This window comes from Xenopus tropicalis, chromosome 3 (assembly GCF_000004195.4).
Source record: "Xenopus tropicalis strain Nigerian chromosome 3, UCB_Xtro_10.0, whole genome shotgun sequence".
Classification (NCBI taxonomy): domain Eukaryota; kingdom Metazoa; phylum Chordata; class Amphibia; order Anura; family Pipidae; genus Xenopus; species Xenopus tropicalis.
Genome location: NC_030679.2, coordinates 87,434,264 through 87,548,159, shown reverse-complemented (window position 1 = coordinate 87,548,159; position 113,896 = coordinate 87,434,264). Strand labels below are relative to the sequence as shown.

The following is a 113,896-nucleotide window of genomic DNA, read 5'->3' as shown; positions in this document are numbered from 1 at the left end:
CAGTAACTCCAGGGTTGCCTTGCATCAGTAAGCCCAACTTAATTTGGGGCAGGAGAAAGGCAGCGGTACCAAGCACTACCTTTAATGCAGCTGACTGCAGCCAATTTAGCAACCCCACTAGTGCACTTAGGTTCATAAATTACGCTTATAAAGTTTCCTATAACATGGTGAAAATTAAAGGGAGACTCCATCGAAAAATGCTTTGTCTACATGTATTTAATTATGCTTGGTTTTATAGCTGTGAGTCAACACTATAATAGAAGTAAATACATATGTATTTAAAAGAAATCATGGTGTATGCCACTAAGAACATTTTATATTTTTTCCTTTCTACATGGAACTAAAAGGGAAATGTCTTTGGAGAAAAAAAATGAAGGTTCTTCTGTTCTCTACACAGTGGTAATAATTTCAAGCAAGGATTGTGTTTCTGAACAGAGCGTAATACCTAAATAATTCAAGAGCAGAAAGGGAATGTAGAGAGAGGCCTGGAAATTAGTGACCCAAGACGAAGCAGCCAGATGGAATGCTACATAAATCATCCGAAGCCTGAGAGAGACACCAGGAAAGGAAAATGAATCAGAATGGTTAGGACCAAATGGTAGAATACAAACAGGTGGGAAGATGTTAGAAACGGTGTGCCAATTCAATGAAAGATGTTACATCTGCTGCTTTTGGTTATTAATATTACATTGCTATTTAGTGCATGTGAAACAGGTAGGACAGCATGTTCATTCCTGGCAAGTCTTAAAGCTAAGATTTTGAATTTGTTTTTAACATAGTGACAAATGATTGGATGCTTCTATTGCCAGAACAGTAACAAGTGAGTTAACTGATGGATACTGTGGATGGAGGATTATTTTTGAGCTGATACTCCTGTGTAAGCAATATGCATATTACTGATAGGAGTGGCACCTTTATGCACTGGATAAAATAGTTATGTCCCAGAGGATAATTTACTAACGGTAAATAGGAAGTACTTAGCAGTGACTGACGTGTGCATAGCAGGAACAAATACTACCTTTAGTGAATCGGAAATATGAACAAACATGCAAAAACCTTCAGCTTTCAGCTGCAACATTTTTCAAACCAAAGGAAGCAGCTAGAAACTCCTTTTATTACAAGTCTCTGACATTTTTGTCTGCATGCTGATAAACCCCTATGTGTGTCCCCTCTTCAGCAAGGAGATGCTGAAGAAAGGAAAAATTACAGGAGTTTTGAGTGGAAAGCCAGAGCGTGTCGGTCCTTGTGAGGGGCGAGGATATGAACAGTAACCCTGCGTATGGAGTTACTCCTGAACGGTCGATGCCTTTTATAACTTTTTGAGTGCACTAGTTTTTAAATTTATTATTAAAATATTTATGGTTTTACATATGTGAGTGCACATCTATTTCATAGTTCTGAGACCTAATTTGGAAAGTGCTTAATAAGGAGATGTAGAGGTTAAATTTGCAGTCATGTAGTTGTGTGGAAAGAGAGTTGCAGTCCAACAATGCTGTTTACTGAATGTCTGTTTGACCCTGTTTGTCCTGTTTTGCTTTGCCAAAAAATTCACAAAAATAATTTGTAAAATGGTTAAAAATTTGTAAAATGCTTTGAAAGCCAATAGGTGTTTTTTTAGCAGCTACCAGGCAAATTTTTTTTTCACTACAAATGCATTAAAGTCGGCGGATGTGTTTTTTCACTCCAAATACATTAAATACAATGGGCTTTTTTTTAAAGTTTTTTTTTTTTTTTTTAAGTGAATGGTTTGTTGTTTTGTTTCTCTTTTTGCAAGGTTTTTCTCACATTGTTTTCCTGGCAATTTTTTTTTTTGCGAATCTATGCCTGCCGAAATAAAATAGCTCATCGCTACCTAGATGGTCTAGACAGGAGTGCCAATTGCATTACTGCACAATTCACTGTTTTTCTTTCGGACACCAATTTGTTGGAGTTTTCACTGTTGGCCTTAATTGCATAGAAAATATGCAGAGAAATATACAGTAGCACTTATGGTTATGTTGCACATGAAGTGTATGTAATGAGGGTGGTGCTTTTGTAATGCACAAAAGTGGAGTGACATTAATTTAAGATTGTATTACACTATTTTTATTTTTAGGCACACTGTTGTGCCTTGGCCTTTATTCTTTTTTCCCCCTTTTTCCTCTTTTTTAATTTTTTTTCTTTCTAGTCCTTTTCTTTGCAGTTTTTTCCTCTATTTTGACTTGTTTTTTGTTTTCCTTGTTTTTTTCTTTTATCTTATCCCCGCATGAAGTGGTCTAAGTTAAAGCGGGCACTTCAGAGTATACAAGTATACCACTAATGTGTAAATGTAATAATCAGCATCATAGATGCATGAGATCCCTTATCCAGAAACTCGTTATCCAGAAAGTTCTGAAGTAAGGGAAGGCCAACCCCCCTAAACTCCTTTTTAATAAAATATTTTTTCTGTGGCAATAAAACCTTGTACTTGATCCCAACTAAGATATAACTAATCCTTACTGAAGGCAAAACAATACCATTGGGTTTATTTAATGTTGAAATGAATTTTTGTAAAATTGAAGTTTCATGATCCATTACAGAAAGACCCCTTATTCAGGAAACTTCAGGTCCCAAGCATTCTGGATAACAGTTGAACACTTGTACTTTGTTTTACAAATGCTGAAATTAATGTGCCATGATGAACAGTGTTTTTTGCTTGCATTCATCAGAATTTGTCTATTCTTGAGCCCCAATTTCTGTCTGTGAGTTCTTCAAGGTAAGGACCTCATTTCAACAGTGTGCTGAAATTTGCAGCACTTTATTGTTTGTAGAGTTATGCTGTGTTTTAAAGTACTGTGCTTAGTTGCAGTGCTTTATGAATAAATACATTACATTACAACACGTTATAAGAAGGTTATCTGTGCCTCCCAGTAACTATAATAATTGTAACAACATATGTTCATCACTACTGAAAACAATGAAAGGGCATGTCTGTTTATGTCTGTGCCTCTGCAGCTTCCTCATGGATCCAGCTCCTCAACCCACTTGCTGCCGAGTTTCTGTGGAGGAAATCTGTTCCCTATACCAAAGACTTTTCCAGGTCCCAGCAGATGTGAATTCAATACAAGCTGCAGTGAATCAGGTTTGTCCGTAGGCTTAATTGTCCTCCTTTTACAAAAACAAATAGCTATCACTGTGGTTCCTTCAACTTAGAAAACTAAACATGATGGACATGGACAATATTATATGGGTGCACTGTATTCACTACATTGTGTTACAGTGGGCAAACTTGTGCCTTCCCATAGCTCTGTGCAATTTGCAGGTTACATGCTTCAGTGTATTGAAAACTCTGTGCCAGATGCAGCACGTATTATTCAGCGACATAGTTCCTGTATTTTATAAAGTCCTCCATCAAAGGGGAAGTGGGAATTATTTATTTAATCATCCTGCATGACTTGCACTTCAAAACAGGGTAATTCCATAATATTTGAGTTGATATTCCCCTAAAAGAATACTTTTATGCCCCTTTGTTCTACTTTATAACATTGTTACATTACTGATGTAATATGCCTATAATAATATCCTAATAAATCCTTAGATCGAACTACTGATTATAATTGATATTACTTCTAAAGGATATGCCAGTTAGATTTTATATAAAAAAAATCTATATACACAGTAAATCATACTTTCAAATGTGTTTTCCCAGTTACTTTGTTATTGTGAGTTATGGGGTGTACTGTATCTATATTTACTTGCTTCACCACTAGCTGGGCCTGGCAATAGATAGCTGTCTGGCCATGTAACTGTACACTCTTGCTCTGTTTGCCTGTCTGCCCTCTGTTGGCCTCCTAGATCTGCCTCAGCCTCCATGCTGTCTACTCATTAGTTAAGCATAAAGAGTCATCTTTATACTTGCTGCAATTACATTTTTAAAGGATCTGTTCTGATGGCCTGCTGTTATATACTTTATAGCTGATAAGTTCCCATAATATAATGTGCTCTTTTTCCCTCTCTCAGGATGTGTTATAGGTCATGTAAGGGAAAGTATCGACGATATGGGATATTCCATTCAAAATCTTTTTTACTGTCCATGACCCAATGATGCCAGACCATGTACCCTGGTTGCTTCTTGTAAAAGGACCACTATGGGAAGAGAAAAGAAACAGTTTTGGTCAGAGCGCTTAAGACAAAATGGCAGATTTGGGAAGTATAAAATTACAGGCAGGGTCAGTAACGACTATACAGATTTTAGGGTTCGAAAAAGTAAAACCCAACATTTAACTCTTGATATTTCCTTTAGACAATTATAAAGGAAAAATATAGTAACATAGTAACATAGTAAGTTGGGTTGAAAAAAGACATACGTCCATCAAGTTCAACCATAATGCCTATATATAACCTGCCTAACTACAAGTTGATCCAGAGGAAGGCAAAAAACCCCATCTGAAGCCTCTCTAATTTGCCTCAGAGGGGAAAAAATTCCTTCCTGACTCCAAGATGGCAATCGGACCAGTCCCTGTATCAACTTGTACTAAGAGCTATCTCCCATAACCGTGTATTCCCTCACTTGCTAAGAATCCATCCAGCCCCTTCTTAAAGCTATATAATGTATCAGCCAGTACGACTGATTCGGGGAGGGAATTCCACAACTTCACAGCTCTCACTGTAAAAAATCCTTTCCGAATATTTAAATGGAACCTCCCTTCTTCTAAACGGAGTGGGTGCCCTCGTGTCCGTTGGAAGGACCTACTGGTAAATAAAACATTAGAGAGGTTATTATATGATCCCCTTATATATTTATACATAGTTATCATGTCACCTCTTAAGCGCCTCTTCTCCAGTGTAAACAGACCCAACTTGGCCAGTCTTTCTTCATAACCGAGACTTTCCATACCCTTTACCAGCTTAGTTGCCCTTCTCTGGACCCTCTCTAGCTCAATAATGTCCCGTTTGAGCACTGGAGACCAAAACTGAACAGCATATTCTAGATGGGGCCTTACCAGTGCTCTGTAAAGGGGAAGAATAACCCCCTCCTCCCGTGAATCTATACCCCTTTTAATACAGCTCAGAACCTTGTTTGCCCTTGCAGCTGCTGCCTGGCATTGCTTGCTACAGCCAAGTTTATTATCTACAAGGACTCCAAGATCCTTCTCCATTATGGATTTGCCTAGTGCAGTCCCATTAAGGTTATACGGGGCTTGCATATTTTTACATCCCAGGTGCATGACCTTACATTTATCCACATTAAATCTCATCTGCCACTTAGCTGCCCAGATTGCCAGTTGGTCAAGATCCTGCTGCAGGGATGTCACATCCTGGATAGAATTGACTGGTCTGCAGAGTTTTGTGTCATCTGCAAACTACTGACTGTATAACCTCTGTATCATGCACCCTTTGCCATGATTTAAGTATTTATTATTAGTTACATGTTTACCCTTTCACTAGGTATGTGGCAGAAGGGTGCTAGCTGGGTTCTGCTGTTCCTCCAGACTAATTGATGTCCTGGTGGAAGTGGAGAGAAGCCGCTGGGTGAAGGAACAGGTGAGAGACCAGTGTATGTAATTACCATAGCACGCTGCAGTTTTCAAATGATATAGCACTCGAATTGGGAGTGCACAGGACGACAGCTACGCCCTTGAACAGAGCTCTTCCTGCATTCAGCAGTGTTCTGTTGAGGGGAGAGCAAAAAGGCGTCCCTTTAGCGTAACTTATTCGTGTTGGACCCCCATGCAAAAAAATCCTGCTCCCTTCCAGGGAACAGTTCAGTGTAAAAATTAAACTGGGTATAATGGATAGACTGACTGCACAAAATAAACAATATTTGTAATATAGTTCGTTAGGCAAAAATCTAACCTATAAAGGCTGGAGTGGGCAGATGTCTAACATAATAGCCAGAACTCTACTTCCTGCTTTCAGCTCGCTAACCTCTTAGTGACTTTAAGGGGCACCACATGAGACATAACTGTTCAGTTAGTTTGTGAGCATGCAGGTCAGATTTAAAATTTTAAGCGTATGGAGCGTATTTTCAGAAAGCGTTTTTCGGCGCCATACGCTTCGTGTGGCATTAGCCTAACACTGGCCTTGTAATTCCAGGGATTCATTAGCAGGTTGCTTTAGTTGGTCAACTAGATTCATGAATAAGCAACTGTTGGGATGAGACAACAACAGTTACTAACAAATTACAAAGGCTGGAAATGCTTTTAATTGTTGTTCAAAGCAGCTGGAAGGATATGCATTTGACACCCTGTTATTCAGTGTTTGAGTTTGCAAAGCTCTGGCATTACAGCATTATGTTTATAGATATAAATTACTTAATTTCTACACTTGTCTTTAATTTTTACCTTTTGCCTTCCTGTCAGATCTACTGGGATTTCCAGCTTTTGGACTGGGATGGTGACTCTTCACTGACACTAGGGGACCTTAAAATCCTTTTACAGAGAGCTCAGGAATCACAAATAACCTCCAAATCCTGGGTGGATTTTCTTAACCAGCGCCAGTTATGCTCCAGTAAAGTGACATGGAATGAGCTTGAGGTAAGCCTGGCAGTTCATTAATAGTTTCTCAGATGATATGCAGAACATTAATCATTGATTTCACTGGTTCATTTGTAGCCCACAGGACTCTGCTTCAAATGTGCCTTTCAAATACAACCTTTTCTGCTCAGTTTGCTCTAACAGAAGTTACTAATGAGCCATGCTAAAAGTGTATGCCTGAGCAGTGATGGATCATTCTACTGAAAGTGGCTCCCTAAAGGCAAACTAAGTCCTCAGATGGATAGAATAATTTCAAATAATGCATACTGCTTGAAATGCATTATTTAATAATTTGCTTGATGTGCATCTCTGAAGCTAGGTGTGCTTGTATAGGCAGCAAGGACATTGTCGATTTGTTCAAACTATTTACTAATCCCTATGTAGCCCACTTTTGCGGATTCAGTGCTGCTACTGCTATTATTTGGCGCAACAGGAGCCCTGAGCCCCGCTTACTATGGGGGACAGGTGTTTTAATGCTGTTTGGCGTGCCTCCACCCAGGGGTAATTCTGTGGGACTACAACTCCCACCCTGGGAACTTGATGTAGTACTTTAACCCTTGACTGGGATCCACACACCTTGCACCCCCTGGGGTAGTATCTTACCGGCCAGTAGGTGATCCTTTAGGTTATGAAAGATCCATACACAGAAAGTTATGTTGAACCAGATGAAGTGCTTTATTTGGGCTGACCTCTCCAGGAGTGTAACACATACAATCAGGGCACCTTCTCCTTTACTCCACTCATAGAGAACCTCACTCCTATTGGGTCCCATGATACTCCCGCCAGGTGATCCTATCTAGGTGCTCCCTCGGTACTCTCGCCAAGAGAAACCTAAGGGCTCTCCCCGGTACTCACGCTAGGCGGACCCACCACAAGGACTCACCCCGGTACTCACACCTGGACACCCTCAGATTAGGAATCTCCCATCTAGTGGTGACTGATCCACCTATCTAGACACTTTGATCCCTGATCTCCAGCAGATGAATTGCTGGGGGTCTTAACCCCTCTACCACTCCTGGAGGGGCAATGTCTGCCCATTCTAGCTATTACTCCCTACATGGCAAACTGCTCACTCAACCTTGATTATATGGAGTACCTCTGTCTAGAGGCAATCCTCACACTAAGGGGCACATTTACTAACTCACGAACGGGCCGAATGCGTCCGATGGCGTTTTTTTCTTAATGATTGGTATTTTGCGATTTTTAGGAAAATTGTCGCGACTTTTTCGTAGCCTTAAAACTTGCGCAAAAAGCCGCGACTTTTTCGCAGCTTTCGCGCCGAGTACGAAAGATTCGGATTCATTCAAGCTTCAGTATGGTGACTTTTCTTGGGCCAGGTTGGAGCTGCAGGGTGCCATTGTCCTATGGGAGGCTTCCAAAATCATGCTAAGTCTGAAAGTTTCGGCCGCCGCTTACGAGCGCTCAATACGAAAAAGTCGCAACAAGATACGAGCGAATCGTAATTGCTACGAAAAACTCGCATTTTTTTGCGCAAGTCGTAATGGTTACGAAAAAGTCGCAACAATTTCCGAAAAGTCGTAAAGGCGACAAAAAAATCGCAAAAAATACGAAAAAGTCGCAAAATGTTCGTTTTCCAATCAGAATTTTTCCAATTCGGATTCGTGGGTTAGTAAATGTGAAGACTAACAGAACATGGCTGCATGCCCTTTTATATCCCAGCACCCCATCAAGTGGTTGCTGGTGAGAAATGCAGGGGAAACTACCTTTTAGCAGAAAAACATCTAGGACCACCTTTAGGTGTCCAAATCCCATGAGGCCACCCTTTGGTGCCTGTCTAAATGGGAACCCACCTAAGGGGCCCAAATCTGGGGATCCCTACACCAAGGAGAGTTGGGATAGGGGTAGAGCTGATTTGGACAGCACAGTTTCCAAGAATAAGGAAGGCTTGGGCTATTTAATGTATTTGTAAATAATACTGTGTGCTGCATTACTCTACTATTAAAGCTTGCAAACTTTTTGGATTTGAATTTGACAGGTGCAGTTTTGGTCACATTCAAATTATTGCCCTTATAAACCAAGCCTAATCAAATGCATTTTGTTTCACATTTAAGGCATGGCTTTTTGAAACTGCTTCATCAGTCAGTCATGAGAAGAATGAAAATGCAGCTTTGGAGCAAAATCTTGCATCAGGCACAGAAAAGGTAAATAACCTTTAACTATTTCAAGCTATAAAAAAGTTGTCTTCTTTGCCCCCTAGTGGGCCCAGAGCCGATCCCTGTTGCCGCTTCCCCTAGCAGCTGATGTCTTCACCTGACACGTTTCACTTACGCGCATTCAGGGGAAGACGTCGGGCGGATGGCGGTTGCCCCTGCAGGGGGTTAGGGGGGGCCCCTGCGGGGGGTGCGAGTGATGCGGCCGGTGGGGGCACCTTGAGGGGTGCGGGGGCCCTGGAGCGGGGGACCTTGAGGGGTGCGGGGCCTCTTTGGCGGGAACCATCAGGCCCAGATTTGCGGGAAGGTCACAAAGGCCCAGGCCTAGCGCGGAGAATTTTTAGGAGCAGCATTGCTCCGTATTGCTAGGGAGCCACACTGAGGACACCACTACCACTACTAAATCTCTTGTCCTCAGCGTGGCTCCATGTTTTTTCTGGTAGCTCAATGTGCCGGGTTTTGGGGGTACTTAAAGAAAAAGCAACATTGTTCCTGAGCTGGTCATGGTAGGCACTGGTGGCAGGTAGTGGTGGGGTTGCAGTGGTGGGCAGTGAGGGGTGGCCTGGCTCAGGGATGCAAAGATTTTTAATCCGGACCTGAGTGCCATCGTTTTCCACATCATTATTTTACAGAGTAAAATAATACAAACAGTTTACATAGCATTTCTCCATAGTTACATAGGGTTGAAAAAAGACCAGAGTCCATCAAGTTCAACCCATCCAAGTAAACCCAGCACACACAACCCACACCTACCAATCTATACACTCACATAAACTATATATACAACCACTAAGGGGGTTAGGGGGGCCAAGATCACTTAATTTGAATATTGTTAGGAGACAGGGAAGGGGGCCCTCACAACAGCTTACATTCTAGGAGGGATAGAAAGTGAGACATACAATTAGGGTAAGTACAGAGTGAGAGATGAATATCAGTAGTTAGTGTGTGAACAAAGAATAGTGTGGCTCAGTAGGATTTTAGATTGCTGAGGCTTAGGTTATAGGTTTGAATTGAAAGATGGGTTTTAGGTGACCATTTGAAAGCCTGGAGGCTCTAATAGTGCCTAATAGTACAGGGCAGAGTGTCCCTGCTGTCTGCAGGATTGTTGCTGAGCTTTTGTCTACTCATACCATATGTCTTTGATATGTTTGCAGTGCATCTCTCAAATTATACGTGTGTTATATAGCTATCAGCATTTGTTTAACCTGTATGGCAGTGGCTACAATGTCAGAACATCCACTGCACTTTCCAACAACTTTTGGATTTGCTGTTTCAATTATAGTGGCCCTTTACTCTTCTGGTCACCATTGCAATAAAACATGGATAACTGACCTGAGTGATTTTCCTCTGACTATAGCTGTAAAGGCATAAGAAAATAACAGCCAATCAGAGATGCAGTATAGCTTTGGGTGCAAGTAGGTGGTGTCTAACACTGATCTCTTGAGGAAAAACCCACAGTGATTCCCAGTGTATGCTGGGCTATACACCAAGAGGTTTAACTTGATAGACAATTGTCTTTTTTCACCTTAAATAAACAATTTATCTATGTAACTGTTCTGCATTACTTGCACTTCTGCACCTTTAAGCCTTTTTTAATTAAGGGTATCTGTAACTGAGATTACCGTTATAAACCAATTTCTTACCTTTTCCCCCACTACCAGGTGGAAGGTGCCAGAGTCTGGCGCAAGGTAGAGTACCAGGGACAGCTGAAGAGTGAGAGCCAAAGACTACAGAAACAGTGAGTATAGTGTGAGAAACAAAGGTAGGAAGTAAAGTAAGTAAAACTTGTTTGTAAGAGTACAGTAAATAAGATAAAGAATGAAAGTACGCTATTCTAGGTGAAAACTGAAAAGGTCAATCGGTAGAGTGGAAGGAGTAATACATGTAGCCCACTTTAGAGAATGTGCTGCTACCTGCTGAGATCTTGTGGCGCTTACAGGGATCCTGAGCCCCGCTTACTATGGGGAACAGAGGTTGCTGTACTATTTGGCGTGCCTCCACCCAGGATAGGGATAGCTTGAACTATAACTCCCCTCCTGAGAATTTGATATTGTACTTCTGCTTTGGGGACTCCCAGCACTCCTGGCACCTTGCCCCCTCCCTGGGGTAGTTGCTTACCCGGCAGTGTGGATCCTCCAGATAGTAAGACAATGCACTCAGATAGTATGATGAACTAAGTGATTTCTTTATTTGCAGAATGACTGACAGATAGACTTTGCAGGAGTTACAGAACACGTCAGGGAACACTCTTTTCCTTAGGGGACCCTCTCTCCTGGGATACCGTCAATACTCCAGCCAGATGACCCTCTTTTGGGATTCCCTCCGGTACTTCACGCCAGAAGCCCCTCTCTAGGGCACTTCCCGGTACTCCCGCCAAGCGGACAGCCCCTTGAGACCTCACCCGGGAATATCACCCGGCTATCCCCCGGATTAGGCAAATCACCTATTACTACCACTTGGTTCCCTGACTCCAGCAATCAGTGCTGGGAGATCTTAATCTCATTAAATCTCCTGTAGGGGCCAAGCTGCCCAGCTAAATAGCCTATCTACCACTCCTAGAGCGGCCTATAACCTTTAGCTCACTAACTACTCCTGGCCTGTAGCTGGCCTCTTGCCAGAGGGTCCCAGGCAGGAAGACCTGGCTGCACAAGGCTGCACAGCCTTATATTCTGTGTGCACCACCCTGTGGCCATAACCCTGAATTGCAGGGATACTCCCTTTCTTAACACAAAAACAACTAGGACCACCTTTAGGTGTCCAATTCCCTAAGGCCACCCTCTAGTGCCTGTCAAAGGAGAACCCATCCTAGGGGCCCAATCTTGGAGATCCCTACATACATGACATATAACAGAAGAAAGATGATTATTGGTATCTTTAAATCATTGTAAATAGAATGTATATATAACAAAAGTCTTAGGCATCAGGTACTCACGTTTAGAATATGAGTAAGAGAGCACGGGTGCAGTATTAAAAAATAGTATAGAGCATAATGAAATAAATATTGCACTCGCAGGACTTAGTGGAAAAAAATAAAGTTTGTTTTATTTCAAACATCCAAATAACGTTTCGGCTGCTTCCACAGCCAAAATGTGGAAATGTTAGTTGGATGTTTGAAATAAAATAAACTTTATTTTTTTCCACTAAGTCCTGCGAGTGCAGTATTTATTTCATTATGCTCTATATATATATATATATATATATATATATATACATTTACCTAGGAGAGTAGACAAAGTTGGTAGAAAATAGTTATGAAATGGATAGAGAATGGGACTGAATACTAAATTCCAAGCACAATAGAACACAGGGTGCAAAACACATGGGAGAGTATATTTGTACAGTTCTTATATGCAAAAATATTAAATATCTGCTTTCTCGCATTCTGTGTTACGGTACAAAACCTTCTTAACAGTTTTACATGTTTGTGTCCCTTTTAAATCTTAGATGGGATGCTGAGGGAATTGTGGCTGTGTTAAATCCTACAGGAAACACTGTTGATACAGTGGACAGTTTGTTTGTGGGTCAACGAGACCTGGCCAAGGCTGTGGAGCACAAATACTCTGCACTGCGTGAGATGCTCTACAATGACATGCTACAGGCTCACTATGGTACATATACACATTGATTCAATTCCCTCTAAAATACCTACTTTCTTATATGGATATAATTTTAATCTTTAAGTATTGCAAATGAAATAGCATATTATTGTAATAAGATCTTACTGAAGCGATTTAAATTACCATTTATATCCCTCAAGCAGTTGCTAACTGCCTGGTAGCGTTGATGTCCTACACTGCCAAATGTCTATACTACAGCCTAAACAAAGAACATGGCTAGACATTTAGCCTATTTGTTTTGTTGGGTTTTAGTTCTCCTTAAAGTTTTTCCAAAATTGTATTTATCCATAATAATTATTGTTTTTGTTTAGGAGCCCAGGGATGGTCATCTCTACACCAGGAGCTGAAAGATCAGAGCCTTCAGGAGCTCAGATTGTTGGCAGAATTCGGCTTTGAGAGATGCAGTGAGCTTGTATTATCTCAGCTGCCAGGGGCAACACATGACTTTGGGTAAGTGTTAATAAGCAATGCAGATGTTAACATCATGTCTATGTATGATATAATCTTGCACAGCTAAAAATATTCCACATGTTGCTCACAGGGATGTAATTGGTAGTTCTAGCGATGGACACATATCAAATAATAGCCCCAAAGCCCGCACAGCAATCCATGGGCTAAAAGAACTGCAGAGAAGGCTAGAGGAGGAGAAGATAACTCAGATCAGTTCAAAAAGTGAAAGGTAAAGGGACATACTGGTGTGGGAAGAACGGTTCTGTTTGATTGTGATAAGGTGTGGGAGACTGGTGAGGATGACACAAACTTGGGGGCACTTCCAGAAGATGTAACTTATTCCACAGCTTAATGCAACATAATGTGGATTACTCATATAAACATGTATTTGAAAATAATATTCAAGGATGTGAGGAATATTTGTGGATATAAACATAATGCTAATGAGCATTGTTCAATGGCAGCCTAGCACTGTGGGACATAATGGATGGAGGTGGGGTAAGGATAAGGAGCGGTGTGTGGTACAGTTGTATGGAAAGGGCTGTAGTGTAATTATGTTATATGATACAGGCTGCTTAGTGATCATTTATATGAAGTTGTATTAAATGATAGAACAGCCATTTGAAAAGTCTAAAATTTGAATAAAATAATAGTGCATCTGTGCTGTATACTATGTGATGCAATCTGAAATTTTCTATGAGTAGGGGTCTTTTCTGGTAATTACTATACACAATACTAATTTAAGTGATTGCTGATTGCTATTTACCTCTTATCTCTACCAGTGACAATTTATCCAAAGCATATCAGTATTTAATGCTGTGTGCTCAGTCACAGAAAGCAAGGATGGAATACAACTTCAGTGCATCAGTGCTTGTGGTGGAGCCATACTGGTCAACAAGGTAGTATAGTAAATCCTTTTGAGGAACCTGTTATGCTTGGATTATGCTTGGATATTTCTTATGTATTATTAAGAAATACCCTATTGTTTTATTTATGAAGAAGTCCATATTCAATATAAAATTCTCTTTTTGATACAAACATCCATATTTTCCTTCCCCTGTGCTAGGATTTCCCCCATAATTACACTTAAAAGCCTTTGCTGCATCTCATATTTGTAAGATTGTTCACTTTTGGTGTTTATAAGGACTAACAGAATGTCCATTTACAAGAATCTTTAAAATCTTTTTTAAAGATTGGAGTTTTGCCATTAACCAAAATAATTGTAGTTGTCACAAGCAGATCTCGCAAACAAATATTGGGGTACATCCATAGTATGCATACCAAGGGCTACTACCAGCCATACTATAGCATTCCGTGGTGGGCAAAAGTAAATGCATGCCTCACTTGGTCCTTTACCTTCTATTGTTGTAGGTTTTGCCTTGGGGTATGATACATATATTCCATTAAATGAAAAGAAACGCTATTGTTAAAACTTGAATTTAGTTCATGGTTGGTGTCTTGCCCATGTTCAGTAAAGGAGCAAAACTGATCCCTTGAAGAACATTAGAGGAACAAAAAACCATACATCTCATTATTCTAGTGTGTTACTGTTTCAGATCAGTAAAGAGATTATTTTTATCTAACCAAGCAAAACTGTTAGTTGTTCTTCTTTACAAACCACTACAGGAAACATTGCATCTATTACAATGTGATGTAGGAATGGCAGTAAGTACCAGATATATAGGGCCTCATAGTTAGACCTAAGGATCCTTGACACGAGTGGATCTTTGATTCTCCTCTTCTGATCATTTCCATTTACAACAACTGGTAGGTTTATTGAGCCATGTCAAAAGTTCTGAAGTATAAACAAGTTTGAGGTTAGTCCTATTGTAACAAACATAATGTTTCATGAGATCCCCAAAATGCTGTAAGTACTTTGCCACAGGTTCTGGGATGGAGGTCCAGTGTGTCTGGATTCCTGCCAGGAAGAACTTGCTCACATCAGGCTCACAACAGGTCAAAGACCAAAACCGAAAAAAATGAACAAAAACTCATATGTACTGCAAAAAACTTCCTTGCAGGTAAGGAAAGAGGGTTAATTGGTTGCAATAAGTGACAGAATACTGAAGCGATTGCATGAATATAATTAAAAGTGAGGGTTTTTTTCTTTTTCTCTCATTAGTTACTCTAAAGAAATCTCTTTCATATTCCCCTGACTGTCATTTTCAGACTATTTATTCATCTGAAAGTGAAAGGAGAAATTTACTGTACACAAACTGTGTCCAAACAAACACAAAATCACCTCACGTGGCCCTGTTTGGTCTAGCTCTTGCCATTTGGATTTTCTAATGATAAAAGTCACAGAAAAAAAAGTTGCAACCTTTCCAAGATTAAGTGAGAAAACTCAGAATCCAAAAAATACTCCATCTACAACCTGTCAAGATCTTGTAGAGGTTAATGGCAGATGTTGCTTCCTTCCCCCCTGGAAAATCTTTTCTTTAAGAATATTTAGAGGTTTTCAGATGTTTGATGCTGCCTTTTGTGTGGCAATGCAAAAAGTTGCGGTTATTGTACGCCAAGTAGAAAAAGTTTTTGCAACTTTTCTGTGACTTTTTCCCACACATGCTTTTTGTTTCGATTTTTTGATAAATGTCTGACATTCATGGGCATTCATTTATTCAAAGTTAAAAAAAAATAAAAGTAATGTTACATTACGTTATATACATACATTATGTGTAGCACTGTCTGATGGTCAGAAATGGATATCAGCACCTGAGCTGTCACCCAATCTGCATGCTACAGATTAAGAAGACTACTACAGTATTTAGGTTTAGGTGTCTCTAGAAGGGCTTCTGTCTGACAACAACCTTAGGTACCAGAGTACCTACACAGACAAATTCTACATATTGATAAATGTAAAAATTGTAATATACATTGTCAGTTTTGTTGATATGTACATGTAGAAATTAAGTTCTGTGTTTTACAAATAAAACTACATTCGTTCAATGAAAGTAAATACAGGTTCAGACAGTTAACTAGTAATCTGGAGATCAATCCTGGCTATGCGCTAGTATATTAAAAATACTTTCCATCTATATTTTTAATTCACCAAAGATTTTTGGCTAAGATTGAGCAGGTGTTCTCACTTTTCACATAGGAGGAGAAAATAGAAAGTTTGCTCAGAAGGCAAGAGGAGGTACGGGATCTCTTGTTTCAGCTCCTCCAAAGCTGCAGCCATGAAGAACTTCATGAGCCATCGTCTAACCTGCTCCTCGGGGAAGCTGAGAAACAACAAGAATCCATGCAGACAGGTAGGAAAGAATAGTGTGTTCTTCTTCAGTCTCAGGCCTCATTTTACAATACAGACACTCATTTATGTTAATATTGGTAAATTATTTTTAATAAGTTAATGTGTGATTCTTTAGGTGTAAGTCAGTTAGAAATGTAGGCTCAACATGCCAAGGGATTCACATATTAAACACTAATCAGATTAGAGGGAATTCCATCTCGAGATTGTACTTAAATAAAATTGTTTCCAATTTTTTTACATCTGGTTTGTTATAAATCTGCTGTAACAACAGGTGTCCGAGACCCACTGAGGCAGCTGTTTCTTTTTGCCATGACGGTAACAAAGTCTTGCCTGAAGGAGAAGCGGGGAGTGGTGACTTGGGGCGACTGTGCTGTGCGACTCCTCGTACAAGTACAGCTCAAGCAGGAACTGGAGCTAAGAGAGCTTGTTATGGAAATGGCTCAGGAAGTAAGACAACTCTTTAGTTCAGTGACCTTTTCCTCCCAATAATACAAGAAGCATTTACATGTTTATTGCTTGTGTATACTTGGCATACAGTACTCAATAATGATATGAGCATTTGTGCTTGTTGTTCTAAAGAAAAAGTTTTGTTACTACTTACAGCTGGAGAATAAACCACAAAGTGGCCATTGCAGAACTTCTTTAGAAGGGCAAGATGCTGTTACAGATCTTATTAAATCACTGCAGCCTCTTACACAAAGAGAGAAGCTCACACTAAAAAAGTTTAGCACAGAGGTAAGACAAAGTCCTGTATATAAACTGCCCATCTGTCTTCCTTTTATTTACCATTTAGAGATAGTAGTATATCTTTCTGTTGAATCTGGAACCGTGCCACTATAAACACCATATTCTGCTCTGCATTCCATCATCAACCCGCAAACAGGAAGTTTCAGTTTATAGAACAAAGCTAGGAACTATCTGGAACTTCTTCAAACCTCCAATTAAAAATCTTTATTTTTGAATGAATGGGTTGTTGTCAAGAGAAATATTTGCATTGTGCTTTAATATATTATATAACTAGCCCTGGTAATCTTTCAGCCTCTTTTATTAGTTACAACTTAAATAAACCAACTCTAAGGGGCTGATTTACTAACCCACGAATCCGACCCGAATTGGAAAAGTTCCGACTTGAAAACGAACATTTTGCGACTTTTTCGTATGTTTTGCGATTTTTTCGGATTCTTTACGAATTTTTCGTTACCAATACGATTTTTGCGTAAAAACGCGAGTTTTTCGTATCCATTACGAAAGTTGCGTAAAAAGTTGCGCATTTTTCGTAGCGTTAAAACTTACGCGAAAAATGCGCAACTTTTCGCGTAAGTTTTAACGCTACGAAAAATGCGCAACTTTTTACGCAACTTTCGTAATGGATACGAAAAACTCGCGTTTTTACGCAAAAATCGTATTGGTAACGAAAAATTCGTAAAGAATCCGAAAAAATCGCAAAACATACAAAAAAATCGCAAAATACCGATCATTACGAAAAAAACGCAATCGGACTCATTTCGACCCGTTCGTGGGTAAGTAAATTAGCCCCTAAATCTCAGCCCTGAGATATCTTCTATAACAACCCGCTTTTGATGTGCAGATGTCTGTCTGAACCTGGCTGACCAGCGTGTCCTGTGGGTTGCAGGCTGGCCGGCACATCGCTAATGTAAATCTAACATAACATTATGTTAGATTTGTGATATGCTGAGTCTGTTTGCCTATGTCATTGCAAGGGAGAAATTAACCAATGACCTTTTAATTTATGCAGGCACAAGCAACCAATGACTTGGTCCAATAGGAGAAAAGTAAGGGCAAAGCCTGGACATGATTATATAAGCATATAGGAAGTTCTCAGTGTGTCAGGTTCAAAATAGGCCACTCCCATCCCTTCAGAAAACTGATCAGAGAGACAGAAGAAGAACTGATTTGACAGGTAGAAAAAGTAGCTTTAACAGTGGCCTTTGTACTTTTTTTTAATGGAAATTTTTCCAATACACTGAGAGCATTTTTGGTGGTTTGAAATGATTTGAACATTAAAGGTGAACAACCCCTATAAGGTAGTAATTTTGGGTGGATGCATATTTGGTGTTTCGTTTGCAGAGAGTACTGTTAAAGTGTGTAAAGTACTCTTACTGTTTTCTTGATATGAGCTACAGTAAATGGGTCTTTGGTAAAAGTTGGGTTGCAAAATGGTGCCTAATTTGCTTTACGCTCATGTAAAATGAAAACATAATTGGTTGGTAAGTGTTGTTTTTTCTGTTGTAGATTGTACCTTGTTTTGAAGGGGATGGTTTTAATCAAGAAAAGGAAGTTGTCACAGAGGAACCATGTGAAGAAAAACAAACCAATCAAAATAAAAACTTTCTACATAAGAATATAAAAGGCAAAGGAGAGGAGGACAGACATAATGAGTTTGAAGATCCAAAGATACACAAAGTAATTTCTAATTTTGGAGAATCCACATCAAACCAAGGAGAGTTGACCATTAGAGATAACTCTTACAAACAGGCTGAGGAGGCTTGTACTGATGGCAAACTCCTCTATTATGATCATACACGTGCAGAAATGCATTCCTCAACACTGAGAGAAAATAACAAGCAAGTAGATCTTGTGATTATGAAAGAGGTAATAAAAAGAGACAGTCATGTCCCAGAGGAGGACTTAAAAGAAAAGCAAGTTGTTTTCATTGGGAAAGCAGAGGAAGCTGATGAAGAAAACCTATCTACTGAAAGGGTACAAACTAGAAGTGACAGAGACAAGCTAACACAGACTGAGGAACAAACAGTGGCAGAGTGCCCTGTACAGGGACCCGAAAACCTCGAAATGGCATCTGGAAATGTTGATGAGAGACCAGCTGAAATGAATATTTGCAATCAGGTAAGCCTATGTTCGGCAGATAATAGTATTGGTAAGAATTCACAGCAACATCACCAATTTGCAAGACTAACAGATACAATGTACCCATTCCACCGATATTGTATCTTATTCTGAGGTACATCAATATTTATATATATATATATATATATATATATATATATTTAATGTTTTTTAATGATTGTTACAATGTTACACAAATAATCATCCACTGGAGTAGAAAGTTTTTTTTACCAAAAACTAAATGTTGCAATGTGCACTCTATATTATATGGGGAAATCAAGTGAATGTGCTACTTTTAAGAGCAGGGAGAATATTTGGTGCACTTATATATCAGTGTAATATTTGAATTTTTTAACTGGTCACTGTCGGGGGTTGTTGGTCACAAGGCATTCATTTCCATATGATGTCCACCTGTCTATCTATATACATACTGCAAATCTATATACAAAAAAAGGACAGGCACAAAATTATTTCCACAGATGTGTTGCTTGTAGGAATAAGGAGGCTACTTATATAACAATGGTGAATGGGAAGTGGCTCTTCTCGGACCCAAAAAGCCACTGGAAGAGGGTAAAAGTAAACTGATTTAGTTCCATGAGCATAGTAAACCTTTAGTCTCTCAGTACAAATGAGCTAGCTGGTTGCTCAACCAATGTTTATTATATTTTATCCAAACTATTTTCCATATTAAAACTGCAGTATATAATCTTGATGTGAATACATTTCATCAATCAAAATAAATTACAAATACATAAAAACACAGCTACTCTACCAAAAGGAATCAAATATTTGTTTCTAGATAATCTTGACTTAGACAGCTGTATGACATGCTTGCTTCCTATGTAGTGTTAAGAGATGTCAATAAATATAAAAGGAGTATATGACCATATGTATTTTAGGGGTCCCCAGATGATTTGACAGCGTCAGTAATGGAAGCCACAGAGAACCTGATTTCAAGTCTATTGTTGTTAAAAGCAAAAGTGGAACAGGTATATACTATAAGAGGTACCAAAGAAGATGTACCTCCCAGACTCAGAGAGAAATGTGCTGAACTAGTAAGTAGTATATATAAAGAACTGTTCCCAAATTCAGAAATATATTTTAGGATTGTAATATTTATTTGTTAGTTATTAAAAAAATGTCAATTTTATAAACAGGGACATTTTGAAATAATTTTAAAAAATAAAATATAGGAGGTGTATTGGTTAAGGGAAAATAGTAGGGTCAGTATTAAAGCAGTTTATATATGATGTGGCTGATGCTTTTTCTTTTTACTTAAATTACTTAAACTTTTAACACTTAAATACAGAATTTTAATTGGGCCCTAAATTTATATTTGATACCAGTGGAAAAACTCAACTTCAGCCTACATCTTAACTTACATTAGTTTTTTTTTAAATGCCTACCCCTTAGTTTTTCCCTCTGAGTTAATACCTTCTTTATTCATTCTGTTTCTCATTGCTTCATCTCACTGGTTATAGTTTTACTCTTTTTAGTATAAAGCAACTGCAGCTGACCATCAGAGAACAGAGATTTTATGCAGTGACACAGAGTTTGTGAGCAGGGACGCATCAAAAGATATCCTGGATACATGTGTTGTTGGAGTAAAAAAGGACAATGTATTATCTGAAGAGGCAGGTGACTACCCAACTCAGACAGAAGCTGATCTTGCAAAAGTAGAGGAAATACAGAGAATCAATGTAACAAACACAAGTTCTAATGCAAATAAAGGTAACAAGGAAGAAGAAAACATGGCTCAACATGAAAAGGAAGACAAAGCTGAGAAAGACCAAGAAAAAACACAGAAAATAGATCTTTGTGGACAAGGAGACCTTTATGATGTTATTAATAATGATAAAGACACTGTAACGGTATCCTGTGAGAATACAGCAGAAGGCATCAGTGTAATTACAGAGAAAGGGGATAAAGATTTCCTCCCTACACAGGTAAGTATACTTGAGCTCCAAAGCACAGTGTTTGAATTACTACAAGTGCTAACTATAGAGGGTATAACAAATATGTCTTAAGGAAGGGTTTGTATTTCATTTTAACTCCAATAATGTCATTATTCATTATTTATATAGCACCAACATATTCTGCAGATTTTTTAGAGATTATACATTATTCATTTCAGTCTTTGTTCAAGCTAACTTTACAATCTAACGTCTCTATAGCATACATATAGCATATATATACACTCAATAGTGAAATTTTATCAAAACCCAGTTAACTCTCTGTACATTTTGGAGTGTAGGTAGTACCCTGACTTGAATCAAGCTTAGGGCACAAAAGCTGCAAGGAAGCCATGTCACCATGTTCCTCATGATCTTGAGGTGATACAAAAAACAGATGTAAAATTAATGAAGACATTAAAAGCAAGTAGCTTTTGCTATACTGAAGGGAAGACTTGATTTGGAACTAAAATCTGAAAAGAGTATCTTATGCAGAGAAAGTTGGACATGAAAATAATTGGATATGGATGGAAGCCTTCTTGGCAAAAATAATTATGGAGTAATTAGTGGAAGAGTTGTATAGTTGTGTATTCTAGTGATGAATATATTATAAGTTACACAGTTGTGTTTCCTGATAATGCAAATTAACTGAGATATATGCTACAGAACCCTTTGAGTCAGTTAGCTGCCATAGTCATGGAAGCTGCCGAGAGTCTCATTGAAAATCTGATATCTCTGAAAGATGAAGTGAGCAGAACTTCTAAATCACATGCATCAGAGGCCAAGATGCCAGAACTTGGCAAGAATGACATGCACCTAGAGACAACACAGAATGAACACAACTCAACTCATTTGGAAATGACAGGCAACCCTAATCCATCTGCAACAGAAAAAGCTGCAAGAGGAAAAGAGAAATGCAGTAAAGAAGATCAAAGGTATTTGGTCATGTTAGAGAGATTTTGATTTGTTCAAAGCAGATCCCTGACCTCAGTTCAACAAAAGTTTGTCAATGTGCATGCTCAGATTGCTATTTAAACTGTTTGTGGTTCTTTTCACTAGCTTGCAAAATCCAGGTACCAAGAATTCTGGAGAAGGGGATGGTCCTGAAGCTGCTCAGGATAGCACGGAGGGGATAACTAGAGAGGTCTCATGGGAGTTGCATCCTGACTGTTCCAAGGGATGCAGTCATGCCAGGTTGTGGGAGTCAGACCAAAACACTGTGAATAATTTTACTACAGAACAGCAAGTATGTGTATATTGTGGGATATAACCTTAAGCTATATCATGGCTGTTTATGTGCATGAGGATGAAAGTTGAAGGTTTTTACAGTGACACAGAGAAAGATTATGTGTGACCCTGCATGCAGCCTGTACACTATTATTATTATTATTAGTGATGGTCACAAAGATACTCCTTACATACAGAATGTAAAAGTAAAATATGCATTATGGGAAATCTGTGTTTATTTTCTCCCTGCTTTCTACACTGCTTCCATCCCATCTTCTCACTGGCCCCCTGCCAATCCCATTGTTTGCCAGTGCTTAAGGAGGAGAAGAGAGCCAGCAATACTTTATACAAATCTCTATAAATGTCATGATGGGAATAATAATTAATTGTGTTTTTCTAGTCCATCAAAACTAGGCTTCCCCATAGCTCTGATATGTTTACGTGCAGGTGGAAGCATGCAGGTATCACAGTGCTGAATATTTGGAAAAGTAAAAGATGTCAGGCAGAACCAGTGGGTATCAGTAAGAAATTATAAAAATAAAGAAGCTGTGTGGGTAAATACCTTCTCACCACATAAATATTGATACATGTATTACATATAAATTATGAAGATAGGGGTTGACATATTCATATATGTTGTCTTGTACCTTGGTTTGAACCTTTTTATTGGTGATAACTCTTGTTCATATTGTTCAGTAAAAAATTGCCTTTGCACAGGGAGGATCGCAGACCAATGAGATAGAGCACACTCATACACAGAAAGAGGAGGAAGGAGAGAGCTGTCACATGATAAAAAAGGAACAAACAACATATGATCTTTCTGTGGAGATAAGTAAAAGTAATGATGACCATAAGCAAGTTCTCACTACCATCCAAGGTAGTAAGGAATCTAAGGAAAAAGGCTGTTTGACACTAAAGGAATATGAGGAGACACATGCAACAACCACACAACTATTGAACAACCTTTCAGAAGAAAGGGTCATTGATGAGGTAAATATCTGTCTTAAAGGAGAAGGAAAGGCCATTTTACTGCCAATAGATTAGTCACAATAATACAAGCTAGAGTGCTATATTCATTCTGCAGAAAGCTTTACCATGCCTGAGTAAACAGCCTTAGAAGCTCCCTCTGTTTGTTTAAAATAGAAGCTGCCATTTTAGCTTGGTCTCAGTAGCTTCTGTGCTGCAGTTCTAGCTGCTGGTAGCTAGGAGTACACAGCACAGTTAGGAGGGGGAGCAAAACTTATGGGAGGGAGAGCAAAATCTGATGGGAGGGAGAGCAGGAGAAGGGAGGGGGATTGGGAGAGCAGAGCAAACTGAGCAGACTCGTGCCTGTGCCCTGAAGGATTTGATTCTGATGAACAAAACAGTACAAAAAACAATTTAAAAAATCCTGTGTTTCTTTTGATAGAGGACTCAGTGCAGCTTTTCTGTGAGTGCTCATGGCTGTATTTACATAGACCTTTCTGATAAAGCTTACTTAGCTTTTACCTTTCCTTCTCCTTTAAACACAATATACTTAGGGGTCTTGTTATATCAAAAGAATGATATGGGTAATATTCTCATTACTGTAGTGAAGTTTTCACAATATCATATTCTAAAAATTCCTCTCCCTTGATTTTCAAACAGGGCCCTTCTGATACACTTGCCATGTCTTTTTTGGAGGCAGCTGAAAATCTCATTGGTGGGCTCATTCCTGGTCAAGAGGAAATTGGTCTCTCTTCTGTAAGGAGAGTAGTTGTCATTGTGACAGACAGAGCTGTGGTTGATGGGGATTTTTTGTCAAGCCAGGAGATGTCAGAAGAGAGTGGGACAGCGAGCACCCAGGAAGTACGAATCTTCATGTTTGGAGGCCTGAGAATTAGAAATGTATTTAAATATTTATTATTACAGTAAGAGAGACACCGGGACCAATTTGCTATAGTGCAGTTGCCAAAAGAATTTTGAATTTTGGTTTGATCAGTCTAAGTTAGAATCCGACATGTTACTATGAGAAAACAATTATCTGATTGCTGCTGTGGGCAACTGCCCCGTTTTACAAATACTTATTAAAAGTATTGTATTGTTCAGGGATAGCCCTAAGCCAAAAAAGAAACCCTGGGAAAATCATTTTTATTGGGTACCAATCACTATAAGAAAACTGCTACAAAGCATCAGAAAGTATGCACTCCATTTGCCTTGGTGCCAGAGTCAACAAATATAGAATATCATAAACACTGCACTCATGGTTCTTGTGAAAGCAGTATATGTAAGTATGTATTTTTAAGGGTCTAAAATGATTTATCCAATAAATGTATTTGCCTGGATAAATCCACTGAGTGTGGAGTATCTTTAGCATGGCATGTGCATTTTTTGCTTTTTGTCAGTGCCCCAACAATTGTATATACAATTATGGCCTCTATTATCGGGAGAGACCTATTTAAGCAAGAAAGTCTGCCTTTTTTTAAGCATTTGCATTTGTCTCTGTAATTGTCTCTGTGATAATAGGACAATACTTTGCACTTGATAATAACTACTCTTCATAAATCCATATGATGGTAAAACCATTCTGCTTTTGTAATTTTTACATGTTATTAGTAGCTTAAAAGCTCCAGATTTAAGAAAAAACATCACCTAGAAAGTCCCAATATTCTGTTTCATTTTCGAGTTTAGACTCTGAAATTCATGGACATGTTTCTTTTTCCCCTAATCGTTCAAGCCACTCTATTATTTCTAATTACTGTAGTTTATCTCCCTTTTATTTAGGCAACACAATAATGGCTATGGGTTAATGTAATGACCAAGCTTAAAAGTGAAAATAATACATTTGAATTGAAATACTATTTATTTTTCTTCTGGAAATGTAAAATGTTTTCTTTTAAATCCTCTCACACTACTTGGTTGGGTTCAGTTAACTTTTGGATAATCATATTCATGGCCTGCACCAAAAACCCTTGAAAACATAAGCTTGAAAAAATAGACTATGGCATTTTTAAATAAAAAATATTATGCTCTGTAAAAATGGGGCATTATTTTAACAGTGTAGAAGAAATTAAAATGACATTTTTCTGCCCGATAGATAGATAGATAGATAGATGATAGATAGATGATAGATAGATGATAGATAGATGATAGATAGATAGATAGATAGATAGATAGATGATAGATAGATAGAAAGACAGTCCAGACTAGTCCAATTGATTTTGAGCTATTTCTACTAGATCCTGTATATCATGACATGACAATGTACTTTCTAAAGGTCTCTTCCAGTGGGGAATCCCAGGCCCCCTTTCTGCCCAAAGAGAATTGTGGAAAAAATGACACCAGCCTTATCCCAGCAACCAATGAGGTGGAGAATCCATGGGAGTTACACACAGACTGTTTGCTGAGTGGGAATCACTCTCACATTTTGGACAAGGGACATTCTGTGGAACCTTGTGTAGGAGAACCAAACGAAGGAGGACAGGTTTGTATTTAGTTACAACTTAATAACAGATAAGTTCTAATTTACTAGCATAGGTGCTAACTTGCACCAGCAACAAATGCTTTAATTTTCTAACCAGTAATTATGTTAAAAAGAAAAAAATAATGAGTGGATGTTATTAGAATCTGAGCTAGAACAATTTGGCAGCTATATTAGTACATAAGCACTATAGTGTAATGTCCTTTGGCATTGATATGATACTATTTTCACCAATTACTGTTATACTCTAGGTAGGCTTATGTATGAAACACAATATAAATCTGCATGTTGCTTTGTATAATTATATACATTAAATGATTACCTAAAAAAACTGCATGTGTAGTCAAAGACATTCATCCTTAATAAGTACCCTTAAAATTACAACACATGCCCCAAGGCCAACCAGACTAAATCACTGAATACTTTTTGTGGTCTCTCTAATTTTTGGTTTTATATAGTTTTTTTTTTTTTTTTAAACAAGTAGAAGACATATGGAATGTTGAAACAGAAAGAAAGCATTTTATATCTATGTGCGGGAGGGAATGGAGAATTTGACCTATATCATGATTTTAAAAGTTTGCTACAGGCCTAGTCACCAATAGCAGCCAATCAGTAGTAGAATTTCCTGGTTGCATGTTTAAAAGCAGTCAACATATTATTCGTTGCTATGGGATACTGTACCTGGCAAACGTTGTGCCTCTATTACATAATGAGGTATATCTGTTCTTAAAAAAACGAGTTGCTGGAAAGCTGCACACCATAAGAACAAGATAATACCTGGGTGCTCGTGCAGGAGGTATAGATACTCAGGGTAGGATTGACAGCACACGCAGGGTTTTCATATGAAAAATCACAAAGGTGTAGATGAATAAATGTGAGGCTTTATTCAGTCCAATAAAAGAGGGAAATCATAGTCTTAGAAAGTGCACACCCAATAATAAGGTAATGAGATACCAACTCGAAGGAGAAGACCTACCAGCAATTACATTGAAAATACTAGAGACTTTACTAAAAGACAGCCCATAAAGGCTCAATGTGTTTTAACCCACAAAGGGTCTTCATTGGAGTCTTAAAAACAGTGCAAAAGCAATATAAAATGGGCATTGCTTATTTGCTTTTCTGTTTTTACATTGTGTATTAATGGTTTGCTGCTTCAACCTGGCTGATGTATGCATGGTGTATTGGATGCTTACATGTAATCTTCTGACCCACAGACTCCTGCACAAATCATAGATGGAGTAGAGAATCGGAATTGTGACAAAGCAGACTGTATTAGTAAAGTACAGCCAACTAATCTGGTATCACAGTACAGAGATGGATCTCAGTGTAAGGAAGACGATTCAGATCCACATTTACACAATGAATGCAAAACTATGAGAGACAGACAACATAATGATGAAGAACAAGAAACTGAGACCTGTGAGCAAAATGAAAATTCAGACTCCAGAAGAAAAACAATTAGTGAAGATGTAGGACTCTCTGCACAAAAAGTGGATATAAAAGAAAGAAGAAAGACGCTGGTTCATAAAGAAGATGGAAATAGTCAAGATGGATCTCTGATACCAATAAAACAGAAGAACACAGATGAAAGTCCTCAACACACAACAACAAACCAATATGGGAAAATAGACTGCAAAGCTGAAGGCGATGGAGAAAAGGAAGATTATGCAAAGCATGAGACAAAACAAGAAGAGAGACTGTCAACAGGAATTAAAAGCGATGAGACCAAACATAAAAATCTCAAGGTGAATATTAGTTTTATACATCTAACATCATTTTAGAGCTTTACACCAACAAAGTTACTTCAGTGCAGGTACAGATCCCACGAGCAGGTAATAGTAGATAAAAACAAAGAAGCTTTATTGTAGACAATTAGACCGCATTGTAGCCTTATGTGTTTTGTGCACTTGGCACTTAATCATAGGCTATGATTAAGTGCCAAGTGCACGAAATGTTAAAGTTTACAATGCGTTCTAATTTTCTACAATAAAGCTTCATTTATAGCCTTCTTTAGTTATGCTTCAGTTTTACTTTAAGCAACCTTAGTCACTGTTGAATAGCTTTAAAAGGTGTAAACATTGTTTGGAGCAGACTAGTTAGTTACAATAACTAGCAAACTCATTTAAGGAAACACAATTACCCGTAATGTATCTAAGGGCTCTGGCACACAGGGAGATTAGTCGCCCACGACAAATCTCCCTGTTCGCGGGCGACTAATCTCCCCGAGTTGCCATCACCTGCCATCCCACCGGCAAAAATGTAAGTCGCCGGTGGGATGGCACACACCAGAGGGCGCGATTTCGGGAAATCGGCGAAAAAGCCTCGCGAGGCAACTTCAGTGATTTGCCAAAATCGCACCACCGCGTGTGCCATCCCACCGGCGACTTACATTTTCGCCGGTGGGATGGCAGGTGATGGCAACTCGGGGAGATTAGTCGCCCGCGAACAGAGAGTTTCGTCGCGGGCGACTAATCTCCCAGTGTGCCAGAGCCCTAATTGTTGCATTTGAAGTTGTCTAGCAATCTCCAGTGCAATTAGTTCACTTCTACTGTCCGTCAGTAAAGTAACCAATTGCAACCTTGTCATGCTTCTTCTTAACTCTTTATTAGCTTTTATTTGCTAACAGACTTTTTTTTTGGGAGGGGGGGCAGGCTTCAGTATCACAAGAACGCAGACAACACTCTATGCCAGAAGACCAAACAAATACTTGGAGGGTGCAAGAATCAACATTTAGAGAACAACTGAAAAAAGGGAGATCTTGGGAAGGCACAGCAGAGAGGCACAAGAATGTGTCAATTAATGATGGACAACAAGAACTAAAAATAGATCTGCCAATTAAAGAACAGGGGCACATATTAAAGGAAAAGGAAGAGCATTCTGCCATATTAGAGGAGAGAAAGCAGTCTACAAGAAGAAAGGAAGACAATGCAACTATAACTGATAAGGAAGGAAGCTGCCATGCACTAACTGATGATTACTCTGCACAGTACAATGATATACCTGTAGCTCATATAGAAGGGAACCAAAGTGCATTCAAACAAGTGGGAGAAGAGTCTGCAGATATAGGGAAGGACCACCCTCAGTTAAACCATGGCAACCAACAGCCAGCTAAGATAACCAGAGAGAACACGGTCAGTATTAATTGTAAAAGTAGCTCTATATAAATTCAAAATATACACTTGCAATTAAAGTTACAGGGCAAAGAGGGGGGACAAGAGTGTCATGTTGTAGCCGTAAAGCTCAACATGTAAGAGTTTTAAACTTGCACATTTTAATAATTTGCATCTCCTTTGTTAAAAAGTCAATATGCACTTACCTTTTGCTGCAAAAATGTGCAGATTGTTAGTTTTTAGCTGCCATAATGCTATGGATGGACAGCTACAACTAAAAACAGAATATCTCCCTAATAAACAAAAAAGGGGTGCACACTTGGCACTGCCAAGGATTGTTATTGGCCAGAGAGTTTTAAACAATGGTATTTGAGGTCTAAACTGCAAGTAACACCTTTATAAAATATAAGGAACACAGAACAAAACACTCCCAGTAAACAAATGCAAATGTAATAAATAAATAGGGCCATTAATAAGCAGAAATGGATAGATCTATATTTCTAGTTACGACAGAACCATAGAACAATAAGTTGCCGGTTAAAGAAGTGATTTCATTAGGGTTTTGTTGGTAACAGCTGTGCTTGGCCATTCTGATGTTTGTGCTGTTGTCTAAATGTCTTTATTTAATAAACTTTAATGTTACATATAACATTTATAACATTAACAAAAGTGCATACTATCCTGATAATCAAAAACATATATTTAGCATACGTTTTGTTCAAAACAACCATCTGTTGTGTGATACTTATTCTCTGGTCACTTTATTTCAAGGAGTCACCTGATGATCTGGCTACAGCTGTTCTAGAAGCCACTGAGAGCCTTATAGGAGGCCTTCTTTCTCTTAAGGACAAGGTGGGCAGAGCATCTGAGAGGCAAAAGAGGAAAAAAAGCTCCAATCGGGATGAACAGCCAGCACCCAAAGAGAAGGTCACTTTAGAAGTTGGGCACAGTATACTACAGGTATGGGATTTGTTAACCAGAATGCTTGGGACCTGGGGCTTTCCTGATAAAATATGTAAATGGAATCCACCCGAGAGCTCACATTTGTGCAAACAAGTGCTGAATTTTTTTTAAAGATGCATAGCACTACATGTTTCGGGACCACATTGGTCCTTCCTCTGGTGCAATTTACAGAACAACTAAGTGTATGGCCTTATAACCTCACTAACCCCTCACCCCCACCAGACCATGTGACACACAGTACCAGCTCCATCTAGTGGCCAGGTACTAAAAGATTTTTTTTCTTCCTGGAAATTACCCAGAAGATCTATCCAAAAAGGTTAACAAAATTACCTTAATCAGTATAAACATTGTATAGCAAAAGGTTATGTCCTACCATATGGTTAGGAACGCAGTCCATTTAGTAACAGTATCCATATTAAGTCAAAATAAGTCCAGAAAGGTAAATCAATCTGTAACGGAAAAAGTATGTCATTAGAACAGTACAAGTTTCACAAGAAACATTTTGAACTTCAAGCTTTGTTCATCCCCCTTGGCTCAAATGTATTTAGGGTCTCATGCACTTGGCCTCCTCCCTGAGTAACTGAGTTTTCCTATCCCCCCCAATCATTGCTGGGACTTGTTGGAGTACCATCCAACGTAAGGCTGCTGCATTGTGTTTAGCATTATAAAAATGTCTCCCAACAGGAGTATGCATTTTTTTATTTTCTGGGTCAAGGCCGTTATAGAGCGTTTATGTTCCCCAACCCTAACTATTTTTTTTTGCCTCCTACCGGCCGTTGTGCTAAAATGGTTGGGGACCCCTGTATTAGAGCAAGGATACCCAACCTTTTTTTACCCATGAGCCACATTAATATTTAAAAAGAATTGGGGAGCAACACAAGCATGAAAAATGTACCTGGGGGTAACAAATAAGGACTATGATTGGCTATTTGGTAGCCCCTATGTGGACTGGCAGCCTACAGGTGGCTTTCTTTGGCAGTGCATCTGTTTTTTACCTAACCAAAACTTGCCTCTAAGCCAGGAATTTAAAAATAAGAACCTGCTTTAGGGCCACTGAGAGCAACATCCAAGGGGTTGGTGAGCAACAAGTTGCTCATGAGCCACTGGTTGGGAACCACTGTATTAGAGGGTTCGCTAATCTCAGCTGTAACCAGGTGGTTAGAGATGGTCTTTCCTCTTTTGTATGAAAACAATGGAGATTCTTTAAACAGTTTACCAAATATGAAATCCTGCCTAAGTATGGACCAGTGGCTTTTTACCACCTTTTCAATTCTCTTACTCATGGGGCCGTATTCCATAACAAAAGGAATTCTTTCAGTTTTTACATTTAGGCAATTCCTTCAGCAGTTCCTCATGAGATCTCATAAACACCTCGTTCCTAGTTCATACTAGTACTTTACTGTCATATCCTCTCTGTACAAATGTATTTATTATTTTATTAGATGCATTCAAATATTTATTATCATCGGAGGAAATTCTCCTAATGCATAAAAATTGCCCCTTAGGGACTTCTCTAATAGTACTGGGGGTATGGAAGCTATCATGTTTCAAAAGATTATTCCTCTCAAGGGGTTTACAATAAAGCTCAGTGGTTAGTTGACCTTCAAGGTTATTAACCTTAACATCCCGGCAAAGTATGTCGGTGGGGCTATAATCAGCTGTAAACTTAACAATCTGATGTTGGGAATTCCAATACGCAAGAGAGGCCTCCAATCCACTTTCAGATGAAACCCATATTAGGAAGATATCATCAACAAAGTGAAAATAATATAACATTTTGTCCTTAAAGAGAGGGTTCTGGAGTATCATTTTCTGCTCTAAAGCATGCATGAAAATATTTGCATAGCAAGGGGCCAATTTACTGCCCATTGCTGTGCCTTGAGTTTGTATATAAAAAATCCCAATTAAATCTGAAATAGTTTTTCTTAAGAACCAGGGTTACAAGGTCAAGCAACAAAATAGACGTTTGAATGTGGGATGTTTTTCTGTACTAGCATTTCCTCTAGATATTGCATTCTGGATAAGCAGTCTTTCAGTAATTTGGATCAGTTTACTAAAATGTCATTTATATATTAAACCCAATAGGATTGTTTTAAGTATTAGGCTTATTTGTAGCTTAATTAGGATCAAGTACAAGTAACTTGATATTACAGCGAAAAAGGAAATCATTTTAGAATTTGAATTATTAAAATGGAGCCTTCCCATCATTTGGAGACTTCTGGATAATGGGTTTCCAGATAACTGAATCACATACCTGTATTATAATTTTGTCTGCATCTTCTGCTTCTGCTGCTGCTTAAGGCCTCAACTACTTTCTAGAATGATACAGACACAGTCAGTATAATTTTAACTGAAAGCAATAAATTACTGGTTCTCAGGTTGTGTGAATAGATTTTACCAGATAAGAAAACTGGCTTATAAATAAACTGCCCTCAAAGTAATATAAAGCTTGATTAAGCACTTGGTTAAGTTTTTATGAATATCTGTTTAGTGAACACAATAATGAGTGCTAATTTTATCAGTTTATCCTATAAAGTCATGTGAAATATTGAATTGTTTCTGTCTCCTTAGAGCTCTCAAGAATTAGCTGCATTCTATGCTGTCTCATCCTCATTTGAACAATGCAAGACTGCTCTCTCTGCACGTTCAGCTTTACAGAGTGAAGCAAGTGGTCAGAACAATATGGAAGTGCAGCCAGGCCAAATAGTGCAAAAGGTTACAGAGAATAATGAAGAATGTAAGAGTCTCAAGAATAGGTGGAAATCTTTGACTGAGCAACATCTAAGAAAACTGTATATGCTTGAGGTAAATTATATATGCATATTTATTTTCCTTTACCACACCATCTATAGAACAATTATTGAATTATTTAATGTTTAAATAAGACAAGTTATGAATAAGGACTTAGTCTGGTTGAAATGTAATTATATCTAATTCAATTCTTATTAGGGGTACACAGAAGCCACAATTTATTGCAATTGGCAAAATATGGAATCTTCCACGAAAGATTTGACCCAACCCTTAACTAAGTCAAAAGTCAAGGCATCCACATTTACAACGTAGTTCAGTTTAAAGAAGCACAATATTTTGGACATTGCGTCAGCATACATATTACTGTAGCATATCATTATACATAGAATTACACAGACAGTACAGACATACGTTTTAACAATTATTGGGAAAAAAAGTTATAGTTTCTATAAAATAAGGACTGCAATTCTTTAAAAGCATTAATTTGTAATTCCAGAAATAATCTACCATGTGCTTTCTTACATTTAAAGTGTTACCAATATCTGGGGGTAGTTGTACAAAGTGATCTCCAAGGTGCCACTCGGTTTTAGATGTATCTCCATAGCTAAGGATTTAATTCTTTATCCTGTATTATTTCTACTTTATAAAATGTCTCACTTGAATGAAATCTTTCATTGAGCAGAACTTGGAGACTTACCTCCATATGTAATAAAAGCTACTAGGTTTGCCCAGGAGCAGTTACCAATAGCAACATAATATGTTTGCTTTTAAACAGGTGACCTATAAATTCTACCTGCGGATTGTTTGCTATGGGTTACTGCTCCTGGCATAACCCCATTACCTCAAAGTACCTATTTCTATGTTGGGAAGCAAAGAAGGAATATTTGGTTATTTAAATATTGTTATTTGCAATGTAATATGGTGACCCATTGGAAAATTAAAATTGCTTGATTTGCACATTGCATTGTTGTCTTATTCACTTTTTTGCTGCAATATATGTTGTGTATTATACCTTCTTTTATGGGCCTGTAACTTGGGCCCAGGGGAAATTAAACGGTAAATATTATTAAGTATTGTGGTGACACGTTGGAGATCAAAAATCCATCCCACTGTGTAGGTTTCTTGCAGTTGAGATGACAATAAAAGATCTGAACTAAACATGATTTTAAATTGTATTTTTATTTTTCAGGCCCTTTCTTCTAAAACAATACACATGCAAATGGAAGAGGGCCCAGCGAGTGAAGTGCTATACAATAAGAAAGAACAGATGGGAGAGACAGTGCAGAGTATGTTGGACCAAAGTTTCTCAAGGGATGGAACAATGAATCATGCTGGAAATACCACATCAGAAAAGAAAGAAAATGAATCTGAAGTACTTGGAAATAGCAAATACTTTGCTGTGCACATGCAGAATGCCTTCAATAGAGATGATGCAATGGTAGAAAGACCAGAGATATGTTTAAATACAGATCTAGCAAAGCAAATTCAGGGAAAAGCTAAGTCTGTTTCTGAGTTGAAAGATAAATCATGTCAAGACAAGGAGCCTGGTATTTATGGGGATGAATTCGAAGAAGTAAAAGAAGCTAAAGAAGATGTTCCTGAAAATGCAGAGGCTGGTGAGATGGTAATTGCCACAAATGATATAAAATCATCCCTCTGTTGGCTTTTGTTATATTTATTTATTAGATTATTCTGCCCCAGTGAGTTTCCTTTTCTCTTATTTATTACATTGATCTTGGTTTTATTTAGCACTATTACCTGTGTGTACCCACCTGTGTATGTACGTTCTCTAACAAAGACACTTTCTCTTTTGATTATGTCTTTCAACTGTGCATCCACATTTTTCTCCCTGTGTTCTTTTCTTTTGTCTTTGGATACTATTGGCACAGCACCAAAGACCTTTTAAATGTGATATTCCTGTCTTTTCGATAAAGGTACTATAACTGAGCAGTTTGTTGTCTTCCTCTGGTGTCATTATTATATCCTAGAACTATGTGTTTCTGTTCATTCTGTTCATTACTGTGTATTTTTATTTCCCATGATTACTGCCCCCCCCCCATTTTTCTTGGATTATTGTAGATTTCACAAGCACCATTAATTGAAAGCACAACTAATCATGTTTTCAGTCACACACGGCACTGCTAAAACTATAGAGAGGATAGATGGAAATCTAACAATTGAAGGGATATAATATGAGAATGCAAGAGGACTAGCAGTATAGGAAACAAAAGCAAAGCATGAGCATAGTTTAGATTTCAAGTATTTTGTTTCACCAAATACTAACTGATACTGTAATTGACTATTTGCTTCTCTTTGCTGTGACCCATGCAGCTAGTACAATAGATACATACTACCTGCCTTGTGTCTCATTTGCTTGAATACAAAAATACATTTGATATTTATTTGTAGTCCAATAAAGACAAAGCAGACAATATTTGGTTAAAAAAATTGTTTATGCAATGCTGGTGTAAAACTGTAACAATAGTGATGCCTGGCTACAGCTCTAAGCTTGTTTTAACCCTTGATATATTCATGGAGTATGCTGGAATTTGTCAAGCATAACTTAAGTAAATTGTAGTTAGTGTAGTGTATACAACAGTGTTTAGATTGCCTTCCGATTCTGTGTGACGTTTTTATCCATGTTTTCTCTGACTTCAAAATTATTGAGCCAATGAATGCAAACCTCCCACACCTGAGTTGATATTTTTTGTTCCTGTAAGTGGAGCTGGAAGCATTAATGGGCCAGTAAAGTTGAAATATTTCATCTGCTAGGGCAGCATAGACCACACAGCCCATGGCTGACCCCATGGATACAGAACAGTTAATTTCTATATAAAAACAAAAGTGGTTCTAAAGCAAACAGTTGCTACCAGAGCAGGGTAAATGCCTACCAAATTTGGTGTTACTGGCCATTTAAAGACAGTATTACTAGCACCAGGTAACAAAAGACCACTATGTTCTCCCTTCTCATTTATAATTACAGAGTAATATCCAACTTTGCCCCAATAAGAATAAGAAAAGCTAAAGAGTGAGACAAAGGCAAGACAGGCAATTCTATTTTATATTTATGGATTTACCTAATTTAATTACATCATTTATTTAATTGTTCCATCAAAGCCACCACCTTTATTGTGGGGTTGATTAAATTGTGTGCTTTATGCAAAGGAAACTGCATTTTCCCACAATGAAACATTGGATTAGAATATCAATTTACACTAATCAAGTAAAATGATTGGCTGCAACTTTACCTTTCTTTCCTTCAGGGAGTGGAACATCAAGATACAGAATCCCTCACTAGTCTCAACAATTTGTCAAACATATCTAGAGAATTGTCCAGGGAGAGTCAACCCTCATGTAGTATGAGTGTCAGTCATTCACATGTGTGGGCAAAGGAAGCTATAGGACATCCCCAGAACAAATGGAAATCTATTGTGATGAATAAAATCAAGGAAAAGGTACATTCCAAAAACATGCAGGCCAAATAACTGTTTTTTGATGCAAGTGACCCTATTTTGTGAATATGTTTTTGTGAATAAAGAAGAATATTAATACTGTGAATAGAAAGCATAAGAAGTATTTTCCAAGCTGGACCCCTTGAACATAGTAAAGGCAGTGGATAGCCGTTTCTGTCATAGCAGACTTACAGAAGTTGTAAGTTAGATAGGCTAGCTTAGTAAGAACAACATCTACCTCCACTACCTGGAAAGTGCCAGAGGGGCTGCTGTAAGATGCCATAGACTCACACTATATATTGGGATGGTGAGGAGCTTTTTGAGCCCTTGTCTATTTGGAATTCCAGGGCCTATTTTTATTCCCATTCTTTTAGGCTAATGCCACACGAGGCATAGGGCGGATATTTTCGGCAATCATAAAAGCGCTTGCTGAAAATTCCGCCCTACGGCTCCTACATGTGCCTGCACCTGAATGAATGAATGAGATACGCTCGGGTGCAGGCACATGTAGCCGATATACGCATGAAAACGTGAGATAATGCAAAGTCATACGGGTGCAGGCACATGTAGGAGGCATAGGGCGGAATTTTCAGCAAGCTTGCCGAAAATATCTGCCCTACGCCTCGTGTGGCATTGTGCCACCACAATAAATACATTTCCTGAGTAGAGTCAAGAGAGAATTGATTGTCTTTTATAGGTACTTCATCACTGGGGGCCAAGCAGGCTGTAAGGGGGTGAACACATACAGAATGGGGCCTGTGCAACCAAGAGCCATTTAGCAATTTTACACTTTTTTGCTTTGTGATCTTTATAGCCTGAGTGTCATAGAGGGAGAGGTCTGCTTTGTAAGCAATGGACCATCCTGCAAATAAGAAGTATTGCATGAAGTGTATTTTCTATTCAAAATATACTCCTAAGACTGAAATGTGCTATGAAATAAACAAAAGACTTATTTTATGTTAGATTAGATATGTCATGTAATTTTTCTAGGAGCAAAAAGTTAAAAGGTAATAGCCTAAAAAGTTGTGTCTTTTGCCGTGGTGGTTGGCTTTGTGCTACACCAGCATGTCTTGTCTGAATCTATTTGATCCTGAATGGCTTCCATTTGGAATATCCAGATGTTTGGACCCACACTAGCACTAGTATGAATAAACCTGGTTGCAAATAGCCAATTTATTTAACAATATCATCCATGTGGTAATATGAAGATATGAAGAAATCACTGTATCTTCTCTTAATTGCTAGTTCAGGCAAAAAAAGGTCAAAGGATCCCTTTTGATTACACCATGTTATTGTATGATTTATATTTGGCAGAGTGTTTTTTGTCATATAAAACTAGATGTTTAATAGCTTTAGGGCATTTGTAGTTATTAAGTGAAAATGGAAATGTATTGTTCATTATTTTATCATTTCTATTCTCCCATAGGTATTATCTGAATATCACTTAAGGAAGACTCATGAGATCATTGCGTGCCAAGATGAAATTAAATGGCAACAAAATTCTAACAACGATGGTATAAACCAGGACAAGGAGGCGGAGAAAGTGACAGGAGAAAGTAATCTTGGGGAACCAAATGCTTGCGCTGTGAAGAAAGCAAAAATGGTGTTTGAAAATCTGGAGGGGGAAAAATGTGATAAAAGCATGTCCAAGGCTCAAAGAGACAGTGCTGAAAAAAGAAGTCCTTGCACTGGGAGAACAGGAAATCTTCTGGCAGAGAAGTCAGATAAAGAACACAGTAAGAAAGAAAAGTCAAGTGAAGGAATTATCAAAGAAGAATGGATTACATCAGATAAAAAGGACACAAATCGAGAAAAAAAAGGAAGTGAGAGCAATTTATCAGGTTGTAATGAACCTCTTACATTCAGTAAACACTATATGGAGGTTAGAGAAAACAGACAGGAGGACTGGCACAATGCAGATGAACATAACAGAAAAGGTATGGTAGTCGAAGGATATGAAGGGAAAGAGGAGATTAAAGAAATCAGTGAAGAGGACAGCAAAACTTTTCATGACCACCTGTCCGAGACATTATCCACATATAACTCTGCAAAAGAAACAGTGGAGGAGAAACAAAGGGATTCTTCAGACATCTCACAGGTCAATAGATTAGAACATTTTATTTACCTGTCCACAAGTAAACACCTAGGTGCACATTTACTAATCCATGAACGCCCGAAAAGCGTCCGAATGCGTTTTTTTTCGTAATGATCGGTATTTTGCGATTTTTTCATAAATTGATGTGACTTTTTTGTAGCCATTACGATTTGCTCGTAAATTGTCGCGACTTTTTCGTAGCCATTATGACTTGCTCGTAAATTGTCGCAACTTTTTCATAGCTGTCGCACTGAGTACGAAAGTTTCGGATTCATTCAAGCGTCGGTATCGTGACTTTCCTTGGGCCAGGTTGGAGCTGCAGAGTGCCATTGAGTCCTATGGGAGGCTTCCAAAATCATGCAAAGTGGCAAAGGTTTGCCCGCCATTTACGAGCGCTCAATACGAAAAAGTCGTGACAATATACGAGCAAGTCGTAATGGCTACGAAAAAGTCGCGACAATTTACGAGCAAGTCGTAATGGGTACGAAAAAGTCGCGACAATTTACGAAAAATTCGTGACGGCGACGAAAAAATCGCAAAAAATACGAAAAAGTTGCAAAATGTTTGTTTCCAATCCGATTTTTTCCCATTCGGGATTCGGATTCGTGGATTAGTAAATCAGCCCCCTAGTCTACTGGGGTCTAGACTATTTCCTCCTTCCCTTTTACTTACATTTTTCTTTTGTTTTTATCCTGTCATACACAAGGGGCGGAGTTCATGGCACAAGATCTGGCAGGCAACTAGCCAAAAACTGGCTCTAGCGGCAATTGGTGACCAATTTCCTAATACTTTCTTAAACCAAATGACACATTTACCAGCAAATGGAACCCTAATGAGGAAAGAGGTGAGTACATGAATTTTATAATCTTAAGTATTTGTGAAGTACTAACATATTCCATAGCACTGTGTAATAGAAGGGTGTACACAACAAACATACAAATTAAATACACATTGTTAATGATGCAGAGGGTACAATCTCAGTTATTGCAAAATAGTATAATGCAAGACAAATTCACTGTAAGACAAATGTTAAAGTTAGTTTAACAAGAGATAGAGGAAGAGATATGTCCAGCAACTTTTACACAAGGATTGACCCAGTTTCTTCCCCCCAACAATTTAATTTCTTTTCTTGCCTCTCTATTGTTCTGCCTCTTTTTTATCTTCCACTCTGTGGCTGTTTCTTCACTCCTTCCACCCTAGCACCATTTATTTATATCACTTGGGCCCTCCTTCTTTTCATCACAGTCTATAATTGTTATTGTATCTATACACTCCCCCACTCTCCCCCAGCAGCTTTCTATCTACTCGTCCCAATTTCTCCTTCATTAATCTGTTTTATGTTCTAACAGATCTTTCCTTCCCAAGTATTTTAGACGTATACCGAGTTCCATAGGCATAAGGCATATTCCTTCAACCTACAAATGCTTTGGAAGTCTGCAAGGTATTTGGAGATATTACCACTAATAGGAGAGGAAATTCTTTAGGCAAGGTACAGTTATTGTGACTAAACAGGAACAGGACAGGCAGGAGTGGATATACAGACAGGGCAGGCCAAAATGCAGGCCAAATGCTTCCACAGCTTTCTATTTGAAGGTCACATGATAGAATTAAATCAGTGAAAGCAAACCAAATTTTTATATGTGAAGCAAATTCCTTTCACTAGGCACACCTGTCTCACCCTCTTCATACATACGAACAGCAAAGTGCGGTTTTTGGAAGAGCCTACCCACAAGACAAAGCAATCCTGCGTTCTTTTGAGAAACATGGTCAGGTAAAAAAAATTGTATTTATTTTAAATAGACTTGATATAAAACTACAAAAAGAGAGCAGCAATTCAGGCCTGAAAGAAGATCTTTGTATAGTCCTTCCTAGTGCTATTTGAAGTATTTTTTACTATATAGAAAGCATTCTGTTCTCTGTTCTTCTTAGTAGTCATCTACAGGCTTTAGTACTGATTTACATAGTCTTTGCAGTCAGGAGATTGTATTGCTATATCTATGCAGGTATGGGATCCATTATCTAGAAACCCATTATTCAGAAAGTTACAAATTACTTGAAGGCAATCTCCCATAGACTCCATTTTAATGAAATAAATCAAATTTTTAAGGATTTCCTTTTTCTCAGTAATAATAAAACAGTACCTTGTACTTGATCCCAACTAAGATATAAATAATTCTTATTGGAGGCAAAACCATCCAATTAGGTTTTAAAGATTTTTAGTAGGTTAAAAGTATGGAAATCCACATTATGGAAAGACCCCTTAGCTGGAAAACCCCTGAGCATTTTGGATAATAGGTCCCATACCTGTATTTTGTTTCAAAGTCTATCTTGTAATAGCATGAAAACAAAAAATGTATTTAGCCGAATTTCCTGATCCATTTAAAAAACACCTAACACTTTTTAAACCTACCATATAATCCAGTATAAACTCTTAAGAGAGCTCAGTATTACATTGACAAAATGCCCTAATTTAATGTCTTTACAACAACAGGTGTCACACTATTAGGTCTGTAGCTCCCAGTCTCCTGGTTGTCTGTAGGTTCAGAGGTACCCCAGACTATACACTCCATACAAAAGACTAATAATAGAACCCCAAAAAAATAAAGGGGAACACCTAAAAAATAGTTCTTTGTTTTTTTTTAATAATAAAATCACCTGTGGTAAAAATTCCAGAAAAAAATTGATGCCAGAAAATAGGAACATGTTACAGAACACTCTCAGTCACACACATTTTCTGACTTTGTTTTACCTGAGCACACCATGAGGGCTGAATGTTCATAGGTTGCCCCCCTTATGTATATGTCTGCTTTTTTGTTTGCTGTAACTCAATAAAAGAACATAAAAATTAACTTATTTTACAGCAGCAAGGTGCAGTGGGAGGATTTACTACTCGGGCATGCTCCCTGCCATCCAGTCAGTCTGTACTTCAGCGGGAGAAGGTATTTATCCATTTGTCTGTGAGGGAGCAGGAGACTATGAAGAGACTGACGGATCTGCAAAGGGAGGCAGAGATAAAATGTGCAAGTGACAGGAGAAGGCAGATGCTGAGAGTAAGTGAAAACTTGCTGCATAGAATGTAGGGATGAATTTCTAGCAGAAACCTTACACTATTAGTCCAACAGGGTGTTGTGAATAATGGTACTTTATGTCAGTAAATGTTGCTCTTTTACATATTTTCCCCTGAGACAGCATTTAGTGATGGACTGTGTGCTCCCTCAGAGATTACATGACCAGAAATAATGCAACTGTAACAGGAATTAGTGTGGGAGCAAAAGGCAGAACTTTCACCATTAATTGGCTGATGTGGCCTAGCATGTATGTGTGCCTTGGCTTGTTTGTGTGAACCATGAATCATATGATCCTGGGAGCAGCCCTTTATTCTTAAAATGGTACATACTACTAAAAAAGTATATATTTATGAAAATTGTTTAATTAGATGAAGCAGGGTTTTACATAGAAGTAGAATGAAAACAATGCAGTGGTCAACTCTCCTCCAGCCAAGACTCCCACCCAAAACTTACTTGTATGCTTCTGTGAGTCTCCTTCTTCATAGGCACTGTGTAAGGCACTGTGTAAGGCACTGTGTACTTGATGTCTTGGCTGTGGGAGAGCTCACCTACATGTTTTTCAATGAGGTTCTATTCAGGGCCAGAACTAGGGGTAGGCAGAAGAGTAGGGCGCATCGCTGGGGGGGGGCGGGGTGACAGGCAGGTACCTCTCCTGCCTACCTCTAATCTATGCTCCCATTCCCACGCGAATGACTAATCCAACATTTCTGGTTTGTTGCAGTTTCAAGAAAGGCTCTCCATTGCCCGTAACAGAAAATCCGAGGAGGATCTTCTGGCAGCCTCTCAGAAAGGATCTCCCCAACTATCTCCAGAACCACTGCCGCAGGTAGGACTAACAAGTATTATAGGGCAATGCACCACTTAAATATATTTTGTATGCAAATATTTGAATAGGCAATTCTGCCAAGAAAACCTTACTTATCTCCAATTTAAGTCCATGTCTGGATATTGAACTAGAATAATAAAAGAAAAAAGGTGGCTTCCAACAGTTTCTACATATGGAATCCACAAATATCCACCCACTGTTTTCTCTAATTTCTTCTAGGCCTTGAGCCCAAAAATTACATTTGTTCCTATGTGCAGAGTAGTGAGTGAGCCAGAGCCAGAATTGAATTATGCACGGTCTTACAAAATGTTCTGTGCACGCCACAATTTTTTTTGTGCTGGTGTAGTATCTTGTGTGTGTGCACATTGTTAGACATAACATTGTAATCACCCAGTTTTAAAGGAATACACTGCATTGTATCAAGCTCCACTGACTGATATGTGTTCCATTCTTGCAGTCTATCCATCCTCTAAATCAGTACTGTCCAACTTCTGCGGCATACATAGTGGAGGGCCGCTTATGGAAGCCAGTTTTGACCACTCCCCTTTTTAAACCACACCCACTTCAAACCACACCTATTTTATCACAATGGTGGTAGCACATCAAAATCCCAAATGCTTGGTCCTTACTGCAGGGATATCAACCGTCATTCATATGTGAAAGAATTATATTATGTCATATTAAGATATACCCTTAAATCCATATGCCACCTCTTCCCCTGTGGATAGCACAGCAACCCCCAGCACACACCTTAGGGACCATTTAATGGCTATTTCCAACTGCTAACAAACCCACATCAAACCCCTGCCAGGTTCACCTCCCACAGGCAGCATAGGTCAGGCAGAGTATGGCACACACAGGCAGCACTCTGCCTGCCCTATGCTGCCTGTGTGTGCCATACTCTGCCTGCCCTATGCTGCCTGTGTGTGCTATACTCTGCCTGTCCTATGCTGCCTGCGTGTGCCATACTCTCCCTGTCCTATGCTGCCGGTTTGTGCCATACTCTGCCTGCCCTACCCTGCCTGTGTGTGCCATACTCTACCTGCCCTATGCTGCCTGTGTGTGCCATACTCTGCCTGCCGTTTGCTGCCTGTGTGTGCCATGCTCTGCCTGCCCTACCCTGCCTGTGTGCCATGCTCTGCCTGCCATACCCTGCCTGTTTGTGCCATACCCTCCCTGCCCTATGCTATGTGCCATAATCTGCCTACGCTATGCTCCCTGTGTGTGCCATACACACAGGCAGCATTGTCCAGGCAGTACCTACAATGTCTGAGGTGTGAACAGGTGAACAATGGGAGTGATTACAGCCTGAGCCTGAGGTGTGAACACTGCAGGGGGTGAACAATGTAGGGATTAAAAGGTGTGAACAACACAGGGGATTACATTTTTAAACAATACAGGGGGATTACAGCCTGAATCTAAAGTGTGAGCAATGCAGGGGGCCAGTTAATCACAGTACTGATACCATTTAAATCTTACACAAAGGTAAGCCATCAAAGCAGCCAGACAGGTGGGGGGGCCACACAGAGGGGGGTCGCGGACCACATGCAGACAGCATGCTCTAAATAATTCCCATACCCAGCCTATAGCCTGTGCATTTATTTATTTCATTAATCATATAATGTAGCATGTGAGGAGAATCAGATACCATATCATTCATCTAACTGTCATCTAAGACAATGTAATCTTTATTTAATGTTTTATTTATTGCTATATGACTAGATTCTAAGAATGAACAGCAACCATTACTGGATCCTACTCCATTTTACTATATATATATATGATCTAGACGGTATGACAAAGGTCATTTGGCTCCAACTGAATTTGACCCCAATGTGTTGTGTTATCAGGGTCTAAGGCTGTAAGCACCACTAGGGCAGGGACTGATGTGAATAAGAAATAATCTACGTAAGGTGCTGAGTAAATCTGTTATCTCTATACTGCATAGGTAAATAAATTTATTCCAAAACTGCATTTATTGTAATATGTGTCAAATTGCCTGCACCAATTAAAAACCATAAATATGCATAGGTATATTTTTTTCAAGCGTTCATTTAGAGTTTATGCAGTTAGAGCCACTGAATTTGACCTACATAACATCTTCCTTTTTAACTTAGGGTGACGCAGAGCAGCAGAAGACTGCAGTAAAAGAGCATCTACAGAAAATGAAAAGAGAGCGCACATACATTATGCAAACCAAGAGAGACAGGCAAGTGAATAGAACCGTAAAGAGCAGAAGGAAAGTGGAACAGAAAACTGTGGCAGGGGCACTGTATGCCAGGCTTCTTGAACTGTGAGGCTTACTTACATTCTGATAAACCCGGGAACACTAACTCTTGTTCTTTTTCGCAGAAACCTGATCTAATGTAACAGTCACCTCTTCTACTGCACTAAAATTTCTAGGGCTACAGATCTTAGTAGTAATGTTTCAGATGCCTGAGACCTGGACGGTTTTACTACTTTATAATTAATCAAGTAATTCACTATTATTGGCTGATTTTCAAAAATCAGTTTGAAAAAGTTAAAAAAGATGAAAAGTTTGATTACAATGTAATTGTGATTATTAGGTATTTTTACTTATTTATTTAATTTTCAAGAAACATTCAGTGACATTTCTCATACATAAAATGCACCAAGAAGAATTAAGACTTTTTTACAATGTTTGCTAAAGCTTCCCCTTCATAGTAAAAAAACAAATGGACAAGCTAAAGAGTGTAGTACGTGGCTTAGAAGAATACAATTCAGTAATGCATGTAAGTTTTATATCTTTAGTGCTTGCTAATAGTGTCTTTCTCACAAACAGGAACACAACCAGCTTCAGAGAGCTGCTGAATCCAGTGCTGACAAAGAATGAGCGAGAAGATGGGAGTATGGGTCTGAGAGGGGCAGAAGGGTTGTGAGGGATTGAAGAGTATGCTATAGGTGTGGAATGACTGAGTTATGGATGTAAAAAGGTTTTGCCTTGATATGCCTAAAGCAGTTTTGTGGTAAATACGAATGATTCAATAAAAGCAGGTATCACCAGAAACAGTTTTTTTATTTAATTGGTTATTTTATTGGTTTAAAATGTTCTAAAATTTCAATTTTGTTTCAAAGCATCCTGCAAGATGAATAACATATTACCCAAACTCTTGCTAACAATAGCTCTCTCTAAAGTAGAAAACCATTCAAATGTTGTCCATACTGTTGTATGTACAGGTATGGGACCTATTATTCAGAATGTTGAAGACCTGGCATTTCTGGATAAGGGGTCTTTCCATAATTTGTGACATACAATACCTGAAAAACAGCCCTAGAAGCTCCCTCTGCTTCTCTAAGATAGTAGCTGCCATTTTAGCTTAGTCTTAGTAGATTCTGTGCTGCAGCTGGAGCTGCTAGTAGCTCAGATTACACAGCACAGTTGGGAGGGGGAGCAAATTCTGATGGGAGGGGGGGTGAATTCTGATGGGATCGGAGTAGGCGAAAGGAGTGGGAGATGGAGAGAGGAGCAAACTAAGAAGAAACCGACTCCTACCCTGAAGAATTTTTCTGAGAGAAGGAAGTCTCACTGAAGAACATGTGTACACAAAAGAAGAAAAGAAATCATGTGTTTCTTTTGATCAAGGCAGCATTTCTGTGAGTGCTTATGGTTGTATTTACATAATACATTACTTAGTTTTTTCCTTTCCTTCTCTAAGATACCTGCCTTATTGGTTGTTATATATTTTAATGGGGCAGAAGTGTGGATGCTAGCAGAGATAATCTGAACATGATATTTTATGAGAGCTATGACTAACTAAAATGTACTGATCCCCAGGAGTGTGGCATCATCCCTATGACAAAGCTGTGTGCCTTAACCTTCCTGGTACATGTAGTGTGACCTGTGCTCAGAGAAAAAAGTGCCCATTTATGTACAATAGAGGTTTAGATCTCTCTCTAAAGGTCCCCATACACGTCAAGATTCACTCGATTGGCGAGATCGCCAAACGAGCAGATCTTCACCCGAGATCCCCACCTACGGGTGGGCGATATCAGGGAGCGTGTAGGCTAATTCTGGGGCCAAACAATCAAATTATATTGGCGGCAATGGGGCAGTCGGTTCAGGGACCTCATCAATGAGCCGATGCGGTCCCCGACCCGACTGAATCTTTTAACCTGGCCGATCGATATCTGGCCAATTTCAGGCCAGATATCGGTCGGGCAGGCCCATTGTTTCTGCCCCTACACGGGCCGATAAGCTGCCAAATTGGCCCAATGGAACGAGATCGGCAGCTATAATCGGCCCGTGTATGGAGACCTTTACTCATTCACCCTATCCCACTGGACACATTTTAAGAAGAGGGTCAATACTGACACTCAGCCCGACTTAATAACATACTTCATTTTTAACCTATGAATTTATCGCAGCCGGCTATAAGGCTTTGCTGATACTGTAAAAAAAAACATGTCTATGGATGCTAGTATCTCTTCCTACAATCCAGTCTGAATGTGAGATTCTGATGGATTTGAAGAATGCCACAACTATAGTACAGCTAATGGGATATGAATAGGCTAACTAGCTGGATATGCCACATATGGATAGATTTCACATCTAGTACACCGACACTCATTATTTTTCCTGTGAACCAGATAAAATCTTTTTACAACAAAATATCTGCAGAGAATTTTATTGCTAATGGCCTTTCCAGAAAAGGTATTCAATTTTATTCTACAAGACCATGTCCAGAGGATTCCTCTCCAATGGGATACCGTTCTTCCGATAGAATGTATCAGTCACAACACAGTAGCGCCCAAAGAATGGGTACTGACTGGTATAAATGTTTCCTGAAAAAGAGAGACTGCCTGTTATTTTTTAGGCACTTGTCAACATTGTCTAACAATACCTACACTGTGTTTGCAGTGACAGGTAGATATAATTCCTCTATATTATTCCACTCAGAAACTGCACATGGGGAGCTCTGGGTAGATTTGGAGGTTTCTCTACCAATGTCAGATGATATTTTTCAATCATATTTGTCTATATAACAAATAATGGGAAATGCCATATGATTTTAAACTATACTAAATCTAATCTTATATACATGGACAATGGCAGGCTCCAATGCAACTTTTGTAACCTAAAACCTGGATCTGCCCTGACAAAACAGTTTGCCAAGGGCCACATCATTTGGATTTCACAAAAGCTGGCCCATGCATAGTCAGTTAGGAAGAAACAGAGAAATATGCGTTTGCTAAAAACTATGATATACACACTGACAAATATTTTAGAGACAAACACATGGTAGCACTGGCAATTATAAGCAATGTTGTTAAACTTAAGGTCAGTATGACTCAAAAAGAAACATTAGACAATCAGGATTCAATACTTACCCAGTTTCCACCCATAAGTAGAGTTGGTTGTTATTGGAAAGGAATACTTATCTTCTGGCTTTATACAATACCTTGCTTGTAGGTAGCGATATCTCCCATCTTTTTCCCTGGATGTACCATAATAGAGAAGGCCAAGTGTACAGGGACTGGCTGGTCTCATTTCAGCAGCCATGTTGGTGGATTCCTTTTCATCAGCTTCCTTAGCCCTCCCAGGATGATGAAAGTGCTCCTTCTTGCTTAATTCAGCAGAAGGCAGGATGCTCTGGTCAGCTATGGCTGGCAGTTTAAAACTTTGCTTGCACTTGGGCTTCCTTTGCTGTACTTGCAAACGCTTCCCATACCTACTGCACCAGTTGACTTTTGCCTGAATCTCTTTCCCATAGGCTTCCTTCAAGAACTCTTGCTGTTGAGTAGTCAAGCTGAATTCTCGAACCATTTTGCTATGTTTTCCTAAAGAATTTCTATGTGGGATTAAGGAAGTATCTACTGTTAGTAAGCATTAAAGTTTAAGATTAATGGGCAGAACAAAGAGCAAAAAGAGGACAAAGTATTATCCTGATAAAGATTACCCAGTGACACAACGCAAACCAGGTAATATCATTTTACAGAGGCATCTATGGTTATATCTGTAAGAGCTTTCCAGGAGATGCAAAAAAGGCCAAACAAGATACACAGTAAAACTGACAGACAACCCAATGGGTTAAAATACTTGACATTTTAGCCGTACAAGGTAAGTAAGCAGTTAGATGTGGTAGATACCCTTACCGGTTAAATTATTCAGGATTTTAAAATCAGCTCAGAACTGTTATGCCGATCATGTGACCATTCAAAAGGCAGACTGACCTTTTATGTTACCTTCCACGTTGTTCCTGCAGAAAAGGACAGTAGATCTGGACTTTGATTCTCAGATGCCCAATGTTGGAGTTAAATGAAAGTCTTGGGGAAGCTCTGCTACACTTAAAGCAATGTTCCCACCTCACTGTACAACTTTCTGAACTGCCTTTCATACACAGACTGGCTTAGTTAATATTTTCTTTGTGTCACAGATGGCTGAATGGGATATGGTGAAGCAGCTCCACGCTACCTGACTTCCCTAAGGGTTACCATAGAGAAAACATAACTCTGACAAAATATAAATCCTCAGCCTCCTGCTGTCTAATGAAGTGGAATATAAAGCAGCAGTCAGGGAGGTTTCACTTAGACAAGAGGGTTAAATTTGATGGACGCATGTCTTCTTCAACTTCATTTGCTATGTTATTATGTTACAGAACAGTCGATAATGTAGCCATCTGTACTTTATATAACAACAGTTTATGCCATGGGACAGAGAATTACAAAGGTTATTCCTATTAATAATTATAGTAGTAACATATTTAGTACATAGTTAGAACTGGGGGAGGGGGGGAAGGTACGTATGTTTTGTTGCTGTTTCCACTGGAGTTAGCAACAAACTGAAAACTTTTAATGCACTATTGGCAATTTGAGGTAGGTCTACAATCTTTTTTTGCATTAAGTCAGCAACCAACATTTAGGGGCATATTTACTAAAACTCTATTATTTCTAATTTTTTAATTTCAAAATTCGACTAAACTCATTTCTGACATTTACTAAAAAAATTATATGAAAACTCTGTGCAAGAAAAAGTCACAGAAACTGAGATTTTAGAAGAGTTTAGAATTGTCACACCAAAACCTCTACTTGATGCCAAAAAAAACAGCATCAAGAATCTGAAACCTCTAAAGTTTTGTGACATGAGAAAGGGAAGGGACCTATTCCATTGACTTCTACATGATCTTGAGAAGTTTTAGCTGGCGAGTCAGGGGCCTAGTTAAAGAGAAAGCTGATAGATTTGGGATTCAGGAGCTATATGGAGCGCAGTGGGGTACTGACAAGGGTTGCCGGAGTCCAGAAAGGAAGGTGTAAAAATCCTAAAATGTGAGCAGTGATTGGAGCAGATCAGGGCTTAAGTGTATGAGCTGGGGGGAAACATTAGACAAGTACAAAATTGTAGCACCAGCCCCAGCCTCAGCTGGTGTTTTACTGGCTAGACAAGAGAAATACTGGCCAAGTGGCAACCCTTGCTACATGAATGCATTCATTAGTCACCAAAGATTATAATGCAAGTTATACTACATGCATTTATAAAACTGATCCATTTGTCAAAAAAGAGCTAGGGCCAAATGATCGAATGAAAATGGCGCATATATGGGCCGTTGGAATAAGGACAACATTAACAAGCCGATGTGGTCCCCATCGGAGGTGCCCATACACTGGCAAATAAACTCGCAAATCGATCTGAAGGACCCGAATCATTAGCTGAAATCGGCTCATTTATGGCCACTAGTGATGATCAAATCTTTTTCACCAGCATGGATTCGCAGCGAATTTACGTATTTCACCGTTGGTGAATTGTTTCGAGAAACTTCAGTGAAAATTTGCAGTGGAGAAATTCACCATGCGTAAATTTTTTTGCTGCGCGTCAAAAAAGTGCGAGCGACAAAAGAGATGCGGACCACATAAAAAATCGTGCAACAAATGCGTTTTGCGAATTTTATGACAAAGCAAAACGGGACAGATTTGCTCATTACTAATGCCCACCTTGAAAAATCTAGCGAGCAGCCGGAGAATTACAGAACTGTCATCAATTTCATGTTTCCTTTGTACCCTCTAGTGGTCATATATGCATACTGCTGGTGAACTGCTTGTTTGGTGCCTTACAGGTTACTTTGCTAGATGGCGCTTGGGCGGAAGGTCTGCACATCTGGGCTCTAATGCCATTTTTGCTCTATGTTAAGTCACTGTCATAGGGCAGGCACCTAGGTACTGTGCATACAGCATATAGCCCCACCAGGAGCAAGCATGCAAATAAAGTGTCTGAACAGCAACTGCACTAACTGTGGGTGAGCTGTAGCCTGTAGAGTATTCCATAAAAATATAAATTTAAAAAAAAATTACCTTTCTTACCAGAATTTCTTCTGCTTTGCAGGCAAATGAAAATAGGGTCTCCTCATCTGAAATGCATTCCAAGGTCAGACTGGTCCAGCAAAAAAAATCCAAGGGGCCCTATTAATCACTGTCTAACTACCTGACCAAAACATTTGACTCCTTTGTCAGAAAACAGAATATTTAAAGATGACATACGCTCCACTGAGGAATGCAAGACCATCTTAGGGATTTCAGTTAAACATAGGATGTAAAACAGCATGGGAGACAGAGAGAAAAGAAAATATGGTTGTATGGGTGAAGTAACGATTTAAATCTATCCATTTTCTGTGGTTATCTTTCTGTGCATATTTGTGATGCAGTTGATTACTGGATTTTCTTTGATCTGCAATATCAAAATTTAGGCACTAGTGGTTCTGAACCTAGTTCACTTCATGAAAAATGAGAATGGGACTCATTTTATGGTAGAATTACGTTTGGTACATATAAGAACTTGCTAATGGGCATCATAGGCCTTATACCTACTGCCATCTAGGAAAGAAATTACACCTTTTTTTTAAATAAGCTATCAACATGCAAAAAATAAAAACGTTTTATCATGTATCTGGAGATAAATAACCATCTCCATATAGATATCCTTACTATGAAACCTGAAAAATCTGCCTGAAAGCTGCTGGAATGTGGTGATGTTTGTTGTATAAACATAGGGAAATAGGGAGATCAGTACAACTCAGCACTGTTTTGTACACATACTTTGCTTTGCATGAAAACAAGCAATTCTTTGGGAACTCACCCCAGCCTCTGTAAAACAGGTTCATATCAGCTCAAACACAAGACGGAAATGGCATAACGTCTTTAGGCTTCATGAAATCGCTTACCTTGGCAAATTGGAGAGACTATTTATTAGAGATATAAAGTATTATAGGGGTCATTTATGTATATTATGAGCAAAAGTGAGCACTAAGAGGTGCCAGAACACGTACCTTAGGACTCATGCACAGAGCACTTCTATCCAGTGTCCTGCTGCACTCTGCACCTCACTCCAGTTATAAAAATCCAGTGCAAAGTGCAGGGCACAGCTTTGGCAGGCGCAGGCCAGCCCTGTCTCCCTCACTTCTCCCTAATGTGCATGTCTAAATATGATGGGATGCTAAATCTATTGCACTTTTATATCAGCACCACAGACTCTACGTTTGCCAGAACATAAAGAGTTAGAATTAAACTAGATTGACTTGCAGCAGCAGTTGGGGCTGGCAATCACAGCTGCACACATAAAAATTGGTCCATTTTTAAATGACACACATCTAGCATAACAACACCTTTAACATTTTTACTACAGCCACCTAAACTACGAGTCGGGTGGCTGATGAAGGACTGGTTATATTTTAGTTGCTTAGATCGATTCCAATGGCTTCATACACACAAGCAATTTTTCTGCAAATAACCAATAAAAATGAAACAGAGTTTTTATAGTTCTATGATGATAGATTGTTTTTTATTAGGGAAAATATCACAACTGCAATTACATGGCAAACACATATGAAACGTCTTGGTCTTGCACTGTTAATGTGTGCTGCATTCACAGATTTACCACAATGATATACAAGCGTTTAAGAAAGAAACGTTTTGTTCCATAGCACACTTGTCTCTATTCAAAAGCATTTATAGCAGCCAGTGTAGACATGTACACACATTTGAAGTAAGCTGCTAAACACTGACCTCATAGTAGCCATGATCAACATTTAAATAAATTTAAATATTCTCTTAATTTTAAATAGTTTATTTCTCAGCAAAAGCAATATGGAGACATGTCAGGATAATACAGACTAGAAAGGGGGCAGAGCAAATCAACTGGGAAGTTGCAGAAATAACACACAGCATGGAAACACAAATTAGGGGAGACTAATTTAATTTCACAATAAACATTTAAGACTTTGCTGCTACACATAAGCAGCATTATTTCAGATGGGAAAGGGAGATTGGCTATGACCAACAGAAGGAATCCAGCCTCTCAGCAGATCCCAGCAGGAGCTCAAAAGTCTCCTGAGTTACCGCAAGTCTTCTGCTGTAAACATTCCCTTGGCTCTGCGCAGTATAGAGTCCTTGGTTGCATCATACGGATGTTCTTTTGAAGGGATCTCGAGTACTGCAGGAATGGAGACAGTGTGCGCGTCAATTGCATGACGGATCATCTCTGCAATGAACTGATTGATCAAAATAATCCCAATATCATCACGATTTAGAAAACTTCTGCAAAAATTGTAGATAGAAAAGACCCATTACAGAAGTAAACAAACAGTAAAAAGAATAAGAGCACAATTTCAAACTTATGTTAAACATGTGATCTACATGTCTACTTGTTAATAACATATACTACTAGGTTAAGAAATGAGAAAAACAAAACCAACATAATAGCACAGTGGTATGTTGTGTAAACATACACTGGATATAAAAATAACCTATGTTAAAACATGAAGATTAGTGAAATAATTAAACAGTTATTTATAAGGCTTTTCTTTGCTTGTGTGCACAGCAGTTGGGATGGTAGATCTCTCCCAGGATACTCTATGAGAAAACAAATGTTGAGAGTAAGAGGGGCTGTGTTCACTGAGGTTGGAAAAAGCCAGTACAGGTGTTGGCATTGATGAGTATCACATGTGGCATCTGCAGTTTAAGTAAAAGCAGTATTTTCCTGTCTATGTAATTGCAAAGAATAACCAACAGGTCCTGTTGTATTTATTATACTTCCCCAATGAGGTGAGGCTCAAATGTTGCCAGAACAAGAAAGACCACTAAAGTACAATATTTAGAAGAGTTGCTTTGCTCAAACATTGATGATAAGAGAACAGGCTGTTTTATTAAATGGGCAAATGGCCTAGGGGCCGTCAGGACAGACATTTTATCTGCTATAAATTTTGAGGCATCCCCCTGAAATAGCAGTAGTTTTAATCCACCGGGAGATAACATTTATACATTCTCTATAAAAGATAGACCGTTTCATGTTATATTTTGTTTTCCCATTTTGTATTGTACTATGGTTTATCTGCTCCCATGGCCCTTAGCTCAGAGAGGTGCAGCTGGACCTCAATTATGCATTGGGAAACATAGACCATCTCTTTATTGTTTGACTTATTATATCCTAGATTACCTGCTTAAATACTATCACCAATGTACTGAGATGGCTGCAGGGGGGGGCTACAAATGAGATATTGCCCTGGATCCACTGACACCTTAAAAAGGTGAAAATTGAAAAAACCCTTATGTTTTGTACTAAAGACTGATGTGCCCATGTAGCTGCATGTGACAGAAGTGTTAGAAATAAAGAGATAAGACGTATGCACCTCTATAGATAGGTGTAACATGAGCACAGCAGATACATGGCAGAAAAAAAACAGCATTTTACTGGAGTCCGTTCTACAAGTGACTTCCTATGATTTGGTGAAACAATTCAGCTGTGCTTAGTACAGGCAAGTTACAGGCATGTGCGGGATATGCACTCTAGAAAGAAATGTACAAACCACTGCCTGGTCGCTTGGGTAATAAGACCCTGGCAACCAGATAACTGCTAAAATACCAAACTGAAGAGCTGCTGAGAAAATAAAAGAAATAAAACATGAAGACCAACTGCAAATAGTTTAAAGGCAAATGACCTCTTTAATTAAAGCCCAATACAAATGCTGGGGCGCTGATGGGAAAGGCACAGAACACTGACAAATGCAGTTTGGGCTGTTGCTACAAATTCCACCAAAAGCTGCTCCATGCAGTCACTCAGGTTTACAGTAAATAAACACGCTGTACCCTACACATTGCAGCCATGGGAACTGGATCAGTCCTGTAAGGTCAGGTCCCATAATGCCCACAAAGAGGAAGAATGAGGCTCCATACACTAAAGGTCATGGGGGGGGCTCAATAGCAATGCACCACAAAATATTCTTAGGCACATCTAAGCTACTCTAATAGTTACTCTAAGCGGCCATTACATCTAATTAATCGCACAGGGAGATGTGGCCAAATAACTATCATCCTTCAAATCCCAGCATCCCCTGCTAGACCCATGCGAGTGCCTACACATGCCTGTCTGTGGCGGATCATCACGCTACCCCATTTATTCACCAGAAAGACACTTATCCCTCACCTGAACGTTTCTTCGATCTCTGTTACGCTCGTCTCCTTCTCCACCACCAAAAAATTAGGTTTTCGGTTCTTGTTCAGCTCACCGATTCCACCAAGAAGAAAGCCGGTGCAGGTGTCCTCGTCCCCGATAACCGCTATCAGCTTGCCCCGAGCTAGACCCCCTGCCATCTTCTATGTAACACACTTGTACCCAGACTCTACGGTACAGAACCGAATGTCACTGCTTCAAGCACAGTCTCCGCCCGTTATCACCTGACTAGGAAAACCTGTCACATGACTAATACGTCACGCCCCATACACTACTGTATCAACTGAGCTGTAGGTGGGCGTGTCCTACTAATGCAGCTTTATGCCCGGTCTACGGTTGAAAGTGGAATCAACTTTCATCTTAAAACCCTGTGGGTGATACTAAGCCTATAGGGTACACAATATAATGCGATTTTTTTTTAGGTTCGATACTGCATTTCCTTCCCAGAATTCCTTGCGCTTTCCAGCTTTATTGAAACGTTACAATAGTGACAGGCGAAGGATGGGCGCTTTGCTTCTTTAGCGTAAATTAACTCAGCAACTTCTTTATTCCTAAATTTCTGAACTCCTTGGGGCAGAAATCAAACCGTCTTCCTGAATGCAAATGTTGAGTCAGAAGTTTTTCCACACTCTGTTCTTATGTTTTTTTTTAATCCACAATGGTATTTTTAGAAAGAATAGAAAGCTTTTCACCTAAAACCCGAGATCCCTATTGCATTAATAATGCCTTGGAGGCCACTTGTAGTTGCACAGCAGTGTTTTAAGCAAACACCTTTCACAGCACAAAAATATTTGATTTAATGCCTAACTAAAACTTAATTCCAAGCAACTTTGCAATAGACATTCATATTTGTAATGGTTTTATAGTTATTTGTATATATAATTGCTATTAAAAGCAGTGTCTGCCTGTCCTTTCTATTCTCTGTCCTGGGGGCTCTTGTATTTGAAACAATGGAACACAAGGCAGGACACTGACAGACCTGACTTGCTAGAGGAGCCTGTCACTTGCAACATTATTTAAAAAGTAACAACCAGGAGTTCAGCAAATGTTGCTTTTTATTACAATTACATTTACACATAACTTTTAAAGCACTAATATTTTTTAATAAATTGATATTATAAAGTTGCATAGCATTATGCTTTCTTTTATTAGGCAGAAGAAAAGGCTAATAAAGAGTTAATCTCAAGCTGCAGGCATACCTTCAGTTCTCTCAATAGTGCCCTTAAGTCTCCCCATATTTCTCCCTTTCAGATGATCGGAAGCCTCATAGGGAAAAAAAAGCTTAGCATTGTCTATTTTAGTAGCCTTGACAAGTAGCTGCTACTAGTAGCTCTGTGTGTCTTCACCCTTAGGGCTCTGGCACACGGGGAGATTAGTCGCCCGCGGCAAAGCTCCCTGTTCGCGGGCGACTAATCTCCCCGAGTTGCCTACCCCTGCCATCCCACCGGCGAACATGTAAGTCGCCGGCGGGATGGCAGACGTGGCGGGGCGATTTCAAGAAATCGCCGAAAAAGATACTGCTGAGCCGCAAATTGGAGTGATATCACCCCCCCAAGCAGCTGATCAGCAGAACAATAGGAAGGTAGCAAGATAGTAGCTCCCAGTAGATATCAGAATAGCACTCAATAGTAAGAAATCCAAGTCCGGCTTGGGACTCCTCCAGTTACATGGGAGTAGTACAAACCTGAAAGCAGTTCTAATGTGTAGTGCTGGCCCCTTCTGAAAGCTCAGACTCAGGCACAATGCACTGAGATGGCCTACACACCAATATTACAACTGAAAAAAAAATACATAATGTATGTTGGTTCAAGAAAAAAATGTTGATGATAGAGTGAATTAGTTGCTGTGTAAACAATGTAATTTAGAAATGAAAAGTATACAATAGAAATCATGACAGTATCCCTTTAAGGCTACAAAAGCAACACTGTCTTCAAAAATAAAATACATTTTCCCCAACCTTTTAAAAGGCACTAAATTTGCCCAGGAGCAGTAACCCATGGCAACCAATAAGATGTTTGCTTTTAAACAGGTGACAAGTAAATGCCTCCTGCTGATTGGTTGCTATTAGTTACCACACTGTTACTAAACTTAGGGGCTGATTTACTTACCCACGAACGGGTCGAATGGAGTCCGATTGCGTTTTTTTCGTAATGATCGGTATTTTGCGATTTTTTCGTATGTTTTGCGATTTTTTCGGATTCTTTACAAATTTTTCGTTACCAATACGATTTTTGCGTAAAAACGCGAGTTTTCGTATCCATTACGAAAGTTGCGTAAAAAGTTGCGCATTTTTCGTAGCGTTAAAACTTACGCGAAAAATTCGCAACTTTTCGCGTAAGTTTTAACGCTACGAAAAATGCGCAACTTTTTACGCAACTTTCGTAATGGATACGAAAAACTCGCGTTTTTACGCAAAAATCGTATTGGTAACGAAAAATTCGTAAAGAATCCGAAAAAATCGCAAAACATACGAAAAAGTCGCAAAATGTTCGTTTTCAAGTCCGAACTTTTCCAATTCGGGTCGGATTCGTGGGTTAGTAAATCAGCCCCTTAGTGTCTTTTATTACATAACCCCATTTGAGTTTACAAAATTTATTTTGTGTTTCAAAATGTGCTGAGTACAAACAGTCCTCCTTAAATGTCAGCCTGAAACACAATATTCTTAAGAAAAGAATGAGCAGTAAGTGGACCTTCAAAGTTTACAGAAAATTTAGGGTATAAGTGCTGTTGCTGTTACATAGTTACATAGGGTTGAAAAAAGACCAGAGTCCATCAAGTTCAACCCTTCCAAGTAAACCCAGCACACACAAACCTATACTTACCAATCTATACACTCACATACATAAACTATATATACAACCACTAATACTAACTAGATATTAGTATCACAATAGCGTTGGATACTGTGCTTGTTCAAGAACTCATCCAGGCCCCTTATAAAGGCATTAACAGAATCTGCCATTACCACATCTCTAGGAAGGGCATTCCACAACCTCACTGCCCTCACCGTGAAAAACCACCTACGCTGCTTCAAATGGAAGCTCCTTTCCTCTAATCTAAAGGGGTGGCTTCTGGTGCATTGATTGTTTTTATGGGAAAACACAACACTCCCTATCTGCCTATAATCCCCTCTAATGTACTTGTACAGAGTAATCATGTCCCCTCGCAAGCGCCTCTTTTCCAGAGAAAACAACCCAACCTGTGCTTTAAGGAAAACTTTTAGGAGCATGTGTGATAAATATGGCCCTTAATTGTTCAGCTTTTTTTTATTTGCTGTTATTTTAGATGAAATGGCAAGCATAGTAAATGTGATGATGCTTGCACTCCACTTCATTATTAAATATATTTTGAAATAGGTGCTTGGTAATGAAAATAAATAGCAATTTTTTGGTAATTTCTCTACCTGTAGAAAATGTCTTTACTTGGAAGAACAATCTCAATCCCTATTTTCTTATTGTATTTGTCAAATGTCAAATGGAAATGTGTGATACTATTTGCAAGTTTTTACCTTAATTTAGTAAAGGTGTTCTTGCAGAATGTTGCCATTTCTTTAGCAGCCATTGTCCATTCCCTCATTCACATGAATCCTTTTTCCCTGTCAGTCTATGTGAGGTCTGCTAATCTTATGGCTCTGGAGTGTCTCCAGGGCAGGCACAGTCTACCACCTCAACCTCTTATTTTGTCAGTTTTAAGTAGAGGGGATTTAATTTCAAAATTAGAATTTTTGAGTTATAATCACTTAAGCCAGGCCCATCAACTTTTTGTTTTAGGGGTATAGACACAATATCTAAATCATTTAGGGTGGAGACCACTGTTGTATGCTTCTGCAATGGGAAAACTTTTAGATTCATAAACTTAACACTGTATTGCCTAGGGTGATGAATATTGTTCATATTTGCCAAAAGATGCGTGATAAATTATATGGTTTTAATTAATGGAACACATTTTTAATTATAGGTATTATTTATGTCTTTCTCGCCTCTAAGTGGCACAGCGATATCTTAACTGTGGGATTTCCTCTACCTGATGTATGAACTTTTTATGGCTGCTGGGTGTATCCTTGGGTAAGTCTATTTATTCTCTGTGGGGTCAATATGGAATAAAGACACACACATATTTGGTGTAAGTCTCCAGAATGCAGCAGAAGAAAGACATCAAACTCACATTTGCAATACATTTTTATTTTATGTTTTTGGATGCACCAATTAAAAGATCTCTAACAAATAACCACAGACATTTTAAGGCCTGTGCAACGCAGTCACATGGCAAAGGTCCACACGACCTTGACTCTTTATCACAGTGCTTCGACAACCAATCATATTCTTTGAGACTGGCCATATCAGGGGTCAAGGGATCAATATGTATATAGCTTTAATGTTTTAATTAACAAATATATATTTTGCACAAGAAAGATAAATTATAAAAAAAAATAAAAACCTGGATCAGTAGCCTTAGTTTCTTCCATTTGAATCAAGACAATTCAGATTTTATGATATTTAATATAATTGTATTTCATTCTCTTCAGAAATGAGAAAGCATTCTATTTTGGAAAGTGACTGGCCCTGGGATAAGTATTATTCTACATTTGCTCAGTTTTTTTAGAAATCACCCTGCTCCTTCTAGCTGCAATTTTTGTGCATCTGCTATATTAATATTTTATAATGACAAGATAGAAATGAGGAATATAAGGAGAACAAATAACCAAATGTGTGTAAATAAAGTAATGAAATAATACTGGACATAAAGCAGCTATGTGCTGTATTACAAGGAGTTTCACTGTGTAGATGATTCCAGTGATCAGCAGTAACCTGCTATGATGATCCCTTGACCTCTAATACCTCCTTTTAATCATTTAACTCAAACCCCCCACCCAACAATAGAAAAAAACACAAAAAGCGCATATAAAACACAACAGGTAGCGACATTATAAAATAAAACACCAGCCGGAATATAAAGAAACATTTTGTAAAAAGCAAAATGGGCATTGTGGCTAATGTGCATGCTTGTTGCCCTCCTCTCCTTGTGCCATGCTTCTGGCATCTCTACTGTGCCTGCATGCTGTAGGAGAGTTCTCAGGTTATATGTGCAAAGGCACTTAGTGAAATTATGGTATTTTGCTATTACAGTTTGTTTGTTTTTTTTGTTCAGTGCATTTGCATTAAAAAAAATAAGTGTCCTGTCCTTCAATGGCACATGGGTTGGCTCCCTGCGTTGCCACCCCAATTTAAGGGAATATTTAACTGTCTCAAGGGACAGCAACTTGAAATGGACTCCCAGGGACATTCTGGTCACCCCACTTGACGATCAAGATGTAGTCCCCTTTATCTTTAACAGTGTAGGTCACATTGTACAGTCGGTTTCCCATGTGCTTTACATACACCTCCTCACAGGGGGTCTTTGGCCCATGCACTCCTACCATTAGCATGTTGGTGCCTGTAAAATACAAATCAATAGTCAGTAGGTGAATATTTATCCATTATACAGCTATCAATTCATTCCCATCCCAAAATAAATAAGAATAAATAAACCTAAAATTTTCTGATACACTGCAAAAGCTATATTGGTAATTATAATAATCTGAAATCAAATGACTGTCTCTCTTAAGAGCACCTGAATTAAAATAAGAACTCATTCGATAACATATGAAATCTTTTTAACTCTTGAATTTCTGATATAAAATGGATTTTTATTTTTTGTGTTACCAGCTTTGCTGCAGTCCACAGTGAATGTGTTTTTCTGTCCCACAAAGGCTTTAGACAGGCCAGGTCCACGGGATACCACTTTGGAAGCATCTGATGAGAATTTAGGTGCTGTCATTGCATATCCTCCAACAGATGCAGAGGATTTGGTGACAGTTTCCACCAACACTGTGGAGGTTTCATGAAGGCTGTGACCACCTGACAGACGTACACCTGCAAAAGGATAAAAAACAAAGTCGGTAAGAAACCAGCATGGTTTTGACCATGTATACTCAATTACAAAGTTATTATAATAAGTGTTATACTAGAGCTCACACTCACACTCATTTCGACCCGTTCATGGGTAAGTAAATCAGCCCCTTAGTATAGCACATTTTGCGGCACATCTCTAGGCTGTTCATCTCATTCCCTGCCAATCACTTGCTAATGAGACCCTGAGGTAACTATCTCTAATGCGCTAACAGGCCAACTATAGACACGGACTACACCAGTGAAAAAATTAATCACAATAGTTCATCTTTCTGAACTAAGACCGGCCAGGACATCAGCAGTGACGTCTGTAGTAAACAGGCCGATCTAGTACAATATCCAAATGATTATGCCAAAATGGAACATACTATGAGAAGCCATGAAACATAGATATCAGTTTAGATCCACCAGGCACCTTAAATTTACTGAATTTTCTGAATGTCCATTTCATATAATTTTGTCAGTATGGTTAGTATTAGAAAATCACTTGTTTACACATCTCAAAATGTGTGCAGAATGTTGTTAGGCCTCTGTCCATGAGACTCTGCTATTAGCAATATGTGTGTTACCAGAAAACCCACAAGTCCTTTATTGGTGTAAATTAAATTATTGCTTTATGTGTATACATTACTGTACATTACTAAAATCCATAAGGAGGAAAAACTACCATGTAAGTGTTTGATTCCCAAATCTGCCATTTGCATTGTTCTGTAGTTCATTTATAAAAATCTATAAAAACTGAAGTGGGCAGCATAACCAAATAATTAGCAATGTTTTCCATTTTTTTAATTCAACAAGCTTTAATTAAAATGGCCCAATAACACACTAAGAAATTTATTTTTTTTCACGCACCTGTCACTCTGGCCTTAAATGGACTTCCTACAATGTGTTGTGGGCCTCCATATTTGATGGAAATCAAGTAGTTTCCAGGGGCCATTGGTGTGTATGAGACTTTATATCCCTCAGGGGAATCCTGACAGTCTAGTTTCACTTTAGAAGGTCCATCAATAGTAACAGAGAGGGATCCAGCTCCAGCATTTAGAGTACTTACAATGAACTCAGAGGGTCTACCTGTAGAGGAGACATGTCAAAGAGACCAACGATAAAGATCTTATTGCTGTATTTGCAGCAATCTGTTATAGTGCAAGTGCAAAGGTTACTCATAGAAATGTGCTCACAAAGGACATTAACATTAATATTCATAGCATTACAAATCAATATAGAAGAAAGAAATCATATCCAAAAACAATGTCCAGTCATATAAGTATTTTAGACTTTAAATGATTTTAATATGCTTAAAATGTTACCTGTGACTCCACCCTCCAGTCCAAGCCCATAAGCTGTAACAAGACCAGGGTCGCCTGCTTGACTTTGTTCTCCCACACGAATCTTGAAGGGACTGCCTGGTATGTGGCGCCCATTAAATTTAACATCAATGGAGTGCACACCATTTTCCCGTGGAATGAAACGGATTGAGTACTTATCTAGAGAAAATGGAGTTCAAAGGAGCATAGGTAAATGATGTGGGCATACAAAGCATCATTTTAATCAAATATGTCCTTGGGTATCCATCTTACCACTATCAACTTCTGATACATAACACTCCTCAACCATTCCTGATGGGGTGTGAACCTTGGCATCTATCACTCCACGGGCTCCATTCAGTTGTACAGCAAATGAAGCTGGTTGATTAACAATTATTCCAGTCTCCTGTCGATAAAAATGGTTACATTAGATAGCATGAACAAGCATTTTAGCAAACTCTATCTTATTTATCTGCTCCCACACTTTTTATTTATTTATAATATATAATATAATTCATTTATGAAAATATTTTGCATCAGTAGTTGAAAAAATGGGTACACAAATATACCTTTCTACTCACTAACAAAATTGCTATTAGCATTCTATGCACCAATATGGCTGTTGCTCCTACTTTCAATGAGGTGCAATGTGCAGTCATTCTAGTGCACAGGAGCCCTATATTTTACAGCTGCTTTGAGCAGGAGATAAGTACAGTTCATCCTTTACATCTATATGTCTATAGATGTGTTAGCTTAATTATGCACAGTTTTCTTGACACATACACTCCATAATGCATACATTGCCGGCACTGGAATTTGTGTCTGCATTTATGAAACCTGCCTATATTTTGCACTGGAATTATAATGGAATTCCAGGAAAATGTTGCATGGGTGCTCTAATAATTGCATTTTGCACTCATTTAGTAAATGACCTTTTATGTCAAACAGATAACTATACAATACTTTTCATGTCAACAACTGATGAATGTCTCAATAATAGCACAAACACATACGCACCTGTAGGCTGGTGACTGTCAGTCTCCGGGCATCATCAGAACGGGAAGCCACAGGTACTACAAAGGGGCTGTCTGGAATGTGCTCATCATTAAATTTGATGGAAACCTCATAATCACCTGTACAGATACAAAAGTTACAGGCCATCAATAAACCAAGTTTCTTTCCTTGTCTGAATACATTTTATTTTAAGGAAGGTGTTATGATAAAGTAATAGATTCAGTAAATCATAGATATTTGGTGAACATTATCTGTACAAGAGAAACTAAAACAATCTAGGACAATGATTTGTTTCCATTTTCTGGTTTATAATCTTGCTAGAAGCAGATTTTGTATAAATAGGACTTCGATAGGAACCTGCCTGACACTGCTAGTAATGGCAGTATATAGTGTGAAAATTTTCTAATTTGCATTTTCAGATTGAATTGTGGTGTTGGGCAGCTCTTATTGAAAACAAATTATGTGCCATATTTAAAAGTATATCTTTGTAGGCATGAAGGGACATATATTTTTCATTTTAATAGATATTGGTTACAAATTCTTTGCTGGATCGTGTTTGCAAGCACTCACAGTGCACCTGTTTCAGAGCACTCGTGTTGTGGGAATGAGAAGGACATGGGTCTGTATTCTGTATAATCAAATAATTTGATTGGTTTACCCACTGCCAGTTCCTTCAACTAACCTGCTTCTTGTACAATGTAAGACACTCCACAGGATCCATCCTTTCGATCTTCAAAAGTGATCTCTGCTTTGCTTGGACCTTCTACTGCTATTGATAGACCTCCAGCTCCTGCCTCTCGTGTCCAGATGCTGAATTCAGCTTTAAGAATGAAGGGATAATTTCTTTAAACTCATTATACTTACATTTAGGCTTGTATTGTAACAACTACAATCAATCCCCTTTAATTGCTTCTTCACCTTCCACTGTCTTACCTGGTACACCTGCAACTCCTCTTTCCAGGCCGGGGCCTCCAGCCCTGACTTTATGGGCGCCTCCCTCTCCCATAGGCCCAACAGTGAACTGGAAGGGACTACCAGGAACATGCTGGCCACGGTACTTGACGCTAACTGTGTGAGCACCCATCTCCTGTGGCACAAAACGCACACTGTATGTGTTATCTTCACCATCAATTATTTCAGCGTCTGCTGTTTGTCCAGAGGGGCTTGTTACTTGGGCTGTCATTTCCTGGGCACCAGCCTCTCCTAGATAGAAAAGTGATATAGTACAGTTTTAAAAGTGCTTGGACTAGGCTCAGAAGAAAAGTACATGCACAATGTTACATTGAAAATACTGCACAAAGACCACATTTTTTGTAGGCACCAGTGAAAAGTTCTTACATAAAAGTACTTGAAATTATTTATCAAATTGCCTGCAAGTTGAAAGGATACTTGGAAACATATGTGGTAGTGTTCTGAAACCTTATCTGATTTCTTGATATAGTGGCAGTGGGTAAATGCAAGTAGGTTCTTAGGTTACTATACTTTGTCATACAGAGGAAAATTTAGGTTAACAGATACAATAAATTCTCATTTCTAATTTTAATATTAGTATTGTGTTCTTGAGAAGCACTCACCTTCCTGCCTTGTGATGCTGCCAAATGTTCCTAGGCTTTCCCGACCCAGAAACTCTCCAAACACATTATGGAAAGGATCACCGCCAACCTGTGTAGATTCCTCCACACGCACTTCGCGCTTTGTCTCACCTCCTCGGGTCTTACTGATCTCTGTGCGCTCTGTACGAGTGTATGTGTGGCTGCTACGTGTAAAGGTGCGAGTTAAACGTTCTTGAGCTGATACCATCTGGAACCAATTGCCTAAATTAAGAAAGACAAATTGGAAGAGTGAGAAGAGCAATAATAATAAAGGATTCCTTATCAATGAATATCAACAAAAATCTTGTTTGTGACTTCAACAATGTTGACCATTTTTATTTGCAGTGAAAATATTCCATATTATGAAATAGAAAACCAAAAATTGTGATAATGTGGCATTTATGGCTATAATTATATCATAGTATTTGACAGTGCAATACAGCCCAAGCACCTGTTAAATGATGGGTGCCAGCACAGTGATCTTCCTGCCAAAATTCATGAACTGCTTGCCAAATATTGTGCAAAGCCCAACATGTGTTGTTTTCCATCAAGGCGCAGGAAGCAGATTTCCTTTGCACAATTTATGGTCAGTATCTTACATTGGAAGAACCAACTGTATTTGGCTTATTTATTAATTTTCGACTATGTGAATTTGAGCATTTTTTTCTAATTCGAATAAACAAAAAACTTGAATGCTTATTTATTAATATGGTAAACTCAAGTTTTCGAGGTTTCAAACAAAAAAAAATTTGGCTTGACTTTGACTAGGGCAACTCCCATTGACTTTTACATGAACTCACAAGCTTTTAGCTGCTGAATTTTTACATTTGAGTTTTCGGGTTTTTTGCACTAAATTAAACAGACATTCGCGTTTTTGAACCATAACTCAAAGTTTAGCTCAAAAAACTCGAATCAGCGTTGATAAATCAGCCCCTATGTGTTATTTAAGCTTTTCAATTATGTACCTGGTATCTTCAAGTTGAGATCGCAGGTGCTGCCAATGCTCGCAATAGAAGGAGCCTGACGCCTTCGGGTTATGCTCTCCTTCATACGTCCCTCACCTGTCACTTTTACCATAAATGGACTTCCTGTAGAAAAAAAAAGGGCATGAGTGGTGCTTATGTATTTGGAAAAGGCAAGCACTGCCTTCTTATTTATTACAAATGGAACATGTGTCTGGATATTAAGATTCATTTTGGGAAATAATGTTGCACTGTGGGTAAAAAACCTATCAAACACACCAATTTCTTTGCACTTATTTAGTAAGTAAGCCCTAAACTGTGTAATATCACAGAGTGATCCATAGTATGTTTGAACATCTTTCACTCACCTGGCACATGCTTTTCTGCAAACTTAATGTTTATAATGTATGTTCCAGGCTCAGTAGGACAGTAAGACACTTTACATGTTCCATCTTCCATATCTTCGCAATTAATATCCACCTTACTTGGGCCTTCAATGGATAAGCCCAATCCTCCATATCCTGAGAATTAAATTAAGAAGACCAGTAGAGTTAAAATCATAAACAAAGAACTGTGTGAAGTAGAATGCCTAGCATACATGCCATTCTTACCTGCATTCCTGGTGTCTACAATGAATTCAGCCACTTCAAATGTTACTCCCTCCAGCAGTCCCTTTCCAGACACTTTCACCTTGCTGGCATCTCCAATTTCAGATGGTCCCACCATGATTTTGAATGGGCTATTAGTGACGTGCTTCCCATTCTTCTTAACACTTACTACGTGCTCACCAACTTCTTTTGGTGTAAATGAAATGCCTGTTGAAAAACAAAAAAAAGGCAAAATATTAGGGTGCATGTATGTCTGCAAGTGCAGTGAGCAAAGAGCAATTTTGAGCGTAATCCCCATGTGTTTTTTGCAGTTGCATGAGGGTGATGCGCTTGTACTGCTTCTGCATCTTAATTGCATCCAATTTGTCAAAAATGAACAAAAATGCGTGTGCACTTTGTCCCAAATCAGGCGCAGTTGCACCAAATATTGTATTAATTCTGCCTGGTGTCATTGCTAGTGTTCACTAGCAGCTGAACTGTGGTGATTGATGCAGGTCTGAAGGTGGTTGAATTAGCTCCTGCATTAATAGGTGCAGCAGCACTCTATTTGGAACCGAGCACAACGGTATGAAAGTGCGAGGAGTGCATTTCAATGCAAGTACCTTTAATTAAAGTAGTGTAACGTGTTTTAACTGTGGGGAAATTGCGGGAATCACAACTGCACTTGCAGATGTACATAAGCCCTACTGTTTCTCTGTATAGGTAGAGAGACAGTCCGAAATAAGGAGTGCTATTTATAGCATGCGTTAAAAATCTTATAACATTTTTCGCTCGATTCACTAAAAGGACACTTGTCATAATTAAGAAGCAATGTTCTTGGTGTTATTTATCTTGCGACGACATATTTTCAAGCAACGTGCTGCGTAATATGTTGTGCGCTGCGTAATATATTGCTTGAAAATATGTCGTCGCAAGATAAATAACGCCAAGAACATCGCTTCTTAATTATGACAAGTGTCCTTTTAGTGAATCGAGCGAAAAATAAGAAGTGATAAGATTTTTAACGCATGCTATAAATAGCACTCCTTATTTCGGACTTTAGTGAATCGGGCCCTATGTTGCTTTTCTCAGATATCTAGAGGCCTAGCCTGAAAGTAAGATTAGGTCAGAGTTAGGAAGGTGACAGACGGGAAGATTAGTCGCCCTGTGACAAATCTTCGTTTCCCTCCCTTAGGCTAAGACCGTAGGGTGAAGACACACAGAGCTACTTAGTAGCAGCTACTTCTCACGGCTACTAAACACCAGAAAATACCCTTCCATAGACAATACTGAGAATTGCCTCTGCTGAAACACACATAGAGACAATTATCAGCAAAAGATTAGCATTGTCTATTTCCGTAGCTGTGACAAGTATCACACAATGTATGTGGCAATGTATCATACACAACAAGATTAATTAGATATAGCAAATAGCCGCTTGAGTACAAAAGATCTAAATTACACTGCATAATATTAATCTTGTAAGAAGCAGTTCTTATTTTCTAGAGGATACCAATGCTTTATCTGCCCTATATTCTATTGCTCACTTTTTAGTTAATTAATTGCAATAAAATAGCTGAACCCACCAATGTGCCTGTTGGGAAGCCTCTTTAGTAGACACGGCTCCTCATTTCCAGATGGAGCTCTGATACTAGCAGTAAGCAAACTCAAGTCTGATTCTGTAATCTTGAGGGAAACATCTGTGGAGGTTCCCACATTCAGCTGGGAAGTTCTCATTGAGTCATCACCTATTGGGACAGAATAAGCACATGTGTAAATACAATTAAAAAAAGTGGATACCTAAATAAAGTTTAAGATAAATTGCTAGAGATAGTGTTTAGGCTTGATAGCACATATGTTTGAAGAACAAATATTTTTCAACGAGAATTGATAGAAATATCACCTGTTATTTTGGATGTGAAGGGGCTACCAGGGATGTGCTTATCATCAAATCTCACAATGATGTTATAATCACCAGGGGCTGTTGGCATGTAGGATACGGTGCAAGTGCCATCTTTATTGTCTTTGCAAGTGATCTCAGCTTTTGATGGTCCTTCCACTGCTAGGGATAATCCACCTGTATCAGAAAGGTAAATAAAACTTAAGATAAAGTAGGAACCAGTTATAAAGGTTTAAAAAAAGTAAAGGACTGAAATTAGTTCCTTAAGTGGGACACGAAAGACAGAAAATAAACTCATTATGTGCAGTCCCAGTAAAGGGGAAAACACAGTAAGAATACATTTATTGCTGACTTGATTCAGTGTTATGGATCTAACAAAATTCAGATGTAAATGCACTTACCTTCACCGGCATCCTTTGTAACAATAGTAAACGTTGCTGGTTTATTCACCATTCCATGACTCAGTCCTGGCCCATATGCACTTACATGTCTGCTATTAATGGCATCTACATAAAACTGCAGTGGGCTCCCTATAAAAGAGCAGTGATCACATTTTTTTCATGTAGCATCACACATATAATAAAGATCTTTTTTATTTACTTAATAACCCTTAACATAGGTTGAAGTGTTTGGTGCCACTTATTAGAAACAGAACTCGTTTGCATAAACCATCAGTCAGTCCCTAAATGACCCATCACAGCTGCTATTTTTTTACCCTATGGTAAAAGAGACAATTGTTTGATTTGAGAGCACCCAGTTAGGACACAAACCCTACATCCTTTGTAGTTACTATACTGAAGTCATCATGCAGTCTATGGTTCATATTGTGTCATGTCTAGATAGGAACTGTCTAGAGATGCACTGACTTAGTTACCTGGAATATGGTTTCCATCATATTTTATGTCCATCTCATGTAGTCCTTTTTCAACAGGTGCAAATTTCACAGTGACAGTGCCATCTTTGTTATCCGTAATATTAGGACGAGCTGTCTTACCAGAAGGCATACGTACTTCACCTAGATTCAAAGACAATAGACAAAATCAGATAACTAAGGACATATGGAAATCACTGATAGTTATGTATATCTATAAAACAATGTGTCTTTCAGAGTCAACTTTTATTGTGGGTGTCATGTTATTGTGGTGAGTTTGTGCCTCCCACTAGTGACTAGATTATAGGTTATTTGGGATAGGGGTCTCCCTGTGGTTCAATTTTCTTGTGCAAACAAAAGTAAAAAAAAGGTTATATGTTTTATTATAATTCCCTATATATTCTATTCAGCTGGGTTTAGGAAGTGTACCTGTAATTTCCCCTTTTTGCACAGTAAAGGGAATGACTAAATTGAATGGCCTCAGCATGGTATCCAAATTCTCTACAGGAACTACTGGCTCCTCTGTGGCCTGTATTGGATGAAAAGAAAGAAAAACTTATAAATGGATGTTACAGAAAACAGAGACTTCTGGCCAAGCTGCAGGTGCCTCTAACAAAAAAAGGTCAAACAAATTCAAAATTAAAAGAACATTTCCGTAGGCCATGCATGTACATGTTGAGTTAAACATAATGCAGAAAAAAGAACAGTAGGAGAGGTGAAAAAAAGATTAAAATAGTTTCTAAAGTTTAAAATGACTGTCTGCGAGGCAGGGATCATTAGCAAAACCAGGAACAGGGAGAAATGGTATTAAAACACAAATAGTGGGATGTAACACAGTGATGTAAAAGAAAAGGCATCTGGGAGATAAAAGGCTTCAAAAAAGAAGGGTAGTGGTAAATATTCCTAAGAGTCTAAACATTTACTTTTAAGAAAAAATCCAATATATCAGTAGCCTAGCAGGAGGGGAGAAAAGTTTATGTTTTTTAGGGGGTTACATATAACTTTGCTAAATGTTTCTTCCTATGTGATTTTCACGTTACTGCTTTGTTTAAACATTACCCTTGTGCTTTCAAAAACCAACTATATTGGCTATTTTGAGCCCCTGACATACATATCATATTCTATTTTATGTTTAATTTGAGACACAAAAGCTCACAAAGATTGAGCAGGTGTATGCAAGAAGGAACAGTAAGCAAAGGGCAGAGAAATATGATAGTCTCTTGGTAGAGGAATACAGGGTTTTTAGTTATACCCAGTTAGTTGGATAGCCAGGGAGGTGTGCGGGGTAGGGCTGGTGTAGTTGTACTGTATCACACGGTTCCTCTATGATGGGAATGGTGTCACATGCCTGGCAGAAGGGAGGGAAGTCACACGTTATACATTGAAGGTTGCACTTGAGGCACTTTTCATTACTTCCTGTTTACTCACCACAACATGGAAGGGGCTGTTGGGTATGTGCTCGCCACCAAAACGAATTGTGATTACATATTTGCCAGGCTCAGGAGCTGTGTAGTAAATGTCAAAAGTTCCATCCTGATTTTCCACTACATCAACATCCAGTTCTGCTCCATCAGGTGTTGATACTTTGCAGGTCACCTTGCCTTTCCCTGCAGCTTTAGCATCCACTGTGATGACAGTCTCCTCCCCAATCTGAATTGAGGGTCCCAGGCATGTTCCTGAAAATTCACAGACTTTAAATTGCACAGTTTATTTTGTCTAAGAAAGGTCTTTTTTGTTGACTTCTGCTTGTAACGGTGGCATAGTGGTTTTCAAACATATCAATACAGATATTTGTACAGTGCATGGTTTCTAGATATCTACACAAAAGTACCGATTAATTAGTTAGAGCAAAAATAAAGTCCAGGGTCCGACTGACCTGCCAGAGCCCTTTATTTTTCCCATAGGTCTATATGTCACCTATTCCACTAACACTGTCAACATTTAATTGTCCTTAATGCTGGTCTAGGAGACTCAGTCTGACACTGATAAGACCTTTTTACCTGTGCTGCTTTTGTAAATAACCAGAAAACAAGCACTTTTAGTGAGTCATAAAAATAGGTTTGAAAAGCAACCCATTCAATAGAAGTTTTATTGAACAAAATGTGCTGTAATCATAAGATGTGCATATATCAGTGCGATAGTTTCCCATACTGGTATACGCAAGGTTGTTTGCATTATTTCAAGTACTGGAACTGGGATGGGTTCCACTATTGTACACTATTGCCTTAAAAGATTGCTTTAAAGCCTGTCTAAGATAGACTTTATACACAGCGGGCACTACACTAACATATAAAAGTAGCCCAGAGGCTGTATTAAAAAAAGTATAAATAATCAACAACTTACCTAATCCATGTCCACCAATAGACACTAAAAAAAGAAAATTTGGAGTTACTTTTGTGAAAATTTTACCCATTTTCCCCCCTTTTTTTAGAGACATACAATTATTACTTCTCACACATGATATTAGTCCTACATAATACAAATCCAGGCCTAAATAACCTCCATCTGAGGGCAGTGATACTTATAGATCTCTGATAACATTTAGTCTCAGCATCCTTCAAGAACAATGTTCAACTAGGAAATATTAGAAACTGTAGTTCAGTACCAACATGATTCTTCAGTTAATTATATAATTTTCAATGACATTCCAAGCCGTTCTCATGCACATCTCTGAACAGCAGGCTCACCTGTCACTAAGCACTTGCTGGCATCACCAGTGGGCACAGCATGAATTCGGAAAGGTGAGTAAGGAATTTCATCTCCTCCATATTTGATGGTGATAGTGTATCTTCCAGCCATGTCTGGTACATAAGACACTGTGTAGGTGCCATCACCATTGCCTCTAATATTTGCCTTCTTTGGTTTACCTTCAGGGTCCTATTCCAAGGAGAATGATAGCAGTCATCAGATTTTGGGAAGTTTTATACATTTTTTTGCAATTCACTACAAGGCTGAGTAATTTAGTTATGACATATAAAGCTATATGGTAAGTAGACTGGGAGGTGTAGTTGTACATGGATAATCAAAAATACTTTGTATGTTAAAAGAGAGATAGTTTTTCTGTCCCTAACATAGCATGTTGTAAAGCAACTATGAGCTAATTTGCTAAGGTGTTTACTAATATTTATGTGTTTTTATATTTTTAATCAAATTGGATTTTGCACTCTGTGTGCTACAGAATATCAGCCTTTGGAAAAATGTAATCACATGTAAAGTAATGCAGCCAGACAGGCTTAGCAATCGTAGCTCAATTGTCTAACACGGACAATTAACTTTTTTATCAAGAAGGTCAGCTGCAGGTCCACTGATCTCCACTAAAAGGAGCTCTTAGACCCTGACGTAAGCCCTAAATATAGATGAGCTCATTCTAATGAGATGCGCAAAGCTCACAACTGTTCCAAAAACGTATTAGGGATCACATCATTCACTCTTATAAATATGCCATATGAACTGGAATAGTTTTCCTAGATTAATGGTTCTTCTTAACCTACTCATTAAAAAAGTGAGAACACGCTGTATAATTTAACCACCATGCATTTTTCCTTAAAAAAAGGTATGATGACTTAGTTTTTTGTTTGTAGAGAATTTGTTGTGAGGCATTTTGCCACCTTCAAAGTTCTGCGCAGAATTTAAGTGAAAGTTCAAAGATAACAAAAATAACAACCGATACATGTAAACATTTATACATATCTGATAAAGAACCTGAGAATCTATTTTGACCATTTTGGTACTCACCAGAATCTGAACAGTTAGCAGACCTTCCCCTGCATCACGGGCATCAATGGTAAACTCAACAGGCAGGCTGGCTGGAATACCTGCTGTGTTGAGACCAGGGCCACTGGCGCGCACTTTGCTGGCATCATGGGTTGGCAGCACTTTGATCTTGAATGGGCTGTGAATGGTAGAAAACATTGATATAAGATGATAAATGTTCTTAATTCAGTAATATGAGTGCTCACAATTGTTTTTTAGCATCCAGTATCAGTATTGTAAATCTTACCTTCGTGGCACCTCCTGATCAGCATATCTTACAGACACAGTGTATGGTCCATCTGTGGCTGGAGTATAATTAACTGTGTGTGTCCCATCTCCATTATCTCTTATATCTACAGGCTCTGCCAAACCTGGCAAAGAAAAAGAGTGTGTTTGTTAGAAAACTAACTTTGTTTCCATATTCCTTTAAATTTCTAATTGCTCTCTTCCCTCCTCAGTTCTTGCACTTTACTGCTTTTTTACCTGAGGGTCCTTGCACCAGCACTTCTAGTGGTGCCAGTCCAGCTTTACTACAATCCACTGTGAAAGTCTGAGGAACATGGGCTCTGACACCAGATCCAAGCCCAGGACCAGAACACTTCACCTTGCTGGGGTCCACAATTTCCTTAACTGGAACACGGAAGGGACTTCCTGAAAGGGCAAAAAACAGAACAGCATAAATCAGAAGCTAAGGAAGACTCAGATAATGGTGTCCCAATTATTTATATTTGGGGAGGGTTTAAGGGCTGCCACCTATTTGGAAAGAAATACCAGCTTTCCTATATTTTTATATTTTATATAACAATGGCATACATTTTTCACAGTAAGTAAGGTGCAGACTTTTTGCTGGTCACATTATGTTTGCTCATATGTATAAATTCTGGTAATAGAGCAGTGTGTTACAAGGCATCTTATCCACATACCTGGAATGGGACGCCCCCCAAATGTGATATTCACATCATAATCTCCTGGAGTAAATGGTATGTATTCCACACTGCAACTTCCATCTTTATTATCCTTACATGACATTTTTGCCTCAGAAGGACCTTCTATGGCCAGACCAAGCCCCCCAGTTCCAGCTCCCCTGAAACACAACACCATGAAATAATGAACATTTTAAATAAGTATATAATGAAGCCAACAATGGAATATATTTGATTGATGAGAAAAATTAATCCCTTAATTCTGTTACAGATTTTCCTATAGAAAAAGGGAGTTCTAATGTGATAAACCATAAGATAAGTTTTTCTATTACAATTGAATATGTGTAATAAATTGTACTATATTGGCATTATATGAACATATTACTACTTTATGGCAACTATTTGGTGAAGGCTCTTTCCTGTTGCATCAGGATAATATCCCCATTTTTATACAGAAGACAGGCCTTGATTTTGGAATGGCATGTGGAATTGGCAGGTGTCCACATACTTTTGCCATATTGTAAAAGTTCGTAAATATCATCCTTACCTTGTCTCCACAGTAAAACGGTTAGACTTGTTAAGCAGCCCTCCTTCAAGCCCTGGACCATATGCCCGTACACGAGATGGATCACAGCCCTCAGTCACAGGCACACGAAATGGGCTCTTTGGCACTGGAACATCATCATAAAGAACTTCAATCAAGTGCACTCCTGGAGAAGGAAAGACCACAGGTTACAATTTGTAATATAGGCAGGATGTATCATGTTACTGGCTCTTAAATGCATGTAAGAGCTGAGACAAAAAAAAAATTAACATGGATATCTTTCTCTCTAGGTTTTTAATATATTTTTAACTTGAATAAAATTTCAGTGTCTCTATTACCAGAAACTAATAGCTATTTTATATTCTCATTTTGTAAACCAAGAGTTACCAAAAAGGGCTAGATAATAATAGGCATGTGAATTCTGTATACTTTATACAGACAGAAAGGCTGTTATACCAAAGCATTTCAGGTTAACTTCAGCCTTCTTAATCTGTTTAACAGATCTGAATACAATTAAGTAACCAGTTATGTCATTAATAGCCTGAGATGTTAAATTAGAATAAATCTCGGTCCTCCTGAATGCTATGCCTCGTTTAACAGCAAATCTCAGGTGACATAACATCCAGATGCAATATGCCTGGAAACGATTTCCAAATGCTGTCAGTTGTGCTAAGGTCACAGTTCACTAATGCCTGTTGTATGTTTGAAAATATGTCATGTGCCTGTGAGACTAGAATACAAGATAAATCTATATGAAAGCAAACCTTCACATATATTGCTTTATAATTTATAATATAGGCTTTAAAACATGCTCATTGTTTAGGATTTGGAATAGGAAAAAACTGGGCAAGTCATATCCTGCTGTGTTTTTGCACAGTTCTTTAGACAGAACAAATTCCTAGCTAATGTCATAGTAAATAGCTTCCTCCAGCCTTGTAAAAGCTTTCAAACTATATATTCCTCAGTATACATTCCTAGTGCATACTTGGGCATATTTTGTTTCTGAGATTTTATCATGTGTATGCCTCCCATTGTTAGGCATACCTATATGATATGGACACAGCGAATATTAATATTTTCCATTATTCATAATGCAATCAAAGAATTACCTAAACTGCTACCTCACATAACAGTTTCACACCTGTATAAGTATTTATGTTGCTTTTACTAGGGTTTCTCTGTTATAATGCTTTGGTTGGCTGCTGATCTTTGCTCAAATCTTACCATCCTCATACGCTGTATACTGCACATGGTAGGTGCCATCTCCATTGTCTGATAAGAAACTCTCAGTGACAGCTCCAGAGGGGCCGAGAATGCGCGTGGTCACGTGACTGCCACCAGTCTTAGTGAGGGAACGAGCATCAACGGTGAATTCTGTAGTTACCTCACGAAGCACCCCTGAATGGGAAAATCAGTTTAGGCATTCTTTAAAACAATGGCCCCAAAAACATGATCCTGGCCTGCCTAGGATGGTCTAGGGCAGTGAGTAGTATGGACAAAGCCTGAAAGACAGTTATGGTGAGCCTGGAAAGAATGCTTATTTGCACTTCTAGATACTGCTGGAAATTCAACCTGAAGGCAATTGCTGCTAGGATTAAGAATGAACATTTATTTGCCCCAGTATTCATTGATGCACTATTGAATGGCTGATACAGCACTGTTTATATATCGGACATTTTTATGGGATAAGGGAGGCCCTAAACCTTGAAGGTGGACCGGAGCAAAAAAGTCCTACACCCCCCACATTTATGGCAACAACAGAAAAAGAATGAATATAGCGTTGCCAGGTGTCAGTAGAATGTTCTGCATAACAGGTTATAGCTCTGTAGTACTCACACTCTAATTTTAGCTCCAAGAGAGATAACATGATATTCACAAGCTTATATGGTCAGAAAGAATTGGACTGAGGCTCCCATTGAGGCTTTAGTTTCATTTTAGTCTGCAACCCTAACTTAAAGAGATACTGACACCAGAATTATATATATTTTTTAAATATATCATAAGTGTCTTTGCATGAGCTTTACAATTACCTCTATGAGGGGGCTGCTTTATTTGTGCAGCAGTAGTTTGTTAGCATTAGAAGTTATAACTGACAGATTGAAAAGGGACAGTCAGGTTGGCAAAATAGTAAGGTTTAGGAACTTCAAGTAACAGTTACTTACAAAAGCAAACCTGTCTGTGAAAAATGATCAACACAACCTATTGCACTTTTTATGCACATTAATATTTTGAAAAGTAGTTTTTTCATGTCAGTATCACTTTAAGAGTAGGAATAATTTAGCATATAACTGCCATTTTAAAACAGTTGTACTTCTGTCATAAATATATACAAATCAGTTTAACTTACAAAGGACATCAGTTTACTGTTTTGCTTATTTAAAATTTGTAGTGTATGGTTAAGCATTTATACACTACTTTAGCCTACAGCTGCCATCCTACAGGGCCCTATTATGCATGTGACCCAGGGCAGATGCCTGTTCTTGTCTGATGAAAGCTCCATATTACCACTATTTTTCCCGCTAATTTAGTTAAACTTGTATTGACTTATTCTTTCTCTTACCTCTGGGTTCCACCCCTGGGCCAAACACCTTCACGCCACTGGTGTCTACTGCAGGCTCTACATTTACACGCACAGGGAATTTTGGGACAGCGTGACCTCCATACTTGATGGTAATTGTGTAGGCTCCAGGGCATGCTGGAATGTAGGTGATGCTGTAGGTCCCATCGCTGTTATTCTGAATCAGTACTTCAGCCTTTGAACCTGAATCTGACAGGATCTCAATTGTAAGCTCTGCATCCCCAGCTTTGGAGCAATCCACGGTGAAGGTGGCCACTTCACCAGCTTTTCCTTTTTCAAGCCCAGGCCCACTAGCTGTGACCTTGCTGGGGTCAAAGACAGGGCGGATGTCAGCCTTGAATGGAGAGCCTGGTATGTGGGATTCTGCAAATAGGATGTTTATAGAATATTCCCCTGGTTCAGTGGGAAGGTAAGAAACTGAGCAGGAGCCATCTCCATTATCCTGGCATTCAATTTTTGCCTCACATGGACCTTCTACTGTAAGACCCAATCCTCCTGTACCAGCTCCTTTGGTGTCAATTGCAAATGGGGCTGGTTTTCCTACAAAACCTCCTTTCAATCCGGGTCCATAGGCACGAACCTATAAGGAAGCAAGGGAAAAATATATGTTGACTGAACCACCATCATTCATGAAAATGGAAGAATAATTCTAAAATCTAACATTATTCCTGATGTATGAGGAACAATGGAAATATGTATTTCATAATAAGCACTAACTGAAAAAAGATATAAATAATAAGTTACTCTGATATGTTTCCTAGTTTACTTCATACAAACTGTGCCTACAGTGTCTAATATTCCTTATAATCTGCATACCCTTTAATATCTTCTATTTTATTTTATCATCTGCTTACTGCAACAGAGGCTTGTCATACTCCTTCTATCAGTTTATCTAACCTCTCACAGACCTTTTCCTATACTTCAGTACAGATGCAGGCTATATTGTTATAGCTTTAGAGTCCTCAATAAAGCCACGTTGTACTGTTTCCACAGTTGGACCACGTTTTAATTTCTCTAGAGACCAAATGAACAGGTCTAATCTTGCTACTATGAACAAGAAGATGGAGGAAGATGTGACTGAGATGTAACTAAGGCATTTTATGATAAGATCTTATATTTCTCCTTGAGATCAGCACTGCATGCTACTATGTAAAACTTTTATCTCAGTACAGCCGTGCTTTTCCCTTCTCTCTCCCGGTTAAATGTTGACACTTACTCTGCATCCTACACACATACACACATACACATACAGAAATGAATAACACATGGTAGGAAACATAATATATGCCTGAATATACAGACTACAGAACACAAGAGAATAGAGAGAATATAAAATACTGTATGTGTATAATATATGGATGTATGTATTTGTCAGTGTACAGAAGAGAAACATATTTAATAAAAGTTTTCTTGGATTAATGTTCTCATGTGCATGGAAACTCTATAGGCACAGACAAGGCTGCAGATACAAGAAACTGTATAAATGTATTCCATTTAATTGTTTGAATTCTGGGCCAGCTGTAAGACTGTAAGTGGTAAAAAGCAGTAAAAATAGTAAAAGGAAAATATATTACAAAGCATTACCCTTGCTTTGCCAGTGTCTACAACCAAAAACTTTTCAATTTCATGGGATATTCACTTCGCCTAAATGTTTTTTTACCTTGGAAGAGTCAGGTGGCATTACTGCCTCCACAGAGAAGGGGCTTCCTGGTACAGGATGTCCATCATAGCTGATGTCCACTTTATATGGGCCCTCCTCAGGGGGCATGTATTTCACCGTGTGAATGTCACTTGTAACTCCAGTCTCTACTTTACAGGGTATTGGCCGACGAGAAGGAGATGTGATCTTCACATCCACTTTTCCTTGACCTCCAGCTCCACTGGTATCAATTGAGAACTCCTGGTCTTTCCCGACATCTACCTCTGAAGGAAGAGAAGGTTGAGGATTGATATGATTAATAAGGTAAGTTATTTAAATGGGTACAAGACCACCCATTTAATAAATTAATATACCCAACAGATTACCACAATGCCTAATTATTTTATAAATACTATTTGGACAAGATCAACACCTACTACAAATTAATACTCACTGTTGTTAAGCCCTTGAACCTTGACTTTGCTCAAATCTAGAGGAGGTGCCACATTAACATTGAAAGGACTTTTAGGAATGGGGTCCCCTCCATAAGTTACTGACACAGTTAAGGTACCCTACAAAGGATAAAAGAATGAAAAAAGGATATGTAATACTACAAGTACAAGTTTAGTACATATCTGTAAAAATACTGAACAGGTAGTTTACCTGCTGCACTGCTGTATACTTCACAGTGTATGAATAGTCATGGTTATCAATGATTTCAAAGTCTTGCACAGCTTCACCCTTAATGCTCCCAGCAAACTGAACATCAAGTTTAGCCTTACCAGCTCCCTTGGTGTAAACAGTAAAATGTGTGGGTTTTCCAACCTCCACTCCTATATTAGAAGAACAACACGGTATGTGTTAAGTTTACAGCTAACACAATTATGGTATGGTGGATATATAATATGTTTATTTATTTTTCTGTTTGAGTTTATTGCATTGTTCATTTAACCACAAAACTACAACTTACCTGTACGGTTAAGCCCTGGGCCTTCTGCACGGACTTTGCTAGCATCATGTGAGGGATCTACCTTGACTCGGAATGGACTGGTAGGTATTTCCTAAAGCAGGAAGTCCCAAACAGTTAGTTACCATGTTTTTTGGTACATGAAAGTGTGTTACTTTGTAAATGCCTTACATGACAAATTCCTTGCGTTCATGCATTTGTTTATAATAAAGGTGGAAATGGAGCTTAAAGGTAGTCTACTTTATTGTCCTAGTTAATTTCATACCTGGTCAGCAAACAACACCATGATAGTATATTTCCCTGCTCCAGGGGGTGTGTATTTTACAGTAAATGTATCGTTGTCATTCTTGATAATGTCAAAGTCAATATCTGCTTCTGCTGGTCCCACAACTCCAGGAGCACACTTAATCCCAATGCTGACATCTCCTGTAGACAAGAGCAACCAATAACATAGCTTTTAATAGTGACAATATATAACCCTGATAAGGCTACTCCAGCAACCAATCAGCAATTAGAATTTAATGGTCACCTACAAGTTAGAAAACAAAAGCAAAGATCTGATTGGTTGCTATAGGCAACATCACTGGTGATGTTGGCTTACACACTATTATAAATATGCCACAAAGAATGCTCTTTATTTATACATCTTTCTATCATCTTGTAAATTGATGAAATAAAGGCTACTACATTCTGCCCCATCAAAGAATGCCAGTTATACCTTGTCCAGCTTCACTGCAGTCCACTGTAAAATATGTTGGCTCATTGGCTTTTAGTCCTGTCTTCTCTACGCCAGGTCCATAAACCTTTACTTTATTGGGATGACTGCCCTCTCCGACTGACACCTAAGGGATTGTGCACAAGAAAATGTTCTTACAGTTTCATGTTTAAGCCCAGGCGTAGATATATATAGGCTCTGCATTTATGGGTACTTGAGTTTATGAATTTGTGTTCATCAGATTTGAGTTTTTGGGCTTTTTGCACTTAATAAATATCAGACATCATTTTTTTTACATCATAGTTCGGATTCAATTTTTTTTACTGCTAAAAAAACTCAAATCTTGAAGAAAAATCAAACTCAATTCTCCCCCTTAACATATCCTCACATATACTAAAGAAGAGAGGAGAACTAAAACACAATCCAATTCTTTATTATATGCAAAAAAAATATTAAACACATCTAACTTCCATTTCATATGCTTACAAACTGTAACTCACCCTATACGGGCTGTTTGGAATATTGACTCCTCCCCATGTAATAATGATTGTGTGCTTGATTGGCTTGGTTGGTACATAGACACACACATAGGTGTTGTCACCATTGTCCTTGATCTTGATGTCAATTGGTGACCCCTCTGCATCCTGTGTTGGGTTAAGCAAAAGGACAGCTTTAAGTCAATATATTGTAAAAGAATTCATTACAATATATATATCAAGAGCAGTTCACATTTCACCTCCAATGCAAAATATTATAACATTTCAGCACACTGCCTGCCCACACTGGGACACCACAAACTAAAATTCATTCTACTCCCTTGGCAATCCTTGTACTGTTAATCACAATGTTCCATTTACCTGAGCATATATTTTCAGTTCAGCCGTGCCAGCAGCCCGAGCATCAATAGTAAACTCAGCAGGATGCTCTACTATGCAGCCTGTGGGTTCTAAACCTTGTCCATATGCTTTAACCTGAAAGGAAGACAGACAAGTGCTCATTACTCTTTTCCACCTCTTGGGTGAAATTGTGAATGCATTGCTGTTTGTATAGCTAACACTCTAATTCTCTTCAGTTTGCTCTTTACAGCATCATAATGATGATGATCACCACACATTCCCTGCATTTGATTTCATTTTTTGTGTTTCTGCCTATTTTAAAGTTTTTCTCAGTCTCACTCTTTTTGTGCTCATTGTGTTTCATCTATTTTTTTCAACACTCAATCCTTCTCAGGCATAGGCCCCCACATTTCCCGAGCTGGCCATAAGCCCAGCAATCATCTCTCTTGAGATGCTCCCATTTATCAGTCCATGAGTCAGGAATACTGCGCTTTGATGTCTGCAATAGTTTCTTAGTCATATAAGTTATGTTTGGAAAGGAACGAGGGATTAAAATATGGGTCTACAAAGGTCAGAGTTCCTGGCAGAGAAGTGTGGGCTCTTCACTCTTTCCAAACAACACTGCTGAGAGATCATAATCCATCACGATATAAAGTGGCAGCTGGCTGAGTGATGGCACATTAGATATCATTTACAACTCAAAAATAAAAAGGGGCAACTACAGTTTTACCCCATTTTCATTTGTGGTACTTTTTGAAGACTTCTGTGGAAAATGGTCCTCAAAATTAAACAAACATTAGTGAAAGTCAGTCTCTATATTACATATTGCAACATGTTAACATCATATTCTATTCCGATAGTAAGAGCCTTGACTCTCCTAATGTCATATGACAGGGGCAATAGTAAATCTCTTGCAGTCCAAACATATTTCCACCATCGCTGCCATTCTCAAAAATGCATTTATACTGTAAAATAAACATCAAATATTGAGGTTTAAGTAGTGCTGGGCGGTATACCGGTAAAAACCGATCACCGTTTTTTTTTTTGAAACCGATATGAATTTTCTACATACCGGTGTGCTGAATACTTCCGGGTGCGCACGTGACGTCAGCGCGCACGTGACGTCAGCGCGCACGTGACGTCAGCGCGCACACTCTACAAAAGCGCCATCGCTAGGACGCATTCAGAGTCGGATACCAATGTGAGCTGTCGGGGGGGGTGCCTGGCCAGTAATTATATTTTATGTGAAGGGGATGGGGTTGTGTTTGGGGGGGGGTTATATTTATGTGAAGGGGATGGGGGGGTGTTTGGGGTGGGGGTGGGTGGGTTATACTTATGTGAAGGGGATGGGGTTGTGTTTGGGGGGGGTGGGGTGGGGGGTTATATTTATGTGAAGGGGATGGGGGGGTGTTTGGGGTGGGGGGGGGTGTGTGCGGATGGGGGGGTGTTTGGGGTGGGGGGGGGTGCGGATGGGGGGGTGTTTGGGGTGGGGGGGTGCGTGCGGATGGGGGGTGTTTGGGGTGGGGGGGGTGCGTGCGGATGGGGGGTGTTTGGGGTGGGGGGGTGCGTGCGGATGGGGGGGTGGGGGGGTTGCGTGCGGATGGGGGGGTGGGGGGGTTGCGTGCGGATGGGGGGGCTGCGTGCGGATGGGGGGGTGTTTGGGGTGGCGGGGGGGTGCGGGTGGCGGGTGTTTGGGGTGGTCACCTAATCATGCATGGGGAAAAAAAAATACCGTCAAATACCGTGATACCGATATAATTTTGAAAAATACCGTGATATAAATTTTTGGTCATACCGCCCAGCACTAGGTTTAAGTGCTTATGGTTTGTGTCTTGAAAATTAGTTTAAGCTAACCACCAATGTATAAAAGTCAACATTTTACATAGTACTGTACCTTCTCAGGGAATCCTTTGTTGCTAGCTGGCAGGATATGAGCAATGAAAGGGCTGTCTTTTATATCTTCATCATCACAAATTACATGAACTGCATACTCGCCGGGTTCTGTGGGCCAATAGCGTACATCACAAGATCCATCACCCTTGTCATCACACTCAATCTTTGCCTGGGATGGGCCCTCAATGGAGAAGCCTACAAAGGAAACAAGATAATGCAACAAAATTTGAATGGTCCATAAGAGGTTACTTTCACCTTTTTTGGATGCAGCAGCATAGCTGAGATCATTGTTTTGATGGTTCTAATCAGTAACTTACCAAGAGTTCCAACTTCTGTGCCTATTGCTTCCACTACAAAGTCAGCTGATTTACCAACCATGCCAGTCTCTAGGCCAGGACCCCATGCTCTCACTTTCTGTAATCCCACTTCTGGGCTAACTTGGACTTCAAAGGGGCTGTGCAAAGACATTGAGAAGATTAGGCAGTGAACAATGGTGCTATAAATATAAAAAGAAAACAAGAACTGGAATGGATAATGAGAATGAAACATGTGACATTAAAATTAAAAAGAAGGCATAGCTAATGTACATAATAAGATCATAAAAGGAAATTGTAGAAAAGTATCTGATGTGTTGGGCTTGTATTAACTGTGTATTATATTCTCACCTCCTGGGGATGGCATATCCACCCCATGTGATAGTCACTGTATATTTTCCTGGCAACACTGGGTAATAATCACATTCGTATACACCATCCCCTGCATCGCGGATTTTAACTGGCTCCTCTGTACCCTCTAAGACAACACAACACACAATATGAGATGAGCGGACAGCAGACAAATATAAGCTGGTATTTGTTATCTAATAAGGGTCTCACAAACATTTCTTATTATCTTTCTGGCAAAATTACATTTTGTTACAATTTGTTCTTATTATTAATTAGCTCTTCTATAAAAGGAGTGCACAAATCTGCCAATAATTCTGAAGTTGTTTACCATATTTTCCTTGCATGCCAGACCCATTTGTTACTCTGAAGACACTTGGCCAGATTCACAACTCTTTTTGTTAATTTAAATAGAATTTTTACTAATAATTCACAATGTTTTCCACTTATCCTATGTTACAAATAATACTTCATATTCTCCTGCTTCACTATAAGCTTTACACCCTAATAAATAAAACTCCCATTCATTTTACTCACTTGGCCCTTTAACAGTGACTTTAAGTTCTCCACTTCCAGCTCCTTTGGTGAATACTTTGAAATCAGCCACTTCCTTCACACGCACACCTTTGGGCTGTAAGCCCCGGCCTGTGGCTCTGCAGGCATTGGGATTACATGCTAAAATACAAATAGAACGGATGAAACAAACATATGCTCAATTGTTGCCTACAGGCAGGAAAAATATTTATAGTGCACCAAAAGATGTTTAAGTTTAAAGGGATAATGTCACGACACAATGAAGTCTTTTTTAAATCCTGTGTAATATGGTACACAAAAATGTCTAAAACTTGATTTTTCTTCATTTTTGGGTTTGTTTTTTAAAGCCCATTGGTTATTTTATTCTGTAATTAGAGAACTATCACTTGAGAATAAGAAGGTACAGTACATGCAAATACATAAGTGGCTAGAATTCTTTCAAAAATAAAAGCAAACTTGTTTCCTAAAATATCATTGCAAATTGTTTTGGGGTAAAAAGAATAAAATCTATTTTCATAACAGTATCCCTTTAACACTCAATAGGCAATAACATACCATTAAATATAAGGGCATGTCTATAAATGTTGCCAATTTCAAACATATCATTACAGATATCTCTGCTTAAACATCTTCTCATTTAGCTTAGGAAATAAAACATTGCCTAAATGATTGGTTCTTTCATACTTCATAGGCCATTACAGAATCCTATGCAGATATCAGAGTAGTTCCTCTGAAGGGTACAAGTTTTGTACAAGCTTGTTGCCGAAACTTGCTATCCAGAGGCGACCGTGCATGCACAGGAAAGCATTAGAGGCTTACACAGGCAACAGGTACTGGGCAACATTTTTTACTTCCCTACTGAGCTTTTCATATTTGAAAATTAAACCGTTTTGAAAGGAGCTACAGTGCCTATATTATGCCATATATATCTGACCTGGGGAAAGCAGATTTGTTTTGTTTAAAATATGAATACAGACCTAAAATGCTTTTGCAAACTACATTTATATTATTAATGCGTTTTATATGGTGTTTTATATGGTGTATATATCTTTTTGAGACCTCTCGTTGTCTTCTATTCTGGTATGCAACCCACTGCTTGATTTCTAGGGTCAGTGAATACCTAGCAACTTCATATTTCAAACTGAAGTGCCTCAGAACAAAGTTTAATTTAGTATTCTGAAGTTATTATCACTAGCAAGTCTCACAAGTCTACTCCTTTCATCATGATCAAAACACGCAAAATAGAGCCTAATTTTTTGTTCTAAACTATCTTTTACATTTCTAAAGTTCATCAGTTAACTAATGGTAGCGATGTTTCAAATGAATGAGGCTTGTGTGTATGTGGAAATGTTAGTAGACAAATAAGACAAATACCAGTCCACAACATACTAAAAGTCCATTTTAAGGTAGACTGACCCTTTAATGTTGGTAAGTTCCACTGGGGCAAGTATGGAAGGTTATCTATCTATCAATCTATCTCTCTCTCTCTATCTTTCCATAGAATCATGTATATAATGAGTTTTATGAACTGTAATTTCATGGGTGTGAACCTGAAAAAGCAGTACTACATACAGAGACACCGTGACCTGTGGAGCACTCGAATGCAGAGTTCGACATGCACTGGTACAGCTGGAAAAATGACATTCAAGGGAGAGAGCGTGCTCAATGCTCTTACCAATTGGGAAAAATGCTTTTTGTTGTACCATCAGCATTTCTGTCTCATTTAAAGGATCAGTAACACGAAAAAATGAAAGTGTAAAGTAACTAAAATATAATGTGCTGCTGCCCTGCACTGGTAAAAGTTGTGTGTTTACTTCAGAAAGTCTACTATAATTTATATAAATAAGCTGCTATGTAGCCACGGAGGCAGCCATTCAAAGGAGAAAAGGCACAGGCACTTAGCAGATAACAGATAAAACACTATTGTATTCTACAGAACTTATCTGTTATCTGCTATGAAACCTGTGCCTTTTCTCCTTTTTTCCAGCTTGAATGGCTGCCCCCGTGGCTACACAGCAGCTTATTATATAAATTATAGTAGTGTTACTGTAGCAAACACACCAGTTTTACCAGTGCAGGGCAACAGTGCATTATATTTTTATTACTTTAAAGCTCTTTCATTTTTTGGTGTTACTGTTCCTTTAAGGATCTTTCTCAAGGTGCCTCAAGAGTGTACAAAGAATCCCACCTATAAGAAAGCCCTCCCAGTTTATAGGTAAACTATAAGAAAAATGGTTTTGGCCCAGGTGAGTCCAATAAACTGGGTACCTTGAAAAAGGTTTCGTGTAAAAGAACTAAGCACTCTCTCAGTTTTGCTTTTACATATATGCATCCAGCTACTTAAATAAAGATCAGTATCAATAATGTGCCATACAGTCATTCTGCGAAGCCATGCTCCTATACTGGGCATTAACACAAGAGAAGGCTTTGTACATAAATTGAGCAAAGTACTACTTTGCTCATTCACACAAGAAAAGCCGTGCTGAGGCTCTGCTTGTTCACTCTGCAAACTGTGTTCTTTCTACAACTACTCATGCTAGGGAGGCCATGCCAGGGCCATACTAACTTGACTTGCGTGGTTTGGGTTTGGGTGGAGGTGGGGGGGCCACTTTCTTGGCTTTATCAGGTGGTGGGGTGACAATGGCCTGTGGGGTGATCTGCAGGGGAGGTGTGCTGGGAGCCTGAGGCAAAACTACAGCTAAGGGAGAAGCAGAAAGACATAGGGAAATACAGTTAAATAAGCAAAGGCAGAGGTGTGCACTAACATTCAGTCAGAAAGTTTTGCACTAAAACCCATTCTGCTGTATATTTCCAAGCGGAAAAGAAGTGGATGCATTGTACCACAGCTTCCACCAATTAACACTTTCCAACAATTAACACTTTAATACTAAGCAGCTGCGCACAAGTTCACACATACACATATTTCTCGCTCCCAGCAGAATACAGTATGACAACTGAATGTGGTACATCTCATGTGCTTTGTAAGTTAGTTAATGAAAAAAATTGTTGTTAGAAAGAACACACAAAACTTGACAGGAAAAACAAATGCAAACAGAGACTTGGGGGAGGGTATTATAAGTAATGTATCAGTGTTTGCAGATGACACAAAACTCTGCAGACCAGTCAATTCTATCCAGGATGTGGCATCCTTGCAGCAGGATCTTGACAAACTGGCAATCTGGGCAGCTAAGTGGCAGATGAGATTTAATGTGGATAAATGTAAGGCCATGCACCTGGGATGTAAAAATATGCAAGCCACTTATACCCTTAATGGGACTGCACTAGGCAAATCCATAATGGAGAAGGACCTTGGAGTCCTTGTAGATAATAAACTTGGCTGTAGCAAGCAATGCCAGGCAGCAGCTGCAAGGGCAAACAAGGTTTTGAGCTGTATTAAAAGGGGTATAGATTCACGGGAGGAGGGGGTTATTCTTCCCCTTTACAGAGCGCTGGTAAGGCCCCATCTAGAATATGCTGTTCAGTTTTGGTCTCCAGTGCTCAAACGGGACATTATTGAGTTAGAGAGGGTCCAGAGAAGGGCAACTAAGCTGGTTAAGGGTATGGAAAGTCTCAGTTATGAAGAAAGACTGGCCGAGTTGGGTCTGTTTACACTGGAGAAGAGGCGCTTAAGAGGTGACATGATAACTATGTATAAATATATAAAGGGATCATATAATAATCTTTCTAATGTTTTATTTACCAGTAGGTCCTTCCAACGGACACGAGGGCACCCACTCCGTTTAGAAGAAGGGAGGTTCCGTTTAAATATTCGGAAAGGATTTTTTACAGTGAGAGCTGTGAAGTTGTGGAATTCCCTCCCCGAATCAGTCGTGCTGGCTGATACATTATATAGCTTTAAGAAGGGGTTGGATGGATTCTTAGCAAGTGAGGGAATACAGGGTTATGGGAGATAGCTCTTAGTACAAGTTGATCCAGGGACTGGTCCGATTGCCATCTTGGAGTCAGGAAGGAATTTTTTCCCCTCTGCGGCAAATTAGTGAGGCTTCAGATGGGGTTTTTTGCCTTCCTCTGGATCAACTAGTAGTTAGGCAGGTTATATATAGGCATTATGGTTGAATGTGATGGACGTATGTCTTTTTCAACCCAACTTACTATGTTACTATGTTACTATGTAAGTGTGTGTGACACATATATTAAGCTGTCCTTAGTGATGATTCACTTTCTTAGCCCACAGACAGGCTCTGCCAAGATCGATAAAAATAGTATAATACAGCAAGTATTGCATAAAAGAATGACAAAGAAGTAAATACTTGCGTTGAATTGTGTTAGTGTTGTTAGATGTGCACCACCTTTGAGACCTCACTGCCATTTATCGCTTTTAATTTTCATCTATACAACATTATTTAACACATACAGAGTTGGGTTCCCAGTCCTTGTTTAACTAGATGATTTTAGACACACAAGCAAATAAACATCTAGAAAGACTTGTTCATAATGAGCTGACTGCCTTCCCACAAACCCAAACCTTTGTTTAAGTAGGACAAGAAGCAATGCAGATAGGAAATGGGTTAATTATACACAATTGCTGATTAAGAAAATGGGGCAAAAAAGACAAAATATTTACATAAAATGATGCACACAAAGTTTTAAGAGGAGTTAAATAATTATAAGAGGAGAAATGAATATAACAGTGTAAGAACAGATAAGATGTTTGGGAAGCCTAAGGATGACACACAAAGTAGAGGTAAACCTATTGGGAAACACTGGTTACGTAGAAACAGAAGCACTATGAACAGGATGAGGGGTTAACATGTTAATGTTGTTACCTTCTGAGATATTGACAACATATGGGCATTTGGGGATTTGAGACCCAGCAAAAGTAATGAAGACTTTGTGGGGTCCCTCCATGTTGGGACGATAAGTGCAGCGATATATATTGTCCCCTTTGTCTTCTAAAATGACTTCCACTGTATCTTGATGGTTCTGTGGGTCTACAATGATTACACCAACATCACCAGACCCAGCACCTGGAAAGCACAGGAGATACCCATTATTATTGATCTCCAATCTTTATTAACATATAGACATAATGCAGATGAAATAAATATATGTCTATTTAATGATCCTGTCATTTTACGATGCTCTGTAAAACATTATTTTTTACCTGCAGTGTAGATATCAAAATATGTTGGTTTATTGGCAACATTTCCAACAGGCTCCAGTCCAGGTCCTCGTGCTGTCACCTTATTAGCATCTCCCAATGCCATGGCAACATTGACGTTGAATGGACTTTTGTTGATATTCTGGCCAGCAAACAACACAGTGACCTATTGGAGCAAAGTCAGATAAAAAAAGTCAATACAGATGGAAGGTACTTGTAAATTGCTGCATACTAATCACATGTACAGTAGTTTTAAAGTCAGTGAAGTATTATGCCTTATGCTGTATGTACAACCCTTTCAAAATTCTAAATATGCAAGGTGGCTTCAGACTGCCTTCAGAGTCAACTGCCTTCAGAGACTTATTTATGACAAAGTTTTAAATTCTGTAATAGAGGTTAAAATGATAAACTGGACTTTCATCCAGGCTTGTTTTATTTCTTACCTTATGAAGGCCGGCAACCTTTGGAACATAGCTTACTGAGTAGGTTCTGTTCTTGTCATTGTTAGGAATAACTTTGGCCTAAAAAAGAAATATAGATCATTAATACTTGGCCTACTGTATCTTTATTATATATCACAGAGGCCAAATGGTGTCCTCAATCAATATTTTTAGGGGGGTAGTAGTTGTTCTTTCCGGACTTTACCTAGGTCTTTAGCTAAAAGAAATAGAAACACACAAAATAAAACTCTAGCTAACTCTAATCTAAGCAAACAGGAATGTTGAGAAATTAGCAAAATAAAATGTGGAGACACAGATGAGTATTGTCTATAAATATTAAAATGTACACTAGAATAGCATCATAATGAACTTACCTCTTCTGTGTGTCCTTCAGGATCTTCCACAAACACTAATACTTCCCCCAGACCAGCATTTATGGTCTCTACTGTGAAGTAGGCAGGTTTCAGAACCATGTTTCCATGAGGCTCAATACCTGGAGAAAAAAAGGTGAATGCCACTGAAATTCTGCACAGACCACCACTGACTTTGGTTTTCAAAATCTGAATAAAGGGCAATAAAATGCAGTGAGGGTATTGAAATGATTCATTCTACACACAGAGCAATAAATATTCAATTATAGTTATAAACAATTCTAAATTGACAAAGACAGGAAGTCCTCTGCCCAACTGCAAATGCAATGTAAGGCTTTCAAAGAAAATGTATGCCTCTGTCTTAACAAATTTTCCTTTGTGCAAATTTATTATAGCTTTTGTGAACCCAAAAACTGTTTATTAGTGACCACTTTTACCAGTGGAAGAAAGAATGCACATTTTCTAGGGAAAACATTTTGCCTACTACCTATTACTATATTTTAAGCAATGTTATCAGCATTAAAACTTTCAGGGATGCACCAACAGAAAAACTCAATATGTACAGCTGATATGTCTAGTTTGTTTAGTACAGAAAGTGAATACTCGGTTAATGCTTTTACAAGATGCTATTACTCCAATAAATGTTTTCCCAAGTGAACTAACTTTCAACAACCATATAATAGATCAAGCTAGCAATAGGAATACAGCTGAAAACCTACAGCAAAAAAGGTGAATTGCTTCCAGCATTTTTGTTGATTATAAATACGTACTTAGATTATTCCTATTACATATGTCTTCATTCTAGTTATGTTGTAACTCTCCAAAATATTTTACTGATCACAAATGTTTCTGCATAACTGTGCGGTGAGTAACCTCTTATCCTCCCTTTTTTTGAGAAAAATATAAGGCCTTTGTGCAGTTGTGTTTTAGCCATGGTTGTCTTCTTATAGTCCACATTTGGGAATTTTGGCAGTGGGCTGGAGAACGACATAACTGTCCTGATCCTGCCAAATGGATATGGAGCAGAGAGGACTGAATCTATGAGGTCACCCAAACATCATGTTACATTGGGAATGCCAGCAGGAAGGGAACTGCGGGGGCTACCTGGGCTACAAAAGTAGTAACCCCTTCAGGGCTGACCTACAAGGCTGTGATAAATACTCACACCTTTAAAGTTTAGTGTAAAAAGCTTCCCCATGGCAAGTTAAAAGAGTTTTCATTCAGGTAAGCCTATTATAATTATGTTAAAAGAGTGGTTAACTTTTAGTATGATATAGAATGGCCAGTTCTAAGCAACTTTTCAATTGTCTTCATCATTTATTTTTTATAGTTTTTTTATTATTTGCCTTCTTCTTTAACTCTTTGGAGCTTTCAAATTAGTACTAATGTTTCTATTCAGTTCCTCTCCTATTCATATATCAGTCTTTCATTCAAACCACGCCCTGGTTGCTAAGGTAATTTGGATCCTAGCAACCAAATAGCTGCTGAACAAAAACTGAAATAATTAAAAAAAAAACTACAAATAATAAAAAATGAAGACCAATTAAAATTGTCTCAGAATACAGGTATAGGACCCGTTATCCAGAATGCTCGGGACCAAGGGCATTCCGGATAAGGGATCTTTCTGTAATTTGGAACTCAATACCTTAAGTCTACTAAAAAATCAATAAAACATTAATTAAACCCAATAGGATTGTTTTGCATCTAATAACAATTATTTATATCTTAGTTGGGATCAATTACAAGGTTCTCTTTTATTACTACAGAGAAAAAGGGAATCAGTTTTAAAATTCGGAATTATTTGATTAAAATTGAGTCTAAGGGAGATGGGCTTTCTGTAATTCGGAGCTTTCTGGATAACGGGTTTCCGGATAAGGGATCCCATACCTGTATTACTCTCTACATCATACTAAAGGTGAACTCAAAGGTGAACAACCCCTTTAACATTCTAGAAATTGATGATTTATTTTTCGGAAAAAAATATAGTTTCCATACCTGGTCCATAGGCATTTGCTTTCTTGGGGTGTAACTGCTTGGATCGGAGTGGTGCTCCTGGTTTCAATTTGGCTTTAGGAAACTGTGACAGGTAAGTCATAACTGAATGTTCATCCACGTTGGGATCTACAATCTCCTCTGGGGCAATGACCTGAAGTAGGAAAATGTGCCAAAACATGGAGATTATGCTACTGTCTGAAAAGGTTAGTATTAAAAGTAACAGTGGTCCTCACCATTACTATTACTTTGTGTACAAAGTATTTGTGCTCATAGGCTTTTCATGAGTAAATTGTAAGTACTTGATCTGCAAGTTTATGTCCAATCACTCTTACCTGTGGTACTCCCAACCAATCATCTGCTTGTTGCATGGCCTCTCTTGCATTCTCCACAGGCTGGTTGGGATCCCAGGCCTCCCAGTCTGGACACAGACCTGTGATAAGAATCAAAAACAAATAGTCATGCACCTGACCTCCTTGCTCTTCCGTATAGTTGCACACAGGCACACAGGAGTATTGTCAGACTGTGCAGGTTGACAATATGCCCTTATGCTTTAAAAAAACATTTGCACATGCAGCCAATATCCACCAACTATCTTGAGACTTGCCATTTGTTGCAAAATATTGGCTGCGTGTGCCGGCACCCGGGTGAATTTAATGCTTCCAGGTGCAGGCACAATAAGAACATTTATTTAAGTGTACAGGTGTATTGTCAGCCTACGCTTATCTGCAGGGATATGTTGTACTACGGTCTATTGACTTTTATAGTGTAAATGCTTACAAGTTTTAAAAATGGTTCTTTGAATTAGGGGTCCCCAACCACCGGGCCGGGGACCAGTGCCGGTCCGTGGGCTGTGCTGAACTGGGCCACCTCTGGTCTCAATTACTTGTTATCCCAACTCCCTGATGTTACCCAGCAGTGACAACAGATATGCGAAGCCCAGGAAGCTTTTTACTGATCGCAACAAGGACCACAGTACTTAAAGCTCCATACTAAGCAGTAGGAGATGACACCACTTAGGTAGGAGTTAGACATGCAAAGGGGCTGGGCACATCTAGTTGCAGGGGAAGTTTAGGTCTACTGATTTAGTATTTTGATAAGCTGTATTGTATTTTATAATGTAATAATAATAATAATAATAATAATAAAGTGCATTATATAAAATGTAGTAATTACATTTATATTAAATATTAAATATTAAAATCCTATACTATACACTAGTTGCGCCCCCCCATTCCCGGTCCTTGGATAAATTGTCTTACTTGAAACCGGTCCATGGTGCATAAAAGGTTGGGGACCACTGCTTTGAATTATAAGATAGGGTATACTCTATAAGCTTGTTACCTTATAAGTGATTTCAGAGTTGTCTCTCAACCCCTCTCCATCTGGCAGGGGGTCAGACAGCTAGGCTGGATAATGTTACAGATACATTTCATCCTTGTCATGAAAGCAAGCAGGCAGAAGCACAAAGTAACACTGGGAATGACTCTGCTTCTGAATAAAAGCACCCTGGCACTATGCTCTGATAACTGCATGTGCTCTTCCCAGCATGCCTAATGTATGATTTTAGCAATCAATAAAAGACACTTTGCCTTATTTGGAAATAATGAAGGCAATGGCATGAAAAAGTATTGCACGCACCACTGCAATTAAAAACTGTATAATTTACAGTAGGAGGTGTTCTCTGTACAGTTACAGGTGGTTATAAAAGGCAGTGACTTATGAAGGGCTTATCATAATGTTCATTTAGTTGGCCAGTTGCTGGTGGCAAAACCTATTGCGGCTGGGAAAGTTATAAAGTAACTCAAAAACCAATGAAGGGCAGACTAGAACTTAATATATTCTGTACAAATAGAATTATGTATCAACATCTGCATCTTCAACTTATTGATAGAATTTTGTTGTGAAAAGGAAACACAATTTTTCTAGGCTTGCTTCTGACAAGGTTGTTAGTTGGGTGTACATTTTGTTTTCATAGAGCTAGAGTTGAGCTGATTTTGTAGATGGAGTTCTGTGTATATGAATAAATAAGCAAGACACTGAGATAAATCAGGAGCGCATGTGGGGGCTGCCAGCTGTTCTTAGCCTCTCAGGAGGGGGATGGACTCACTCCCTTGGGTGTCTCTGGATATTTTTGTCTGTGATCTAATAGCTGGATACTGATCATAGAGACCCCTTGACTGCTATTGAGTAGTAATGTGTGTTCTACACAAGAATTATTAACCTTTCTGTTTCCGGAATAAATCTGTCCATAAAAATAATGCCTATAAACGTTAGGTGACCCAGTAACATATTCTCCAGCACTGCCCTTCAAATACACACACTTATAAAATAATTTATGAGTTGTATTTTACAAACAATTTTAAAGTGAAATGTTGAAAGTGTCAGTAGAAGCAATTTCAGCAATTTCCATGCCACATTTTTATACAATCTAGTGATGTTGAAGATAATCACACGGTACAAATGTAATAAATATTGATGATCCTTTTGCATCAGTATCATTTGCACTGATGGCATTTGCAAAATGTATATTTTTCTAAGAATTTCAATGTGCTATATGTTGTATGCAGTGGCATAACACTTATGTATGTGCTTTTTGTTTGCAAAGTATATCAAATATGCCTCTTATAACAAAAACTATTTGTTAGAAGGAGTCTGATCTAGTGTCCATGTAATTGGAGTTAACATTTCATTGGCAGTTGCAAATATTAGCTTGACAGGCCCTCATTGCTCTTCAGATATGCTAAGTAATATGTGCCATCTATGGGCAAGTCTATGAGAGCAGGCAAGAGAAATAGCAGCAGATATTTTGGCTGGAATTTCAGCTGTTAGCTGCAAAGGCTATCCCAGATATAAACAGCTGAAATTCCACCCAAAGCTTGGGAATCCATCTTTCTTTGCTTCTTCAAGGGCAATGTTTTTATCAGCTATTAGCAGCAACATCAAGGAAACTGAGCCTTCTAATGAGGGACAGGTTTTCTGTAGACTTCCCAGATCTCTGACTGTCTTTCAGGTCAAAGAGACATCTGTAAGTGAAACCCAAGGTAAAGATCTTTCTAGGGCTTTATAATTTCATACTAAATGTCTTCCACTAACTGAAATTGCTCTTAGTTTACTTTAGGTGCAAATTTGCCCAATGTCATATGGGTTTATATTTATAGCCCAAATCTGATAATCAGAGGCATGGGTGTTGGAGACACATACCTGGGGCACAATTGTCCACAAGAGCTCCCAAAGCTTTGCCATCCTGCCAGTCACGGTGGAAATTGGTGATTGGAAGCTGTGGTATTTTGTTTTGTATCCATCCCAGAAGTCTCTGCTTTGGAGTCTGCTTCTTTGCATCTTCTTCATCCTCATCCTCCCACATGGGCATAGAAATGGAGTAGTGAAGGATAAGTGTCCAGATTAGACCCAGGATCAGCTTTAGGTTCCCATCTACAATGGCTTTTGAATCTGCAGAACAAAATGTTTATCAACCTCTGAACCATACTGATAATATAGTTGTAATGAAAAAAAATAAAACAAGAAATATATTGAACACTATCCTTGAAACACAACTCAATGTTTCTGAAGTCTTTAGGGATACCTGAAGTTAAAACCATGTATTCGCACAGTATACAATAGAATGCAAAGCAATATACATACACTGGAACATACATATACTTTCTGTATACTTGAAGTGGTCTAATCTGTCCCCAGAATAAAAATAATTTTCTATACATAGGTGAGGTTCCATTGGTTGAAACCATCTGTGAATCTACCTTAACTATACAGAGCAATTGTTGCAGGGGTTAAAGCTCAGGGGATTGTAACATAATGCAGCAGAGCTCCAACAAAAGTTGAGGAGCTTTTGGGGGTGCTACTGCATAAAAGCTTGCTTTATATGGGCTACTAGTTATACAAACATATGTATATGTAATGATTTTCAGGACCTTTTTGAGGGAAGTCAAGAAAGTGATTATATTTAATCAGCCAACTTAAATATATCAGTATTTTCACTAAAATAATGTACATATTAGTAGTTATTAAGGAAACACACAGCGAATATAAATGTGTGTTTGTTGCAGGGATGTCACAAAAATGCAGTTACCAGTCAAGACAATCTGCTGTATGGATGCTTTACATCCTATTTAAGAATAAATAATCAGTTGCTGGTCCTTTTATTATTGCACCATATGTGCTAAAACAAGGGTGATTCTGAAACCCAGACACAGAGAACTGATGGAAATTCTACTGATATGTAATCTGCCTTTCTAGTTCCTGAGCCACAGAGAAGCATATGTAATAGGCAGCTATGGGCATATGGTGTGTATGTTCTATGACACACACAAAGTTATGATAAAGAAGTACAGTATAAATACAGACAGGATGCCATTAGGCTGTCTCTGCTAACTGTGGTTCATATAAATGTGTATACAGGAGGTTCATACACCCATATCAGTAATGGTGCATAAGCCAAACATTAAACACATATCAGGCGTAGGTGGTTTTCTTTTCTATACAACCATGTAGGTACAGCACTACACCATTATTTCTGGGAAAGCAAGGAAGGAACCAAAGCATTCTTTGCTAGTATCCCAACCATTAAAAAAATAGGTAGCACTTATATGTTCCTATCAGATGCCTAATTGACATTTTTAGTTTGAATTAAAGATAACCAGCCAGTGTAGCAAATATATGTTCTGCTGGTAGTTCACAGTGGGAGTTGTAGTTCTGCAATTCTGTGCTTATCATCTCAGTAGCTGCACATGCAGGTTTTGAGTGATGAGACTACAGTATAAAATGCCATAGCTGTTACAGAAATAAGAATCATTCCTAATACTGTAGCAGCATGGACACAATGAAAAATGTGCTGAGCAGACAATTCTTCTAACATGAATGGGGGGTGGTGCAGTGTTACATTTAGTGAGTCTCAGAGCATTTTTAATATCTATGGGCTGTGGTCAGAGGATGTACAAATACAACCACTGGATAATTTCTGTTGCCAGAAAAGGTGCCTGTCAAATCGCTATACACTTCTCTTGATTTTTGTCAATCAGATCTGTTAAATAACTATGCATCACTGCCATTACCTTGTTCCTACTGGATGTAACTTGTCCTCGTTTAACATATTTCTCTGTTGGCTGTCACACAACCAGGCATAAGCAAACCTTGTAAAACATTTTATCTCCAACTGTTCTATGAATTGATGATTTGAGATATAATTAATCACAAAACAAAAACTGTAGTACCGTGTTAGCCAGTAGCAAAATATAATTCATCAGTGACTAGTTGCATTTCAGTCATCATGTCACTAAGTTTTAGCCTGACGGCTGCCTTTTAAAGGGGATGTAAAACCTTTGAAACTCTCTCTGACCACTGCTCTGTTTGACATCTCATTGATGAAGTGATGCTGACAACCAAAGGTATGCAAGGCTACTAGAAGCAGTTTTTATTCCTTACAGCCTAGTGTAGTGATTGGGCAAGCAGGCAAAAGAAGTAGCCTATGTAGAAAGGCTTCTGACTGGTGAGTTCTCCGGCATAGAGGATTAAACCCTGGGCCTAAGCTTTGATGTAAGCAAATTTCTCTTAGGGCCAGCAACCCTTCATCAGTGGCCCAGGGTGGAGGAGGCTTTTTAACAACTTTCAAAAATTACATTAAATTTCAAAAGTGCTCAAGTTAGTATTTTGTGCACATTTACTTTACTATTTAGCAGGTTTTGTATCTATTTTAATCAGGCCCATATTGGGATTCAAAATAGGCCCTGGCATTTTAAGTACACAAAATGCCCCCCAGCACCCCCAGCGCACTAAATAGTGACTGTCTATGGCATCTTCCAGCAGCCCCTCTGGCATTTGCCATAATCCACAGATTGCCAGTTCAGGCCTGATTTTAATACTGAAATTATACAGTGTCAGACATCATAGTGGTTAAATGTACATTTTACATGTACAAACAGAATGAAAAGATATTGTGCAGAGAGAAAAATAAGTGCTCTCTACATGATGTATGTATTAAAGGGTAGGGCAGATCAAAATGCTTACTCCTCCTGTCAAAGAATATAATATGCACAAAAAAACAGCTGAGCAACATTTGCAGGGTTGGGCAGGAAGAACAAACATTAGGAGCCAACAAAAGAGAAAAACTGCAGTTGCTCCATCTATTTTGGCCTTCATGCAAAACAACGGTTGGTAGATATCAAAACAAATTATACCTGATTTAAAATCTTCACCATGCACTGAATATGTTTTGCTATATGGCACTGCATTAGCAGAGACTAGTAGATAAGCTAAGCAAGCACCCATTTACATGTACCTATGCACACAGCTGCCTCCCTGCATATATGCAGACATACAAGCTCTTTGGGCATGTGCAGAATACAGACAACCCTATTTACACATTACTATGAGTCACACATCCTCTCTGTTCCACTGGATTCTCATTCTTTCCATAATCTAAAACAAAGGCAGCGAGATATGTGCAGCGCTGTAAAGGAGGGGGTGGTAATGCTGGGAATCCCTGTCAGCTGTAGTACGGATTATATTAAAAATGCAGGGTGATTCTGTCTGTTACTCACCTTCTGCCATGTAATCTCACTGCCTATACAGAGCAGAACGAATGCAACCGACCCCAGCAAATAATAATTGGTAGATTTGTAGGGGTTACTAATATCTTAGCATCAGATGACACACACTATATTATAGATACAGTAAAGTAGCAATGCAGTATAGCATCAGCACACTGATTCGGTCCTCAACCGTCAGGATTTCTGCCTGATTTCCAGGCCCCACAGGCTAATAAGATGTCAATTTGATCTGGAATGGCTGAGTCAGTTGCTTTTATTGGCCTGTGTATGGCCAGCTTACTATATAAACAGCACTTCCTGCATCAGAAATCCTCACTCGATTTAAAAATCTCTAACCCTTGTTTTGCATAAACAGAAAATTCTATTGTAACAGCTTGAGCGGGAGAATGCCATTCTACAGACATCATCACTGACAGATGGAGAGATTCACAGGAGAAAAACCAAAGAATTCACATTTATATGTGAAGAAAATATGTACCTGAGCCTGTTAACAAGGGAGACAGCTGCCATTAATAAAAATGTTGTTCTTACTCCAGATCACACTTCTTTTGGTTTTCTCAGCTGCTTGCTCCTGGAAGTTCAGAGGCAAATGCTGGGGTGCCTGATCTGTGTGCTTTACACCTGCCCTGCTACCAGCCAGACTGAGAGAACAAGTATAGGAAATGCAGGACGGCTAGGATCCCCATAAGAACTATTTTTTGTTTTGTTTTTTATTGCTGTGGCTTGTTGGCTTTCCAGCTATTATTGAACTACAATTGTTTGTGTTTTCTGACAACCTTTGGCTACCAGGGTGGATTACAGATTGAATATTACCAATATGAATATCTAAGAATAACTAAAAATAATAGTAATGATAAAAAGATATATACAAATGCACAGGATATATTAACTAGAGTGTTTGGGACCTGTGGTTTTCCAGGGTTTTCAACAATTTGGATCACCATACCCTAAAATGAAACATATTTAACATTAAATAAACCCAGCAGGAATGTTTTACCACCATAAAGCTGGCCATACACGTGGCGATCTGACGAAACATCGTCAGATCCGCCACACACCATTCAGGGCTGAATCGGCAGGTAAGGAGGTAGAAACAATAGGATTTCTACCTCCTTCTGCCGATTCAGCGCTGAAGGGAGATTTTGGTCAGGCGCCTTCTATGGCGCCCGATCAAAATTTTCAAACTGGTCCGATCGGCGAGTCGGCCGATATCAGCAGCTTCCTGCGATATCAGTCCACTCGCCAACATACCATACACGCACCGAATATTGTACGAAACGAGGTTTCGTACAATATTATCGGTGCGTGTATGGCCACCTTTATGGGTTGATACAGTTTTGCTAGGATCAAGTATAACATACTGTTTTATTATTATAGAGAAAAAAGAAATAATTATAAAAAGTTAGAATTGTTTGCTAAGAATGGACTCTATGGGAGATGGCTTTCCCATAACTTTTTGGATAGCCAACAGAAAAAAGTAAATCCCCTGCCTTCTGTACCTCATATGTGTGTGTGTGTGTGCATGGAGGATTTTGGCACCAAAATCAGCTCTGTGTGTGTACTGACAGGCTGATCCATGCCTATACACACACTTATTTATATATATAGTGGAGAAAATTACCCATGTGCCATTAGCCTAAACCAGCGTAGTTTGCAACAGGAACTTTAAAGAGTAATTTGCAAATTTGCATCTTTCTGACCATAATTCTTTAAAACCTCTCATTTTTGGTAAGTGCTACATTATGTGTATAACATGAGGCATGAGAATACCTTCTGTTTTCAAAAAGCTTTCACTGCATGTCTTGCATTGTAAATGGTAATGGTTAGTAATATATCAGTAATACTTCATAAAAATATAGAACACCCTGCTACATAAAGTGCTTTATATATTTTGCTGTACATAAATGGCTATGTAGGGTATATACTAAGGACAAATAAGGCTGATTTGCTTCATTCTTGATGCAAGCTTCAAATAATGTTTCTGTCTTTGCTTAACAGTAACAATTTTGTTGCTATTATTTATGACAGATGTTAGTAACAATATTAGAAACATATGTAGCTTATTCTTATCTTGATAACTGCTGAAACAAAAAGATGTTTTCTACAAGCTAGGAGGAAGCATTTCGCAAGTCTAATCTCCACTTAGTGTCAGCAGTCACTAAACAGTTATGGTAAAATGCAGTACCAAATGGCAATGCCAAGTGATATGGACTGAGGTATCCTGAGGATACCCCTGTATCCTAGCAACAGTCAGATTTCCAGCATCCTCTTCAACTGTTAAAGATATTGAGACTGTTGTGAGATTCTGGGGGTTGCAGTGAAACAAGATCTAAAGAGTCACGCACCCTTGAGAAGTAAAGTAACTAGCACAAGCAGTTTCCCAAAGCTAGAATAATGAAACACAGCAGGCAGTTTTGATTGACGCTGTGACCTCAGTTTTGAGTCTAACATAAATAGCTGAAGTCATTTTCTGTCAGTTAGATTAGTGGTCGGCCTTAGCGAATAAAGGCATGTTTTTTTAGGATCATTTTCTGTGATTCATGTTTAGTGCATTTGACACAAAGTTGCTGACTCATTAGGGGTTAAGCCAGCATGTGTTGGGGATAACCTGATATGAATTTCTCTCACTCACACTCTATCATATCCAAGGGTTGGTTCATAAATCTAAAAGGGTGTACAGGAAATCTTATGTTGTACAAAATATCCACCATATGCCCTTTTATCTACTGCAATGAAACTGAGTGCCACTTCAGTAAATGTTTTACAAGATGGAAAAATCATTTCATTGAATTCACCCAGTCCAATAGGGAAAATGTTCTATTTAAAAGTGGGGATATTTTCATCTCAGAGACAGTACTATGTATTCTGCATACGGTATTTGTATTTATTGGTAGCTGCCAAACTACTTCCTTCACTAAAGTAAATTTTCACCCATAGAGTCCAGTAAAAAAATAAATGGAGACTCCAATGAACATACCATCAGTGTTTAGTGTAATGAATATCGTTTTAGCCTGCTATGGCAGTTGCCATTCCGATTAGATGTGAAGGAGACTGTATAGCATTATTGCAATTGCAGCTTTTGAACAAGCAATATGGCAGTTATCTTAATTATAAATACAAACATGCAGAAACAATTTAAGAGTTTAAAGGGGAAGTTTGCCCCAAAAATAAACAAAAGGAGAAACAAAAGGAAGATTTCTTACTTATGGGTGTGTTTGCTCTATAAAAAACCATAACTATGCTAATGACACGTAATAATCACAGATATGACAGGAATGGCCTGACCAATGCAATATAAATTGACAGACAATATGCAAGGGGGTTTTGTTGTTAAATCTAGACTAAACTATGTCTGTGGAGGCACAGCTGACTTGAATGGAAAGAGGCACAGCCACTAAACTTGTCGCCCCCAAGCAATGGCACTTGTCAGCTGATTCAACAATAAACAGCTGCTGGAGTACATGCCTGGCACCCATAACTGATGTCTGTCCTTATTCTGCACAATCTCACGCTGACACACAGAGAAGGGAAAACTGCACAAAGTGTTAGATACAACTGATCGTGTGCCCTAGAGCTTTGTAATCCAATGTGGTCACTGTGTGTGATCCCAGCATATGTGGCAGTCATTTTCAAGAACACCACGTGCTGTGGGCCTTTCCCTGCCTGACCTTCTCGAACAATCAGGGCTATTTGCTGTGTCACTGATACAGACTATTTTTTGTGCCCTATATAACAACCTTGTGAGGAGCCTGGTGACAGCTGTGTCCATCTATGCCAGAACTCAAGTATGGATCCAAGCCAAGAAGCATTCTTGCAGTACTGGAGTACACTCAGCAATCTGGCAGCTCTCTAAGTGTTAGCTAGGAATTGTAGGCCATACCATGCTATTAAACCAGTGCTGTATAAAGTCAGACCCCCAACAGCAGTAAATTAGCAAATATCTTTCTTTTTCCTACATACGCCAAGGACAATAATACTTCTGCAATTTGCATGCCAAATAATGCACTACTCTTTCTATAAGCTGCCAAACATACCATGTGGTATTCATAAACACAGGCATTAAACTGCTTTATTATCGTATTCATAAAAGGCAAATCTAGCTATATAAATTCCATCTGATCTGTGAACTGTACTTGCCACAATCCATTTACTCTAGTTGCAAATACATGCATTAAAAATGTTTCTCTTTCGCCTTTGTTGTAAAACACTGTGGAAAATGCCTGTGCTTTATATACTGTATAAATAAACTGTGTGGCAAAGCATAAGTACTATGCATTATTATAGCATAATATGGCTGCAAAAAGAAAAATATCAGATCTTTCCAGAATCCTTTGTAAACTAACAAGTGAAATAAAACACTAGGGTTTGACAACTGGCCCCATTGCCTCCAGTTATAATTATACCCCCATCCCACACACACACTACATAGTGCCCTACCACAGTTAAATTATTTAACACGTGATATCTAATCTAAACATTTTGTATGATTTAGACAGCGGTATTCACACCAACTGATATTAGTCTTCATTCTATTTTCTGTATGGTTTTGTGTTTATTTTATTTTGTTTTGTCCTATAGCTCTAAAAATTGATTTTACTTAACCTAAAAAGATAGATAACAGATAAAAAGATAGATAACAATTTAGCCTAAACATGAATCTGGTTTCTGGAAGCTGAGAGTTGCTGACCTGAGACCAGAACCTATTTCAGAATAGAAACAGTTTAAAAGCCACAAAATGTGAAGACTAATTGCAAATTGTATCACAACATCTCTATCTGCATCATGCTAAGAGGAAAGGCTGGGCCAGAGAATGTTCTCCACACAGGTCTACTTCCAAACTGGGTTGGCAGCTACAGAACATAAAGCTTTACATTAGCTTTATCAATGTCACATATCAAGTTTAGTGTAGTCTACGCTAAACCCGCCACCAATGTCTATTTATAACTGATCTGCCATCTGTCTGTAAAGCTGCACTGGTATGGTAATCTGCTCATATGTACTCTGAATGCCTCACCAAGTATAAGATCCTGTGCAGCTTAGTTTTTTTCGCTCGCGCATATAAATATATGTACACTGTCTATTTATTCCCTACAGTTAATCTATAAATTCATTATTTTAGTTCATTCCTACAATATAATGCTGAGCATTATGTTCTTGCTGACTTTGGTTCTACCTCATGCTCCTTGAGAATCTGGCACAACTCTTAGCAGGGTGCAGAAATCTTTAAAAATTCCCATAAATTATGGGTTTGGCTTAAAATGTATAAATGAATAAAAGTAGCTCAGAAATGTTGCTGTACCTCTCCTGGTGTTTGATAGCTCACCCAGATGCACTAGTTTCATTATAATACTCTTCTGGAAGCCAATACAATGCAACAGAGAGGCCATGTCACATAAGGTGTCCATACACTAAAAGATCAACTCGTTTGGCATGGTTGCCCAACAAGCGGATCAAGGGCCAGATTTCTGTGCAGTGTGCCCAGAGGCCATCTATCCATCTACCTATCTATCTTTCTATTCATCTATCTATAATACATACAAGAATACAACCAAGTACCAATACAGTTATATAAATATGTGTGTATTTAATTTATATAGAACTTCTTGCGTCTCTTCAATCCAGAAAATATGGCTATATATTGTCATTTGTTTCCCTGCCCTGTGATCCCTTTATCAGTTGAGCTGTCAGCTCATATCAGTAAAGTGTCCCCTGCTCTGTGTCACACACACCTGTCATATCTTCTCACTACAAGGGACAAGCAGGCAATGGCTTATCTAACACCCGATGCAGAGAACCTTGGATATAACCACAGAATAAAGCTATTAGGCCTGTGTCATACAAATCAAAAGGTTAACGCTCCAAATTGTTACAAACAGTTACAATAAAGGACAAACCCTCACATACAGCACATAAAACATACCTGCATTTTAATAATATCCACTAAACTGAAAAAGTTACAATTTTTAGATGTGGGCTAAAGATTGGCCAAGAGATTAATGGAATCTATCTAATGTTGATGGCACAAGTGGCAGTGCCTGGCTCAGCACATTTTAGCTAGCTTTAAAAGCACCTCACATTTACATGTAAACCTCCAGTAGGTGATTTGAAGCCCAAAAAATTATCTTGGAAGTGTATTTGGATAGAAACATTCTGCAAGAGGTGCTCTGTGGCAATTATCAGCCAGCCAATTGGGCCAGGCTAAGAAACAACACTTGTGGCGCCATTGGCCTTAAGTTACTAAATCATGTGAACTCAGAGACACTTAAGAATGTTCAGCTAGAAGGGCTGTTTGTATTTAATTTAATGCAATTAGTGCAGCCCAGTCACTTCCTGTAGTAATTTATTGGAAATGCAGTTTCTAAAGCACATGTTGCCATAACAGGTGGACCTCTGCCCAAAAATGCCTGTCACCACTATTTGTTTGAAAAGGAGTGACAGGCTGATCAGGGAAGGAAGGGGTGGGGTGTGACCGTTGCTGGCTTGAGTACAGGGGCAGTCAAAATCATACATGTGACATACCCCTAAGAAGTCTATGATGGCAGAATTCTCCAGGGGTTTATTGTTGTTTGGAACCTTTGCATCGATACCACAGGCAGAGAGGGGCACCTTTTGCACCAAACAGTAAAATTGTTACACACCATGGGGGTAATGTAACAAACCCCCAAAGTTTGCACCAGATCTAGTAGCCAATAGCACCTTTCTGAAACCAAGCATCTAAATAATTTTTTATTGGTTACTAAAAAAAATGTTGACATTTATATTACATTACATTGATAAGATTTAAACAACACAGGACATTTGGTTAATGCTACTTTTTTGTAAACAAGGCTTAAGATTTTTAAAGTTCAACAAGACACAAAACAAAGTATGTATTAGAATAATTTGTTTAGAGGAGTCCATACTTTAATACATTTAATTAAAAATTATTCAAAAGCACATTAATCACACTGCTACCCTTAACCACATGCATCCAATTATTCTGTAGCCTACAGTACCGCACAATATGCAGAATAAATATACATTATAGATTTTCACCCTCAGTACTCCACCCCCTCTCAAACTTTCAAATTTAGGTGCAGTTCAATATTCCCAACCTAAGAACAGATGGCTCCATCATTAGCACATTTTCAAAAAATTATGCCAATAATTTAGAAGGGAAATTGCCCAATGTTTCTGTTCACTGCTAAATAAGCAAGCATTTATCATTTGACCATTGATTGTACCAGCAAGGCCAAAGCAATTATCATTATAGTCTAGTGATGGCTTTCCTTTCAACCACCCATGAGAAACAGGTCATGTCCAATTGCCTAATTAAAAGTAAATACACTATAAAGTTTGTTTAATAGTATAATTTTCTGTAGAAATACAGATTTTATACCATTATGTCCTAATAATATTGAGCTGGGCCCTACTGTAACTTTATGTCCTGTATTGATCACTTTTCTCATGTAAATCTGTATGCTCAATGTGTCTATTGTACAGCACTGGGCAATACCTTGGCACTTCATACATTTGTGTTATAAAAATTAATATTGATAATTCTCCTTAAATTCTTTCTGAACATATACAGTATGGCCTGAGGTTTCACATATTTTGTTTGCTGGGATTAGCAACTGAATCGTCAGCATGGCTGCTTCAGTGGCATGATAGAATTATGAACTAGTTTAAGTTAAGTAGATCATTTGAAAATTAGGGACATGTCTTATAAATCCAAGCTGCTGTGCTGCACCAATTGCAGGCTGGTGACATATATTAACTGTAATAAGAATTGTCACACATTTTTCACACCTGACCTGGTGGTAATATCCAAATAATAATATCAATCCAAATAATTCTCTATCACTTCCCACTTTTTTTGATTGGTTAAAAGCAAGAGTTTCAGATATATTTGGTTACAGTATGCTTAGATTGGAAACTGTTTACTTAATTATTTGGGAACAAATAATTAGTGAGCTATAGTTTTCCCTAATACAGAAGAGAGGAGATGTGTGCTGCAGTGCCGCATCAGTTCCAGTGTGACTGTGCCACATGCTAAGAGTTGTGGAATATGTTGAGTGTTTTGATCAGAGGCAAGCCACATGGGGGTGGAATTTAAGGAATCCCCAGCAACTGCTTCTGTTGAATAAACAAGCAACAGGCAGACCATCTGTTGTTGAGGGAAGGGGGAATAGAGCAACAAAAAGAAGTTTTATAATCAATGCCCAGTATTCACATGCAGTGTGAATCAAATTTGAGAGAGGGCATAATAATAATATCATTTTCATAATGCTTTTTTCCAGTGGTACTAATTGAGATGCTTCTTATTGTACTCAAAAAGCATTTTTTGAGTCTGTTTTTAGGACATAGTTGGTATTATGTAAAGTCTATATTAGTCCAATATTGGACATATTGACAAGACCTCTGAATGTGATAGGCTAAGAATATATGCATACTGTGAAAAATATTTGTATATTGGGCAGCTATGTAGATTATCATTGGATTGTTGTGTTGTTAAACAGACATGTTTCTATATGTGTTATCCTTTAAACTGTATATTTATATATATTTTGAAAGTATCAATAGAATGTACATGCTATCTGCCATCTTCATTATCTTTTCATAGCCTGTCTATATGAAGAACTATTGCTCCCACCCCAACTGAGGCATGCACTCCAATTAACCTTCAGAGACTGTCGCCTCCCCTCATTAAGCCCCCAAAACATTGTGCACCACACTGTACCCACACAATTTTATGTATATTTAATATTTTAACCTAATTTATTCACAGTAGATATATTTTTCTCCTGATTTTTTTGGCAGTGGTGCTTTTTCATGATAGCAGAACAGTGCGCTTGAAGAGCGCACAATGTCACTGACTCTCAGTATAGAAGTACTAGTAATATAGTAATAGGAACAGGGACCTTACAATGTAAGCTCCACTGGGGCAGGGACTAATGTGAATGATAAACAATATTTAAAAAGTGAAACATAAATGCATTGGCTTTGTATATAAATAATCAATAATACAAAATAAAATCTATATTTCTTGTGCAAAATCCTTATTCCTTATTTATAAAAGTATGTACACTTACATTTATGTATGTATAAACCCATGCATAATAATATAGAGCAGAAAGATAATTGTAGCGAGAGAAATGTGTAGTTTGTTGTTTGCGCTGCGATGAATGAATTCCTACTACTGTGTGCTATCTGGCAGCACATTAATGGCAAGAACTTTTGTTGTACTGCTTTTCTCAGCAGCAGAGAGTTCCAGCTGCTTTGTGTTACAGAAGGAGTTGCAGATGGAGCAAACTTCATGTAGGCATTTTCAGATGGCTCTCTCTGTTTACATGGATTATTATGATATCTTTTGCCATTGATATAAGAACAGCCATGCTGTGATGTCAAAACAAAGTCAGCTCCATCTATACCTATAAGGTTCCATGGAACCTTAAAAACCAATTAGCAGGCAGAATTTACTGGTCACCTGTTTAAAAGCAAACTACTGGTTGCTAATGGTTACTGCTCCTGGGCAAACTTAGTGCCTTTTACCACATGGGGAGGAGTTGTTTAATATTCCTATAAGTGGGCATTTACCTTTTGGTAACATCATTCCTGCAATACCCTATTGCCAAAACATTATCAATGCTAGATCACAAGTTGGCTGCAAAACTCATATTTGCGTACAAAAAGCTGTGGCATAAATGGCTGTCCTCTTAATGCCCAAGTTCTTATTTTTTTTTTTTATGTACAGCTATAATTTATAAACCATGCTTAACAAAATAATAAACATATTATTTATAGTCACTCAGTAAATGGGGGAAAAAACAAGGTTCCTTCTGGTTTGCATTAGCAGTTCAGTTTGATTCTCACCATTGCCTCAAGTGCTGGACTATCTCATAGCAGGTGTGATACAAATTTCACATAACTTTGAAACTGTAATTAAATTAAAGTTGTGAGAACATTTAATGTACAGCTATATAAGTTAAGTCCAGTATTAATCATCCTCGGTTCCACCCAACCCGAGGGGAAGCAGGACTGCATGCAATAAAACCTCTGCAGATCTCTGTCTTTGGCAGGGTGCAAGCAGGGGTGACATCCCTGAAGAAATCCTATTGCGCTCCACAGATTTATCCCTTTTCTGGGAATGGGTCAGGGGTGTGGGAATAGGATTTCCACATCAAAGGCTGATCACTGCAGTACAGTGTGTACAGCAGGGCAAGATGGTATCAGTAGCACTTTATATCAGAGCTCTCTACCCTACAGCCTCCAGCTGTATTGAAACGGCAACTTCTATTGTCTGCAACTATGGGATTTTATGACAAAAGCTGTTATGTGTTTATCCTGTGTGTATTCACTGGTGTAACTATAGACTGAGGAAGCAGACCCTGTGGTTGCAGGGGGGCCTGTGGGAGAGGGGGGCCTTGGGGGACTAATTAAAGTTATTATAAATCCTCCTCCCCAGCCACGTTCCTACCTGGCGTGGCACAAATGGGTGGGGAGTGTGGGACACCAGCAGGTAGGCAGGTAATGTGGGGTAGAGGTTGCTGTGCACGCCAGGCTACTCCAAAGTTTTTTTTGTAGAGGATGCACGGCACATTGTAGTTACCACTGTGTGTGACGAAACGAGACACCACTCTGTCCATGGGTGTTTCACATTGTATTTGCATGGCTGATTTATGAATATATAGTGATAAATTTCACAAGTGCATTTACCCATAGCAACCAATCAGATCTTTGCTTTGATTTTCTAACTTGTAGTGGCCTGTTCAAAGCTAATTGCTGACTGATTGCTACCTGCAACTGTACTTAAAGGAACAGTAACACCAAAAAATGTATATATTTCAAAGAAATTAAACTATACTGTACTGCTGCCCTGCACTGGTAAAAGTTTTGTGTTTGCTTCAGAAACATTACTAGAGTTTATATAAACCCTGGTGTGTAGCCATGGGGGCAGCCATTAAAAAGTAGAAAAGGCACAGGTTATATAGCAGCTAACAGATAAACCCTGTAGAATACAATGGTGTCTTATCCGTTATCTGCTTTGTAACCTGTGCCTTTTCTCCTTTTTTCCAGCTTCAATGGCTGCCCCAATGGATACACAGCAGCTTATTTATATAAACTATAGTAGTGTTCCTGAAGCAAACACCCCAGTTTTACCAGTGCAGGGCAACAGTACATTATATTTCAATTACTTTAAAACACTTTCATTTTTTGGTGTTACTGTTCCTTTAAGCAGTGCTGTGCTTTTAGTTTTTGTGCATTATACTGTATGGGAACATATGGGTTTATTGATTTTCCTCTGCCCTTTCGTTCAGTACCTACAGGAGTAGAGTCCAAGACTAAACAGAAAAACTTGGCCTTGACCCACAGGGCAGACTGAGATCACTTAACACTTGAATTACCATGTGGTGGAATGCATAAAAATGCTCTGCACCAGAAACACAAGTTAAAGCAAACATGAAAAGAAGCCTTAGATTACATTTTTTAAATAAACTAATGCTTGTTTCCTATTCCTTTCCTTATCAATTCTTAATCATCTGAACTGACCCTAATAAACATGCTTGGGTTTGAATAACCAGCTGTAAGATAAAATAACAGAGGAATTACAAAAAGTCTAAAAAAATGTTACATTTTAGGCTATAAGCAATCAGATATAAAGTTAAATAATTTAAAAATACAAAATGTTACACAGACTATAGGATACTGAAATATCATTGCAATTGCTCCTTTCTATTACACAACACGCAGATGTAAATTAAAATCTTGCTGTTGTGAACTGCATCTCCCATAAGTCACACAGGAAGTGTAGAAGTTATGATTGCACCCAGGGCTTGGGACTTAATACTATAACTTAAGTTATTTCCAGCCACTTCTCTGTGTTTTTTTCTGTAAATATGGCCAGACCAAAGGATGTGGAGAAATACATGACTGCCCTTAGTAAAAACAACTAAAAAATTATATACAGTGGTATACAGGTAGTTAACTGAAAATGCTAAAATGATAATCTAGTTTTCTCTGGTACATTAGGCACTGCCAATTAATATACTATATGGGGTTTAACTTAGTATAAAAATCAATCCATGCACTAAGCTTGCTTTAAAATATTATTCGGCCTATTTTGTCTTGTGATAACACATCAATTTTTTTTTTATTTAGAACAGCAGGTGACTGCAGAGCCATATATTTCATTCAACTTCCGTTATTCAGCCATGCCAATAAAGTATGTGTTATCAGGTTTAATTTGGTATGGTCTCATTGCGACCTTTGTAAGAAGACTCCACTGTTACTTAATATACAGATGAGATAATTTTCCCTGTCAATGACCCTTCTTTTCACATTAGAGAATCTTTTTTTAAAAACAAGATTTCTCTAAAAGGTCATCTAAAGGGACAGTAATGTGTGAAACAAGTTGTTCTCATGCACAAGAACAAGTACTGTTAAGTACCATTGGCTGCTATAATTGTTTATGAAGTTATTCATTTTATAAGCTCCAAAGCTGGAAGGTCTGCCAACCTATGGGAGCCTCTAGCAGTGACTTGGACAAGCTTGGACCTACTTGCTGTCTTGAATACTCTTGAGCCTATAACAGGGTGCATACTGTGCTTTTAAATGCATGAAGACAAATAGTTATATGAAGTCAGACTCAATAATGGTCCAGAGAAATCAGGAGGGCTTGAGTGAAAAAAGTTTCAAACACCCCTGCTAAAGATGTGCTTCTTTTATACAGAAAAAGAGCTCTTACCATAATAAGCCTACGTATATATTACTGTCCTATTTGGGAGAAATCATAGCTTTTTTTATTATACCCACTGAAAGTGTTTTTAGATATTCTGTGTGTAGTTAATCAATACTGAGAATTTTTTTACTTGTGAAATAATTTATGGTAGGCATACACTACTCAACTACAGAATTCGATGCACATTAACATTCTGAAGTTTGAAATTAAGACCCCCTATAGTTGTATCTTCAACCAAAACCATTTCTGTTCCAAAGAATATTCCATCAAGGCAGACATTATAGGTGCACAAAGTATGCCGGGTCACCAGGCAATTGAATGAAATCAGGGTCTCAAGTAAAAGATTTCCACATCAGAGGCTGATCACTAAACCCCTATACTTCAAGCCTGCACCATTTTGCTCAGCTTTGTTCCCCATGCTAGTGAACCCACCGAGAAGCATTTTGAGCTAGCATGGATTTGTGTGCAGGCAAACTTCTTCTGTTAGTACACAAAAGCCATGAATTTCTGCCTTGTATTTTTGTATGGTCATGGAACTCCTTGATGACTTGTAATAGCATTATATTTAACAACAGGGGTTTATATATATATATATACCTGTATATATATTTGCTTGTTAAAGTTTTGGTTCAGCACTTACTGTAAGTGAAATAATGTATTCAATGAGCTGGATCAATAGGAAAAAAAAACATTCTCCAGATGTTGCTCCATATTCTTGAATACATTATCTCATTTCATGGTAAAGCTTATAAGTGCTGACTTGTGCTTTTATTGTTCTATACACTATGCTTTTATTTAGGACACAGGGCTCTGTGGTTATTTCTAAAATCTTTATAAGTTTTATCAGGAGGTATATTGTCCTGTTTGAAAAAACAAACAGAATGAAAACTTTCCTCCATTGCATGAACTCTCTACTATGTGAGCATAGTGCCATTTAAAAACCCCCTCTTCTGCTGTCATCATGAGCCGCTCACAGTTTCACTTAAGAGTGGTGCTTCAAGGTTACAGGTTACAGCACTGACTCTGTAAGAATGCTGCACACTCTTGTAGTAATTCATTAGTTACTGCTGAATACAACTACATGTTCCACTGACTTTAAATTACAGATAAAGAAAAATTATAAAATTATTTCTGTAGTTTATATTAATTATTATTAATTAATATCCTGTAAATTACATGCTTATAAACAGTGTCTTATAGATTATGCTTATAGACAGTGACATTATCAGTTATAATTGGTGCTTAGTGATGTAATTTGTGTCACATGACTCACTGAAACTTGTGTATTATAAAAAAGAATATACCCCCTGTAGAAGAAGTCACCCATCTATATATATATAGTCATGGAACTCTTTATTGACATCTAATATGCTTCTATTTTACAGTAGGGGGTTACACTATTCCCTATATAAAGAGCTAATTCTGAGATCAAAAAGTAAATGTCTGGAGTGTATTACACATGAGCTACAGTGTGGGAGGGCCCCCATATCTGACTTACAGATAGCTAATAAAGTCCTTAGTGGCCCCCAACTTCATTCTTAAACGTTACAAAGTCGTTAGCTCAGGCAGTTCTGCCCTAAGTACCTCACAAGGTATTATACTAAATTACCTCCGGGAGCAGAACTTTGATGCTATAGCTAGATAGACAAAATCAAATCAATCATATAAAAGTAAAATACATTTGCCATGCATCACCTTAGCACGTGTGATATATATTTACTTATACCTGCCCACCCTTGTGTTAGAAACCCCCCAAGAACTGACCTATAGACACCAGCTTGATGTGCTCCCGATCCAGGAATTCCAGAGCCACTGACACGTTCTCCAGTTTCATCTGCCGAAAGTTGGGTCTGGAATGGTACTTTCTGTACATCTTCTTCTGACTGAGCACCTCCAGCAGGCCTATGAGCTTCAGGCCATCACTCAGGTCCTTCTGCAGGTCCCCAATGCGCTTGTTCATGCACTTGAGATGCTCATTACACCACCTGGTGAAGGTGTTCTGCTGGATCTTCTTCCAAGGGGCATCTTCTGCCAAGTCCTTCTCTGTAGCGGGCATCTCCTCTGCCTCTTCGCCCTGGTAAAACTGCTGCTGGTCGTAATAATCGTTGCTGCTCATGATGACTTTGGTTCGGGAGCTTTTCGCTTTTTATATGGGGGATCAACTAACGAAGCAAAAAAGGGTGGAGAAAATCACAGCAAAAGTGAGCAGGCAACTGCTGGATCCAAACCCCAAAATCTGTGAAATCAAGTTCAAGCTGCTGGAACTGACCTCAACAATCAAATTAGTTCCCTTATTATTTGTCCTTCGCTTGGAAACAGTGAGATGTTTTTTGGCTACGGTTCGATTAACCCTTGCAGGGGCTTCCTCAGTCCCCTGTGTCCTGGCTCTGAGCTGCGAGGGAGGAGAGAGTTTGCCCAAATTCCCTTCGCAATGATCCTTTTTCTTCCTGTCTTCTGTTTCCTTTCTGTGAGTCCTTTTTGGGGGTGACTGGGAGGGGGCACGGGATAAAAATGCAGCAGGTCAGGTCTGTTGTTTGTGTTAGAGAGGGAGATGGAAACAGGAATGAAAGAGATAAAGCAGAGAGGCAGCTCAGTCCTGGGGCTTCAGATCCCACAGCAGAAAGGAGGGAAGAGAGAGAGATAGAGGTGAGTCTGCAGGTCTTTGGCAACTTGTGTGAAAGTTCGGAGTCCTGGATGGAGTTGGTTTTAAAGAAAACCGATGCCCCCACCCTCTTTGGGCTCCTCTCCCCCTCCCACCCCCCACGTCAGAGGCATGGACTCCCTGGAATGCTTTTGCTATGACCATATACAACTAAGATGAGTATTTTCCTAATCCCCAGTGAGATAGTGAGCAGGGGCACGATTGGGTGCTATGGATAGCGGGGGCTCGGATTGGCTTAGGCTGCCCATGCTCTCACTGCTTGTAACATCTCTGTATTTTTAGACACCTCATGTCAGGGAGGTCTGGCTGTGAGGGGAAGGGGAGAGGGGGTAGAAGGAAGGGATCTTACAACACAAGTTAACAAAAGCAACAGATGTAATGCAAGGGGAGACCACCACCCTCACCCACCTAATCAATCATCTTCTACCCCCCAAAAAAGATAACTTCTGCATTAACTCATTCGGTAGACAGCAGGGCTAACCCTCTGACAGACACGCAGAAGTGCACAGGAAACCTTGTTGCAATGAGAAAATCAGCAAACTCAGCCTCTAGGCTTTTAGCCTGCAGGAATAAAAAGAATGGCTCTGGGTGATTATGAATCACCCATACCACATGTCAC

At 38.6% G+C, this 113,896-nt stretch overlaps 4 protein-coding genes across 9 annotated transcripts; 1 reads left to right on the top strand and 3 right to left on the bottom strand.

Moving 5' to 3' along the window:
* Positions 1-14,554: 14,554 nt before the first annotated feature.
* Positions 14,555-44,854, top strand: LOC100491312. The gene is made up of 25 exons (XM_031899089.1): positions 14,555-14,753; positions 15,830-15,983; positions 16,254-16,429; positions 16,586-16,717; positions 18,236-18,847; positions 19,747-19,902; positions 20,344-20,793; positions 21,466-21,734; positions 21,859-22,045; positions 22,744-23,016; positions 23,653-23,853; positions 25,262-25,468; positions 26,680-27,210; positions 28,108-28,596; positions 29,347-29,535; positions 32,110-32,343; positions 33,479-33,913; positions 35,553-35,744; positions 37,168-37,839; positions 38,543-38,680; positions 39,500-39,607; positions 40,698-40,886; positions 41,626-41,730; positions 43,848-43,939; positions 44,534-44,854. The coding sequence occupies exons 1-25, from the start codon at positions 14,712-14,714 to the stop codon at positions 44,628-44,630; spliced, it is 6,330 nt and encodes a 2,109-aa protein (XP_031754949.1). The 5' UTR covers positions 14,555-14,711; the 3' UTR covers positions 44,631-44,854.
* A 1,506-nt stretch (positions 44,855-46,360) lies between these two features.
* Positions 46,361-48,101, bottom strand: atp6v1fnb (ATP6V1F neighbor). Of its 3 annotated transcripts, none has more exons than XM_031899087.1 (3): positions 47,935-48,101; positions 47,080-47,540; positions 46,361-46,533 (listed from the first exon to the last, which is right to left on the bottom strand). In XM_031899087.1, exons 1-3 carry the CDS (start codon positions 48,084-48,086, stop codon positions 46,418-46,420), a joined length of 729 nt encoding a protein of 242 aa, XP_031754947.1. In that variant the 5' UTR covers positions 48,087-48,101; the 3' UTR covers positions 46,361-46,417. The 3 variants fall into 3 exon arrangements, with proteins under 3 accessions (XP_031754947.1, XP_031754948.1, XP_012815674.1); XM_031899088.1 differs by having other exon boundaries at positions 47,923-48,071; XM_012960220.3 differs by having other exon boundaries at positions 47,845-48,070.
* A 3,385-nt stretch (positions 48,102-51,486) lies between these two features.
* On the bottom strand, positions 51,487-54,391 carry atp6v1f (ATPase, H+ transporting, lysosomal 14kDa, V1 subunit F). The gene is made up of 2 exons (NM_001004928.1): positions 54,158-54,391; positions 51,487-52,272 (listed from the first exon to the last, which is right to left on the bottom strand). The coding sequence occupies exons 1-2, from the start codon at positions 54,322-54,324 to the stop codon at positions 52,071-52,073; spliced, it is 369 nt and encodes a 122-aa protein (NP_001004928.1). The 5' UTR covers positions 54,325-54,391; the 3' UTR covers positions 51,487-52,070.
* A 3,953-nt stretch (positions 54,392-58,344) lies between these two features.
* On the bottom strand, positions 58,345-113,310 carry flnc (filamin C). Of its 4 annotated transcripts, XM_031899084.1 has the most exons (49): positions 112,380-113,310; positions 94,536-94,784; positions 91,667-91,764; positions 91,335-91,485; positions 89,343-89,461; positions 88,972-89,049; positions 88,532-88,694; positions 88,194-88,394; positions 85,973-86,104; positions 83,410-83,547; positions 82,876-83,002; positions 82,528-82,664; positions 82,212-82,405; positions 80,339-80,452; positions 79,982-80,125; positions 79,485-79,608; positions 79,032-79,192; positions 78,770-78,860; positions 78,463-78,632; positions 78,254-78,371; positions 77,821-78,083; positions 76,143-76,740; positions 74,807-74,980; positions 73,586-73,748; positions 73,039-73,199; positions 72,599-72,766; positions 72,363-72,486; positions 72,098-72,254; positions 71,050-71,239; positions 70,706-70,729; positions 69,791-70,038; positions 69,615-69,710; positions 68,792-68,891; positions 68,366-68,506; positions 67,893-68,021; positions 67,495-67,668; positions 67,178-67,339; positions 65,616-65,819; positions 65,373-65,525; positions 65,008-65,130; positions 64,025-64,264; positions 63,384-63,653; positions 63,133-63,270; positions 62,454-62,569; positions 61,710-61,842; positions 61,440-61,616; positions 60,985-61,203; positions 59,887-60,096; positions 58,345-59,617 (listed from the first exon to the last, which is right to left on the bottom strand). In XM_031899084.1, the coding sequence occupies exons 1-49, from the start codon at positions 112,729-112,731 to the stop codon at positions 59,430-59,432; spliced, it is 8,304 nt and encodes a 2,767-aa protein (XP_031754944.1). In that variant the 5' UTR covers positions 112,732-113,310; the 3' UTR covers positions 58,345-59,429. The 4 variants fall into 4 exon arrangements, with proteins under 4 accessions (XP_031754944.1, XP_031754945.1, XP_002931884.3 ...); XM_031899085.1 differs by lacking the exon at positions 69,615-69,710; XM_002931838.5 differs by lacking the exon at positions 85,973-86,104 and having other exon boundaries at positions 112,380-113,309.
* Positions 113,311-113,896: the final 586 nt, after the last annotated feature.

What these genes read in the sequence shown, in the direction of transcription:
- LOC100491312 (XM_031899089.1), top strand. Translation starts at nt 14,712, where the DNA reads ATGAACAAAAACTCATATGTACTGCAAAAAACTTCCTTGCAG. An exon ending in AAATGAATATTTGCAATCAG is followed by an intron (nt 18,848 to 19,746) that starts GTAAGCCTATGT and finishes TATGTATTTTAG; the next exon opens with GGGTCCCCAGATGATTTGAC. An exon ending in CCAAACATAAAAATCTCAAG is followed by an intron (nt 27,211 to 28,107) that starts GTGAATATTAGT and finishes TTTTTTTGGGAG; the next exon opens with GGGGGGCAGGCTTCAGTATC.
- atp6v1fnb (XM_031899087.1), bottom strand. Translation starts at nt 48,086, where the DNA reads ATGAAAGGCAGTTCAGAAAGTTGTACAGTGAGGTGGGAACATTGCTTT. An exon ending in CTGCAGGAACAACGTGGAAG is followed by an intron (nt 47,541 to 47,934) that starts GTAACATAAAAG and finishes AATCCCACATAG; the next exon opens with AAATTCTTTAGGAAAACATA. An exon ending in TACTTATGGGTGGAAACTGG is followed by an intron (nt 46,534 to 47,079) that starts GTAAGTATTGAA and finishes TCTCTTTTTCAG; the next exon opens with GAAACATTTATACCAGTCAG.
- atp6v1f (NM_001004928.1), bottom strand. Translation starts at nt 54,324, where the DNA reads ATGGCAGGGGGTCTAGCTCGGGGCAAGCTGATAGCGGTTATCGGGGAC. An exon ending in GAGATCGAAGAAACGTTCAG is followed by an intron (nt 52,273 to 54,157) that starts GTGAGGGATAAG and finishes CAATTTTTGCAG; the next exon opens with AAGTTTTCTAAATCGTGATG.
- flnc (XM_031899084.1), bottom strand. Translation starts at nt 112,731, where the DNA reads ATGAGCAGCAACGATTATTACGACCAGCAGCAGTTTTACCAGGGCGAA. An exon ending in TGTATCAGAAGTTGATAGTG is followed by an intron (nt 61,617 to 61,709) that starts GTAAGATGGATA and finishes CATTTTCTCTAG; the next exon opens with ATAAGTACTCAATCCGTTTC. An exon ending in ACTGGAGGGTGGAGTCACAG is followed by an intron (nt 61,204 to 61,439) that starts GTAACATTTTAA and finishes TCTCCTCTACAG; the next exon opens with GTAGACCCTCTGAGTTCATT.